At 39.4% G+C, this 144,179-nt stretch overlaps 7 protein-coding genes across 16 annotated transcripts; 4 read left to right on the top strand and 3 right to left on the bottom strand.

Annotated features, from left to right (window-relative positions):
* Positions 1–30,075: 30,075 nt before the first annotated feature.
* Aasdh (Aminoadipate-semialdehyde dehydrogenase) lies at positions 30,076–50,345 on the bottom strand. Of its 3 annotated transcripts, none has more exons than XM_019060687.2 (11): positions 50,202–50,345; positions 48,048–48,279; positions 46,876–47,217; positions 43,352–43,920; positions 42,493–42,569; positions 41,528–41,825; positions 39,519–40,221; positions 38,606–38,766; positions 37,606–37,763; positions 35,909–36,175; positions 30,076–35,226 (listed from the first exon to the last, which is right to left on the bottom strand). In XM_019060687.2, exons 1-11 carry the CDS (start codon positions 50,203–50,205, stop codon positions 34,816–34,818), a joined length of 3,222 nt encoding a protein of 1,073 aa, XP_018916232.2. In that variant the 5' UTR covers positions 50,206–50,345; the 3' UTR covers positions 30,076–34,815. The 3 variants fall into 3 exon arrangements, with proteins under 3 accessions (XP_018916232.2, XP_072157202.1, XP_018916233.2); XM_072301101.1 differs by lacking the exon at positions 50,202–50,345 and adding an exon at positions 49,908–50,119; XM_019060688.2 differs by lacking the exon at positions 50,202–50,345 and adding an exon at positions 49,908–50,119 and having other exon boundaries at positions 46,876–47,177.
* Positions 50,346–50,367: 22 nt separating this feature from the next.
* On the top strand, positions 50,368–69,314 carry LOC109043400 (queuine tRNA-ribosyltransferase accessory subunit 2). 2 transcript variants are annotated; one of them, XM_019060592.2, is made up of 9 exons: positions 50,368–50,656; positions 52,053–52,202; positions 52,867–52,985; positions 53,354–53,510; positions 54,857–55,045; positions 56,423–56,589; positions 57,658–58,044; positions 60,351–60,476; positions 61,130–61,434. In XM_019060592.2, the coding sequence occupies exons 1-9, from the start codon at positions 50,537–50,539 to the stop codon at positions 61,239–61,241; spliced, it is 1,527 nt and encodes a 508-aa protein (XP_018916137.2). In that variant the 5' UTR covers positions 50,368–50,536; the 3' UTR covers positions 61,242–61,434. The 2 variants fall into 2 exon arrangements, with proteins under 2 accessions (XP_018916137.2, XP_018916138.2); XM_019060593.2 differs by lacking the exon at positions 61,130–61,434 and adding an exon at positions 61,462–69,314 and having other exon boundaries at positions 50,369–50,656.
* Positions 69,315–70,382: 1,068 nt separating this feature from the next.
* Positions 70,383–76,049, top strand: LOC109043402 (mitochondrial pyruvate carrier 2). The gene is made up of 4 exons (XM_019060597.2): positions 70,383–70,589; positions 71,367–71,407; positions 71,959–72,155; positions 73,703–76,049. Exons 1-4 carry the CDS (start codon positions 70,502–70,504, stop codon positions 73,761–73,763), a joined length of 387 nt encoding a protein of 128 aa, XP_018916142.1. The 5' UTR covers positions 70,383–70,501; the 3' UTR covers positions 73,764–76,049.
* A 478-nt stretch (positions 76,050–76,527) lies between these two features.
* On the bottom strand, positions 76,528–81,322 carry Lamtor5 (Late endosomal/lysosomal adaptor, MAPK and MTOR activator 5). Its single transcript, XM_019060598.2, has 4 exons — positions 80,942–81,322; positions 79,567–79,628; positions 78,257–78,371; positions 76,528–77,299 (listed from the first exon to the last, which is right to left on the bottom strand). The coding sequence occupies exons 1-4, from the start codon at positions 80,974–80,976 to the stop codon at positions 77,227–77,229; spliced, it is 285 nt and encodes a 94-aa protein (XP_018916143.2). The 5' UTR covers positions 80,977–81,322; the 3' UTR covers positions 76,528–77,226.
* Positions 81,323–81,398: 76 nt separating this feature from the next.
* Positions 81,399–84,267, top strand: aph-1 (gamma-secretase subunit Aph-1). The gene has a single exon (XM_072301104.1). It carries the CDS (start codon positions 81,601–81,603, stop codon positions 82,348–82,350), a length of 750 nt encoding a protein of 249 aa, XP_072157205.1. The 5' UTR covers positions 81,399–81,600; the 3' UTR covers positions 82,351–84,267.
* A 3,342-nt stretch (positions 84,268–87,609) lies between these two features.
* On the bottom strand, positions 87,610–123,554 carry LOC109037062 (man(5)GlcNAc(2)-PP-dolichol translocation protein RFT1). 7 transcript variants are annotated; one of them, XR_011899969.1, is made up of 11 exons: positions 123,041–123,553; positions 121,248–121,450; positions 119,018–119,207; positions 118,054–118,344; positions 116,740–117,000; positions 114,858–115,108; positions 114,261–114,389; positions 112,407–112,527; positions 110,576–110,833; positions 96,036–98,200; positions 87,610–89,981 (listed from the first exon to the last, which is right to left on the bottom strand). XR_011899969.1 is itself a non-coding variant. In XM_019051556.2 (9 exons), exons 1-9 carry the CDS (start codon positions 123,104–123,106, stop codon positions 110,684–110,686), a joined length of 1,662 nt encoding a protein of 553 aa, XP_018907101.2. In that variant the 5' UTR covers positions 123,107–123,553; the 3' UTR covers positions 106,168–110,683. The 7 variants fall into 7 exon arrangements, 1 of the variants encoding a protein (XP_018907101.2); XR_011899966.1 differs by lacking the exon at positions 87,610–89,981 and having other exon boundaries at positions 93,201–96,239; positions 98,077–98,200; XR_011899965.1 differs by lacking the exon at positions 87,610–89,981 and having other exon boundaries at positions 93,201–98,200.
* LOC140224631 (uncharacterized) lies at positions 94,546–95,010 on the top strand. Its single transcript, XM_072300593.1, has one exon. The coding sequence runs from the start codon at positions 94,546–94,548 to the stop codon at positions 95,008–95,010; it is 465 nt and encodes a 154-aa protein (XP_072156694.1).
* Positions 123,555–144,179: the final 20,625 nt, after the last annotated feature.

The raw sequence follows: 144,179 nt of genomic DNA, 5'->3' as shown, positions 1-144,179 counted from the left end.
TGCAACGTCGGAAACGGAGATATGTGGTTTCGCTTTTTAGCCATCGATTTGTGATTGTGCACCATGGACGCGGAAAATATGGTCGTTAGTCGTCACGCGTCCCGCGGTGGATGCTCGCGAGCGCGAGAAAAGTTAAAACTCCTTCAATTGAATGCGTCTGCAACACGCACATCCATCAAGTACGAATAGTTGTATGCAGCGCCTCGACGGAAGGCGCATACTCACGTTATTGCGGTGACTGCGCTTCTTTGAGCGGTTGAGCTTGGAATTTTGCATGTTTTGCACAGACGGCGTAAGTTCACAACCACGTATCTCATTTGCGGTGTTTGAAAATATCCGCCACCATATTGTTTTTTTAAAGGAGAACAAATTGACATCATTCCTTCGAGTTTTTGCAGAATTTTCTACGCACAGAGAAGAAAAATCACGGCAGTTTTAAAGAATTACCGTTGAGTAGTTTTCCGTTTAATTAATTAGGTATGACAGGAAGTCTGCGACGTCGCAAAGCGAGATACTTACGTGGTTGCGGACATACACCGTCGATAAGGTCTCCTCCATTAAAATGATCATGAGATTTAAAGTAAGGGAAAAGGATTTTTATGAAGTCCATGAAAAATATCGCTACTAGGTAAAGAGGCTCCTCCGTTTAGGGCCGACTGTTTTACATTGGTAGGTACAATTATATGTGGACGAAATAGTGGGTTTTTTTTTTTTTTTTTTTTGAACAAAAGGTATTTTTTTGGTATTTTACATGGTGGAACTGCAATTTAACAGAATTATAGCCGGAGGCCTATGTGTTTACATTCTAAGTTTTAAAGCTACTATTGTGGTATTTACATTGATTAGTTTCCCCATTATCTTCCCCTTAAATGTTATCACTGTTGTTAATTCTTTGTGGCATGAAGTTCCTCAGTCTTTTTGATTTGTTATCATTCGTCAATGTTCATCTTGGCATCACCTAAAGGCATTTCTTCGAGGAAGGTGGGTTGTTGGACCTCGCGTTCTTCTTCTTCTTTGTTTTTCTTCAGGATCTGTTGTTTCTGTTTTAAGATGGTACTTATGTGTTCATAAACTAAATTCCAGTTTCCTTTTGATTCCAGCATTTTATTTATTGCATTTTCTGGTGTGATGTGTTCCTGTACCTAATGGACCACTAGACAAGGTACGAATTTCAGCATTCTGATACATGTTTCTTCACCAAAATTTCATATAAAACACGATGCGCACAACGAAAATTATCGAAATCAACTCCTTCCGAAGATATTTGATTCTTGGTGCGTGAATTGAAATCACCCGCTCATGAAAACTCAATGCTCTACGTGATTCATATCGCGCTCTAAACGAAAAATCACCAAAAACCTACCAAAAATTGATGAACTAGCTCTGACAAAGAAAATCTTGAGATAGAATATAAGTAGTATAATAAAATTAACGGTATTAACTTTATCAGGGTAGATAAAATAAAAAATCTAATTCATTCAAGTTTTCCACAAATTAAAATAAATCAATAATGGAAAGGAAATATCCCTATTTTAACTATTAATCCTAAAACAATAAAAACTAATAAATAAACTAACTATTAAATGAACACCTCTGCGATAAAAAAATCTGGCAACCTCAATCTTGACGCTTTGGCTCAGCTATAGCAAATTACTTATAGTTTGAAAAACACATGGTGGGAAATGAAAATTGCTTGATTGAGAAGCTTGCTGAAACCGTTGTAGTGCGCGCTTTGACTCACGGAGAGCTTTGAGTTTCTTGTGAGCGGGCAGTTCAAATTCCTCGTAACCACTGTGAAATAAAAATGTTAATATCTCCGTTAGGAGTTGGTTTCAATAATTTTCGTTGCGCGAATCGTGTTCTACGTAAAATTCTGGTTAAGGAACATGTATCAGAATGCTTAAATTTGTGCCGTGTCTAGTGGTCCATTGTCTTTCTAGTAGGTTTATTGAATTTTGGATTGCATTACATGAGTAAAACGTGTATTCGACTAAAAAGTGTTGGCAACTGGACAAAATGGCCATTTTCCTATGCAAGCAAATCTAATCTCTGTCCTGTCAGTTCTAGATCAGCTAAGGAGGTTGAGCGCTGACGCCAAACACCGGGACCGGGAGGACAAACCGTTTGCTTGTGACACGTGCGGTGCCCGTTACAAAAACGCCTGCTCCCTGACCACCCACAAGAAATCCCACACCGGGCTCACCTACTGCACAATCTGTCACAAAAATCTGTCGAACGTCTTCAATTTCCGCATTCACATGCGTCTTGTTCACCGCTTCGCTGTGTAATTCGTCGTTCAGTTCCCTCACGAAAGTATCTACGTTTCAATCTTGCTACATTTCCCCTTGGAAATTTTTTTTCACCGGAAAAATCTTGATTATTTGAGGGACTTGGAGCACGGAGAAAAAAAACACGGTTATTCGACGGTTACCACGGTAATAATGTTACACGGGATTCCACGGTAGTGGGACCGTGGATTTTGGTAATATTATTGGACTGCATTTTGCAATTTGGAACTATAAATTCTGTCTCATCTGAAAAAACACTTATGTGCATAGGGAAACTAATGGCACGTACGTTGTTTTTAAACCGGGCCTAAATTTATAGTTCCAAATTGCAAAATGCAGTCCTATTGATGAGCACAGTAGCATAACCATGCTCATAATAGTATGTACGTGACCACAGTAATATTAAGAAGAACACGATCATATCACCGTGCTCATCGTTACAAGAAACAAAATCCTCAGTTCTACTACCTTGGAATCCCTTGTGACATTACCTACTACCGTTGTAACGGTAGAATAACTGTGTTTTTTTTTTCTCGGTGAGAACAAGGCGCACACCTAAGTGCAGTTTTTGAAAAAATTGAGATATTCTTCAACTCGACTAAAACTAGTTTGAAAGTTTATTCTACAATTCACAAATAAAATCCAACTTTAAAACATTAAAAAGTGAGTTTAAACTTCCTTTCCGCCGTGAGGAGCCGTATAATTTCGAGACGTCAAACACGTATTTCTCGAAATAGCAAAAACTGCACTAATTCACCTTGTTCTTCAAGCCCCTCAATTATTTCTAACTGAGAAGTTCACTGATTTTTTTTCTGATCTCGTGCAAATTTTTTTGCTCTTATTTTTTACATCCAAGAATACCTACACGGACTACGACTAACTAACTCTTGTTCAAAGTTTTGCTGATATTTGAGTGCAATCAGAAAACAAACAGGATAAATTTTCGAATAGCGACGCTCGACAGTTTCGTATCGAAAACATACTTAATTTGTGAGTGAAACGTTTTTAGCTTTGAAATGTAGTTACATTCTTACGTTAGGGAAACGAGTAAACGACGATCCAACCCACACACGACAGAGCGTGATATAGAAACTAGTCTCAATGTACTAAGTAACTTTTACTGAGAATCTACTGATATTGTAGATTTTTTTTTTTTTGAAATCATACCTCCTTGTAGCTTTAAAGAAGTCTTGTCCTACATTTTTTCCCGCCTTCATTCTGCCATTTGCATTTTAAGTACTATTAATCTTTCATGTGACTCCTTTTTTTTTTTTCTTTTTCTTTCTTTCTTCATATTTGCTAATACTTGTGTAAGTCATACTTGTGTCTACGTAGAAAAATATAATAAATTGTATGTCCTAACTTTCAACCATGATTTGCTGTCTTCACACAATGTAAAGATGAATCCTCTAATTGTTTTATGTACGCATAGAGAAAAAAAGGAGGTGTTTGCAACTTGAGGATTGTATACCCTGTGACAGAGGTCGGTACAACCTGGTCAGCAAGATCCGGAATTCGAAGTATGAAAAACGGACCGTAACGTCCGATTTTTTTGCTTTAATCAACTCATGATATAATTTAAAACACTGTACGTAGAATGTATTTTTTCCATAAACTACACCATTTCCAAGAAAATCGATGATAAAAGTCGCGGTACCGACCTACGTCATCAAAAAAATTCCAAGATGCCCGAAATGCAAACTCCTCCTTTTTTCCTCTATGTTATGTACGTACACTTCGATCCAAGAAACCAAAAGAAGCGACCTATGTTAAGTCGAAGCTTAAAAAAACAGGTTCCATGTCTTGTTCGCTTAGGTATACAATGAATTCCTTCGCGGCAAAACCAAAAACACCGGAGTGCTTTTCAAACGTGAGCCCGGGAAAGGCCGACCGTAAACGGGGAGTAAGGCTCAACTTGGATTGGTCGATACGCTGTTTTGTCATTTGTCTCTCTCGCACTCATTCATCAGATGCGGCACGTCAACGGAGCACACTCGGCTTGGAGACGCAGCCGTTTTATTTTCTATCTCTCTCGCACTCCCCAAGAAGCAGTGATCGCGATAAATAGCGATTATATCCGTGGAAATATATCGAGATGTAATCGCATTGATAATTGCGATATATGACGATTAAATTGCCACATATCGCAATTTTTGGTTCGAAAAAATCAGGATCAATTTTCGTCGATAAAATAGAGATTAAATCGCCATTTACCGCGATTTTTATTTCGAAAATATCGCGATAAATTGTTGGGCGATAAAAACGCGATTTTATTGCGATAATATCGAGGATAATCGCTCAGATGTTGATGATCCTGGCGATTTTGATAAAATCGCAATATATAGCGATTTTTCCAGTGAGAAATGCTACTCGAGTCATTGATCAGATGCGGCAATCTGCGCCTCGTCAAAGGGACACCTGGCGCACTCCAGGGTTCCCAGCGATCTGGAAAACCTGGAAAAGTCAGGGAAAAAAATGGCCTGGAAAACATGGAAAAGTCAGGGAATTTGCTCCAAAAGTCTGGAATTTTTTCAAGCACTGGGAAAAAAAATTTAATAAGTAAACAAATAAAAATAAAATAATTGTGTGTGTGTTACTACCAAACCAGCACATATTTTGTCGGCGTTTAGCCGAGGGTAAAACCCTCGTTTCCACCGTCCACCACGAGGAGGAACCGACATCAGACGGCACGCTTCCACCGTCCAACTTACAACTCCCATGGCATACGTTAATTTGAAATTCAAAATTTTGAAGAAATTTTGAAAAAATGGAGAAGAAATTTTGAAAAAATGGAGAAGAAATTTAAAAGACAAAGGCATGGGGCTCATGCCTTTGTTGTTAGTGAGATTTAATAAGGATAACCTTATTTTTAATTTTTTTTTTTTTTAAATTTAACAATTATTAAAGATCTCGTGCCATGAAGAGTTGGGTTGGCGTTCTGGGCGCACCCTCACTCACAACAGTGAACAATTCGCCAATGACCGAATGCAGGGAACTCCTCTACCACCGTGCGATCCAGCAGTGAGACAACAAACTCGTAGCTGGATACTCTCTACAGAGATAGAGATTGCTGAAACTTTGTCCGGCTTGTTCGGCCCAGGAGAACAGAATACCCTGAGCCACGAGACCCCGGGACTCTCGTGAAGTATTCGGCTCGTCCTGCATCAAAACCTACTTCAATCTGCAACATCGCCTCAACCACCAGCCCGTTTGAGAGGTGTCCGACCCTCCGGTTCCGACTTTGCCTGGTCTAAAGTGTCCCGGGGGGATGACGGCTTTAGACTTAATGCGCAAGCATCGGCAGATACCGGAGGTTGACCAGTACAGGATTGCCAGGCTTCGATCGGTCACCCCTGCAATTGGTCACTGACGAATCGCGCAAAGTCGGTCACAGATCGGGATTTTCAGACCACTGTGTACCGGTTGATCCTTGCACCTCGCGGTTCAAGGATATGGCCTAACTACTATCAGTGGTCTTCTGAAGATCATCGTTCCCCTCATGTTCCTAAGGTTCCGCTTGATCTCTTCCGTAAGCCAGGGATATGGGCTAACAACCAAGGTAATAACGTACCAAGGTTCCGCTTGATCCAAGGCTGCAATGGATATGGCCTAACATCCAAGGTGTAACAGCCCTGCTGCGCGCGAAGCAGGGCACCGAGGAAGTGGTTGATCCATGCCCGAGCGTATTAGGGATATGGGCTAACAACCAAGGTAATAACGTACCAAGGATGCGCTTGATCCTACATAGCTCGTTACGATGTGTGAAGAGATATGGGCTAACAACCAGAGGCGAGGGAGGGTGCAGAATCACAACAGTTTGCCGGCGTTTGGCACGGGTCAGAGACCCGCCCCAGGTCCACCACGAGGAGGCTCCGGCACCAGACCCTTTTCTCTCTCTTCTCACGTTTCCTCTCGCTTTTCTTCTCACTTTTCTTCTCGCTTTTCCTCTCGCTTTTCCTCTCGCTTTTCCTCTTGCTTTTCTTCTCGCTTTCCTTCTCGCTTTCCCTCTCAATTTAAAGCACCGCTTTAAAATAAAATTATTTTACTACTACTACCTTCTCGCTTTCCTTCTCGCTTTCCTTCTCAATTTCCTTCTCAATTTCCTTCTCGCTTTCCTTCTCAATTTCCTTCTCGCGCTTTCCATCTCAATTTCCTTCTCACTTTCCCTCTCACTGTTTTACTGTGTGCTTTCACTGTTTTATTCTCTTTTATGTTCTCTCTATTCTTCTCTTCTTCTTCTCCCATGTCTCTTATTTTCTCTCCTCTCTTCTCTCTTTTCTTCCTGTTCTTTCTCTTATCTTCTTCCTCCTCTTTCTATTCTTCTCCCTCTCCTCAAACTTTGATTTTACCCTATACGAAGAGGTACTTTCACGAATGAGCCGTAAATAGTAGTTTTTTTATCGTAGAATATAGTCTATTTGATCCCCAGGGAATCTAGTAGCCAGTAATAGACTTCTGACAGTGCTTCAGAAGACAAACGCATACTCCGTCACCGAGACAGAGAATTGACGAAGGAAGTGATTCGGTCACTTCATTCGAAGTTAGGAAAAGTCTCAAAATGGTGAGCAATAGAAAAATGTTGAACATCTTATTTATAATCAAGAATCTCATTCCTAGACAAAAGTCCTGAGGACAGAAGAACTCGCGATCCCAGTGGCGTGGCGTGAATTGCGATATATCGATTGTTATGCCATTTAAATCCATGGTAAAAAAATCGATTATTAAGGTGGTCGCTACGAACACCCTGTTTATCGATCCTTTTCCATAGGTTTAAATGGCCGATAAACCGATATATCGCAAAGCACGCCACGCCACTGCACGAGCCGTCCATTTTTCATCATTTATTCCGGTAGAAATAACGTTGAATCAATAAGAAACTCAATGAAACACAACTACACCGAAACACACTCGTTCATCATATGTATGAACTGATATTAATCAAAATTAATCATTTATTGTCTCAAACTGTGCTTTTTGCTAAGTCCTGACGACGGCTGAGGCCGAAAAGCTTCGACTATTAAGTTCCTGAATTTCAAGTTAACGTGAGTTAACAGTTTATTTTAACCCATAGCACTGGCTACCCAACAAACCAAAAATTACACAAAAACTACTACCATAATGTTGTAAATCAACACTTTCAATACAAATTGTCATTGAAAGAGCAAAATTGATCAAGACGGATTATAAATATTAGTCGTAAAACAGTAACCTCAGGCGGAATTTTTTTCGTTTTGCAAAACAACCTCTAGTATAGCAATAATGAAAGTTTTGGTGGTTCACTTGCCTCGGCACAGTAAAACTAAACTTAAGAGAGCTCATCGTTTCCCGCGTGAAAGAACGTAACTTCATTTCAATGTTGCCAAATGTCCCCTCGCAAATTGCATATTAAGTAGGAGGATCTTGAACTTTCCTAACTGGAAATTTCATTGATGAATTTTTCCCGAGATTTCATGCAAAATTAAAATAAAAATTACACAGGCACATTTTCATTAATTTGTTTTACAAAGTTGTGCCTGAAAATTGCACAGGCATAACTTTGTAAAATAAATTAATTGTTTGAGTCAATTTGGTGACCTTGGAATGGAGTTACATTCCTTCGTACGGGAGACAAGTTTTACATTCAAACGTCTGGTCAGTTCTACTTATATGTGACAGACGAGGGTTAAATGGACTACATTTTGCAATTAGGAACTAAAATTTCTGGCTCATCCTTAAAAACACTTTTGTGCATCGGGAAACTAATGGCTCATAAGTTATTTCTAAACTGAGTCAGAAATTATAGTTCCCAATTGCAAAATGTGGTCCAAATGAGTCTGGAGGCTATTGGAGCGGAGGAAAACTTATTATTCATGTGGAAGCTACCTTTCATAACAATATGCCGGGCCCCTTTTACTAGTGACCAGATCTGTAAGAGGAGACCTATCTTTCTGGGGACAAAATTCCTTTACTCAGGAAATTTGATCCTAAATCTCAAAAACTGTCGTGAAGCTTGAAGACAAAAATTCCTAGGTTGTAGAAAAATGTTGTTCATGTGTCCGCAAAAAGTTAAGAACAATTTTCTTCCGGAGGAGAAGCTCTTTTTACACAGATCCACACACAAATGGACTGCATTTTGCAATTGAGCACTAAATTTGTGTCTCAAGTTTAGAAACAACGTAAGTACCCATAGTATCAATGCACATAAGTGTTTTTATAGATGAGCCAGAAATTGTAGCTCCGAATTGCAAAATTTAGTTCAAATTAAGTAACGTTGACTCAGACCGCTCTCGGCGCTCTCTGCTCAATCTTCACCAGATTGAAGGCAAGAAGGAAGTAAAGCAGTCGATAACCTAACAGGGTTTAACAGTTAATTTCCACCACGACGCACTTTTAGACCCCGGCTCGTCAAAAATTCTTCCAAAGACACGAGGCACTCTGGAAATTCATGAATAATCATCCAAGATTGTTACATATTGTTACTTTACTCTATGATGACCCATGTCTCCAGTAAAAATCTTAGCTTGAGGATACGTCTGGTTTTAGAAATACAGCGTTGACAAGTTTCCATATTTAAGCTTTAAAGATTATCGTATTATCAAGTATCTTACTTTCTGTAAACAACTGTCATTGGATGTTTCATGATATTTTAAGACATTTTATTATCAACAGCCGGTGTACATTTTTCTAAAAAAATACGTTAATAAAACCTAATTTTTCTACGTTAATTCTGTTGATACAACGTTGCAATCTTGACATCACAGACCTATAAAAATGCTCATTTTGTTCCGTTTTTGAATTAAAAAACGAACTTATCGACCACCTAAAGGTATGATAACGTGGTTTAGCTGAAATTCTATGATAAGATTATTCTTGTGTAAAACTTTTACCGCGAGTGTAAGTATAGATTTAACGATACAGCGTTGCAAAGTTTATGTTTATAAGCTTTAAAAATGTTTTCATTTTTAAGTTCAGTGTTTGTCTGTTTTTTTTTTGGGTTTTTTTTTTCATGAAATAAACAATTTAAGTTATCTGCAGATGTAAGATTGATTTGTAGTGATACAGCGTTGCCAAGCTTACAATTTTGAACTCAACGAAATATGATTTTTTTTAAATTTTTTTTTTTCCAGTTTAAGATAAAATCAATGGGTATCATCCCTCATATCAAGCCAAAATATCAAGGTCTGATGTCTGTTCCAAGTGACAATTGGTTTTTGCAATAATACTTTCGCCAAGTTTATTCACAATGCTCTCCAAGCAATAAATAATAGACGATTTTAAAATAAAGATGCTTCCAATAGTTATTTGATTTTGCTTATTTTTTATTTACATTGACATTTTTTTCTTTCATTTTTATATGACTTTCTACCGTACATTATTTTTCATTTTTTTTTATTTTTGTATTTTTTATAGTTTTTTATCTTCTTCCTTCAAAATATTTTATTCATGTGATGCTTCAGTATCAGTCCTGTGTTGCCTTCAAATCTATAGAAAACGCCTCAACATGATGCCAATTTTAAACTTTCACCCTCCAAAAGTCATATTTAAATAATTTTAAAATTCTCTCTCAAGGAGGCGTCTGGGTTTTTTATACATTAACGCAACAGTGATTTAAATATTCTATTCAGGTTTTAAATTATATTTTATTGTTTTGTTGGTGTATTTATTATTTTTCGTTCTTTTAATTTACTTTGCATTTTTTTTTCTTTTATTTCTTTAATATTTTCAAAATCTTCCATTCTTACGTTCAACATACTCAGTTTTTTAAGGCATGATGAATGTATCGTCTATATCAAGATTTATTTCTACTTACAAAAACCCAAACGCCTCCATATTCTATGTTAGTTTCTTCATTACACCTGAAAAAGGTTGAATTTGCAACTAAGTCTAGGCAGAATATTTCAGATCTTGAAAGCAACGCTGATGCTGAATCATCCATTGTATTCCAAAAATCCTCTGGAATTACACTTTAAAGTAAAATAACTATTGGAAGTATCCTTACTTTTAACTAATTTTATACAATCGAATGTTAAAAGAAAAGCAGATAAAATTTGCAACGATGTTATTTTAATGCAATTGTCACCCAGGATCAACATAAAGCCTCCACATTTCGCTTCACACTATTAACCATTAACTCATATTGTATCTTGTCTCCAATGCAATAACAAGAAAAAGTAGACATTTTCATAGATGAAAGATGTAAACTTGGCAACGCTGTATTGCCCAAAATTATCGTATACTGATTAAATCTATGCTATACGTCTAAACTTTGCAACGCTGCATTGCCTAAAATTATCGTATACTGATATAAATTTTACTGCGAGTCTGCGAGTATCTCTAATTGTATATTTTATGTCTCAAATACTGCCACAATATACAAAACTATAAAAAATGGGTATTTTTAAAGGGCAAGAATGTAATTTTTGCAACGTTATACTGCTATTAACGGCTCATCCACAATTTGAAACTTTTACCACGGATTTTCTTATAATTTTTCAGTTACGCGTCATGTTTACTTGAAACTTACATTACTTGTTACTTACATTACTTTGAAATTGGCTTTTGGAAGAAATTCTTCAAAAATATGAAGATTTTTAATACTCAAACATGCAAACTTTGCAACGCTGTAGCTCCAAAACCAATGGCGTGGCGTGAATTGCGATATATCGATTGTCATGCCATTTAAACCTATGAAAAAGGATCGATAGACAGGGTGTTCGCAGCGAACACCTTAATAATCGATTCTTTACCATAGCTTTAAATGGCATGAGAATCGATACATCGCAATTCACGCCACGCCACTGTCCAAAACCAAGCGTATTCTCAAGCTAAAATTTTTACCGGAGGCTTGTCTCATCATAAGGTTTCATTTCGGTCACGTACGAATGAAATCCCAGGGTTTCAAAAAAGGTCGCTCCTCTGACATAAGGACGTATCTCACTTTTCACATGAACCGCAGAAAGCATGGATTTGAATGTGACCCAGGGCTCACGAGGAAATTGAGATTCGCCCTTTCGTCAGAGGAGCGACGAAACGGGGCCACTCATTGGGACGCTTTTTAATCTATTTTCCTCCCTCAATTGGACTGCATTTTGCAATTTGGAACTATAAATTCTGGCCTGGTTTAAAAAAAAAAAACGCATGTGCCATTAGTATCCCTATGCACATAAGTGTTTTTTTTTCAGATGAGCCAGAATTTATAGTTCCAAATTGCAAAATGCAGTCCAATTCGTCGTTACCTCCCACGAAAGAACATAACTGCATTTGGATTACATTTTGCAATAAGGAACCACTATTTCTGACTCTTACATAAAACCACCGTTCTGCACAGGAAAACCAATGGCATATACGTTGTTTCTAAAATGAGCCAGAAATAGTGGTTCCTTTTTGCAAAATGTGGTCCATTTCATTGTTGCCAGATTTCGCCTCGTAAATTTGAATTTGTAAAGGAAAATATTAGGTATTAATTGTACATTTCACTGATTTTTTCGCTGATCTCATGAAAAACGAAAATAAATTTTGGATAAAGATTTCGCTTTCTCGTGTTTGTGAAAAATTGAATTCTTTGAATCAATTTGACAACCTCGGAATGGAGTTGCGTTTCTTTGTCCGGTAAATGACAAAAAATGAAGCTGGTTCCTGTCGTAGCGAATTCCGTGAATAGTTTATTCTGCAGAATCTTGGAAAAATAAGACAGTGTCATGGCATTATGTTCCGTAGTTCTGCAGTATTACAGAAACAGATCAGGAAAAACTAAGCACCCTCAAATAGTCAAGTTGATTCTACCTAAAATCGCCCGAATGATGACAGCGGCGATGATCAGCGTTGAGGAAGAATGAGGGGCTTGTAGGACAAAGCGCATAAGTGCAGTTTTTACTACCTCGAGAAATATGTGTTTGAAGTTTTGAAATTACATGGATCCTTATGGCGGAAAGAAAGTTAAAACTGACTTTTTGAAGCTTAAAAATTGAAATTTGAGAGGGAATTTTTCACAAAATATGCACTAAGACTAGTTTTACTTGAAATCATTAAAATTTGAACTTTTTCCAAAACTGCACTTATGCGCCTTGTCCTCCAAGCCCCTCAAATATTTTAGCAGCCCATTTCAAAAATTGAAACTATTGACGGTAACCGATTCATTTGAAGTTGAGGTGATTCGATGAACGCCATATTTTGTGCCAGAACGACATGCGAAATATCGCGTCGATTAGTTTCATTTTTTTAGCTACTCGTCATTTTTCTCGAATTTTGAGATCTCAATTCTGTTGTCAGAAGACTAGAGCACTCGCTTACCAATTTTAACGATGAAATTCAACGTAATAAAGGCGTGGTTTTTTTAGAGAGAAAATATCGCATTCGAGTGCACTTTCGATATCAGTATCGAATGCGATGTTTTCTCTCTTAAAAAACCACGCCTTTGTTACGTTGAATTTCATTGTTAAAATTGATAAGTAAGTGCTTTAGTCTCCTGACAACAGAATTGCGATCTCAAAATTGGAGTAAAATGACGAGTAGCTGAAAAAATCTGATGCGATATATCGGATGCCATTCTGACTCAAAATATGGCGTCCATCGAATCACCTTAAGTTGATTTTACCTAAAATCGCCTGAATGATGACAGCGGCGATGATCAGCGTTGAGGAAGAATGAGAGGCTTGTAGGACAAAGCGCGTAAGTGCAGTTTTTGCTACTTCGAGAAATATGTGTTTGAAGTTTTGAAATTACATGGATCCTTATGGCGGAATGAAAGTTAAAACTGACTTTTTAAAGCTTAAAAATTGAAATTTGAGAGGGAATTTTTCACAAAATATGCACTAAGACTAGTTTTACTTGAAATCATTAAAATTTGAACTTTTTCCAAAACTGCACTTATGCGCCTTGTCCTCCAAGCCCCTCAAATATTTTAGCAGCCCATTTCAAAAATTGAAATTATTGACAGTAACCGATTCATTAGAAGTTGAGGTGATTCAATGAACGCCATATTTTGTGCCAGAACGACTTGCGAAATATCGCGTCGATTGGTTTCATTTTTTCAGCTACTCGTCATTTTTCTCGAATTTTGAGATCTGAATTCTGTTGTCAGGAGACTAAAGAATTCACCTAGCAAATTTTGACAAACAAATTCATCGTAATGAAGTCGTGGGTTTTTTTTATGAGACAAAATATCCCATTCGAATGCAGCATTTTTCCTCTATTTTCCTCACGCCTTTAATACTTTGAATTTGTTCATCAAAATTGGTAAGTGAATTGTTTAGTCTCCTGACAATAGAATTGCGATCTCAAAATTCGAGAAAAATGACGAGTCGCCGGAAAAATGGAACTAATCGATGCTATATATCGCATGCCGTTCTGTCACAAAATATGGCGTTCATTGAATCACCTTAATTTTCGAAATAGGAGGAAGCTTGAGAGATCTTACCGTGAAGAAGCGATGATCTGCAAGGTCAGGAACAGCTCTGATGCGGAGGGTGAAGATTTCCATCCTCGTTCATCCCCCTCTCGAATGTTGGCTGCAAAGAAAAAAATTAAACCCTTTTAGAGATAAATTCAACACAACGCATTGTTGCACATTGTCTAGTATATGGAACAGCTTAAAAAATAAATTGAAATAATGTTGAAAAATAATGGAATAAAACTGATTTTTTTACCACAAAATTACAATATTCTCACATAATGTATTCAATAATAACCAATTTTCAACGATTAAACATTTTCATATCGACGACTTAAGGAGATTTGATGGACGCCATATTTAGTGTCAGAAAGGCATGCGATATATCGAATTCATTGGTTCCATTCTTTCAGTTACTCGTCATTCCTCTCCAATTTTGAGATCGCAATTCTATTGTCAAGAGACTAAAGCACTCACTTATCAATTTTAACAAAGAAATTCAACGTAATAAAGATGTGGTTTTTTCAGAGAAAACATCGTATTCGATACTGATATCGAAACTGCCCTCGAATGTGATATTTTCTCTCTAAAAAAACCACGCCTTTATTGCGTTGAATTTCTTTGTTAAAATTGGTAAGTGAGTGATTTAGTCTCCTGACAACAGAATTGCGATCTCAAAATTGGAGAAAAATGACGAGTAGCTGAAAAAATGGAACCAATTGATACGATATATCGCATGCCGTTCCGACACAAAATATGGCGTCCATTGAATCACCTTAAGTGTAGAACCACGCGTTTCCGTCTGCTATTCAACAGATTTTCTGTCATACTTCATTTTTTCTCGGGAAAACTGGTCTACCTAAATTCTTTAAAACTTCCGTGATCTTTCTTCTCTGCTTGCAGAATACTTTGTATTAATTTCAAGCCATGAAGTTTGCTTGTTTCTCCTGAAAAAATTAAACAAGGTGGAAATTTTATGACACCACAATAGAAATGTATGGTTTTCCACTTTGGCCATCGATTTATGAAGAAGTTAGATAATTCGCAACTGCAAAAAATTGCAACACATTTCAATACGCAGAATAACCTCGATAACTCGACTGATTGTGAAAAAAAGATTATCACCCACAGGGATTCTCAAATTAAACATGGTTGGCCGAAGTGCGAAACCACCTATCTCCGTCTGCGACGTCCCGGACCTCCTGTTGCACTTTATTTTTTCTTGGTAAAACTAGTCAACTTATTCCTTGAAAACTACCTCGATTTTTCCTCTCTATTAGCAAAATATTCACTGGAAAGAAAACACATTGGATCTAGAGTTGAGACTCTTAAAAACATCTACAAGAAAAAGTACTCTTGATTCAATCAAATCTAGCTTAGATCAAGAACCAAGCCTCTTAATTTCAGCGGATTTCGTTTTGATTCAAGCAAAAATCCGATTGAATCAAAGTATTTTTTCTTGTCGATGTTTTCAAGAGTCTGGACTCTAAATGCAATGTGGTTTTTTTCCAGTGTTTTGTAAAGATATCAAGCCCAACAGTCGACTTGATTTTCCTCGAAAAAATAAAATGGTAGCATAAATTTTACTGGAAATACGTGGTTTCACACTTAAGTCATCGATATTAAATGTACCACACTTCTCTCGTAAAAAAAGAAAAAATGAAAAAAAAAAAAAAAAAAAAAAAAATTGTTGATGACATCAAGCGACTTACCGAATCAACGCTGAGGAATATACGTGAGCAAAATGACTTCCGAAACTATATTCTCAAATCAAATTTCACAGAAATATCGATGAAAAGACACTACCGAAAATTCGCACGATGACAGCCGACACGAGTGACAAATACTACTTCCACTTATTGTAAAACACGGCAAACTATTACACTGGACAGAAAAAGTAGAGGCTCGCTGACGAAAACTTTCGGCGGATAGAAAACTTTCGGAAAGTAAGGCTGCTCAACTATTCACTGCACCTTCTATATTCACGGAATAGTTCACTGAGAAAAAGTTTAATAATAAAGTACCGAACACGAAAGTATAGTACCGAACACGAAAATAAAGTACCAAACACGAAACTAAAGTACCGAACACGAAACTACACTGATGGTAATACACTTGAAGCACACGACTATCACACGCGGTCCCGAGATGAATATATTTCCGATAAAATATACTTCCGATTTGATTATACTCCTAGGGGTCCTCAAGCTTAACCCCTACGGCTGCGCGACTTCGACTGACCAAAGTACCGAAAGTCCCGAGCCTTCGAGGTCTCCAACTTTTTCCTCGTTCTTCTCGAAAACAAAAGAGTGGCTTCGATTTCCAAAATATCCCTACCTTTTTGGGTTTCCCAGGTGAAAGCGGCACAAGCTCACAAAAGAAAATATTTTCATTGAACTTTGAACATTGAACTTCTGATTTCCCGGATTAATTGGACGTATTTCTATCAAACGGAACTATGTGCATCACGACATGAGTCCTGAGACCCGTAAGCGTACATGCGCATTACAGGGCTCACGTCATAATGCACATAGTTCCGTTTGATAGAAATACGTCCAATTCATCTCCCTCTTTTCACAACTTTTCTTTTTTTCGCTGAAAAGTAGTGAGGGTTCGTCCATAAATCACGTAACCCGTTTTTCCCGACCTTTGACCTCTCCTCCCTTTGCCGTAGATGTCATTCACCTCCAGACACCCCCCCTCCCCCCCAAAAAAATTGTCATTTCAATCGTGCCTCCTTTTTTTGCGTAGGTGTGGGTCGTCACGAACCTTTGCGGGCGTATATACATATGCATTCAAGTGTTTAAATGACTCAGAAACAACATAAATCACATAGGAAAAATCTAGAATCCACTCCTCCAAGGCATTTCTTGATTGTAATCGGCTCGGCTTGAATTCTGCCGTGCTAAGGAAGAACGCTGCACGAAAATTCGAGAGTTGCCAAGTTTCCCTTGATAAAGCATGTATTTTTTACGACATTTATGCATATTTTTCCTTTAAAATTTCAGATATTTACATTAAATTGCGTGCAAAATCGTCTGAAAATTTTGGGGGAAAATATTCACAATTTTCCCGGTAAATGGTTCAGTTGCGTTGGTCACAAAATCGTGGTTATATGCTTGAATTCTTGTGGGTCAGCTAAAAATAATAAGATCCGTCCAAACAGCAACTTTCTACGTTCAATATTAACAGAGATATCGCCCTTTGAAAAGACAGGTTTTTGATGTCATCCATCGCGGTGGTGACACCCTTGGTTTTTTCACCTTGCTTTCATCCAAGTATCACGCTGAGTAACCAGTGCATCACTGACTGATAAAAGCGAGGTGGAAGAAACCAAGGGTGTCACCACCGCGGTGGATGACGTCAAAATCCGGCTTTTTAAAAGACGATATCTCGGCTAATATTGAACGTAGAGAGTTTGAATGGTATTATTTTTAGCTGATCTACAAGAATCAAGCATCGAAACACGATTCTGTGACCATCGCAACTCTGCCGTGCTTAGGAAGAACGCCGTATAAACATTCAGGCGTTGCCAAATTTCTTACGGCAAATCACCAGTTTTCTGGAAAATTTGTAAAGATTTTCCTTCCGATTTTTCCGATAATTTTGTTCTCAACTCCTCCTGCGGTTCCTGAAAATTTCAAGGAGATAGATTCATACCTTTCTTCAAAAATAACTATTTTCTGAGAGGAAATCTGACAACTCTCGAATGTTCATACGGCGTTTTTCCTTATTACGGCAGAACTGACCCAATCCGGTTTTTATCAGAAGAAACTTGGCAGCGTCTGAAGGCTCTTACGACGTTCTCCCTTAGCACGACAGAATTAGACACTAGGACTTGGATTCAATGTCCTATTGTCATGTTGCCTGGATTGTGCTTTGTGAAATCCTCTCGGATCCGAGCATCCGATGCGTCTCAATCAAGATGATCAGGATGCATTTCCCCGAAAAGGCAATTGCGCCGACACGAATCCTCGAATGCACGATGCCATGACCACCTCGATGAAGAGATGCTTTCACCTATAGCCATTCATCTCATCCTCATCTCGTACGCAGCATCCTGGGCTTCCGCCTTGCCGGATCGTCATAGACGTCGACCGTCATTTCTTCGCTCCTTTGGCGTATGGGCGTATAACAATTTCCGCATGAGTCTTGGAAGCATGAATTTGTATGGAAAATAAAGCTCACGTGGAAATTGAGATGTGTCTTTTCGTCGGAGGAGCGACGATTTGATGCGTGATAATGTCTTGATTCGTCGATCCTTTGATGGAGGGACGTAAGCTCGTTTCAAGGTTGGAAAATTGATCAAGGAATTCGATTTTTTATAGAAATATGCCGGCAATGGCCTGATCATTGCAATTGATCGACAAAGTTAAAGATAAAGAAGACTAAGAAAAAATATAGCGATCCTGATTGAACGGCCGATTATTGAAGACTGCGGTCCGCTGTCTAAGACAGGGAAAAAGTAGGATTCGCCAGGGAATGACAAAATGAACGTATTTCTACCAAACGGAACTATGTGCATTAAGACATGAGTCCTGAGACCCATAAGTGTATGCGCATTACAGGGCTCACGGCATGAATTCAGGGTTCCCAGCGATCTGGAAAACATGAAAAAGTCAGGGGAATTTGCTCCAAAAGTCTGGAATTTTTTCAAGTACTGAGAAAAAAAATTTAATAAGTAAACAAATAAAAATAAAGAATTAAAATTGAAATTGCAATTCCTTCGTTGTATTTTGAATTTTCCGCCAACTCATCCTCTTTATCGGCATTCGGAACGAATCGGAACTACTCGGAAGTGTTCGGTGGCTCCCCCTGCAGGTCAGCCATAATGATGGGGGCATCTTGTGCGACCGGTTGCGTCTAATGAAAAAAGAGATCGCAGGAGCTAGCCACTCCTCTTCACTCCTCTTCGACAGAGGCGTAGGAAGGGGGGGCCTGGCCCCCCCTAGAATTGGAAATAGTATCATCTGCCCCCCCCCCCCCAGAAATTCTGGATGTTGCAAAAAGACCTTCTTCAACGGTAAGTCTCTGTCGCCGTGGCCCGTGAGAGGATGCCTATAAATAGAAAAACCTGTTGAATGCAACAATTTCAAAGTATTTTAACCTTAAAATGTAAAAAACTGGGTGATTTTTAGGCAGAAATTGAAGGAAGATTAGCGCCACAAGTGCCTCGAGATGCGCTCAAATAGAGTTAAAATTTCAAAAAATTTCCGGAACCTTAAAATGCATAAAACTGGGTGATTTTTAGGCAGAAATTGAAGGAAGATTAGCGCCACAAGTGCCTCGAGATGCGCTCAAGTAGAGTTAAAATTTCAAAAATTTTCCGGGGGAGGCCCCCCGAAGTCCCCCCCTGAGCTGGGGGGTATTCCATACCCCCCGGTGGTGGGAGGCCAGGCCCCCCCTAGCAAAATGACCTAGCTACGCCTATGCTCTTCGATCGGGTAACCCTCAATCTTCAATGTAAAAGTTTCAAGTACACTCACTAGGATATCTTGCGCTTAGCTGAGAACTATGTCTGCATGCTAAGGTAGAGGTTATTTTTTTTGTAACTCTGCCTTTTTTCCCTGGACAATACGCTCATTTAAAAAAATATATATGCATTTCTCAGTTTTTTTAAGAATAGTTCTTAATAGTCTGCAGAACGAAGACTGCAGGTTGGATTATTTTTAAAAGAATCTGTTCAGTGCTCTTTTCCTTAGCATAGCAGCAATACCATGATGGGATTTATTTTTCAAATCCAATACTACTATGAGTAAATGAAACAAATTGAAAAATCATTTGCTTTCACCAATGCATGTATCGTTTAAGAAGGCGTTTATATTTTAGTCCAGTCAAAAGGGGGTAAAGTAGAGACAATTTCTGAGGAAACTTTCTGATATACTATTCCTATGTATTTTTCATCGCTGAATCCGACTTTCATATTTGCGAACACCGTGTCATGGCTCCCTCTGCGCCTCACTGCCTCTTGTTCTATATATAAAAACAACCCATTTGCTATATACAATTCTAGCTGGAGCGCACTTAAGCTATGCATTCACGACTGCAAAAATGTCGAAGGAAATCAACAAGCCCAGCGTGCATGGAGGCTATTTCAATTGTGATCTTCCGTTGCATTTCTAAGCCGCAATGATACAACTATTTGAACTCTCCGGAATGCGTAAGGTATCACGCCGCGTTTGAAGGCGTTTTCAAAACAGCCAAGTTCCGATACCCGGATAATCGTTTTGCATAATTCATATTCTTTTGTTATATTCCGCACCACTTGTTTATTTTTAATCCTCGTAGAAAACCACCCATTTGCTATATACAGTTCTAGCTGGAGCGCACTTAAGCTATGCATTCACGACTGCAAAAATGTCGAAGGAAATCGAAAAGGCCACCGTGTATGAAGGATACTTCAATTGTGATCTTCCGTCGCATTTCTAAACCGCAATGATACAACTATTTGAACTCTCCGGAATGCGTAAGGTATCACGCCGCGTTTGAAGGCGTTTTCAAAACAGCCAAGTTCCGATACCCGGATTATCGTTTTGCAAAGTTCCTATTCTTATGTTTTATTCCGTACCACTTGTTTATTTTTAATCCTCGTATAAAACCACCCATTTGCTGAATACACATCTGGCTGGAGCGTACTTAAGCTATGCATTCACGACTGCAAAATTGTCAAATGAAATCGACAAGGCCACCGTGTATGAGGGCTATTTCAATTGAGGACACCGCACCAAGAACATCCTATAACTAGAAACCTCGTTTTGAGAAAAACGTATTTAAAGTTTTGTTTTTGATGTATTGCGCAGACTATTCTATGCAGGTACCCTGTTTTGGTGCTTTTGGGTGACCTAACCCTTCTTTTGAAGGATGCCGGGTAGATTTTGCGACACATTTTGGGTTTACACTGTAATATATTTAATTTAAAAAAACGGTTTATTGGCCATTATTACGCCCAACAGTCATTTTGGTGGCAATATGAAGTATAAATCATTTTAATCACGCATGATTAACGCAAAATGCCGTCTGCTAAGGTCAACAAAAGGGTCATCTTATTTTTTATTAACAGTTATGCACCGAAATAATAAGAGAGGTTTCATTGGAAGAACATCGTTTACAATTCAAATTAAGGACACCGCACCTAGAACAGTCTATAGGCGTATAGGTCGTTATTACGCCCATCTGCTTTTCGGATACTTCTTACCCTGGACTATGCTGTGGTAGCGATAGAATATAGATAGGTAACGGCTCGAGGTCGGAAAACCTTTTTTTTTTCCGAGTTAAGTCAGGCCTCTGGGTCGATGGGTGCAAGAACGACCTATAATCGGGCCTATAAACTTAAGGACCTTAGGTGCTAGTTACCCCTTTCTTTACTCACAATAGATATTCTTTCATTTTGCGTTAATCATGCGTGATTAAAATGATTTATACTTCATATTGCCACCAAAATGACTGTTGAGCGTAATAATGGCCTATAAACCGTTTTTTTTAAATTAAATATATTATAGTGTAAACCCAAAATGTGTCGCAAAATCTACCCGGCATCCTTCAAAAGAAGGGTTAGGTCACCCAAAAACACCAAAACAGGGTACCTGCATAGAATGGTATGCGCAATACATCAAAAACAAAAACAAGCAGTTCCAACGCCCAAGCGTTGAAGGGCGCTTCTTTGACAAAGCACATTACTACCAACTTATGTACTCGAAGGCTGACGAAGATGGAATTGGAAGAGGGATTCTTTATACGCAAAATCCTTCAAAACTACAGATCGACCGCGAAGATCTGAAACTTCCCACAAGCACTTTGTGACAAGCGTAAGTTGGTGGTGGATGGAAACATAAAGGATCCACTGTAAATCAGACGACGGGAAAGAGCGGCGGAACCTCTAAAGCTGGTGCGTCAACGCGATCTAGCGGACAGCGGCGTCGCGACGCCGCGAGGTAGGGCGCGCAGGTCGCGGGGGAGCGGGGCCGCGTGAAGAGGAGTTCAGCCAGGGGGAAGGGAAGCGCGGGTCGCGGGGAAGAGAGGGACCGGCCGGCCGGCGCACAGTGCGGCATGCTTATGGACGATGTGGACAAAAATCGTTACAACGATGAAAAAAGGATTATTGGCCCAAGAAAATGCTGATTCTGAAGTAATTTTTGCCGTAGAATCCGATTCTGAAGCCAAAAATTCTCTATGATTGGAATTTTGGCCTCAAAAACAAGATGGCTGCCGAAAAACCCTCAAAATTATCCTCTCAATAATGCAAAATTTGAATTGTACGGATGCAGGTCTTTGAGGTGTCAATTCCTATGTAATTTTTCCCGTAGAATCCAATTCTATAACCTAAAATTCCCTAGAACTGAAATTTTGGCTTCAAAAACAAGATGGCTGCCAAAAAACCTCAAAATAATCCTCTCAATAATACAAATTTTGAATTGTTCGGATGTAGGTCTTTTAGGTATTAATTCTTTTGTAAATTCTCCCGTAAAATCCGATTCTGAAGCCAAAAATTCTCTAACACTGAAATTTTGGCTCCAAAGTAAGATGGCTGCCAAGTACCTAAGCTAAAAGTGATCCTCTTAATAATGCAAAATTTGAATTCTACGGATGCAGGTCCTTCAGGTATCAATTCGTATGTAATTTCTCCCATAGAACCCAATTCTGCGAACTAAAATTCTCTAGGACTGAAATTTTGGCTTCAAATACAAGATGGATGCCAAAAAACCTCAAAATGATCCTCTCAATAATGCAAAATTTGAATTGTACGGATGCAGGTCTTTGAGGTGTCAATTCCCATGTAATTTTTCCCGTGGAATCCAATTCTACAACCTAAAATTCTCTGGGACTTAATTTATGGCTTTAAAAGCAGTATGGTAGTAAAAAAAAAAAAAAAAAAAAAAAAAAAAAAAAAAAAATCTCCTCATTAAGTAACGAAAAATTGGAATAAAACGGATAAGGTAAGTATTATGAGCCACAAGATTTCAATTTGTTCATTCTTCATGAGGAAAACTGAAGTTGGGTGAAAAATAACTAAATATTTATTTTGTATTTTTGTAGGGATAATAATTCCATGCCCCAAAGATACCATCTTGATCTTTATCATAGAATGAGCAAAGTCACAGTTGGTTCCTCTACAGATTTCTAAATACACATACCTGCATGATTCATTAAAATGAATCAAAAGCACACTAATCATCACTGACTTGTATGAAGAACACTGCAAACCAAGTGACCTGCACACATGCCATCTCCCAAAACGGTTGTTTTTGGCCAAATGAATGCAGCCTGAAATAACAGCCTGAAATATATTTCCCTTAATTTGACGCCAAAGTATAGTCAGTGGCAGGAGTAGGTAATTAAATCCATTAATTAGTGATGTAGCATCGTGGAGGCACTTTCTTAACCTCTGCGTATGCGCTTAAGCATTCTGCGCTTTGGGCAATGCTGATTCTACATGAGAAATTATGACATCATAGGATTGGTGCTGCAACGCAAATGAGTTTTAACTTAATACGGGTCAAATCTTGGCATGACATATTATGACAGAATCCCTCTCAAATCATCAAGGAGAATATATTCGTGACTAGACTGATAATGGTTGGCATCATGATACGAATATGCAGGAAATAATGGTAACTTTAAGAATGCAGAAATTGGAAACTAAAACACCTAACTTCCTAATTAAGGGTCCTGAATGAAACAAAATGCAGGCCCTGATTTGCTCAAATATAAAGGAGGAAATAAATTTTCTATTGAGTAGAAAGAAAATGAAACTCACCACGCAAGTGTCCTGAGGACAAACCAGAAGGAAAAATACTCAAGAGTAAGTATTTAGTCACACACCACATTCAGGAGTATTTCACTCATTCTCATAATGATTGAAAACGAGCAGGAGCACAGCCTTTTATGAGATTCAAAAACTAAGGAACGATTAAGAACTGTATAGGATGGTTAGCACCGAACATGACTTGATTAACGCGCACAGTATTCAATGTGACGATAAGTAGGTATAGATGAATTATCACTGCTAAATTTTTAAACAAAGCTGAAGCACAATATGTGATCATGCCATTTGTTTAAATAATTTTACAGCTACTATTGAATTGAGCAATGGATCTTGCTTTCATGAGAATTAGAGGTTATACTGTTAACGTTCCGCACTATCTGACCTCAGCGTAACAGTCAATACTCACTAATCAAGAAATTCCACTTGCTGAAAGGAGGTAAATTGTAAAGGCAGACTTTACCTGAACAATAGAGAAACCTTACTTCATTCAATTATGGGAGGAAAACGTTTGGGGCCTGAGATATCAGGTCATTCAATTCACTGAGAGTGAGAACATTGAAAATCATACATTCTGCCGGGTAAAGGTAGAAATCCGCACTTTGTCTGGAAGCTTTATACATTTGAATAAGAAGGTGTAAATATTTGTTACCATGGTTAAGAATGAACAACGAAATCCACGAATCTCCAAGTACTTATTTGCACCCAAGACACACATTTCTAGAGCTAGCTATTCTATGTTTCACTTCCGGTTAACTGAACGAAATGGATCACAATTTTCTCGCTAAATCTGAGCGAATTTACTTCGGCACATGCACATGATTTGAGCTAAATTGGCTAAATACGATTGTATCTATTGATAAGCGAGACGAACAAAACACAAGATATGTTTTGTTTTGTTTACCATGAACGCTGTCCAGTGGGATTTGGGAATTCCCGCATGGGAAAACCCATACTATGTTGCCGCCTTCAAAAATTGATGCATTTTAGGTTGAAAACATAACACTTAACTTCAAATAACAAAGAAAGTAGCAGCAACATAGGAAAATCCTTTGGCACAGTCATTCTAGGACATATAAGGAATAAGAAAATGCTAATATCTCAGGATATTTTGCGTATTTCTCGAGAAAAGTCCATTTGAAGTTGGCAACCTCGAATAAGCCCTATGCTACCCATGTAAAATCCACGCATGCACTTATTACTCAAATTTAAAGTTCTTATAAAAAAATTATTAGCAGCAACATAGGAAAATCCTTTGGCACGGTCAAAGTATGATACCTAAGGAATAAGAAAATGTTAACGTCCAGGAGTATTTTGCGTATTTCTCGAGAAAAGTCCATCTAAAGTTGGCAACCTCGAATCAGCCCTATGTTAGCAATGTAAAATCAACGTCAAATACCCAAACTTTAACTTCTTATAACAAAGATATTAGCAGCAACATAGGAAAACCCTTTGGCACGATCAAAGTAGGATACATAAGGAATAAGAAAATGTTAACATCTAGGAGTATTTTGAGTATTTCTCGAGAAAAGTCATTTTAAGTTTTTTGTCTTTTCCCCATATGTTTTCAATGGGGAAGTTCATTCCCGAGATTTTTCCTTCAACTTTTCCCGCTTATCCATGGTGATCTACGAATGAAAATCACAAATAAACTATCATTCCTTGTCAGAAAAACGTTCCTCACCATGAATATCAAGAAAAATTGTGCGTTTTCAAAAAAAAATTTTTGATGACTTTTTCGATTTTTGTCCACGGAGTGCCGCACTGTGCGGCGGTGACATCGGCCATGGATGAAAATATAGGCAGCGCTAATGTCTCCGCTAACTGGAGTTGGGGGTCCTTATTCATTCTCATGGTCCATGACATAACCTTAAACCTTCCGCTCAATGCCGCAAACAGCTGACGTGTCGATGCTGCGCCAATAAAATGAACCAATCACAAAGTAGCACAGTAATACGTCACTAAAATGAAGAGATCACGTGACTGTTCGTAATATTTTCAAATCGATCTGAAAGTACTGCCTCGGATATAAGTATTTAAAGCATTAGGAGGCCCTAAAATACTTTAACCAGGTAATACGTTCGTGCGAGATTGTTATGCTTAAAAGCAAAACATTTCACGAAAACTTTTACGAATACCAGATGCAGAAAAAAATCAAATTTTCCCGGGTGTACCAGAATGGCGTCATTACCCATAAGGCAAAAGGGCATGTAGTATAGTACATGTTACATCGGGGGAGTCGAACGGTTGGAAAGGGCGCATCTGGTACCCAGAAGCGCCCAATTTAAATACGTTTTTCTCAAAACGAGGTTTCCAGTTATAGGATGTCCTTGGTGCGGTGTCCTCAATTGAAATAGCCTTCATACACGGTGGCCTTTTCGATTTCCTTCGACATTTTTGCAGTCGTGAATGCATAGCTTAAGTGCGCTCCAGCTAGAACTGTATATAGCAAATGGGTGGTTTTATATGAGGATTAAAAATAAACAAATGGTACGGAACATAACAAAAGAATATGAATTATGCAAAACGATTATCCGGGTATCGGAACTTGGCTGTTTTGAAAACGCCTTCAAACGCGGAGTGATACCTTACGCACTCCGGAGGGTTCAAAAAGTTGTATCATTGCGCCTTAGAAATGGGACGGAAGATCACAATTGAAATATTCTTCATACACTCTGGCCTTTTCGATTTCCAATAACATTTTTGCAGTCGTGAATGCATAGCTTAAGTACGCTCCAGCCAGATGTGTATTCAGCAAATGGGTGGTTTTATACGAGGATTAAAAATAAACAAGTGGTGCGGAATATAACAAAAGAATATGAAGTACGCTAAACGATAATCTGGGTATCGGAACTTGGCTGTTTTGAGAACGCCTTCAAATGTGGCGTGATACTTCACGCATTCCGGAGAGTTCAAATAGTTGTATCATTGCGCCTTGGAAATGCGACGGAAGATTACAATAATGGAACTTCTAACCCGGAGCACGAAGGCCGACCGGTCGCACCCGGGCCATGAAAATGGGGGAGGAACGAAGGACCCTGCATCTGCGCTTATACGCCCCCCCCCCCCCCCACCATCCACTGCCGTTCTTGAAAGTTAATAACTCAAAATCGCACTCCTTTTATCATTCATACTTACATTTACTACGATTTAATGATTAATTGCCTTGAAAACTCTCTTTTTGCAGGGAGAGTTACGAAAATTGCCTAGCTAACTTCAATAATTGCCTGAAACTTTGCAACGCTGTAACGGCATTTGTTATCATCCGATCTTAACCATCTTGGACTCGTTTTAATGGAAATTTTATGTATTTTAATTTAGAAAATAACTACTTATGCCATAATTTCCATGATATACGAGTTATCTCGGTTTTTTGGCCGAAAAACGCAAATTTCGGCCATTTTTTCAAGATGGCGGCTTTGGCTCGCCTCAGATCTGTTCGCAAATATGAAATTCGGATTCAGCGATGAAAAATACATAGGAATAGTAATTCAGAAAGTTTCCTCAGAAATTGTCTCTACTTAGCCCCTATATGTGCTCTATTGACTGGACTATTTCGCCAATTTTTTTTTCCAACACATTTTAAGTTTTTTTGTGATTTCATTCGTGTTATGATACTATCCTGGCCTGGTTCTTAGAAAAAAAAAAAAAAAGCTGAACCAGATCAAAAATTGATGAAAATAGAGGACTTTTTACAAAAACCGAAAAATGCGCGCGCCGTCTCTTTTAAGGCAATTTATTTGAGTTTTTTCCACGGAAAAAGGCCTGGAAAAATTTTCATTTTGACCTAGAAAACCTGGAAAAGTCAGGGATTTTTTTTTCCAAAATTAGCTGGGAACCCTGACTCACACACTCGCCACGTAATGTCTTATGTGCACAAGGAAACTAATGGCACATACGTTGTTTCTAAACAGAGCCAGAATTGTGGTTCTCAATCGCAAAATAGAGTCATTTAACTCAATGTAACAAATCCAGGCCATGTTAAGGAAACCATGGATTTCCTCCCTTTTCTCTCGAATCACGCACAGGGAAAACTCCTCCTCTGGAACGCTTTCTCGGGAATTTAGAGAAAACTTCTTTTTTTTCCACAGGTATCTTTCAGTTAATTTTTTAGCTCCCAAATCAAAATTTTTAGCAACGCTTAACGTTTTAAACTTTGGTGCACGCCACCAATAAACTTCATAATTCTTTTTTTCAGAACTATCAGCTATGCGGCAGAAATTGACGTGCCTCATCTGCGGTAACTTGTACAAAAATGAAGCCTTTTTACAAGTTCATCGTAAGACCCATGAAACTGAAGGAAATTATTGTGAACTTTGCGGAAGGATCTTTCACCTCAGGTCTACCCTCCAGTGGCACATTCGAAACGAGCATGATATTATTTCCTCCTGAATCCTTTGTTCTGTTAGCGTTTCAACCATCATCTACGCTCTTTTCATACTTTCTCTAGTTGTCTCAGAGGTTACTGTTTCATTTAACCAGAAAACTGGAATGAGCTTGTCACAGAGCGACAGAGCACATGGGAGAATCTCATGAGCCGTCCGCAGCGCGCATGGCGCACGACCCACCTTTCCTTTTAACACTTCATCTAGCGTTGAGATTTCACTAATTACTTCACGTGACTAGTGTGTAATTTTAAAAGTCAAAAATTTAAAAAAAAAACTTTTAAAAAAAATTATACGGTTTACGAGTTCCACCGCCGAGGAGCTCTCCCCGCAAGAAATCGTTCACCACCCGCCCCCCGCCGGGAACGCGCACGGACGCCTTCAAACCTAAAGAGATACTGCACGCATTGCGCAATGCTTGAAGTATCCCTTTAGGTTTGTAGGCGTCAGTGCGCTTTTGCGCAGTTCGCAAAAACTTGCCCACAATTAGTAAGTCAGGGTGTTAAAATGTAGGCAATTTGACATCAAATTCGAAATTAGCAACTCAAAATACAGCAGTCACGAAACTTTCGTGATATTTCAGTCATTATCCGACTTATTTCTTCCTATTCTTGAATTCTGGACCATAGTGCTAGACTCAAGAAATTCTCCCCTGCGCTCAATCGGTTATAGAGGAGGGATAGGAGATATTAACTGGCCGATTATAGTTGTGTTGAGCAATCGCAGAAGCCCTTTTTTTCGTAAATTTATTTGTTTTGATAGTTTAGCTAATGTAAGCATTTCTGTATGGGATGTGTTTTATTAACAGCCTCGTGTATTCGAATTGCATTTCATAATAAATTTAAAAATATACTGGAAAATTATAGAATGAGCATTATTTTTCAAACGTGTTTGCGTCAGCGTTCTTGCATTTCGGAATATTTTACATTTCTTCACAATTTTTGGCGTAACTTTGTTGAAAAATTTCATAACACAGCACTGTGACACTTGACGATTCTTTTTTTCAGAGCAAGTGGATACAGTCATTGAACATGGTGGTATGAGAAATTTTTCATGCTCTGACTGTGGAGCATGCTACAAAAATGCGGACAGTTTGCGTGCCCATCGAAAAACCCATACGGGTGAAACTTACTGTCAACTCTGCAGAAAGACCCTGTCAACGAGGTTCAATCTCCGGATGCACATGATCAGTGCTCACAAAATATGCCTAAAGTGATGCTTTGTTTTGGAAAAGTTTCGACCATCACCATTGTTCTTATCATTTGTTTCTAAACTACATTAAAACACTCAGTTATGTTTGGTGAGAGTTGGAATGGGTTCGTTACATATGCAGAGATAAAAATGAGTCCTTCTTTATTTATTTAAAAAAAATTTATTTATTTGTTTCCAGGGGAAATTTCCCTTCAATTCTTTGCCAAAACTTCACCGTGCCCCCTGAGAATGATTTCCCTGTCATACATAAAAGCTTATTTTGTAACCGAAAAAAAAAAAAAAAAAAATGGCGATGATTTGTTTTCTGATTGACGTTTTTAATCATTTTAAAAGTAATTATTATTCATACAATGATTGAATTCTGTATTTTTCTAGAATTACTTTTTTCATTCCTCTTTTTTGCTCTTCACATTCAATGTAAGTTATTTCATCAGGTGTAGCTTGTTTAAAGTTAATCTTTTAAATATGAATGAGGAATTTGACCATCTTTGTGTGGTAAAGCTCTTTCCTTGTTTTAAGCGCTCAGCTGATAGGGAGCGCTTATTGATTTCAACCTTTCTTTAGAATTTTAGTGTACTAGTGGCAATGTTATCAAATGGTGCACTGGCTCATTTGGATCGCACCGGATAAGCGCCTCACATATTTAGAATAGACTAATGTGTGATACCTTTATTTAATGCTTCTGATATCGAACCGTGGAGGACAGTAATCTTTTTTCTATAATTTATTGGTTTAATGGTAGGGTAGTTTTCTCAAAATTGATCTTTGAAATTTTCATATCGGCGAGTTTTTTTCTCATTGGTGCTCATCTTCTTCGGGGAACTTAAAAACGCCCATACATAGAAAATGTTGTTATGGTAATGCTGTGATTGCAAAAATTAATACGTCTCTTTTCAGCTGAGTTCTTTTTAGATTTTTTCACAACCTCCGATGCGCCATCAATTGATAAAAATTGTAATTTTCACTTTAAACGCAGACTGACAGCTGAGCGCTTCTCTCATAACAATGTATAGAACTTTCTTGCTTGTTTTTTGTATTATTTTGAAGAATACAGACCAACAATTTTACAAAGCAAAGTGAAACGTTTATTTTAAATACCTCTTTTATACACATCATTACACATTAAGTCGACAATTTGTTTCTTCTCCATAAGAGAGGATTCACCAAAATATCTCAGTAATATTGCTGCAAGGTGCATGTTTGAGATTGTTTGATAATGCTGATTCAAATTTTAAGGTAATCTGAAAAAACCTAAAGTTGACTTTTTGAGTTCTAACACTTCTGCTTTTTTTTAGTCATTTAAATGAAAAATTCAGCTGAATTAGCGTTACTATATGATGCTTATATTTTCCTGATTTTTTATTACAGTTGCAATGGCAATGAACCACAGACCACACGTTTGCAATGTATGTGGAGCCTCTTATACTCACTCATCAAATCTAGCGAATCACAAAAAAGCACATACGGGTGATACATTCTGCAATTTGTGTCTTAGAGTTTTTGCGACCGTCCAGTCGTATCAGAGACATATGATGCGGCACAAGACATAGTCACCATCATGGATGCCTCATTATTTTGGTGGCACTTTCCAGAGAAACTTTACCACCTAGAGTAATAATTCATTTTAAAATTCATTATATGTACTTGTTCAAGAGAATAGACTACATTTTTTCAGGTTTCTTTGTTGAATTTTTTATGGCAAATTCGCTTCAGACTGAAGTAACAAAAAACATTTTGTCAGTTATCAAATTATGTATTTTACAGAACTTTGCAAAAAGTAAACTCAGATCCTTTTGTTGAATTTTGAATTATGGCGCGGCCACTGTGGTGTTTGAGAACAGTCCAATCAAATACCTGTATGGTGAAGGTGCATAGGAAAGATTATAATAGTAGACTTTAGATAGAAGGATGTGGTGTACCAAAAAATTAGGCCGTTATGTAATATGAGGTTCTTTGATATTGTGATTTACTGACGTCCAAAGCATGAATTCTGTAACTTGACTCCCGATCTTACAATTCCTTTTCAAACCAGATTCTCTGACCTAATCACCGTGGACCAATTTTTTTCTCTTTCGTTTTTCTTCTTTTATTTTTTTTTTAACAAAAATATAAAAAGTAGTGACACGAGGTCTTCCAGAAAGTTCAAGAACTTCATGTCCACTAGTTTGCCAGTTAAACTATCTTGTCACAAAAAAATAGAAAAATCTATGATTGAGTTACAGCACTCTTGCTTCATACAGCAGAATTGCCTGTGTGGTTCTTGTGAATCTTTACGTGTTGCACTGACTTTTCAACTCTGACAGAATTTTAAGTTTAAGTTTTCTTTTTTTTCTCAACTTCAACCATTTTATAAGTAATTTCACAATGTTAACCAAATGTTTATTTCAAATAAAGGTTTCAGAAGAATAGCTGTGCATTTAATTTAAAAAAAGATCTAACCTTACGAACTAGCCAGCCTTACCATTACCTCCGGTTGGCGTACAAAAAAAGAGCATCAGTCTTATTCGATCTTCTTGAAGAATAATTGATTTGATGTTCATGGTGTTCATTATTTGATGTTTTCAGAACACTTTACCTCGCAAACTCTAGCCAACAATGCAAAAGAGAAGCCATGGGTATGCGAAACTTGTGGTGCACGCTACAGACATCGCACTAATTTAGCCAACCATAGGAAAGTTCACACAGGCGAAACATACTGCGAAGAGTGCCAAAAAACATTCGCAACGAAGCAATCTCTGCAAAACCACAAACTCCTGACTCACAAGCAACCTTATTGGTCCTGATAGTGACTTTGACTTTCTGTTGTTTTTCTTACCCTGTTCTCATAGTAGACTTTGTGAAACTTTGACTTTATTTACTTAAAATTACGTTATTTTGTACTTCCGAATGCACCTACAGTCTTTGTATTCGGTTAAAGTCAAGTAAAATTCTGTTGACCCTCGTTTGAAAACTTAAGGAATAGTGTCTTGTTTTTTATTTCCTTTGTTAAAACCTTGTGACTTTTTTCTGGCATCACTCTCTGTAACGAATATGGTTGAAGCACCATGTAACGAATATGATGTGAGTTTCGATACTTAATTGTTCTTAATAAAAAATGTTCGGCACCAGTTGGATTTTTAGATCTGTAGATCCAACTAACTACGATACGGTGAATGAAATGAAGAGAAACACAATTTTTGACGCGGAATGTCTGTTTGTATTCGTAATGAACTTAGATACCTTAGATTTTACAAAAGAATGAAATTAATTGTCACACAAGTTTATAAGTTGCACAGTGTATGGAAAATGCACGATGTATCAGAGATCTGAATAAGGAACAAGACCTCGGGAGAAAAAGACCGTGAAGGAGTACAGGTCTAAGGTCATAGAATAAATAGACTACGTCAGTTAGTCTCTTTATTCTATGCTAGGGTCTACAAGTTGGAAAAAGACCGTAAAGCGAGGGACATAAGTCACGGGTCAGAAAGATGGAATAAGACCTCAATTTTTAGGCAACCCACGCTTATATATTCTTGCTGACGTCTCACGGGTGGTGAGACAACAAGGCTACGCGTGATTGGTTGGCTATAATCTATGTAGGTATCAGCTGCAAGTCTAGTCATTAAATTTATGGGACATTACTGAAGATTGTTGAAGGATAAAACTGAAAGTTGAAAAATGTACTGGATTGCGTGAGACTAAAGAGTTAAAATGAAAAATCTAAAATGTATGAGAACAATATGAGGAGGTATTGACACTCTCTGCTGGAAAGAATATCACATCCACCAAGATTTCAACTTAACAAACGATACAAAAAGTTGATTTGAAACAGCTAGAAATTTTATCTCAATTTGAATTGTTGCACATAGAAATGACGTATGCTCCATACTTTCGTAAAAAATTACAGATTCAAAAAGAGAAGAAAAAAATCGATGAAACCTAGCATTGGTGAACTTTATTCTAAAATGATCATGGAGGAAGTGTGAGAGGTTGCAGCCCTTTTTCATAGCATTTGTGATACCTACATTTCTCTCTGAATCTAGAAGTCATATAAAACCAAAAAAAAATGAATCAGTCGAAAAACTTCTTGGGTAAAGGATTGTTTCTCATGGAAGAGATGAATTAAGAACGGAAATTTTGAAACACCGCAATGGAGATACGTGGTTTCGCACTTCAGTCGGACCGATACGGACATCCAACAAGCTTAAATAGTTGCATCAAGTCCCCGTCACCTCAGACCAACGCGTCTGTCGATCGAATCAGTTACAGGTATAATGCGTAGGAAGTCAAAACGCCTTCAATTTTTTGAACGCAATACGGACATCCGTCGAGGTTGTATAGTTGTATCAAGGCGCCGTAGCAAGTGCGTCCCATTGTTTATCGTTACAGACGAATATAAGTTGAGAGAGGCCAGTCATGATGCCTTCAATTTTATACATACATATTTTCGGGCATAATGAGAGACGACGTTTCTCCATTTGCGACGTTGCAGACTTCCTTAGAAATTTTATTTTTCTTTCGAGAAGCTGGTCAACATGAAACTTAAATTCTCCATGATTTTTCGTATTCGATAGCAGAAGATTTAGTTCAAAACTTAAAGTCGTAAATTTGGATTGTTTCTCATGGAAGAGATGAATTAAGAACGGAAATTTTGAAACACCGCAATGGAGATACGTGGTTTCGCACTTCAGTCGGACCGATACGGACATCCAACAAGCTTAAATAGTTGCATCAAGTCCCCGTCACCGCCGACCAACGCGTCTGTCGATCGAATCTACTACAGGTACTATGCAGACTTCCTTAGAAATTTTATTTTTCTTTCGAGAAGCTGGTCAACATGAAACTTAAATTCTCCATGATTTTTCGTATTCGATAGCAGAAGATTTGGTTCAAAATTTAAAGTCGTAAAGGCGCTGGAGACCCATATATACTTTTCTCAACTGTGTCCATTCTTATTTTATTTACAGATTTTTATGTGACAAAAATCTATTTTTTTTTTGTTGGTAAAAGTATCAAGGAGGCCAGAATCATCAATAGCATTTTTTGAATAAAGGATGGCTCTTGTAATGATCTTGCTGGAAAGAGACAATCTGTATCGAGTTTAACTGACTAAGATCTCATGGGCATCCATTTACTTTAAGACATTGTATCTAAAAAGGAATTATACTTATCAATTTTACAGGTTCTTCATTGAAAGCATTTGATGCAAATTCTGGTAGAATGCAAGTCCAAAATGTTCAACTAATTGGAGTTAGATACCAGTGCCCCCATTGCGCAGGGACGTTTAATTCGGCTCAGATTCTCTCTCGGCACATCTCGGCAAAACACACCGATATCCAAGAATTACTACTATGTACTTCATGTAATAAATGCCTCAAAACTAAATGGAGTCTATCAACTCATATCAGCCGTTATCATAACAGGAGATCTTCTTCTGAAATTTGATTGAAAATGTTTTCTTTTCAAATATTTATGCAAACAAAGATGCTCCATTGGTTTTTCCCTATCTCTTTTACTTACAAAAAATCACCGGCTCAATTTTACAGTGAATAGACTTTTTTTATAAAAAAAAAAAAATAAATATGTAAATAAATTATATTTGATTGGAAGAAACAATTTGACACATTGCACCACCCTGGCATGAAGTAGACAAAGTCATATGTCTGCTTACACTAAAATTATTGAACAGCGATACATGACGAGTGAAATAGCCACTGCCCACTAACTAAGTCCATGTATTTCATTTTCAGTGCGAATATAAAGTCAGGATAAATGCATCATATTCTCCCCTTTCATTTGTTTCTTTTAGTCCTTAATTCTTTTTCAATGCTCTCCAATTTTCAGACAGTAAACATGATTGTCTCTGCAACCGATAAAAATCATATCATGATAGACTATAGGTGAAGAAAAAACATCCCCAGAAAGAGCGAATTCTCCCAACTCAGTTCCTTTATCAAGAGAGAGTAATTTAAGAACTCCATTGGTGCTGACTAGAATCGTTGCAAACAAACTATGACCAGTTACTTTGTCATATTGTAAGGGAAAAATAAATGGAGAAGCAAAATATTTACAACCAAATTTGATTTTCCATGATTGGATGGGAGCGTCTTTGGTGATCACATAACAAACTGTAGTTCCTTCTTGCGTTGCACATAATAACACATTTTCAACACCATTGCAGGGTTCATTTACGATGTCAGCATACATTGGTTCGTTCAACTCAAAAGACCAAAGCTGGAACACACACAAAAAAAAACAAAGAAAATGAATTATCATCACAGTTTTTTTTTCTCCTTTTTTCTTCTTTGCACTCTTATTCTGACTTGGTAATAAACTTGGAGGAGGGATCTTCCTCTGTGACATTCACATGGAAATACAAAGTTATGGCCGTTCCATTAAAAATGGTGAACACTGTATGTAGTTTTTGAAAACAAGGACTCTTCAAAAAACTCCATAAAATTCCCGGTACGTTACAAACTAGTTTTTTGGATTTATGCCAAAAAGAAAAAAAAAATTACTATCAGCCTATTTTGACTGTGAACATCCAGCACTATATGGATCTCGATTGTAGTACTTGAAAATTTCTGCTCTTTTTCTACATTTTTAAGAAAATACTGCTCCGGTTTTTGCATGAAATTTCCAGCAAATGTTCTAGAGGGTATGAAACTTAAAGTATAAAACGAAACTAAGCACAAAAACAGATGATTAAATCTGCTTTATAGAAGTACAATGAGACAAGAGATTTGCAACATCACAAACAGGGGTGCGTATTTCAGTATTTTTACTGTTGATCGGCGAAAAGTTGCTGGATGAGGACAGAAAGAGGCACTATGAACGGTTGAGAGAACCGGATTTCCCTTAAACTCGTGGAAATAATAAGAAAAGAAGAGCATTGTAGGCAGTGATAGAAAATTACCTTGGCTCCTGTATCTGCTTGGAAACAAACACAGCACCCTTTGACGGATGCCACCAGCAACAGCCCCTGTTCCTCAAAGTAGCAAGGAGAAGAGAATATTGGTGTGAGCATTTCATGTGTCCACTTGATTCTCCGTCTGCAAATGTCGACAATATGAACATGGCCACTTAGAGTGCAGACGCAAATACAGCCAAGCCGTTTGAGGAGGAGTAAATTAGAATGAATACCTTTGTGGCCGACGAATAACTTCCATTTCAAATTGCCAGTCTGAAAACAAATGATTAATATTGAATTTATTTGTCTGATATTTTTCTATGAAATGTTTTCGATGAGTATTTTTCATAATTTAATGAAGCAAAAATCTCAAATTCGATGATCCAGCAGTTCCCTCATAAAAAAGATGTTAAGGTGGAGATTCTAAAACAGTGTGACAGGGAAAAGCCCTCTTTGCACAAAATTCCTCGATCATCACCCTGGCAAACAGCTTCGTCCCTCCTCCTTGTCCAGATACTTGACTAGAGACAGAATAGAAAAGCATGGTGAGTATAGGGATGATCTTCTAAGGACCAACAAGTCTTGTTCTATGTTTGTTCTAGAACTCTATGTCAGTTCTAGATAGACAGTGATGCGTTAAAAAGAAAAAAAAACACAAGGCATTTTGGTACCCTCACAGTTGATACTATAGTATCCACGTATATAGAGAGAAGGGCCATTTGTGTGTCGCTTTTTCATTCGTCGTAAAAGAGAGGCTGATACGATAAAATAAGATGGTGACATCACACAATCATTGAGTTCCTTTTACACAGAATTAGTGAAATTATAATGAAATTTCTCATAAATAATGTTATTATCTAGTAATAAAAGAAGTTTTGAACTGATTTTAGGTCATAATAGCATGTTAATTCCAATTGGATTGATTTAAACACAGAATACTAGAAAAAGTACATATTGAGTATTTTCCTTGAGAGGGTTGGCTTACATTTCCTGAAGCCCATTGATCAAAGAATGTTTTATACCGTTACGTATGACTGTATGAGCCTCATGATAGCCTACAACTCGTAAACCAATCAAGAAGCAGCAAAACTTTCTCATATTAGAATAATACAGATAGCTGCACTCTTCCTATACAGATGCTCTAATTGGCACCCCAAGCAAAATCATGCTTTTTGTGCCCCTCATGCCAGACCCGATTTTTTCCATCAGGTTTTTTTTCATAAATTAAAATTCACTAATCTCAGATTCTAAACACCTTCGCAATGCCGCTATTTTCAGCCGTGATGTAGCATTTTGGTCAGGTGCCTCTGCTCTTGTCAACCAAATAACATCGCCCAGTCGATTCCTCAAAGCTGTGACACTAATTGAATCGACGTATGCGAAAACGTCCGTTGTCCAATACAGGGTTTCATAATTGCGGTGGGTTTCTTTTGCCCCATAACACTGATGAATAGGATCGATCTCTTTTGTAAACGTTTGATTAGATTTAGAGAATTATATATAAAAATTTTTCTACATTCCTTACGGCATAAATCATCTTGTGTCATTAAGTTACAAAGAAATTGTCCACTCAAATTCTGAGACACAGTCTTGGACATCGTACGTTTTGGCATACGTCGATTCAATTACACAATCAGAAAGCGAATTCTCTATTCATACATATTTTAAAAATTCTTTTGTGAAAGGTCAAAAATGTTCCTCACCTCTTGCCCCAAACAGTACAAGTATAAGTCATAACTGGCGAAATAAACAGTCTGGGCCACTTGAAGTGCTCGTGATTTGATTAGACTCTGTGATTTGAAACACCAGATTATTTTTCCAGTGAGATTGTTAATTTTGCAGAATCGGCCATCAAAACAACCTGGAAGAGAGTAGGGAGAAAGTCAGAGCAAAAGGTACATGTACTTCAATAATTTACGCTTATCAGGCTCATCTTTCCTGATGCTTAGTTGTAAAAATGGGCACTGAACAGGGAGCGTACACATTAAAGAACTTAGTCAGATGCTCTTCAGAGGCTGTTCAAGTATTATTGCTAAAAAAATCAGCTATTTCCTCCATTTAAAACCCACATGAAATATCCACATTTAATCAAACAATACATTTTAATGCCAATTTGGTTCGCTTCCGTAGAACATGGTAAAATGATTGAAAAAATAATCGAGCTACAAGCTAAAAATAAATTAAACAAATAATAATTAAAACTACATAGAGATGAGAAATAAATGTTCCCTAATGTTTCCACTTGTAGCATTGACGAAGACCGCAGTTGTTGCCGGTCAAAACTTTTGTTTTGATTTGTTTTGTTTCCTGTAAGTTTTTTTATTATTCCTCATCTCTATGTAGTTTGAAAAATTATTTGTTTAATTTATTTTTGGCTTGTAGCTCGATTATTATTTCAACCATTTTAATCAAACAATATGGCAATCCTGAATGATGCAGACTTCATACGACTTTTTATTTCTTTGAAAAATACATAATCATCATTAGTACACAAAGTTAATTGGAATTTCTCTGCCCCTTTCAAAAATATCCTCAGAAAATTTTGTGCAGAAACGCTCCGCAATGTTTCCTACAAGAATAAAAAAAGGAGAAAATTTGAAGCACCACAATTAAGATATGTGTTTTTTTTTTTTTAATTTCACCATTGAATTGTATATACTTAAATATTTTGAAGAAGGGCAATAAAAAATTGACGGAACCAACCAATGTAGGAGAAACTTTCTGAACTCATTGGAGAAGACGAAACGCAAGCAGATGAAACTAAATCTGAACAAAAGTTGTAGGACGCTATTTGATCTCCTGAGAAACCGTCCAAAGTGGCAAACAACCCGTGGTGAGATGAGATCACTAAATGACTGCTGCATCTAAAAATTATATCAGAATAAAATAAGCGTATTTTACAAAGGACTGAGTGAAAAAGAAAGTTGAGGAACGAAAGCTATTGCAAAAGGCAGTATTCTAACTGCACAAGATGGTGTACGTCAGATACACCTAAAAATTAGGCTGCATGTCTGAAAATAAAGGATGCTGCACCAAACAAGGTGCCTGAAAAATTAGCACAACATTGATTTCCATTGCAACCTTCCTTCTTGTGAAAGTTTTTGAGTCGAATCAATATCGAAATATAGAAAGTTCTTGTGGCTCCTGAAAAGTTGCGAACGACGCCTTGAAATTAGACTTCTTGGCTACTTAACTGGCTTCCAAATTTTACTATGAAGTTAAAACACTAGCGAAATCATTGTTTTGTAAGCAAGAGGGGGATTATGTTGGTCACAGCAAAAAAGCTGTGATAGGCCACAAGACAAGCTGTAAATTTATGCATTGTGATTTTTTATCATAATTTCACAAAAAACATGATTTGTGCAATAAAAATTAGTGAAAGCAGCTTCTATTAACACTTCTTGATGCACAAAATCAAACGTCCTGAATTTGAAAATAAAACATCATCCAACTTGAGTTACACCTAGAGTTTTCATAGAAAAGTTTACAGTGGATCAATTTTTCAAAAATCAAGTTATCTGTCAACGGACAACTTTCAAATTGTTTTATTGATAAATGATAAGTTAGATATTGTCTCTGTGTAAAAAAAAAGGAAAAAGAACTTTGATGAATTTACCTGGAACTATGAAATATCGATGGAGAGTTGTCTACACATGACAAGAGATCTTTTTTCCAAATGATGCTGATTTTTAGCTTATTGAGGTTTGCACACTCAGGTGTTTTTATTTGAGCTAGATAATTAGTGTTTAAGTGAAGACCTCTCGCGATGACTGAACTGACATCTGAAGCCTTCAAGGATTTCCATCGATCTCTGAAAATTTTACAATTTCTCTTAAATAATGTTTTCTTGTTTGTTGATCTCGAGTAAATTACTTTGAGGTAGAATTTTTGAGAGTCACCTAATATTCTAGCTCTGAGGTGAAAGTTACCCTTTCTGAATGCATGTTTTTGCAGTTGAAGGAACCAGGATGAGTATTTGTACTTGTAACTTTTAAATTTTCCGGGAGGTTTTTTCCTGTGATGTTTCCACAATAACCATTTCAGTAACCGCAAGCTTTGAATGAAGGATCCATTTGACAAGAGTAAATTTAAAAGCTTGAACCGAGTCTTTCTTGGCAAATTATGATTCAAGGTAGATGTTAATTCAACTGCGATCAAAGAACTTCCTCCAACATCTTTGAAACCTCCTTGCGTTTCTAAGCCGTGTGATAGCCATGTATCTTTGAATCGTTCCAGCACTCTTTTGGAAGGTTCCAGGTTCTGTTGGTTGCTTTGATTAGAAACCAATTTCCTGCGCATTTCTTCCTCATTAAATTTACCTGACATAAAAAACATAAAGTTTTTAGCAAAACACTGAAAATTGAAACGTTCAAGCTCTTAGAAAACAGTTTAAAGGATTTGGAAAGGAAGAGATAAGAGTAAATACTCCGCTCAAAAAGTATGAGTCCGACCATTGGCGGATCCAGCAAATTGGCAACATTGCCTTTTCTCCATTTAAACCAATGAAAATGTATCGATTCTTGGAGGGGCCAAGTGCTCCGACAAGAATCGATTATTTAGCGTAGATTTACATGGAGGAAATCCAGTGTTGCCAAATTGCTGGATCCGCCTCTGAGTCCGACTAATCCTACTCTAATTGAGGTCTTTATGATAAGGTGTTGATTTTCACAGTGAAGTAATATTTCTACTGAAACTTCAACCTTGTAAACAATTCTGGACCAAGTTACTGAATGTGCACTATGATTAATTTCAAATAGTGTCCTCTCATTTTCAGCAGTCATTAAACTTGATGTTGCTTATCAATGAGTTTGTGCCGACTAAAGATAAGGGAAAAATCTCAAAACATGTCTGTCATTGCCATATGAAATAAGGAAGCACAAAAGAATCCAGAATTTTTAAAGTTTTGGTGAAAAACACTAGTGCTACCCTCGCAAATAAATTCTATGGATGTCTTTAAATTCTAGGTTTCAGATTGATTTGAGAACAATTATTTTCATGTTGTTGTGATGAATTCATACTTTTGTTATCAATTCTGCCTTCCATGATTACTGTGTAATTGTTATAACTATGCTGAAATAAAATTTGCCCCACTGGAAAATAAAAAATGTCATGCTTAAAGCAAGCAGTGTATTCAACTCAATTATATGACTTGAAGAATTACGGAATCATGCGAACAGCTTCTTTAACTCTCAGGTTTTTAAAGTGTGATTAGGTGAAAGTATAAAATTAGCAAAAGAAAGACAAAATGAAGAATTTGCAAGGGTCTGAAATTTGATGAATTTCATGTTTAAGTGGAATCTACTGAGTGAACTGAACACGGAGATACCTTTCATTCATTAATTGAGCAATTATTAGAGGAGATATGACAAAATAACCGATTCTACTAAAATACATAAGTTTAAATGGGAAATTCCGCCAGTCACTAGGCGGCATTTTCTCACTTTTAAAAATATTTTTAAAGCATTTCCCATGTCAGAAGAGAATTATAAAAAATACTGTGAAATCAGTCCTTTAAGCACTTTTAGATGAAGCAATAAAAAATTTAAGTGCAAATTCTCCATTTAAAGTAAAAAATTATAAATACAAATTAAATCATAAAAAAAGAAAGAAAGAAAACCTACAAACCATTATTTGTCACTGGAATTTCATCAACCAAAATTAGGCGGTAAAATGGAGGGATAAAACGTCCAAAGGTATGGTGAAAATGGGATCGAATTTTTGAAATTTCATGTTGGTCTCCGCTGCAATCTGAAGAAAACAAAACATACAGGATGTTCGATTCAGGTTCATGAATGCAATAACAAGCAGCAACTGAACTGCATTGGCTCATTTTATCTTCAATTTCTTGCAAGTTTACTTTGATGCCATAAAATTTGATGAACCGATCTTTCCTGCCATAAAAGTAAAAATGTCCCTGTGAAACCTGAAAAAAGAACGAATAGAACGGTTTTAAAGCATCATTTGTAAAGAGAAAAATATAACCTCAGGATTAGTTAGATGGTCATTTGTCATGGATTCAAAACTTGAAACAAGATTCAATGAAGCATATTTTTGAATACTTTGATTATATTAATTGATGAAATTACTTAGAATGGATTCAATCTAACAGAAGGCTTGATTACAGTACAGTGTTTTCAAAATCGGGCAACCTCTTTTTGCTACAAAAAATAGTGAAAATATGTACAGTAATAGAATACTCTAGATCATTCTCCTTTAAATTAGAAATTTTTTTGCTATTCTAAGAATTTCTTTGTTAATGATGAAGATGCAAAATTTTGAAAATATTGCAATTGAGTTAGTTCCCACTTAAATGCCATTCAACTGATGAGCAACAAAGTCACCTGGTAAAATCCTGGCTTCTAATTTGTTAAGAATTATGTTGCATCTTCGCTTCTCCTATAAATCCAAAATCACATGACTCATAAACAAAAGATATAGAGGCAATCTATGCATAGAGAAACATCTAGAGCCATTCTGGGGGGAATAAATGAAATCAGATCAATCAACTGAGACTTTTTCAGCTCTATCATAATTGGCAAAAATTTTTGTTCAATGAAGCAATTAAAGACTGTCGCACAAAAATTACCCACCTTCACTAAATCGCCTGTTTTGCGTTCTGTGGGGCAAGATGTCTCATCACTAACGAAGCATAATCTACTTTGTGTACCTAAAAATATTTAAACAAGAGGTCAGACGAAATTTAGTGACAGTTCCTCACCTTCCAAGCAAAGTATCACAGGCGCTATTTGTGATTAGGCACTGTGTTGCCAAACTATATTAACAAACAGAATCACCAGAAATGTTTACCTAATTTTTTGTCATCCTATTTCACCTATTTTGTCATCAAAGTTAGTCCCTGAAATTTACAGGACAGCAAGTGTTAAAGTTTAAAAGAAAAAATTAGAACAATATTCAAATGTTCGGCAACATAGCGTTCAACCATAAATGATGCTTGTGATAATTTAGCCAGAAGGTAACGAGTTGACCGACCATCCATTAGAAATTTGAATGATCAAAATTTCGAGTATTCTTAAAAAGTTCTTGACTTAAGAAATAACTAATTCTTTATTTAAAAAATAAAGAATAAACCACGAGAGATGCTCATCATATTGTCTCACCTTAAAATGGAAAACAAATATTCATTTTCAGTACACTTAAAAACTTAATGTCTTCATTAAAACAAAAACCTCAAAGACAGAAATTATTCGGTTTCGCTGGCCATTTAGATTTTTTCTCTGACTTTTCCAGATTGCCGTAAATTCCCTATTTTCGCAGGTGTCCCAGGCTGCAAAAAACCCTGAAATGTACATTTTGCATAGTTGTACAATTTTTTCCTCCAAAATGATATGGATATAACTTTGCAACAAATATTTGCGACTTTTAAATTGAGAGTTGCTTTTTTGCCCTAACATGAGATGGAAACTTGAGAAGATAAATAAATTCACTCACCTAAGATCAATTCGCTAATTTTATTTCCAGCACTGTCAGAGTATTCATTATCCACATCAATTTTCCAGTATGTGCTAGACAAAGGAATTCCAAGTGGGATTTTGTCCTCTGCTCCATCATAAATTTCATCAAAAGAGATTTTTGAATAAGAAGCCCAGCAAGACATCTCGGTCAAACCATAAAGGTTGAAAATCTCAGTTTTGTTCTTCGGCGATTTGAACGATTGTAAAATGTTGAAGGAGATACACTCTTCACCACCAAGGGCAAGAACTCTTAATTTTGTCTCGTCGTTCAATATTCTGCCACGAATTTCAGGCCCAGTCCATCGTCGGAACAAAGATGGAGTAGTTTGGAGAATGGACAGTTGGTGACCTTTCAACACATTCGGCAAATCTTGTGAGGGAAATAAGGTATCCAGTAAAAGTCCTGGATGAGCTTTGATGGAGTTTCCAAGAATAATCACATTAGCACCTGTTGTAATTGCAAGGAAAATATCAACTATACTTGGATCAAAAGTGAGGGGTGCGGAGAGGAGTACAGAATCGTGTTCATTTATGCTGAAAAGTTTCCTGTAAAAAGTAGAAAAATGATGTCAATAATCGGATCAGGTGGTGTTAATGATGCATTTTACACTAGTTTTGACAAAAAATATCATAGGTATTAAACAAGCTGAAAGAATAGGGCAAAAGAGCAAAGAGCTTACATAGTTACGTTCACGGCTTATAAGATTGAGAACAATTTTCTTCTTCTTCAAACCGGCCACTAAAAGATTTACTTAACTGCCTGAGCGAGGTGAATTTCTGAGCACAAAAGTGTCCTCTTTGAATCAAAGGGCGTTGAGGGCAGAGGATTTGGTGAATTTTTTTGAGAAGTTGGAGTTTTGGTCATGTCATGTAAAACTCTTCTAGAGGTGCATATACTTTGCACAGAGACTGAGTGCTGGCGCTCATTTCCCCCTTAATATTTTATTTAAAAATGTATCTATCCTAAGCTTCAATGAAATTTTTGGATTTCATACTGGTTTTTTGCAGAGTAAAAAAAAAAAAAAAATCGCTCGGCTGCTTCACCTGTAATACCCTTCAATTTATGTAGAATGTAATTTGAATAAAAACTTTAATTTAAGATGAGTTGAGTGCTGGAGTGAAGGGATGTCAAAATCTTTGTTAGTTGATTTTAAGAATTTTTAAATATGCTCTTGCAGGGTGTCTACTAAAGCAGCCTGGCCAAAAATCAGTACTTTTAAGGTACTTTTCCAATGCATTCCCAAGAAATTCAGTACCTCCTTACCAGAAAAAATAGTGCTATTTTAGTACCTACAATTGACGAAATTCGAAAAATTTGAAAATCTCCCTCAAATCGCGACAAAAATTAAAAAAAAAAATTCCGGACCTACATGTGGAATTTCCGCACTTTTCTAATAGTCCCGGACTGTCCTTTAAAAATCAGTACTATTTCCGCACTTTTCGAAAATTCCGGACCTGTAGACACCCCTGTCTTGATGTTCTGTGAGAAATTTTGACTGGCAAGAAAAAAATTTGTCGGTACCTCCTACATTCCCACTAATTTTGAAAGCTCTACTTTCATTTTCAGATTGTCTCTACAAGTCAAGAATATTCTTGAATTTCCTTCTTTTTTTCTTCTTGAAATTCTTTTTGGGAAGATAGTTGTTTGATAGTTCACTGTAGATGCTCCCTTGCGGACATAAGAATTTAGGCAGAAAGAAAGATATCTAGAAGGACTAAAATTGAAATGGTAACACTTGGTAGAGCCTCTCTGTATCTCATTAGCTCATATCACGCTGAACTGTAGAGTCATGAGATTTTGGCATCTTTACATGACTTTCCCACAATTGAATCAGTGAGAACGAAAACACACCATCTCGGTAACTTGAAAATGGTCACTTTTCACTAAGGACAGACAATTTTCATGAAAGTCATTGAAGTTACCGTATCTGTCCCAACTTAAACATTTAAAGTTTCCTCAAGTACTTGCTTTTAGGCACCAAAAATATTTTTCTTAGACTAACCTCTTCACCTAATATGCAGTTTGGTGTGTGTCTTGATCATTTTCATTTTTTCGAGTTGGTGTGTTTTCGTTCTCACTGATTCAATTATGGGGCTAAAATTGCATTAAAGCAAATACTGTGCAGGCAGTCGGCATTGTGAACCTGTTATTAATTTTGTGCTTTTTCTAGGTTCGAGGGACCTGTTTACTCAGGAGTTTTTCATACTGGACAAGGAAAGACCTCACACCTGCCGCATCTGTGGTGCTAGTTACAAGAACTACCGCCATCTTCAAGACCACAGAAAGTGTCACACTGGAGAAACTTTCTGCCGTGTCTGCAAGAAGAATTTCTCCAACAAGGCCAATTTTCGCATGCATGTGCTCATGGTTCATAAAACAAATGTTTGATGAAATTTTATGAGTGTTTTCAAGCTGTTTAGTATTTGCTTTCCCATGCAAACTAGAATAACACACAGAGGAATTACGGAAGATGGGGTTTTATATGGGAATATGAATCAGTATTAAAATCGGGTACGGCAGCACTTCAAAAAAATCTACTAGAGAATTCTTAAAACCAATATATTCACAAAGTTTCATACAGATTTCGTCCACAGTTGTTTCTGATTCTGGCCTCTCTAATTTGAAACAAATGCCAATTCCGTGGACAATTTCTCTATGGTTGAGAGAAAAATGCAAGTGTAATGTACTTTACTCCCCTCTGTGATGCGAAAAATGAGAGGCAATTGAACAGGTATTTTTCTTGGGGGCCCTAGCATCAAAATTCAAGTTTCGAGGAAAATGGAAAAAAGAGTGTTATTCAGCATGCATTCTATCTTTTGAGCTTAGGTTTAATTGGTATTTTTAGGCTCAAAAGATTGAGGGCACACTGAATGGCACAATTTTTTCAATTTTCTCTAAACTTTGATTTTGGCACTTGGGCCCTTAGGAAAAATATTGGTTCAATTTTGTGGAGGGCCCCTCAATATTTCAAAATAAAGAGAGTAATTCCTGTTGCAATATGAAGTATTGAAAGTAAATATAACTTTCCCCCTATTAACAGAAAAAAAGACAACTCAATCCCTCTCCGATTTGACGCTGATTGATTGCACTTGGTATATGTATAAATATTTTTAAGCTTTGTTAGATTGTCAACAAGTAAACAAATTCGAGTTTTCTGAAAAATTTTAATTATATATATTTTTGGTACAATTTTCGGATTCATAATTGGAATAAATAATTTGTTATATTTTTTTTATAAAAATAAAATAATTTGTCTTCAAGTTTTGGATTTTAATTCATTGAAATTCGTTATGTAGGTACTTTAATCGAAATTTTTTTTTATTGTTTTAAAATTTTTTTCCAATTAAGAACCTTCATAATTTGAACAAATTTCTCGAGAAATACCCCGAGTTGTGGAGAGACGAACATATTTACTCTTAATTTTATTTTTATTTAATACTTGTCATTCAGCCCTTATGCTGTAAATAAAGAAATAAAAACTATTCCAAGGGAAAACTTACTTGAAATCATCAATGTTGGGTAGAATACAATCTTGTGTTACACGGACAATTTTCTTACTGCCCATGGTGCCGGAGGTTTGCATGGCATAAACAAAGGGAACCGTCTGACTATCACTTACGATGCATTTTTCTCCGTTCCATTTGCACAGAAGAATATTTTTGCAAAAAATAGTAAACTTGTGAATAACTTGAAAACGGCAGTCTGAATGGTCCTCTAAATCCTCAAGAAGCTCCATAAAAATATACTGCACTCCCAGTTTATTGCAACAGCCGTTACTTGAAAATGATGCAGAAATTTCAGACTGTGGAATGAAAACGAATGCTGACTCATTCTTCAGAACCCTGTAAAGTCATAATAAAATTCAAGTCCCAGAAAACAAAGTGGAAAAATTTATTTTGAAAAAGAGATCGAAATGACAATGATGATAATGAATGATTGAGGAACTTTTAGAGATCAATGGTCCAAGAATTCGGGGAGTCATAGGCAGATGTAATGGCAACTTCATTTTTGAAACTTGATAAAAGTGGTCCTACCCAAAACAAAAGGGCTGTTCCTGTATTGTTCTTTATGCCACGCTTTAGAATGGTAAAAGTCAAAGCTGATGCATTGAAAGGTACGGCCACTAAATCAGTCAGTTGAAAATATAGGAACCTAATTAGTCAAGCTTACTGGAATGAAGAAAAACTTAAATGTATTCGGTAACTCCTTCATTGAGAGGATACGATATTGCAAAGGGGACCAAATCTATTTAAACTCTGCCTGGATAATTTTTTTGATATAATAACTAATTTTGTAAGAGTTTTTTAAAACTCGAACCTCACTTTTTGCATTTATTTTCCCAAATAACTTTCCAAGACCTCAAAGTATCCTCATTAGGCAGATACCTGACAATCAGTGATCTCATTGGGTCCTTTCAATGGAGCTCTGATACTAACAAATTTGATGGAGAAAAAGTACATTATTTCTTCTTTTTTCATTTGTCCTCTTAATATAAATTTACCAATAACTGCTTTTTGTCTTGAAAATCTGAATATTATTATGTGAATTGCAACTTATGCAGACACATTTTGTTCAAAATCACTAGTTATTCTATTTTTTCAACAATATTACGTCTCCTTCATTCACCACATGCTTCCATTGAAAAAGCAATAGATACTATGATGATACATACCCCAATGACAGTGCGATATGAATCGCATCCTGATCTGTGAATGCAATAGCGATAAATTTTGTTGTTTTGGTTTGATCGCAGTCAAAGCAGTGTTCCAAAAATTGACCAACAATTGAAGAGGCTTCAAGTAAATCCTCATAGGTCCAAAGAGTCGTTCTTCTTCCATCAAAACAAATGAGAGCATCGCGTTTAGGGAACTCAAGAGAAATATTTTTAAAACGGTGGAATAACTCTGAAAATCAAACAGAAAGACAGAAGAAAAAGTTGTGGTTAGAAAAAATTCTACAAATGTTTAAATTCACTTGCATGTTGTTTTTTAAAGGGACTATATTTTGCTGGCTTAATGTTACTCCAAGAATGCTGGAGCTAGAGGCGGTGAAACACAAACCCAACGTAAAAAATTTCTTTTAAATTTTTGTACAGCTTCCTATTAAAGTATTAGATGCAATGATTACTTTTTCAAAGAGATTTCCCATCTTCTCCCTGAGGTGAAAGCAACGTGAGGTTATTATTATTAAACAGTTTAGTCCATAGAAACTACCACAAAGCAACTGTTGAAATTTCCATTCAATTCAATTCAATTTATTTAATTCTTTCAGTTTAAAATGTACAAAAATAGTTACGATCAACTTAACTCATCCGTGAGTTTAACTCGTATGGATGAGTCAGTTTTACATATTTAATTTAAATTTGAATTTGTATTCTATGGTAAATACAATAAAGAAATTTGTATATAAATGGGTTACATTTGCTTTTTACTTTATAATTTATCTGGGTTAAATTTAAAGGTTGGCTAGGCCCTCGTTCTGATTTCCTTTGCTTTCACCTACCAGCTTAAAATTTGTATTACAGAAATAGTTGGATACAAAAATTAGTTAGATACAATTGGATTGCACTTTGCAAAAAGGAACCAAGAGAATTCCATTGTTGCCAGGATTGTGCAACTTACATTCTTCGCTAAAAATAGAAACAAGTTGCAAAAATCTAGCAACACTGAAACGCTCTTAGCTCCCCCCTGCAAAGTGCAATCCAATTGTTCTTGAAAATACAATGAATTATTTACTATTTGTGAGTTTACTCTAGGATTGATTTGGTTAATTAAGTAGTGCACTTAACTGTATTCCCAACGTTTCGCTTAGAGACTAGATTTCTAATCTAGACTTCTAATCTGGGTTGTTCAACTCTTACTTGGCTAAAATTTCTAAAATTATATTTTACTTCTTTTTGTGGGAGTGGCTCTGTTTGGAATTGTGGTATTAGTCTTTTCAGTTCTCTTTTGCACAGCTCGTCAAAACCTTTCACATTCATTAGGTCGCATAATTCAGCCGACGGATAAGTCTGGGGTAGGTTTAATATAGTCTTTATAGCCCTTCTTTCAAGTCTTAAGATTGGCTTAAGGATGTTGCTACTGGCATCCCCATAGACCGCTATGCCATAATTGAGAACTGATTGAGAATCAAAATACCTGCTAGAGTCCATGCCAAATAAGTTGATGCGCTTCTAGACTGCAACAGAAGAGTGTCTGATGTCACTTTAACATGTGAAGTAAATATATGAAGCAAAGTTGCGGATCTTCTGTCGCTAAAAGTTGATTGCCTTATTTGGCATGGACTCCATATTTCAATGAAATTTTAGCACTTCCAAGTGCAGAAGTGCGTATCTCGGAAAACACGATTTACCATGAGAGTAAAAAAAACTGTCTACATTCCTCTTTATTGTTAGCCTGAGATACGCTAAAAAAGCTCTGCGGTTTTAGGTGACTTCCCGAATTTTTTTCTATTATAGTCTCTTGCTGGCAGATAGATGACATCTTCAACAACACGTTTGAAACTCAAAACTGTCAAAAATTGAGATACTCACTTCTGCACTTTTACCATCGGTATGAATATTGAGTGATATCGAGCGCAGTTCCTGCCAAAAAACTTCATCCACTTCCAGAGTGTGATCGGAGATCAGCCATTCTGATTCTTGTATTTATCTTCAATATTAAATTGAAGAAAGCTGATCTTCTGTCACACTCTTAAAAAGCGCATAAACTTATTTACTGTAGACTGAAAGCGCTCTTGGGAAAAGGGGTATGTATATTGTATACAACAAGGAAATCAAGTGTCTAAACTGAAAGGTAAAGGATAAAAGTATTGGATCTTCTCTTACCCATTTGACTTTAGCACTGGGAAAAACATGTCATTTTCAGTAAAATTAAAAGAGTTTCTTCATGAACGTCAGGACAACACAAGTCACCGAGTGTGACATTTTTGAGGTTATGTTATTGTTAAATACAATTTTTAACCTCAAAAAGATATGTGACAGCCGACAGCCTGCACACTTAGGATTTGCAGTGGATTGGATTTGCGTAGTGCGTAAGGAATTTGCATTTATTGTTCAAGAAACTGCTTGACCTCGTTAATAATGTACCAATTGTGTACTTAACTCAAATAATTTTCCTTAAATACTCGGTCGTGATATTATTGTCCAATCGAAAGTGGAACATGCGGTTCTCCAAAGTTTTCCTCAGTGAAAGTACCGATGCATCATTAGGTGTAATTTCAGGAATCAAACGATTCCCGAGCAGGGAAATCTGCACACCCGTTGCATTTACTTACACCAAGGTTTGTGAAATTATTTGAAAGCATTCTGCTCCCAGCTCAAAAAAGAAAAAAATGATCAGACACAATAAAGTTAACTCAGTGTTATGTAATGTAAGAAGTTAGTCAGTAATCCTAGAAGCATGCGTTTCTCAGCATGCAGAGCGCATCTACCGTAAGTAATAAATGTCTTTCTTGTTGAAAGCATTGAAAGAACATCTCTTATGCAGAGCTGTCGTAACAATATTGGGTTACCGTTGAATCAGAATAATCCCATGCAGGCATCCATTGGTCTGGTTTCATGGAGGTTCATCCTCTCTCACATTCTGCACACGGCATTGTTTCCATACTTAATGCGGTCATAGGGGTTTAGCTGTCATGATGAGGTGTTGGAATAAGCTTTATCGCTTAATTCAAAGGACAAATTTTAATCATGATCAGTCACCAATTTGTTTCCATGGCACCAATGTTCGAAACTCACCTTGGAGTTTCAGGAGCCATGTGGCGCATCAAGCTCGATTTTTAGGGGCCAAATTGACTTTTTGCCTATGTATTACAGCCCATTTAGTGACAAGATAGACGCAAGATGTTTTAGTTACGGAACTAGCAGCTGTTACTTGGGGGAAATTTCGGAAAGTCACTAAACAGAAAAACTATGATTTTTTTTCTTTTGGGGAGGGGGGGGGGATTTTTAGAGGCCATGATGGTGCGGAGCCTTCACTTTTTAGGCGCCATGACTGATTTCTTAGGTGCATTTGGCGCGTTGGTGCCTGTGAGTTTTGAACACTGCATGGCCTACTAAGTTGGATTAGTTTGTTTGTAAAATGGAGTACAGATCCTAGCTGAATGGTGCTAGGTGCCACACTTGGCCAGAAGTTTCTCCCATTGCATACTCCATACATACCTCCTCCATCCTGACTTCACTGATCCTATGGTCATGAAGAAATCAGGAGAATGGAGAGGCTTTATTCAGGAAGCAGTGATCTTTCAAATTAAGGAAAACCACCACCACATGGGTAGAACCAAGAGGAATTTTTATGAATTTTTGCGACACTAGATTGAGCCGAAACTGTTGACCCCATCTCATTGAAATAAATCATCTAATTAAAATGGTTCCAAGGAGATAGGGCCATCTTGCTGTCTAAGACATGTAGTGAAATAGCGGAAGCAAGGGTATAAACGGCAACGCTGCCAAACACATTTTTGTGATCTTGTTCCTTCGTCGGATTCCTCTGGGACAGGCATGTGGAGCCCAACTGATATCGGTGGTAGGTAAAGACCCTGAAGGTGTCGTTTGTCTGACAGCTGAAGGAAGGTTTGATAATGAAGGTAATTGGGTGTTGTAGGGCACCCTAGTGAGCTGATTCAGCAGCTTGTATGTACTTAAATTGAGAGTTGACATAATATTGTATTTTTTTAGGGTGGCTCAGTTCCTCATTTAACTCGAGAAGTACTGGAGATGGCATTTGATGCCTCAATGCCGGTCGTCATGCCAGCAGAGAACATTGCCTTTGCCTATGAGGCTGTCAAAGTGTTCCAGAATGGAATGACTTCTTTCTCTGGTTTATCGGTAAGTCATCCTCTTCAGATCTGAATTCGATTATCTAAAGAAGTGTGAGCACATGCCTTGAACATGTTCAAAGGAGTTTAAATGCTCAATAAGCCAAAATACCAAATAAGCTCACGATAGGGATATTTATATTGCAGCTAGTATTAGTATTTTAAAAAGTCAGGGAATTTTAAACAATAGCACTTAGCAGAAATTAGCATAATTGAATGGGGGAAAAAACCAAGTGGAAGTTTTGTTCCTAGGTCAAGGCAAGTTAAAAATTTTGGAGTCATGGAAAAGCAAAAAAAGGAAAAAATTATAGAAACCCTGGAAGTGGATTCCATTTGTCCAAACTCTTTCAACTGTGGGATGCATGGTAAGGATGCTATGCTAAGGCTTTCAACTAAGTAAGATACTTTATTGAGGTCAAATAACAATTAAAATGAGCGATTAATATGAAAAAGTAAATATTTAAGTAATGAGGTTCTTCAAAGGGGTAGCTCAAAATCCTGGAAAATTGAATTTTCTGGCTATAACAGGAAGACTGGTTTGGTCAACTGGTTTTTAACTGGTTTGGTCAGTAATTTTGCAGTAGATGGCTGCCATTTTTCTATAAGAATCTCTTCTTGTATCACAGATCATACAGTTATTGGATTTTATGGTGATACTTCATTTTTGTTTCCAGGAAAGCATCTTTTGGTGCAGTCAATTTGACCATGCAGTAAACTCGCCCAAGTCACTGAATCAAAAGGACAAAGTTGCTCTTTGGACTCGTTTTGGGAAAAAACTCATAGATGCCGACTCGTAAGTTGAACTCAAGGCTTTATACGTACATAATTGAATAATTTTTGCCATTCAGTCGTTTTATTTTTCATCTAATCTCCTGTGGTGCCTGGTAGCATGCTGATGCTTGGGAGCCAACCAAATCTCATACTTTACTATTAAAAATGATCATGTGCCTATTACCTCAGAATTATTTTATTTTTTTAAATTTTTCTTTTTGTGTGTGTGATAAAATTACTCTCTGTTATCTGTAGTGAATCAGAATATTTACCCAGGTTTAATCCAAGTAAAAACCTGGCTGTGTAATAGCAGTTTTTAAAAAATAGTCTATTTGTTTTCTATTGCTCAATACATTTCATTTTCATTTTTTAACTTTTGCACTGTTGTAGGTACATGGATATGATGGAAGCTTTCAAACCAGACTTGTTCACAGTTCTTTCCAATAATGATACCAACAAAACTAGTAGCAATAAGCAAACTCGTAAATCAGTTGATCAGTCCATCAGTTTGCTTCAAAAATGTGTGGAACGGCATAAAAACTCCTCGGTAAGTGTGATACTTCCTCTCGGTGGTCATTATGTCTTAAATTTACAAGATGGTTAAAAGCATTTTTCAGTTTAGAGGATGATGAGAGTTAAACATGCCAATAAAAAGAGAAGAAAAAAAAAGGAATCAATTCAGAAATTGAGGCACTGGATGCGAAAAGGGCACTTCTCAATTGCAGTGTTTCAGAATCTCTGTTGCTAATTAGTCCCTTGGAGAAGAATTTAATGGGTGATTTTGCCAGAATTCTTTCCATAGAAAATTGTAGGACCATAAGGAATATTCTGTGAAATTGTCAGTGAAATGGATGCATTCACTTTCCTTACAATGAATGAAATATTAGAGGAGACTCTGAAACACTGCAACCGAGAAGTGCCCTTTTCGCATCCAGTGCCTGAATACTGGCACGGTAAGTTTTTAAAATTATTTACCAGTCGATATTATTTTCAAATGGAATTGTAGTTATCAGTGAAGTATCAACAGTAAAACTACGAAAACATATGTCTTGATTACTTTGTCTAAAGATCTTATCATTTCAAAGAGCATTACTGTACAAAATTTAGAAATGTGTGGTCTTGTAGTCTCACTATTGATGTGATCTTTTTTCCTTGTCCAAATGTTTTCATTTCTGTTTAATATTTTTTAAAAAAAAATTAGAGGAAAATCTATAGAAATGAAAAAGAAAAAAAAATAAATAGCAAGTTTTAGCTGGTATAAATACTTTAGTGACTTGAAAGTTATTTAATTGTAAATACCTATGAGAAGAGTAATGAGGTTGTCTTCTCTTAATACAAAATATTTTTTGTTTCCTCTGAAGGTACCAGAGACTCTTAGCACTACCACTTCAGCTTAGGAACCTCATCGAAGAGGAATCTGTTTAAATTATTTGAATTTAATATCTTAAGAAAAGCAAAATAAAAACTATAAAAAAACTTTGTGAAAAGATGTCCCTTCTCTTTGCATTTTTTGCTCAATAAAATTTATGCAGGAAGATTGTTACTGATCTTACGTATCAAATATTTGCGATAAGTATTAGGCTCTAAATCGGCATGAAAATTTGAACAAGTCAGTCAAAATTGGCTCCCATAGGAGTCTCAAAGGATCTAGATAATCCATTCTTGAATTCATATTTTTGTAGATACATTTTTTATACAGTTTCTAATGTTTTATTTAGTTTCTTATAATGACTCAGTAGCAGGAAACAGCTTGGAAAAAAGTATTTTTGCTTCTTTTTCCAAGTAATCAGTTTTCTTGGCATTGACAAAACCTCAAAAACTGTTCTAGAAAATTGCTTGTATCATTTATGGTTTCTCATGAATTGAGTTGATGAATTTTTCATGTGTTTACAGATTTTGAAAGATACTGGGATACTTGCAGGGATTCAAGGTGGTTATAACGTTCATGATCGAACTCGATGTGCAGAAACGATGTCAAAAGCAGAAGTAGATGGATTTGTCATTGATGGACTTTTCACCAATGGTTTGGAAGTTGAAAACATAACATTTGAGGACATTGAACCTGTGATAAAAGTTACCATGGTAATCTGCCTTTCATTCAGATTGCATTTGATCTTAGCTTAACCGCTAGAATAAGGACGCCAGCATGTTCAAATGTACTGTTTAACAAAGGCATGAGTGATCTCTGAGGCACCTGGTTTCCACCTGGTTATACCTGGTTTATACCTGGTCATAATCTAACAGTCCGGAGAAATTCTTCCACTAACAGAAGTTCAGTTAACAGAAGGTTTTGGACATTAGAAGCTCAATGAGCGTACATTTTATCAAGCAAATCCACGAAAATGCAAAAATTATTTCCTTAAGAGTTACTTTTTGTAATGAGCTGATTCTAGAGTTGCCGCCGGTTTGGAAAACCTAGAAAGTTAAAGAATTTGTGGGAAAAGTCAAGAATCTCTGACACATCTACTCATCACTAAAAACATATCACTGATCCTCCAACTGTTTACCTTTTATGGCCTTTTTAAGGCCTGTCATCTTTTAACCAGCTACTGGACGCCTGTCTCCGCAATTGGATCTTCAAACAAGGAAATCATGTCCAAGTTTAGTAAAAGTCTATGGTAAAAAAAAAAAAAAAAAAAAAAAAAAAAAAAAAAAAATTGCGCAAGTTTTGTTCAAAGGTCAGGATAAGTCACGGAATTAGACGATTTTGGAGTCGGAAAAAATTTAATAATGTCAGGGAAGCTAGAAGAGGTCAGGGAATTTAAAGATGAAGAAATTATGGCAACTTTGTGGTTCCATTATTACCAAGTTTCACTTTCAAAGACTAATGCGCACATTACCTTCAACTTTTTTTTAGCTGCATCTTACTTGTAACCAATCCCTTTTATTCCATTGTAAATTCAATTATCTGCCGTATTGTCTTTGAATTTGCAATCTTTTGGGTCCAGGGGAGAATTTTCCCTATTTTGCAGCTCCATCCTGATGCTACACTACTTATTTCTTCATTCATGAAAGAAAATGGATTTTGAGGAGGAAACTCTGAACTGCTCAGTACATCTGAAGAACTGCTTGGGGCAAGAAATATAAATTTTCAGTTTTCGCTGCTGAACATTTTCCTCTTATCTTGAAAACATTGGGCGGAAATCCCAAGCCATAATTGGTGTCATAAATGATGCCATACGCATTTGAAATGAATTATTCCCAAGACAGGGTACCTGCAGCAGTAATATTTTTTCCCGGATTCCCCTTTTTTGTTCTAAAACTTGGAACTGCTATCCAAGGATCAAGTTTTTTAATTTTTGAGCGTTCTTTGAGCCAAATGATGCAGAATTATCCCTTCTAATCAGTGATAAAATCAATCCCTCTCGTTCCATTTTAGGCAAATCGTGCCTGACGCAGTCAGTTATAACTTTGATTCAGTTACATCTATTTTCTTAATAAATCCAATTTCATTTTTAGGATCACCTACCCAAAGATAAATTAAAGGCTGTTTATGGTGCGTGGAATCCTGATGTGATCTTAAAACTTGTCGACATGGGAGTTGATCTGTTCGACACCTCCCTAGCTTACCTTTCAACTGAAAAAGGCTGTGCTTTGAACTTCAAGTATCCAAAAACTACAAAAAGGTAATGTCAGCTCCAAACATCTTCCTCCATTTATAATTTTCTTGTAATCCAAATGTCGCCTTTTTAAATATAGAATAGAGGAAGTTAATATACATCTTGTACTTTAGGAAGACGGCTACAGCGCTGTGTGAGAGACTCTCAGTAAGAAACTCATTCATACCATTGGGTGGAGAGAAACTATCAAATTTATCGACCATATCAATCTGGCAATAATCATTTAGTTGCTCGGATAATGTGCTGTTGCCAAAATGGGGATCAGTGTGTTATAAAAAGAATTCTCAATGGGTGGCAGCATTGAGATGCTCAGGTAGTGCATTGTTGCCAAAATAGTGATTGGTGTGCTTGCTTCGCTCGCAATTTTACCAAAGGAATCTCTAATCGGTGACAATTTTTACTGCTGCTAAGTTACACCGTCGTAGCAGTATACGCTCAGCTGTTGGATTAAATCTAATTATTGAATCTTATCCTTAGATCATCAAAATCAAAACTGAATGCATCGTTTCTGCAATCGCCGAGCGTCTCAAACTCGAAATCGGTTGACATTATGCAACCGCAGCACTTCAGTTTAGCGTTCGTGAAATTTGGTCTTTCCTACGGCAGTCTTTCTTTTTAGCCAGCATTTAACCCATGCTACAAAGCACAATCATAAAGCACAAGCCTAAGCACTGAATCTTTTTGTACTTTGTGCCCGTGAACTCATATCATGATTCTGTTGTTTTAAAAACTAATGAAACATTGTTTCAATAAGCAGGCAGAAGATATGGAATTAAAGTGTCATTTCACAAAGAATACCAGCTTTCTATTCGGTTTTGATAAACCGAGACTGACTAGATTTTATATGAAGTAAAGGTGATCTAACTGCATTGAAATCTCTTATGATCCTCTTTCTTTCTTTTATTTTTCCAAGAAAACTCTTTTAACATATTATCAAATCTAAATACAGCATTATCGTTTAACTTTTGGGGTAAAGAAAAACAGAAAATTGAATGAGTTTCTGAAGTGTTGCATTTTTGTCAGATCATTTTTACCGTATGATGTTTTTAATGACCCTTCAAATCTGTTTTTCAGGTCTTCAGAGGTCCTTGAAACGGTACCAACAAAGAAAAGCGCCTCTTCTGAGTGCAATCTTCTAACAAATGGTGTTGCAACGGTAGATAAACCAGATGATGATCTCCTAGTCAATGGTAACTGGTGCGTCATCAATACAATGCCAGGGGGACAGCCAGTCTTCAGTGATAGAATAGTAAACAGTGTTTCTTCTGAAGATACCAATGTTCAAAACGAGAAGGAAACTAGAAAAGACACCAACAAAACTGATGAGCTTAACCATAAATCAAAGTTACCTAAACTAAATACTCCGCCTGATCCTCCTAAAAAGAAGGCAACCCCTGCAGAGGTGGAAGAAAAGTCGGCTGCCAAATATTCATCCTTCGAATTTTCTCTTCGAGATCCAAGGTCAGTATTAAAACCATTATCAAAATACAAATTTCAGCAGAGAATCGAACATTGCTATATTATACTTACTTGAATACTTACAATAAAAATACAGCATTACAGCAAAACATGTGGTTAAAAAGAAGTACAAAAAAGTGGGCAGCCTTGGCTAAAATACAAGTGGTTCAAAAAACCTGGACATTATGGGGTCCTGACAACCCTATTTTAATATGAAAAAAGGAACCAAAGCTAAAAATGTACAAAGGTGTCACATATCACAGTCCACAGTAAACTAAATGAACAAAAATTATAGCATCAAGGTCAAAAGAGAAGTCTGAACACTGCCATACTGAGAAAAACAATTGTAAGATCATTAGAATGCTATCAAATTTTTGACTTTTCAATTTTGAGGAACAACATGAATATTTTGCTTTGAAAATTATAAGCACATTAGATTTAGAATAAAGTGCTATTAAAAGTTCACTGGTATCTTGCAAACTTTACATTTTATTGTGAGAGATCTTGCAACGTCTGAATGTTCACATAGTGTTAAAGTTTTCTTGTTTTTGCTTCTCTCTTTTTTTTTGTTTGCTCTGTTCATACTGTGTTCTACCTTTGTGCGGCAGAAAACAAGGTGAGCTTTCACTGAGAAATTTAAGAAACTATGAAGCATGTCAAAAGTCTGTAGAGCTGGGAGCCCCTTAAAACAAATTTCAGAGTGTCTACTGGTCCCCAAAAGTCCCCTATGTCCCCGATTATCCCCGTTTTTGGAAGGGTGTCCCCGATATCCCTGAAAGTTCTCAATTTTCTTGTTCAGATCCCAAAAAAATGACAAAAATCGTCCTAAGCACCAGCATTTTTACATTTTCCCGCCGGCCGCGACGGCGTAGTATAACCAGGGATAGAAAAACTGAAGTGTTGCTTGGTTTTTCGTATGTCTTCATTGGTTCAACATAACTTGTAAAATTAGTCGTATAAAATACGCCTTTTAACGCTCTAACTAGCTCTCTTTCTCTTACTATTTCGGGGAAAAAAGTCCCTGGTTTTTTTAAAAAACATCCCTGAAAGTCCCCAAGTTTGGATTTTTATAACTGGTAGACACCCCGAATTTGGAAAGAATATTCTCAGAATCAGTGATCCTAAGCGTACGGACATATCCGTGCCGTGTGGATCTTCCCCATACTTAACGTTGCCCATGTTGTCACAGAATGACCAAGTAGGCAACAGCAGCATAGAGACTGGCAGAGTGTGCTGATCTCATAAGTCGAGCACCTGGGAACACCGCTTAGAATATTTTGTGGAATAAGTGCAGAGGTTGAAAAATGGGCTTTCATTAGAACTTAAAAATTTTGTAATTCTTTTCATTATGAGAGCAAAAGTTCCCCAGGGCTTATAATACCTCTGCAGTTTGCTTCACTGCTTCAAATCCGTCAAGTTGCTCATTAAAATCAAACACATTCAAGTAAAATATTTGCGAAAATCAATATTTTATGGCAGAAAAAAAGTAGTCTTCACTGAAAAAGATGCCCAAGAATTTCTTTGATTTCTCATGCATCTTTTCTCCTAAAAAAAATTCTGCGCTTGATAATGGTTGTGTATAAAGTCATTTTCAGGGTTTCTGACAATCTGGGATACCTGGAAAATCAGGGAATTCACAGCAACCTAAAAAAAAAAAAATTAAGGGAATTCAAGGGGGAAATCAGAGAATATTGCGAGAAGCCCGTTAGCTCAGCAACTTGAGTCACCCAGCCAACTTCAGCAACTTCATTCAAGAGAGCGTGAACAACTTCAAAATGCCTTTCTCCTTAATTTGAATCTATAGAAGTAGAGATTTGGTGACTAGTTTAGCAAAAACAGTGTAATTTAAAAAAAAATCTACGTGGAGGTTTTGATCAAAAGTCAGGAATAGTCAGGAAGAAATCAGGGTATTCCGAAATTTTGAAGTCAGGAAAAAGCCATAAAAACTCAAAGAATGAGAAAATGAAATTATGAGAACCCTGCAACTGGTCCAATCATCTTTCAATCCACAAGTTGAACCATCTCTTAATAGACCCGCCAAACCATCTGTTTTCTGACCAGCCAAATTGTCTGTTGATCAGATCACCCATCAGAATCCTCTGTCATTCAACCAATCAATTAGTATATTTATTGACCAGGTCAATTAAACAGCCAAATCGTCCAATGAAAGTGAAAATTACATAAAGTAAAACAGTCTTGATCACCTTAAACTTTAAATGCTTACAACTCCATCTGTGTACTTCAAATATTTACTCATATATTTTTTCCCCCAAACATAGTTATTAATTTATTCTTGTTTTCTTTTTCAGTGTTAGAGAAGAGTTCATTCCTCTTGATCCCGACTGTCTGTGCCTGACATGTAAAAAGCACACCCGTGCCTACATACACCACCTATTAAAAACCAAGGAGTTATTAGCTCCTGTCCTTTTAATGATGTAAGTCATCCATGGTCCACTTTTCTTTTTAATTGCTTTTTTTTTCTTCTTTCTTTTTCAAAACAGGTGATTCCTAGAACATAGGTGAAGTCTGTAAAAATGTTTGGGTCATATTAACTCTTCGACTCGTATAGTGTTCAGTTGAGCAGTATTGTTGAACTTCACAGGCTGAGATTTTTAGGCCTAGTCCACACGAGCACAGTTCGCGGAACCTCGGGCAAACTTGTCACAGGAACTTACTATAACTCAGGTATAACTTATTCCCCTAAACCCCAGTCAAAACTAACTCACCCAAACTGCGCTCATGTGGACAAGGCTGCTGGGAAAAAATTATTTAGGAATAAGCATCTCTGTGACGATATGGAAGTCTGTCATTTCTCTCTGTATTTCAAACATTGGCATTGCTCAAAATTTTTCATCGGGGAGGTAGGATGCCAAAGGCGAAAATGAAAGGGTTGTCACAATCAAAGAATATTGGGAAAATCGGGAAATGTCAAGGAATTTAAAAAAGTCAAGGAAAACCTGGAAGTGTCAATAAAACATAATTAAATCACTTATATCTGCTCTCTAGAATGAGTTTGACGTTTCAAACAACAAATTTTTAGTCTAATTCATTTTATAACTTCAAATTTAATTTTTTTTTTTTCTGTCAGGAAACCGGTTTTAAGCCTTTTAAAGCTTGGAAATGCACCCCTCTCTCTAATTTATTGCAGAAACGCATACTTTAAAGGCAACCCCTGGATCTTGCCACAGCCTTATTCTTGAATATCAACCAAAACTCATCCTGGGGATATTTCAGGTTATGGTGGAAGGAGATGGTCCTGGTCCCTCCCCCCTCGCTTCCACCGGCATCTCTGACCTTCATATATAGACTGTTTTTTTTGTTAATTTTGCTCTGTTTTTTTCTTTAAAAAAAGAAAAACTTGTACATGTCAATCTATTCAATCCCTCTATCAATCATGTCCTTTTCACTCCTTTTTTTCAGACACAATCTTCATCATTACCAAATGTTTTTTGAAAACATACGACATAATGTCAAACATTGTGGAAAAGCATTCATCTAGCCATGGAGCGTGAAAATTATTCCTGACATCCAGATAAGTTGTGTTCATATTTACCAGTATGTTTTTTTATTTCTCTTCTTATTGTTTGAGAAAAATGTTCCCATCGCTAGTTAGTACAATTGCAATTATGTAGTTCAAACACTTATTTTTCCATTAGGCGTTTTAATCTGTCTCAATTCACAGGACAGTCACTGTTTACGAACAGTGTCTGAAACAGTGTTTGAGTTTAGTATTCATTAATTTTCATTTTACATAATTCTATGTGCTGTTTCTTCCTTGAGTCTTTTTTTACTTTCTCTCGTTCAGTTTCTTTTGATTGTACTGTAATACCCCGGTATCCGCGAGGGTTAAGTTCCGCGGATACCGAATTCGCGGACATGGGGGCATTGGTCTTTTGGAAAATGAAGGGTTAGGGGACGTGTCAAATGAGAAATGCTTACATTCACCTATGGTTTGCGGAAGAAAGTTATTAGAGTTGGCTGTTTCCTTTTACGCTGTAGATCTTTTTGTATTTCAATGTATGGAAGAAGTAGACTGCTGAGGCCTTGTTGGAAATTTAGTGCCCTTTCCATGTGCGGATCGACATGATCAGATCGTTTATTCCTGGATGTAGAGGAAGCTCTAGATGTTAAGGAAGTTCCACATGATGGGGTGGTTTCTTCTATAACCTCCATATCGTCTCGTGAACGTTTCTGAGACATTTCCTTTTTAATTCCAATCTAATTTCGAAACTTGAAAATTTTGAACCGTTCAATATCACAGAAATTTTGCAAGAAAACAAATGAATTCTTTTTTTATTGGGTGAAGCGAGTCACGGAGTAGCGGATAACAGGGTAATGCCGCAAAAATTTGATTGCGGATAAGCGAATCCGCAGATGGCAGGGTCGCGGATACCAGGGTATTACAGTACCACAATTGTTGCCTTTTCAAGTGAAAATTTATCGAATTTTCCGTACCGATAAAATAATTATTTTTGATAAAAATAAGCACTTTTTCTGATAAGTCAGAATTTGATTAAAAACAGGACAGATTTAACCAAAATCTGCTTTTTTCTGACGTTTTATTTTATTACACAGAAAATTAGGCGATACTGGAAATTTTTTGAGTGAATTTTTGATCTAAGGTAAATCCTCAGAAAGTTCAATGGGGTTAAGTAGTTTAGATCTCTGTTTAAAAAATTGAATATGATATTAAATCAGAGAAAATCGAAGCTATTGGTTGGCTGTTTGCGCTGTTGAAATTGACGCATTTAAATCAAATGGAACTATATCCATTCCGATGTGAGCCCTACAATCCATAAAAATACATGCCTGACAGGGTTCATGTCTTGGATACAGTTCCTTTTGATTTAAATACGTCCAATTAGGCAACAAGGAATGCAGTTAGGCTGATTGAGGATAAATTTGTTCAACTCGGGTGGATTTTTTCCGCTATAATTGTTATATTTCCATGTTTATGTAGTTGAGTCTAGTAATATCAGTTGATCATTAATGAAATAAGATCTCATTTGTAGAAAACTTCAGTCGGCCTCTTACATTGCTACAAAAATGGCAAAGAAGTGCGTCAATTTCTCTCATCTAAAACAAGAAACTCAATCATTCATTTGTAAAATTTATGGGAAATTTGGTATGTTTATGTGTATTTGCTGCATTTGAAAATATTTACATGTTTCGTTAAGACGAAAGCCTAACATTGTCCAATACTGCTGATAATAGTCTTCTTTTGATCGCATGTAGGCAGTATATTTTAGAAGCTTTTGCTAGTGTTGTTATGGTCACATCGGAAGTGACCAAGTCTATTAATAAACAAGAGTAGACAACGATGCAATCCTCTTGACAACGATTCCAGTTATCTAATATCTAAATGTATTTAAAATGTACCTCCAAGTGCCTTTCATGTAATGATTTGAATTGGGGTATGAAGTGTTCAATTTTCTAGCAACAGTCATAGTATTAGTATTAGATGTAAGCCAAGGGAAAATTCCTTTTGAAGAAGTTTGTTGATCTTTCATTTTTATATACCTACTTGTAACCAATTGGTCTGTTGTTTGCAAGAGATCCAACCAACTTATTTGACTTTATATCAGTAAAATTATTCACAATCACGTTGAACATATCAGAAATGCCGTACAAGATATTTATGATACCAAATAATTTATTAACAATACTTAACCTATCAACAGTACAGACTTAAAAGTAAGGTATGAGATCGAGGGGAAAATACAAAACATTGGTCATTCAGCTAGGACGTATAAAAACCTAAAGACGAAGTGCACTATTTATCTCAGAAAGGAAGAAAGTAGGAGAAGTAATGTACATTAATTTTAAAGCGGTGCTTTAGCATCAATGGCCATAAGCCCAGCTTATTCTCTGGTGCAATCAGCCATTTTTTCCTGCTGCTTCGCTCTCCTTGCCGCTTCAGATCCTGCTTTTTCGCATATGGAGCAGTTCATTTTTTTCATTATTTTGGTAGTTTCAGCTTTGATTGAATTGACAGCATTTACAAACAAAACAGCAACTACAGGATTTAAAATAATAAAGAACAGTGGAGCCCGTATATAACGAAGCTCACAGTGCTCAGAAAAACTTCGTTATATCCGGAACTTCGTTAAAAGTGGACCCGGCGGAGAAGTGGGGAGAACTTCGGGAAAATTACATAAAAAAAAACTTACGAACAAATCAAAGTAAATTAAGTATGTATTTACTACAAAAAAATACATATGTCTATGCTCTCTTAATAAAGGAGTCTATAGACTGTTGCGCTGTTCTGGAGCGGAAACCATTTCTTACGAAGTCTTCTTCGAACTTTGAGCAAAAGATCCAGTGACCCTTCTAGACCTGTCGCAAGCGCATACTGGCGAGCCTGCTGTAAGGCTTGCAACGTAGCCTTCTTGCCTTCTTGGAGATACCTTCTTGCACATCATGTCTGAAAAATAATACTTTTTTATACTTTACACTCAGGTTTTTACTTTAAGAGTATATAGTAGACATTTCTGATGTGTTCAACATGGACTGCATTTCTTGTGGATAACAGACCCATCAAACCAAAGCTCTCTGTCCATTTTATGATTCAGTTTTAGTTTCAGCAATGCACTAGTTACTTTCAAAACGATTTATTTCTGTTTTTCTGTACACTTGTGTACCACAGAAGAGCCAATTAATTGTTTGAACTTTACTTTTTGCCTTGTCCTGCAAAAATCTGAAATTGCATCCTTGCTGGTATCATACAAGAGAAGGATTGATAACAGTTCACAAGATTTTTATGTTGAGCTTAAGTTTTCTTGCAACCTCTGGACAGACTTAATTTCAGCAAATAAAGGAGTAGAACATTTGGCCACGATAAACTTGAACATGTATTATATGGACTATGCAAATCGTTCATTTTAGAGTATATTTTAGACATGTCTGATGTGTTCAACTTCGACAGTATCTCTTGTGGATGACAGACTCATTAATGTTGCTTACATTATTCAGTTTTAGTTGCAGTAATGCACTAGTTATTTTCGAACCGGTTCATTTCTGTTTTTGTGTACCTCACAAAAGAGCCAATAAATTGTTTAAAACGCGACCATTCAATTCATTATTAAAAGTAATCATTTTTAAAGACTAAAAGTTGAGAATTGCAGTCTTAAGAAGCATTAGTGTCATTTCTAGAAACTTTTAGGCTTAAAGATTGTTGTTGTTTTAAATTTAAGTTTATCTTTATTGTTTTCCTTCCACTGTTGTTTTTTGAATTCTGGAAAGAGTTTTCCTTCTTTTGTTGTTTTCAAATTCTGGAGAGAGCTTTTTTTTCTCATTCAATTAAGTTTCGCAAAGTTTTCCCTTCAAAGCATACATTACTTATGCCCAAGCACTATTTTTTAAGCTTGAGTAATGATTATCTTTGAGATTTTGCCTCTCTTCTTGTTTCCAGAATAAGAGGATCTCATAGAGAGGAGAGCTCTGCGAAAGGAAGCTGAGCTAAAAATGGTCTCCAATACCTTATGTACAAACTAGATTGAAATAACTCCTCTCATTGTCAATATTGTCAGTCTTTGAGTAGCATCAAGGCTTTAAACTTTATGTTCACAATTCATTTTGTATGCTTATTTTAGTAATATTTATTTTGTCTCCCTTTTTAGGAAAAAACATATGAACAAATTGTATCAGAACCTAAAGGCACCAAGTGTTCACTTCGGTTTTCAATTGTAGATTCTGTTTTATTGGACAGCTTTTAGCTAAAGTTGGCTGAACAAAATTTTTCAGCGCCATGAATTTTTAAGAGGCTTTGCTCCTCTTTGCTCTTTGGTCTGTTTTAGATCCCTTGTGCAGTCGGTTGAACTGACACAATTTTCTCTGAAATTCCCTGGAAACTACATTCCTTTCAATGCTAAATTCCTTAGTGTAAAATTTAAAATATTAGTGTAGAATGGATTTATGAAAAATAGATTCTAGACGTGCTTTTTGTAAATGAATCTAGTCCGGTGATTCAACCGGTGGAGCCTTCGGGAGAGATGGTGATCTCAAAAGTTTAAGAGAGGTTCTCTAATTAAAAGCACATAATTCAATTACCGCTCAAAATTTCAATTTTGTGTCCCAATCCAGTTTAGGGTCTCTAAATCATCAGTGATTTTATTAATTCAAGATACCTTTTTTCTCATCACTGTGCCTTGCCTAAGAGCAAATTTCTATTGCCTTTCTGCATCAAGTACCTACCTAGTATAGTCGAGTAACAAGTGTGTACTTATATTTTTTGTTTTGTGTGTGTGAGTGTGTCGCACTAGGTGGTTTTAAAATTTCCAAGGAAACACCCAGATCCGTATATTAGTGATAGTGTTTTTTTTGTCCGATACATGTTAACATTATTGTAATTACTTTCAGTGAAGCATCAAAATGTGGTCAGATGTTTTACCATAATCTCGAGTCGAGTCTTAGTTGTCTTTGTATTCATTGTCATAATTGTCAAATCTGCTCTCTTGTATCATGATTAAAAAAAAAAAAAAAAAAAAAAAAAACCCCGAAAAAAGTTGGAGAATGCTGACTTGCTTTTGTTATTCCACAGTAAACGGAGAGGAGGCTGTCAATGTAGTAAATCAAACGAACTTAAATAGGATTTAAAGTCTGCAGCAGCCTGATTGTTGAAATTTTGTGTTTGTTGACTGGACAAGACAGGATTAGGGAGAATTGAGTCATGTGATTGGTCAGCCCTCTTTGGTCCTCTTTGTTGTGCCGGTAATGGACATATTTAAGCAGGATTTGACGACATAGTATCAGCAACTCAGAAAATGTCTCTAGCTTCTCGATGAATACGTCCATTACCGGCATGACAAAGAGAACCAAGGATAATGCCGACCAATCACACAACTCCATTGTCCTTAATCCGCTTAACGAACACAAAATTTCAACAATGAGGCTGCTGGTCTTTTCTCAGAATACCCCAATTGAAAGGAGGAGAAAATCAAAGGAGCAAACGTGTAATATGAACTTATTTAGATAAGAATTTTGATTTCTGTGAGAGAATGTATTCGCTTACTCTGTTGAATTTTTGATCATTCTCTTTTTCTGTTAGGTTCATTTTTTCACATTCCCCATGTATTCCCTGTAATTAAATCCACCGTTCTCAGGTCCAACGTTCCCTCGCCCAAAAATAATTTCCTGACACAGTACATAATGAGGATAAAGTATTTTAAGAATGTATTATTATGAATTAATTTGATTTGATTCATTTCGTCACCTACCGCTAACTTTTTTATCATTCACCTGAAATGTGCTTGCCTTATTGTTTGCTTCCTCTCACAGTCACTAATACTACGTATCTGGTTTCCCTCTAAAAAACTGATATCCCTAGCTCATACGTACATATTTGCGCATGATGGCAACTCTGTGAGACCAGGTTTGATCAGTGATTGAAGTTGGTTTTCTTAGAATCGTACCTTTTGTCTCCATCCCTTATTTAAGTCATCATGCGCCTATTTTTTTAGTGTACTCTACTTTTTTTCGAGTTCCTGTTAAACCTGTATTTTGTCTCTCTAGTCCAGATGATTTTGTTGAATTTTCTGACATAGTGGCCTTTGTGTGTGTGTTATCCAGAAAGAAATGGTTTTTTTTTTTCCTGTCTGGAGAGCCAACTTTGGCTCAGTGTTGGAAACAGCCTTATTTTCCCTCCTTTATTTTCATAGACCTTTCTTACCACAAAATCCGTTCCATGGAAAGGAAATCTTGTTAATTTTCAGTTTTTGATTGAACTATTCGTCTTACTCCTGAGCACAGTTTTGATCTTTCAATTGCCCCTCAGTGATTTTTAAGCCCGATCTGGACAGTTAAACATTTTCAGATATCACTGACAGAACATTTGTTCAACAAAGCAGCAGTTTGGCAGAACTGCACATTTTTATATTGTTTTCTTATATGGTAATACATTCAGTTTCTGTTCAGTAAAAACTCCCTCTATACAAAAATTATAAAAACCAGACTTTAAGATCACTTGTCTTTGAGACCCACCTCATCAACTTTTTGTTCTTTTCCTTGTATTTTTAATTGATTTCTGTTTCTCAAGTATCGGAATAAACTTGTCAAAGCTTGGATTTGCAACTCTACCCACTTTACCCTTCTGTTTGATTGTAATTAGATCCTCTACCTCTTGAAGTAGGTATTCAATAATTCCTTCAAATGAAAAATGAATCACAACTTCATTGTAGTTTTTTCCTTTTACCGACTCACTTGTACTCTAGGATCGGTATTAGATAGAAGTGCGAGTCTCCGATGTTCATTTTCCCATGCCATGCAAGTACTTATACCATATAAATTGAAAATTCTCCCAGCATTAGCTCCGAAGTATTTATATCATCAATTTTTTGCCCTCATGAAATAATGCAAGTAGTTCCTAAAATAAAGGTTTTAAATCTAGAATAATTTCAACTCTTTCCAATATAATTCCTTTTTTCACTTTACGTTTGTTTTCTGACGTCAGCAGACAGAATACTCTCAGATAAAAATAGGTATTGTTTCGGTAATTTTTTTTATGTTTCTTTAATAGAGAAAAGGAAAAGAATTTGAAAGTATGATCTGTTATTCTGAAAGCTGTTATTAACAATACCTATCTCTATCTCTACATAAACCATTGATTAAGATCCATCAAGAATTTTTTTTTCTCAGAAAAAGCAAAAACTGTTGATGCTTGAAACCTATTTATCTTTGGTCCTCTGGAAACTTGTCCTCTCTCGATTACGGAGAGATAACTGACGTGACTGTAAAAATGGACAATAAATCATTTGTTTTGTTCCACACAATCAAATTTTTGCAATTACACGAGTTATTTAGGGTGTTTCTCTGTTACCTCTGTTTAATTTGAGCTTACCTTTTCAGTTTTATTTAATGTTACCTTGCGCCCAGTTTTGCAAATTTAGTCAAGTAAATTCATGAAGTACACATTTTTGTGCTTCCTCCCGTAGTTTCATTTTATCTTTATCGTCAACCAGTTCCTAAGTGAGTTATTTCACCTCTCTAAAGAGTACTCCTGAATTATGATCCATATTTGTATAAGTAACTGTCAACTTATTTACTTTGTGATGTTACGATTTTGCCTTTGGAAAAAATGAAATAGTATCTCCAGTTTTCAATTTTGTAGCATTTAAGTTTGTGTATTTAACTGTCAAAATGATCGAGTACTTAATCGCACTGCATTTTTTTCTTTTGATTTTTGTAATGAAAATGAACTCTTAAATAATATCTACCATCTCTCATGTCATCAATTTTTTGAATTTTTGGTTACGAATAAAAATATTCTTTTTTCGCAACTTCTTGTTCATCATTTTACTGGTGCATCCTATGTGGACGTAAGATTAGAAATTCAAAACCTGGTAAGCGCCACTAAATGTTGATGAGTTTGTGCATGATGTCTCTTGCTGAGGTATAAAAGGACTTTCATACCTTTGCGTTGTGGATTTTTTAATAGAGAATTTTCTCCCAGTTTTGGTTTTTTCCAAGACACTAATTATTATGCAAAGTCCACCAGATTCTCTTTAAACGAGAGAAACAGCTGTATAATATTTAGCAACATTTGATGACACTTGCCAAGCTTTAAAATTCCATCCTTTAAATATTTGTCCTGTATTCCTAAACCCTATGTATTTTTGAAAGTCTGCAGTAAACCAGTGTTGCTATTGTTAAGATACAGGGTATGACAACGAGTAATCGTAAAAAAAAAAAACAAACAAACAAAAAAGTACTCCTGTATTTGTCAAAAACGGTTGTGAATTTTTAAAAATTGCTTTGGTACACACTTGTTCATTTATGTTGAAGAGAGTACCTTCTCCTGTCATTTTGAAATTTCGTCCTTCATAGAGGGGCTCTGCGGGAAGGAATCCCCCCCCCCCCCCCAGGGAGCTCAAAATTGTCACAATGGCACCCTCCTTTTTTGATATCCATATCATTGTAAAGGGCATAAAGAAAGGAAAATTTTGACACAATTTGAGAGTCATCTTAATCTGTTTCGAAATAGGGGGTACTCTAAACCAAATTAGTGGTTTTTTGGTCAAAGAGAAACAACATACATGTTGTGAGATTTTAAAAAAAAAAACAACTGCTCTTTTGGAATAGTGGCCTTTAGCTGACAAATCCAGAGCACGTGTTTTTTCGTTTTTCAAAATTCGTTACAGTTTCTGCAAATTTCAAGGTTGCTCCTAAAAACCCGAAGTCGTCCGATGTTAGCTACCTGTTTTTGAATTTGACTCTTTACGGGATAACGTCGCAAAATCCATTTCCATTTATTCCGCCGCAGCGCGATATTTGACTCTTTTTGACTGTTTTGACCGTTCCAGTTGCATGTTCCTTGTTAGAGGGAACATTGAACGTACAATGACATTTTAAGGTTAGATGATTATTGACACTTCTCTGGTCTTATCAATCAGTGCAAGTCCAATACTTCAACCGATTTCCCTGCCAATTTTATCATCTAATAGTTTTCTAATTAGTTTCGAACGAAATGTCTTCCGCAGTTTATCGATCTATCATCTCCACTGCCGAGAAATTTGTGCCAAATAAACTTCAGCCTTTATGGAATCACCCTGCTGGTATGTCAACAACTCCTATCTGTTCTTTACATTGATCTTTTCCTTTTTCTCCCCCCAGATTTTTTATTTGACAGTATAATCTAATTTACTGGCACCAGCAGGACTTCGTATTTTCTGGTCATGTTTTTTTTACTCTCATGACCTCTCTTTTTAGTGTCGATGAGTGATTGTCTGTAGTTTCACTTCCTACCGTAAGTTTAGGTTTCGAAGCAGGATTTGCCGTGAGCTATCCTTTTCAAAAATTTGGCAGAATTTCAGGTATGAGCTTATTACATTTTTCAACGACTGTATGCGTTAGTGACGCACAGTGCTTCAATTTCACCTTAGCAGTTTTTGAGCAATTCAACCAGTCAATTGTACCAGAGGCTGCATAGAATCATGATGATGAGGCATTAATTTTTACAAGGAGGATGAACACATTGAAGTGGTGATACCTGGCTATCATTTTTATTTGCATGTACACTTTTCTTACAGAGCCGGATGAGGTTGGTCTCCTATGGGGTAGTGGTTATTGCACTGACTGTATTACCTAGAGGTCCTAGGGTTCGATTCTCTGCCAGGTGACCCAAGTTTGATGGTCTCGGGCAATGGTGACCTGGGACTGGGGTCTTGAGCTTAACCCTGTGGATTACCAAAACATTGGTTTACAAAAAAGCCCTATTCTTTCTGTCCGTTTCCTCCTCTCAAAAATTATCTAATTCTGAGTTTGAATACTGATAAGTGTATGAATCTGATATGATGTGCAGTGGTATCATACCTTTATTTTTTTTCTTTCAGGTCCTAAGACAGTTTTTTTTTGGGCACCTGTTTTCAAATGGGTAAGTGATAGAATATTGTGTAAAAACTTTTTGGACGATATGAACTCCATGAAAGTAGTAAAGTTCATACCAGTGAAAGTAAAAGAGAAGGCTCCCATCTGCAAACAAAAGCAAAGATCAACTATTGTGTAAACAAAACTTGTCCAGGCTCTGTATTTAAGTAGGCCAACATGAGAAAAAACTATTGTTATCTGTGAACTGATATTATTTTTATTATAGATTGTCAATGGGAGGAGTTGGAGGGCCATCTCTGTCACTAGACCTAGAAAAAATGTACTTCAAAAGCTTTCAAAATCATTGATAATAAAAATATGACGTGGAATTTTGATCCCAAGTATATTAGAGCTTTCGAAAGCGGTTTTTGTTGAAATAATGAAAAAAGTCGATTTTTCTCAACTTTTCTGGACATCAATTAGACTTCACCATATTTACTCTTGAAAAAAATAAAAAAAAAAAACATGAATTATTTTTCCCTTGATCTGAGCCAATTCATCCTACTTTCTATACTGGACATCTTTTTTATTTTTCAAAATACTCAATACTTATTGCAGGGTCTAGTCATCGCTGGTATCGGAGATTTAACCCGCCCAGCCGATAAACTCAGTGTTTCTCAGTCAGGAGCCCTAGCAGCAACAGGGCTGATATGGTCCCGTTACTCACTTGTTATCATTCCAAAAAATTGGAGCTTGTTCAGCGTCAATGTCTTCGTAGCTGCCACTAGTCTGTATCAGTTATCTCGTGCCATCAAGTAAGTATTTTGCTGTAATGTCTTCATTCCTGTCAGTATAATACATTTATTCAAGCTCGCCCAGATTGAGGCCTTAGGAGAACAAAACTGAGCTTGGTATTATTGCTGGGTTGCAAAAAGTCAGGCCTTACAAGATCGTTTGGACATTTGAAACTTTTTAGCATGATCCATGCCATGGGTCCATTGAACGCAAGAGATCCAGCCAAATAAATGTATTTTTTAGGGGTAAAATCACTTGCAAATCTTGCCGGGCACATCAAAGAAGTCTGAAAGTGGCAAACCTGACTGCCGGCCACCAAGAGAAACTGCTCGCATACGCGGTTAATTTGGAAAAGCATGTTATAAACTATGCAGACTGCACGTAAGGAGTGAATTTCAGACTTTTTTGATGTGCCCATTGTGATTTTCGAGCGAATTTACTCTAAATGAATGTATTCAGTTGGCTGTATCTCCTGCAAGCAACAGAGCCATTACTTTCTTTTTGTCTTCGAAGGCTTTAACACTAGCTTTTTTTGGTGTTAATATACTTTTACAATACTGAACTGTCTGTATCTCTATTCAACTCACGGTGTCTACAATTGGGAAAAACTGGTAGGTATTCATTAAGAAATGAAAAATTTCTGGAAACATCAGGGAAAAATTAGGGATGTCTGTTCCAGAAACCGAAAATCTCTTCTTCCATCACTTGAAGACCATATTAAGGTGCAATAACACAAATCCTAAAATGGTCTTCCAGCGATGGAGGAAGAGATTTTTGGTTCTCTTGAATATTCAAATTCAAGAATAATAGAGGAGCTTTCATTGATCAGATAATATAAGCATCAAAAACCCTTTTGGAATTTGAAATTCCACTTGATTTGCGCCAAAAAATCTGCTGAAAGATGAAGAAAATCGATATTCATTTTGGAACTCAGGAGAGTTATCTAAATTTTTTCAAGAAAATCTCGGAGAAGTGGAAAAAAACTTTGGTTTCTCATAAAGGAATAAGCTCCTGGAAATCAGGAAAAAATCAGGGCATGAGCTCCTGAAAATGAGGGTAAAATCAGGGAATGCTCATTTTAATTCATGCTCATTTGGTATCTAGAATTACTCTAGATACCATGATTCAATTTCACAACAAAGCAAGGGGCCTATTTCTTTTTGCAGACTTTGTCTGATTGCCTTAAGCAAATTCTTTTTTACAATAAAAAGGATAAGAAGGAAGAATGATATTTTGAAAAATCGGTTTTATGTACTTTGTAACCAGTGAAGAATAGCCAATTATGTAATTTCCTCACAAATCATAAGGGAGAGGGATGGCACACGTTTGTATGGACGCTATCAGTAATCTCGTGATAAAGTATCGTCGTTGGGAAAAAATATAGAATCTATATTGAAATTATTGCCTTAATGTGAGGTACATAATGCAGTTCTCTCGACAGCAAGAGACTGTTACAGATATCAAATCAATAAAGACACGAATGCAAATGTTGAATGGATTAAACTTTAATCATTCAATTTTTGAAGGAGCTAGCAGTCTGTACTTTTTTTTACTTTTTGTTTTTTAGTTATCAAAGATCCTTGACGTCTGCCGAGGCAACCCCTGCGGATAAGCAAGAGTCAAAATGAGAACTTCCTTGGAACTTGTGTGGCAATAATTCAGTGTTCTTGTGATATGTGTGCGAAATATCTAACCATCCAGTAAACTCAACTGTAAGCAGCATATCCTATTTGATCAAAAAATCTGAAGGTAGCATCTAAAGCTCAAAATTTTTGGAGCATTCATGAGATGTGCAACTCTCCTTCCTACTCATTTGCAAAGTTTTTTCTGGAACTTCGTTTAGGTTTTTCATTCCATTGACCCTTCATCTCGGAGTACATTTAATTTTTTTTTTTTTTTTTTAATTTTTTTTTTTCAAATGTAGACGTTCATGTATTAGTCTGAAGCGGTTAATTAAAAATGTTCAGCTATTGTAGATATTGCTGATTGTTTCAGCAACGCCCCAACAGTGAACTAGGTCATATTTTCCTTCCAAAACTTCTGAAGATGTTTCTATTCCTAAAAAGTAATTTAATTGAAGAATTGACAATTTTCCAAAGACCTCTCTTGTTACACATCAATGTTCAGAACTCATCCCAAAAAGTACAGCAATCTGTCTGTACAATATGAGCACTTAGGATCAGGAACCTATACCTGTTCAGCAGAAAATAACTGTGATACATTCCATTACCTCTCATTGGGTAATTTAAAAGAAAGCAACTTTATTCCTTGCAAATAAAAAATTAATTAATCTAATATTTTGTGTAAATTTACATGAACTTATTGTTACTTAAAAATTATTGCAGAAACAAAATGATCAAATTTTTCAAACTCTTGCAATTCTGGAACTTAATTCTTCTGAAAATTTTTTAGCCCCGTCTTTAGTTTTCTCAGGCGTTGGGAGATTTTAACTTGATCAAGACTCATGTTATTGATTGGATAGACTTTTCTTTGCATGCACATCAAGAGTACAAGGAAAGTTTATCCAATCAATTTAGTTTAATATGTCAGACTGAGCCATCACAAAGAAGGTTTCAATTTATTAATAACCTCCTATGATTTTGAAATGGTTGCCTTCGGTTAATTAATTTAATTTTGTGTGCGGACTCATCTAGTTAATTTGTTAGAGGAGAAAACTGAAGTTTTGCAAAATATCATATAGAGCAGCAGCAGGCTGAGTATTAAAATTAATAGACAAAGTAATGGACAAAAATGAGCAATTCCATTGGTTTAAACGAGTGGTCGGTATAGACCACAAGAGAAAGCAATGAACTAACTGTGGGGTCTCTTTTGGATTGCTGTTAGTTAGTCGATTCTTACCTTCTTTGTCCATTGCAACCACCCGCTTCTACCAATAGGATTGCTCTAGTTTCTCTTTATCTAGCAATTTTAGTAATCAGCCCGCAGATATCATGTGAAAAAGACATAAAAAATCAGTCTAACTAGTTGGCCGTTTCCAATTTATATAACTGAAGAGAATTGCCAAAACTCGTTCTTTATATTGCAGAAGCTTCTAAAGAGCACCACTCATTAGTTGGTTCTAAAATGTGTTGCTTTCATCTGATTTAGTTTTTTTTCTTAGATCTGGCCGATGGCAAAACAGAATATATGCTACGGAACATTTATATATTGCACACCTATCCTTGTGTCAATTGTTTCTCTTAATTACTGATACCAAATCAGAGAAGCTGAATGTTGGTTGATAGTGCCGACACCTGTATCACAGGTGCCTGCATTCTTGTTTCCTTCTTATTTCATGCTGAAGACGCATTTCGCATGAAATATGAAGTCTTCAGATTTTATCAGAATTTATTTTAGTCAATTGGCAGGGTTTTTATTCTTTATTTTATTCTATTTAAATTAGTTAATTCTGTTTTTCTCAACAAGATAAGCCCAAAGACACTACTGTTTCCTTCAAATCTGCTCAAGAACTTAGTATCTACGTAATTAGTTTTTTCAATTCATTCCCTGATTGTTGAGGGAACTAGAATCCCTGTTAAATGATAATTCGTGGCCAAGAAATTTCCAGCCCTGTTTGAATACAGCAAAGAAAACCAGTCATTAAAATCTAAAATTTGTTATAAAAATGAAAGAATCCTTGAGACAGATAAGTAAATATTTGTCAGAATATTTTTCAAAAATTTAACTACCGGCATAAATTTTGAAATTCCCTTCAGATGCAAGTTCTTTTAGTTTCATTATTTATACTCAAACTCTCCATGCTGCCTCAATATTTTCACATTGTTTTTGTCTCACCAGCTTACCAGCTAAATGCATTGAATGCATGACGCTTTCAAATTTTTTATTTTTCTGTACAAAATTGTTACTTATCATTCTGTTGACCAATCAACAATAAATTGTTATTTTTGTTTCTATATTATAGTATTTTTCTGATTCAGTTTTTGTTACCCAAGTAATCTTCTAAAATTATGAAAAGGGGTGCAGAAAATTCTCTACTTTTCCATTTTACAAACTAGCCTTCCCACTTTAAAAACCCCAGTCTCCCCATTTCCTGAGCTATGCAACCTATGTCCTTTGTTCACAAACTGCTATGGGTTTTGCACAAAACAAGCTAATTTTAACAGGATTCTACAAAAAAAACACGCTTACACCACAATTTTCGAGGAAATATCTGATTTAAAAATATTACAAGCTGGCTTTCCCAACTTACACAGCCTTCCCATGCAAGCGGCCATGAGATCATTATCGCATGATGGGGAAATATCTGCACCCCTGATTGTGTAGATGTTCTGGAAGGGTGGAAAAAGGGAAGACAGTATCTAGAAATGAGTTAAAATAGTCGCACTAAAAAAAAATTAAAAATCGAAGAGGCATAAACACAAAAAGTTCTAATTTTAAAAATGAAAACTTCAATTTATTTTAAAATCATAATAAAAATAATTTACAATTGATAAATTACAGGTTCATAGTTGAGGGCATTTTAAAAATAATGAAAATAAAATCATCTGATGGACTGAGCATGAATCAATGTACATGCCATAAGAGCCTTGGTATCTCTTAAAAATTAATTGATACACAAATAGAATTCACAGTGATAATTGGAGACATGAAATCCTCATGAATGTGTTGACAAGTGCTCAATATGTACATGGATAAATTAATCAAGTTACCGATTGATTTGCCTTCAGCTAACATTAATTACTAACAATTTTAAAAAACCAAAAAATGGACGAAAATTTAACTAACTTGTACTATACTTATGATTATGTGTACAGTGCAAGTAAGTTAAATTTTCGTCCATTTTTTTAGTTTTTAAAATTTTAATCCTTGACTTGAGCGGCACCATTTACATGTACTACGATCAATTACTTGTCAACAATTGTAACCTTGAAGATGGCTGGTTTTAAAAATTTCAAGTCTTTCTTTGAAAAATTGGTTTTTGATAGAATTATGGAGAGAAAATAAATGGCTTACAGTCACCAGTGTCCATTTAATGTATTGGGACAAAGTGCCAAATTTTGAGGAAGGGGCGTACAGCTGTTGAGCTAATGGCAAAGTGCATATTTACAAAATACAGAGAACACTCTTGCGCTATGACTCATTGCTGTTCTTCTTCCTGAAAATTGCTGTTGTTATCTTGGTGTCTTGTTTGATGATGCACTTCCTGTGGAGAAGAAAAGAAAAAAATTCATCAACTCAAAAACATTAAACAGTAGTTTTGTGGATTTGTAGGATACAAATAATATCTCAGTCACTTTTGTCAACTGTATTCATTTCAGATTTAGATTTAGATTTAGAGGGGCTCTTTATCCTTAAATACAGGGAAAACTTTACGGAACAATTTTTTAGATCCAGTGAGACTGTTTCGTTCTATGATATTTTTTCTTCCTTTAAGCCGTTTTAAGGGGGCATTTGGTCGATCATAGTTTCTCCAATTTTTTGTTTACAGCTGTAGCCACATGAATCAACAATATTACATGAAATTAGGGGCCAGAAGAAATTTTCATGCAATAAATTCATTTCTGGTGACTGCAAAAATTAAAAATTGAAAACATGGGGGGAGAGGGGCCTCTTAAAATCATGATCCCCCTTAGAAGGATTTCAACAAAAAAATGCCATTGGATAAAATAGTCTCATTTCGGTCTAAAAGTCCTTTGGGTTTCCGCCATTTGATTTTGGACACCCTTTATACTGATAAAAGTCTCTCTAACATAGACGCAAGATTTCTTTTACACTGATGATTACATTGATACATTTCTTTGTCAATCTACTGAGTTATTGATGCAGGTTCTAAATTTTGTTATGTAACCTTAGAGGTTTACAATTTTCAGAGAACCTGAGCTTGTTGAATGATTCCTCTCACTTTAGCAAAATATCAGGGTATTTTCTCTGAATATTTAAAAATCATGAAAAAGATTTTAATGAGCAAAGCTGACCGAAAACAAATGCAACAAATCTTACACGAAACTAGCTTTATACAAAAGTTGTTGAAATCGAAATTAGTAGATGAGGAGAACTCTACTCAAAAGATGTATACAAGTTTCATGTTTCTCTCAAATACTGTAGTCGTGTATTTGGACAGGGTGGTTGTCTTTCTGTAAAAATAATTCAGTGAACTTACTGAGTATCATTTTCTAGCAGAATAGTGGGTGGATTTGATTTTGGTTCAAGACGACCGACATGATGAGCAATGGCTGAGATAAGTCCACTACTCTCGGGCTTGGCATCTCCTGCGGCTGGAATATCAGAAGAGGGGGAAAAATGAGTAAATGTAAGTTTAACAATGCACATAGCTTCAAAGCTTCAGCATTTCTTTTTTTAAGCCACTTCCAAATTATGAGCTTCATTCAAAATATTTACACATCGAACCGGAAAAAAATCTAGGTGTCATCTGAATGTCAGCTATAAATTGAAGCCACTGGAAAAGTGGAAATGGAATTACACCATGAGGTAAATTTTGTTCTTTGCTATATGTACTTTGAAATAAATTTCAGTAAAATTCACCAAAATCTTTGCTTAGTAATGATAAAAATAAAAATCACCTTTCCCCATTTGCCAGAGCTTTCAATTCTCAGATCACCCAGTGACTTATGACTATCAAACACTTCTTACTCTGATGACATAGAAAGCCATAGACAAGACATAGAAAGCACACAATACCAAAAAATCTGAATGAAAACTTGAAATTTCTGGGAAAAAATTCAATGGTAACATTTACTTAAATTTGGATTGAATTTAGTAGTAGGAAACCAACACAATTACAATGTTGTCAAAATCGTGCGAAATTTTTTTGACTTTGGAGAAATGTTGTTTTGATGAAATTTACAGGATAGTTCACTTTTAAAATTGACACATTTTTCGTAGAAAAACCGAAAGACTTTAATGGGCCATTGGGCACATAATAGATGAGGATTAAGTTGCAAAATGTTTACTATACAGATTTCTGGTTTCTTTTCGCTAAATATAATCCATTAAAAGGTAGACAGATGGAGCGAATATCAATGGTGAAAGCAAAAGAAATCGTACTTCTACTGCAATGCTTCAAAATCCCCGCTGTTCTTTAATTTTTATTTTTCTTGGGAAACAAAATCAACACTGCCACTTTAATTTTCACAAAAGATTCAACACCTAATGAAAGGAATATAAAAAAACCTAAGGTATCAAATTATTAACTTTCCTGGGAAAAAAATAAGAAATTAAATCTGCAGCATTCCGAATCAAGTAAAATGTTTTTTGACTTTCACACCTCCGTTTGCTAGAATATTTTCTGGCAAGATGATCAGGAAATAAAATTTCTCCTCAAAAAAACTTTTAAATTTGACTTATTTGGGTTGAAAAAAATAATTCTCTGTCACAGTTTACGAGTGAGTTAATACTTCTAAGCCTCTTCAATAATTTTATGCCATTAGAGACAGCAATGACAATCCTTACCACATAAGCACAGTCCATGTTTGTCAGCAAACAGACAGCCTGTAACATCACCATGAGTAAGTCTGAAACAGAGGAGCCCAAATTAGGAAATGGTGAGAAACGTGTCAAAATTCAGAGGTGCTAAATTCATAGAAAAGAGAGAGAAAAAGCAGTACCAGTAAGCACCAGTATCCTCATAAAAACTGTGAGTAGAGCAGTGTCAGAAAGGTAGGTGAAAAGTTGAATTTTTAACTGATGTCACTCGATGTCGGTGGAAGATTTAACTGATGTTAGTCAAGATCAGAGGAAGATTTAACAGTTAAACAGGCATTTCAACACTGTTCTATCGATCATTATCATCAAGGGAAGATACTATAATATACTTAGCTCATTATTTATTTATAACGAAGTTAAGTAGGTTCGGAGTTGGAGAAACTTGTTAAAACTGCCAACAAGCTGCAGCAGAATTGTTAAAACTGTAGCTGGCTTTGTCGGCATTATAAGACAAGACAGCCTTATCTGAGCTGTGTAATTAATTGATTTTTCCGCGCTTAGTAACTTTACGCACTTTAAGACTGCGACAATCTTGTGACGTCAGTTTAGCATTGAAAGAAAATGCAAGAATCAAGATGGGAGAGCTTTTGCTGTAATTTACAAGTGTGTTAACTTATTTAGAAGAGAAATTTACTGGGCAATATCAACCATTCTATTCAGTTCTAAATGAGGCATCGATGCCAACCCTTCGCAATACATACATGAACTCAATGTTGTTTTTTTACTTGCAGAACCATGATAAAAATATTAATCAAATTAAATTTGATAAGACACGCTAAGAATTGATGGAAGGTCTTCCTTCAAGACTAAATCAAGTAATTAAAAAAGTGAGTGAATTTAAATTTATCACATACAATTGAGGGGCTTTGAGGACAAGGCGCATAAGTGCAGTTTTTGAAAAATTGAGATATTCATGATTTCCAGTGTAACTAGTGATAATGCATTTACTATCAAAAATTCGCTCAAAAATTCCAATTTTTAAGCATCAAAAAGCTACTTCGAACTTTCTTTCCGCCATACGGATCCACGTAATTTCGAAGCTTCAAACATGTATTTCTCAAACTAGCAAGAACTGCACTCGTGCACCTTCTCCTCCAAGCCCCTTAATTGGTTTCCATTTGTTCTCAAACAAGTCGCTTTTGCATCAGGAAATACTAGGATGAAGTCTGTTAGTCAAACACGGAAGAGGAAACTGCAGTGGAGGTGCTCATCTTGCTTCCGGACCAACTTTCAGCCTTCATCTGGTCCCTTCAAATTAGTTTAGGAGTGCGTACTTTGTATGAGTTGTAGATCTGAAAAGATGAAAAATCAGCCTCACGACTGCTGCTGACACAATACTTACATGTGCTGCGCTGCTGCTTCTAGCGAATTCTCCATAATTGAATCTTAGGAGGATGGACTTGCTTCAAGCTTCTGGGTTTAAAGTGAAAATATACCTGGCGGATCCACACCGAAAAATGTTCGACTATTTGTGGATAGTCTGTAAAATTGCACTTAAAGAATTTGAGTTGTTGGAATTACTTAGTTGGAATGGTTGAAGTTGAGATCACTGACTACGAGGCAATGTATGGGGAGCAATCATGACTTGTTGACTAACTTTTTTTAGCTGTAGTGCTTGAAAATCTTAGATTGAATTGTAGTAAAAATTAAAGAACAGAGGTAATTTTAAATCGGAGAGAAATTTTAATTATTTTGTAGACTTCCCTTATCATCCCTTATCACACACAAACGATAAACAAAACATAAAACGCTGTATAAGTCACCACTCAACATGTCCGTGCTTTTGAGGTTATGTTGTGACAGTTCAATGTTTATGCGGTTTCAGTTTCCAAAAATGTTTTAGCTTTTGAATTATTGAAGCTGTGCAGTAATCGGATGAGTGTCGTGCGAATCTATGAATATAAGATGCTTCTCATGTAGTACCAAGTTTCATCATGTAACATTTTCATCGTGAAGTGGAATTTTCTTGCTTGAACTCGTGAACAATTGATATCCGTCAGCATGACTTACATGGAATTTTTTGGCTGCGCTTCAGTTGCCTTCGGGCCAGCCTTAGCTATGTTTATTTTCACTATTTCGAATGATCCAGTCAGAATAATTATATTGATAGCAAGTGCATTTTTTTGGTTGCTATCACTTCTAATCTCTTCATTTATATGGCTCTTATGGCCTTTCAAATCTTTCCTCTTTTTTGGTGTGACTTGCTCCGTCATTTTCCAAGAACTTTTTCGTTATCTTTTGTACTCAGTTCTTTGCAAGGCAGAAGAGGGTTTAAAAAGAGTATCCATGCCAGGTACTCAAATGAGCAGCAACAAACAAGCACTGTCGTATGTCGCAGGGCTGGGTTTTGGATTGATGAGTGGAGCGTTTTCTTTAGTGAACATTCTCGCGGAGGTTATTGGCCCAGGAACAATGGGGCTTCACAAGGGAGATCCTGAGGACTTTTGCATCATCTCATCGACCATAACAATGTGTTTTATCTTCCTTCACATATGCTGGGGTATCATTTTCTTCGAAGCCATCGACAGGAAGAACTACGCAATGTTCACCTACGTATTATCAACCCACCTTTTAGTTTCGTATGTCACAATGTTAAATGCAAGTAGACTGTATTGGCTTTCCATGTCAGTTATTCTCGTAGTTGTCAGCATGTCTGCATCTGTTGCCTTCATCATCTCTGGAGGATCTGTGGGGAGCCTAAAAGCAATAGCCTCTAAGAGCTCTAGACCTCTAACTGTTCAAGCTGACTGATGATTCGTCAGTTAACTGGCGGCCTTATACATTGTTATTGCAACTTGCCCAATAATTTTTTCAAACCCTCAATGAGCTGTATGGAAAGTCCTTTAGTGTTTAAAATTGTCAGGATTCAATAGAATTGAGGCATATTGCAAAGAAATAAATTTTTCTTTCATCACTTGTAGTGTTTTCACAACAAAGTTTCTCCGAAAAAATGTTTCACTCAAAACTTTTTTTTAAAAAAAAAACAAATAAATCTCAGATTATCCCAGCATCTTTGACTATACTTACTTTTAATCGTCAGATAGTACATGAATCTTAGAATCTATTTTTAGAGATTTATTCTCCAACCTCTTTCTACCAGAAATGGTCGAAATGTTCGTGAACATTCCTAACCTAACCTAACATAAGTCTCATTGTCACTAAGACTCATAGAGAAAGAAACGGAGGTATTCGTATCTTTAAGATTGTTTACCCTGTGATGTAGGTCAGTACAACATGGCCAGCAAAATTCGGAATTCGAAGCATGAGAAACAGACCATAATGTCCGATTTTTTAGCTTAAATCAACTCATGATATAATTTCAAACTTTACATAGAATGACTTTTTCCTCTAAACCACACCATTTCCAAGAAAATCGATCCTATAAATCGTCCGTACTGACCTACATCATCAAAAAAATCCAAGATGCCGGAAGAGCACACACCTCCTTTTTTTTCTCTATGACGAAGAGTGGAGTCTTTCTATAAAAGTGTGAATAATTAACTTCAAATGTACATTATATTGAACTATATTGAAGAACAGTATTTATCTAGAATAAAATAAATTCTGAAGACATTTTTTGGGCTCTCCAAATTTGTCTCTGAAACTGCAAATAATGTCCTTAAAATTCTTAGTTCTTTGTAACCACCTATGTTTCACATGTACCTCCTGTTTTGGGAGCTCTTTTCACTTTGCTGTGTGATTATTTTTTGTTTTTCATCAAATGTGGATGTTTGAACTAGCTTTCTGATGTTTTAAGTAATATTAAGGTGATTTGTCAAGCTCAAATGACATGGTCGAAGTGGAGTGCGATATATCGCATCGATTAGGTCAAAAATCTCAGCAGATTTTGAATTTTTAGCAAAAACAAGGACGATAGCCCCTGCGCATGAGCCTAAAGAATCATTCTAAACCCAAAAATCAGCAAAATTCAGAGAAATGAAAGCAGAATAGTGTTCGGAAAAAAACCTCGCATTCGATACAGAAATCGATGGCTGAATCGAATGGGAGGTTTTTTTCCAAACACTATTCTGCTTTCATCTCTCGGAATTTCGTTGATCTTTGGATTTAGAATGATTCTTTAGGCTCATGCGCAGGGGCTATCGTCCTTTTTTTCGCTAAAAATTCAAAATCGACCGAGATTTTTGACCTAATCGATGCGATATATCGCATGCCAGTTCGACCACGTCACTTGAGCTTGACGAATCACCTTAAGGGCAGCAATCCAAGCATACAAAAATCGAAACTCTGGAAATTGAAGTTGCTTATCGCCATCCGCCTACCAACATCTCAGAATTTCGAAATTTTACCCACTATTTTACAGAGAAACTCTTGCATATTTTCCTGCAAAAATTTATGTTAGTTTTTTCATCTCTCAAAAAAAAAAAAAAACTGACGTTTGCAGAGTTGTTTCTATTGAAATGTATGTCTTGCGTCTGTCGAAATTCTGTACCACTGCAGTGGAACATGAGTTCTTAATTGGTCTATTTTTACCTTAAGGAAATATAAGAGCTTGCAAACTATTTTATTTGAGGTTGAATTTTTTTGAAATATTCTCCATATTCAGAGTGTGATATTTTAACATCCTCCAAAAGAATAGATTAGTATATTCCTAAAAATTATGTGGATATTTTAAAGAACTAGTTTCTAATAAATGAGTAAAAAACGTTTGATTTGTGGGTTTTCATTAAGTTTCTCTTCAGTGTGATCTTTAACTTGTGAACAGTGATGTAGAATAAGATTAGTAGATCATGTCAACAGAAGCGCAGGCACCGGCTATTCTCTCTTGTCCTCAAAGCAAAAATGTTACAGTACCTAAAGCACTATGTCTGGATTTTTGATGTTCTGGAGTGGTTGAATAGTAATGGATTTGTACCTATCTTCTTGGGAAGTGGAAGGTTTTTCTACATTCATCTTCAAGCTAACCAGAGAAATAATGAAAATTTGACTAAAATTGTACCTATAGTTTTTTACCAATTTCATTTTGTTAAGTTTACGTAAAAGCAAATTTCGATCAGTGCTCACGTTGATGACTGACTCCTGGAAGAAAATTTTTTTACGGTGCTTGTGCCTCTAATTGACGTAGTGTTTTCATTTTATGACAGAGATGAAATAGGAAACCATTGCACCCCGCTAATGTAGTCCTAAAAAGTATTCTTTGATACTATGGAAGAGAGCATTTTTGTTCCTCATAACTTGAGGAGTTACATTAGATAGCAAAAATACATGTGTTTCAAGCACCTATAAGGTGTGATTTCAATGCTCTGCACCACCCTTTGTCAGGTAAAGCTCTACTTGACCAGCAACTTGAACTGTAAAAGCATTTGTGCGAGTCATTAAAGGCTGCACATACACAAAACACATAAATACTACTTTCAAAATCTACTGGAGGGGGCAAAATTTCAAGTGTATTAAAACAATCACTCGAAAATTTCAAAAAAGGCCTGAGTTATCTAAGTCTAAAACCGCATTACATCACGGTTCGTAAACATTTTTAACTAATCTTGTAGGGCTGGAAATTTAACTGTTGATGCCAATTTTTTTTTTTTTTTTTTTTTTTTTTTTTTTTTTTTTTTTTTTGGAGGGGCCAATTTTACTAGAGTTATTCAAAATCATTGATGATTCAATTTCCTCTCTTTTTTTCCTCAAGTGTATTCTACCTCCGTCATCAACCGGAGGCTTCAATTCTTTTTACTGCTCATGAATTCACTGCAGTTTTTGTCTGTTTCTCCATAGCGGATAGTGCGAAGCGAGGGACTCGCGGAGCTTTTCCGACTGGAAAATCGCACTCAACGGGTAATTTGCAAGCGAGCTTGCTTGGTGCAGGCCGGATCGGCGAACTTCCGATTTTGACCCTAAAAATTTAGTCCATGTGCCCCTGCCGATTTTTCTCAATTTTGGTCGTGGAAAAAAATCTCGAGATTAGACTCGGATCCTATGTAATTGAAGGTGCTGGATCGATTGCGCATGGTCCCGAGGCTCGGCGAGGCTCCCTGAGCCGAGAAACAGTCAAAAACTGGTCGAAAACGACTGTTTCTGACCAGTCTTTGATTGTTTCTCTAAGGCGTTTTCAGCGGATAGGGCGAAGCGAGGGACTCGCGGAGCAGAGCCGGATTTACTTACTTGCCGCCCATGGGCCTCCTGCATTTTTCCGCTCTCTTCTCATTCGTTTTGAAACATTAATAGATCGTATTCGATAGTGGTTCGATGTATCGTTTGGGTCAAAACAAAAGAACATAATCTCAAACAAAAATTTTAGGATTTAATTTGGAAAAGCTGAAAATAAGAAAATTCCTAACAAGTTCACTATTCATTGTCATTTGGTACTCGAGAGAATAAAAATTCGATCACATAAGACCCGTTGTTACCTCAGATTTCTAAATTGACTTTTGAGGCTGTGTTTACATATTGAACCAATCGATATCGATATTATCTCACCTGTGTGATCTATTGAATACGATCTATAAAAACCATCAAGTGAACGTGCCGGTGGGAGAGGGGTGTAGGTATGAGACGCGTTCACCCGTGTTGGGCACATTTTTTGTGAAAGCCCTATCAACACTAGCAGAAGTTCACGGAACTTTGCGCGAAAGTTACGTTCCCATCCCCATCCCTGTTTGAACAAGGCCTTTCATTTATAAGAAATGAACGAAAAAATTCGGAAAGAAGAAACATAAGTGTGGATAATAATTTTAACTCCGCCACCGCGCCGACCGCACTGTGATTGGCGCAATGCGTGAAGTATTCATACAGTCTTGTAGGCGCTATGCATTTCAAGCCGACTGCTGCTGACCGCAGTGTATTTGACGCAATGCGTGAAGTATTCATGCAGTCTTGTAGGCGCTATGCATTTCAAGCCGACTGCTGCTGACCGCAGTGTATTTGACGCAATGCGTGAAGTATTCATGCAGTCCTGTAGGCGCTATGCGTTTCATGCCGACCTCCGCGTCGAGGGCTTCTCTTTTTCATCTCAGTCCTCGTCATCATTGCTCTCCGAGCCGCTCCACTCCAGGTCAAATTGCATGTTAGGTTTCTCTTTCACTTCGACTTATTAAAGGTGTTGCCTCTTGTTTCACCGAAAGACGACGGAATTAGACTATTAGATAGACGACAGAATTAGATAGAAATTACTATACGTTAACTCTCAGGAAATGAGAGATTTTGTCGCCTGCTCTCATTTGTAATAGATTTTCAGAATCCGATTTTTTTCTCTCTTTTTTTGATACCTAGGTACATTAAAAAAGATTGCAATATTTGCCGCCCTCTACATTTTGCCACCATGGGCCGCTGCCCATACGTGGCCGTGGCCAACCCCTAAATCCGACCCTGTCACAAAGCTTTTCCAACTGGAAAATCGCACTCAGCGGGTCGTTTCCAAGCAAGCTTGCTTGGTTTCGGCCCGATCGGCGAACTTTCGATTTGGACCCTAAAAATTTAGTCCATGTAACTGTAACCCCTGTCGATTTTTCTCGATTTCGGTCGTGGAAAAAATTTTCGAGATTAGACTCGGATCCTATGTAGGTAGTTGAAGGCCCTGGATAGATTGCGCATGGTCCCGAGGCTCGGCGAGGCTGCCTGAGCAGAGAAACAGTCAAGAACTGGTCGAAAACGAGTGTTTCGGACCAGTTTTTGACTGTTTTTGGACCAGTAGTCGTTTTCCGCAGATAGCGCGATGCGACGGACTCGCGGAGCTTTTCCAACTGGAAAATCGCACTCTGCGGGTCATTTCCAAGCGAGCTTGCTTGGTTTCGCCCCGATCGGAGAGCTTTCGACTTTGACCCCTATGTCGGTTTTTTTTTAGGTTTTTAGCTAGGAGGTACGATTCTTAGTTTAGGAAGTCGCGGTGAGCTTTGGATCGAGTGAGTTATACCAGGAACTTATGTGTGATTCGAGGATAATTCTGAACTTTTGTTGCCCGTCCGTAATTATGAAAATCCGGCGCTCTGCTTCGCTTCGCACCGGTTTTCTTTCTTTTTTTTTGGGGGGGGGGGGGGGTCTTTTCAGTCGTTTCTCTCTTTCTATAAGTGACCCGCGGATCCACCGCGGGAAGGACAGTGTATTTCCAGAAGTGGGAGCAAGAGTCTTGGAATTTACCCTGACCCACTGTGCGGCCTCGCTCTGGCCGGCCTCCCTTATGCCGCGCATCCCCCGCCTGAAACTTTCAAAGCTCGCCATTTTTGAGTGGACATGATTTGACCTCCCCCCACTTTCGAGTCCCACCCCTCAAAATCTATTGTCTCTAATTTCAATTTTTTTCTCTCTCAGAATAGGAGCTCTAATGAGGCTCTTCAAGACGCAAAAAATGTGTCCAAATACCTTGCAACGTAAGAAAGATATAACCACTCAAAAATAGAAAAATCTCAAAAAGGTCGAAATTCATACATATATACATACACACATATAAGGTACACATGAATTTGAATGACATATATTTTCGTGATCTACGACCCGTGATCGGTGCTGTTCACAAGGTCTTAGGTCTGGGTCCGACATCATGGGAGAATGCAATAGAGTATTTTCTTTGGAAAATACTAAAAATCGGCAGGGGTGTCATGGATAATCAAGAATCACAGAATATCTCAAAAGTAGAAATAAAAAAAAAAAACATATAATAGAATATTTGACCAGAGAAATTTTATTCATATTTAAGTAACATTATGGGAACATGATATTCAGTAAAAGTGAAAGACTGTCTGTTTTGAAAGTAATAAAATAATCACTAAAAGAATAAGAAATCAAATTTCCTTCAGAAAAACGATGTGTAAGATTAGATGCAACTTTTATTGGTTCTATAAAGTTTTAACCAACTCTAATAAGGTCAACATTGGCAGGTTTTGGTCATTTGAAATAGACCCATTGCTGTAGGTACTCATACAATTTTCCAAAACGAAAAAGGCAAAATTTTTTATATCACTGCCTATTAGTCTCATTTTTGACAGATCAGCAACATGCACTAAAACCATTATGGAAACAATGAAAACCATGGCTTGAATCGTGTTTGCCCTTATATTTTGTCCTCAGGGTTGGGTTGTTTCCAAACTGTCACATAGGGGTAAATATTTTGACAGTTAAAAAATTTGGAATTACTTCTTGGAAACAATCTACCGAAATAATACAATTTTTTTAGAAATTTGCTGACTTAACAATTAATGTTCCTTGCTTTTATCTTATCTTAACCCATGGAAGGTGATCTAGATTTGATCATAATTGTCAATCTTGAAATGAACCAGTGAGAACCAAAACACACCAACTCAGTAACTCGAAAATGCTCACTTTTCACTGAGGACAGACAATTTTCATAAAGGCCGATGAAGTTACCGTATCTGTTCCGACTTGGACATTTAAAATTTCCTTGAGTACTTGCTTTTAGGCAGCAAAAATCTTTTTCTTAGACTAGCTTCTTCGCCTAATATGCAGTGTTGTGTGTGTCTTGATTATTTTCATTTTTTCGAGTTGGTGTGTTTTCGTTCTCACTGATTCAAATATTTACTGTTGTGGCACATTTCACGCCCTCTGACTCTCAACATGGACTCTGAATGATAGAGTGAGACTTTTGAGAGAGACTTTTCTGGGAGAAAAATATTCTGCAATTTAAAGGTATGATTTTGGTTCGGTCTCCATGTAAGAAATTATAATGATTGTGGAAATTTTGAAACACTGTGACCAAGATATACATTCATGCGGCTTTACTGTCAAGAAGTAGCTTTTAACATTGATAAAAGAAACTACAAAGGCCAACTACTTAACTGTAATATTTGTATGGGTTGTATTTAATACTTGCTACCTAACCAAGTGTAACCATTTGCAGGTGTGCTACATATAAAATGTATGACTGTAGGTATTTATGTCAAATAATATTCTAAGTAGACATTAATACATTTTTTACATTAAATACGAGCAGTCTTGCTTTCAATGTTTTCGTTAAAAAATTATGCCAATTTCACAAAATAAAAATTTTTAATGCATGTGTGAAACTTAAAAATGTATAATGTAATGAAAAATGTATTTAAATTTTATGTACCCAGATGAAATGATGAATACTGCTAAAGTTGTTTAAAGATCGTGTTGATACATTAGGTACATTCTGGACACAATTTTTTCAGTAGTGATCTTTGTATACACAGAAGTTCAGGATTACATTATGCAAAGGTTGAAAACCATTAATTAACAATTGAATTAAACTTTAATTAAAAATCGTGTACCTAAATGTTATTTTCTTTGAACATACTTTTAACTGAAGTTTACATACAATCTTAATCATTTTTAAACAGGTACTTTTTAAGAAGCTCTATTAGTAGGGAGACCATGAAGTTAAACCAAGCTTTCTTTACTGTAGGTTCGTAGTAAACTTTCTTAGATCTTGATGAAATGATTTTTCATGTAATCTGTGAACCAAACAATGAAATCTGGTGAAACTGCAGCTGATCAACTGAAAAACTCTCCAAGATGTGAATTTCTAAAGTTATGGTATGCGGAGCGCTTCGCAACTACAAGCCAACAGATCCTTTCTTGATAGGAAATTCTGCATCTTGTGGAAAAATCAACGTTTTTCCTTCAAAATTGACTTCAGAACCGATATAAAAGTATGTAGATTTCAAACAAAAAAATAAATAAATATGTAAAAAGATACGTATTCATCCCTATGATCGTTGGAAAGAACAATGGTGCATCACATTTTACCTGACGCATTATTCTTGGCTGAAAAACTTGTTTTGTTTAGCAAGCATATCTTAAATCTACCAACTTTTGTAGTTCCTTTTGTTTGTTAGCATGTATTTGTCTCTATAATATGTTGGAATGTTAATTTTAGCCATCCATAGTGCAACGATCTAGTTGGTTTCTAGCATAGATGCAAGAGTTGCACTTTTATGCAGTCATGTCACTGCGACTCACTTCCAAGTTAGTGCGAGTATAAGAATGAGACGCCTCGCAACCCTCGAAACTGATCGTGAAGGTACTGAATCCCTTCAAGACTTTTCTAGCTCTTCGCTACAAACTGTTGTTGATGTTCACTCGCCACCATTCGGTGGAAGTCTCAAACCCAAACCTCGGGCCCAACCTTTACTGACAGCCATGGGCCGGGTGTGGAGCTCCTCCTACAAACAAGGTTTCTGCGAGCAGAAACTCTGGTCCAACCGAAACCAGGGGCCATGTTCCAGGAAATTGTGAAAAATGCAGTCGAGGCTGCAGAAACAGACACCTCAGTAATAATTGGTGGCACCCATAACTTAAACTCTAAAAAGACCGATGAGCAAATTAAATCAGAATTTAACTTGGAGTCATTGAAGAAATTAAAGTGCCAAATTATACTCTTTGAGATTTTCCCTTGCTATGATCCTAAAATTCATGATTCAAAAATGCGAGGCGTGAACATATTTCTGTCAAACAAGAGTAAAGATTTTGACAACTTAACTGTTATTCGCTCCGGAACTAAGAGATTGTTCATAAGATCAAACCCCCTAAATTATACAAGCGTAACTTATTTCTTGTTGCCGATATTAATTAATTTGTTTATTCTAAGTATTAAAGCACCCCTCTCATGTGATAAGCATTGACAAATGTCAATTTAAATAATTTTAACGTGAATGTAACTAAATTATAAGATTTTAATTTTTTTTTTTTTTGTAATACCTAATACAAGATTTTTTTTTTTATAAAATTGACATTGTTTATCATTTCTAGTTGTACCAAGATTTTCCCTGACTCTTAAATGTAAGCCTCAGTATGTATCTCAGGGGTAACATAGTGTTTATACCAGCCTCCTCTGTTTGCAAATGCAAATTTTCAAATTGTAGAATTTTTTGGGGCATTCTTTCTATCTCAATTTTTTGAGGAACTTGGCAATCGGCTTGGATGCCAGAATCGCGCGTACCGCCGGACCGTCCGCTGTGTGCTACTTACGCAACCGGTCCCGCGTCCCACGCACTCATCACGCGGGCACGCGTTGCGTCGCGTCGCGCGCTCTTATCACGCGGCCGCGCGTCTCATTGCAAGTCGCTGCTCAAGCGCCTAAGAAGAAGTTACCTACGGTAAGTACCTCCATGTACCTACACCTCTGCTCCATCGGCGCGCTGGTCCAACTCTAGCCGAGCTCTCCCCGGCTCCAACGACTTGCGGGTCTTCCATGCCCACATCGCCTGAAGCGCTACCACACTGGGCCAGCCCGAGGAGCTGTCTCTTGGGGGCTCTACGGCGCCTCCAAGCGCAAAAACCAACTGTGGACTTCCATGTCCAGATCGCCTGGAGTGCTATCACACCGGGCCAGCCCGACCGAGCTATATCGTGGGGTGTTCTCAGCGCTTCCAAGCGCAAAAACCAAGTCCTCTACAGGACAGCTGGCATTCGTCCTCTCTTACTTAGGATCAGCGCTAGCCGACACTAAAAGTCGCACTCCTTTTCATGGTGCCAAAACCCAGGAACTATTCGTTGAATAGTTCTTGCTACACCTGATGTATCATGGATCGTGAGAACAGAAGGAGTTAATTTACATACCCATTATAAGCAGCTGTTGAGACTCTACACGTCTGAAGAAACTGGTATGGAAACTTCTTTATCAATCGGGCTAGCATTAATTGGTTGCATAGATCTGAAATTCTATGATGATGTAGCAAATTTGCTCAAGCGAGAGCAAATAAATCTTGTGCCCCTGAGTATACAAGATTTTGTAGACAAACACTATTTTACTGTAAAATGGAATCATCTAGCAGACTATGTAGATATGAACCCCCGTCATTGCATGTATGTGACTGCCCTCTTACTCAATCTTATAGGAAAAACCCTAAACTCGACCAACTACGCCCCATGGATGGATAGACGCACCAATTCGTATGGCACAGCTATTGGGTTCGATAGAGATACCACGGATTTAGTGAAATATCAACCTTCTCAAGAGTTTCCCTGTAAATACAACGCTGAGGTCAGAGCAAGATGGCAAATCCGCCGACGGTGCTTTATTGAAGCATGGGTGCTTTCTACCAAACCGGGACCCATAGGTACTGCAGCCTCCACGGTGCTGGTTTTATTGAGAGGGGCCGAGTTGACAAACTTCGCCAGCATAGTCCAGCAGCTTCTGATTCTTCACCCGGAGTTAATGGGATGGAATGCTCTAGCCAGATACTTCCCGTTAATTATCAAAGCATATAGGAAATTCACCGCTATGGGCAACTACGTAGACTGGATCAAACTGTTAATGCCAGATCAGATGGTTGAGGAGTTCAAGACTACAAATCTCAAAATACCATTCACTATCGCACGTGCAGTTGCTGAAGAATATGGGCAGACCATACATGGGCAAATACATATATATTGAACTGCTCAACTAGACACTGTCACAACAGCACTCCAGGCTAGTTGATCTTAGACAACGCTCCCGCTAGGCAAGACCAACCCTGAGAAGTTTGCCTCTGCCACCTTTCGCCTGCAGCATCGATGTGGCAATGCAAACCGACCTGCCCGCCAACAAAGAGAGATGTCTCCGGGACGACTCCTGCTACTCATCAGCCTTCAGAGCCTCCCACCTCATCCACTCATTGCACTTACTCAACAAATTTTCCAACATATAATTGTCCATAATTTTTCATTATTATTATTATACTTTTTTTCTCCCTCAATATATTTTTTTATTCATGTTCTACCAGGTCCCCAATTACAGTGATCTTCTCTCTTGGAAATGATGAGTTATTGACAAACCTAATTTTGCCACAACTCCTGTGTTGCATTTCAGCATGTAGGTTTATGTAACCTACTTTTAGATGATCGCACTGTCACCGCTGCTTGCAAACAGTGCTTGTTTTAGTGCTCAGTTAGTCTCTTTTTTGTGTGATTTTTTTGGCGTCTATTCCTTTGTTGATAGACTAGGAATCTACAGCCATCTATCAAATCATGTTGAACTTTGCTTCTAATGTTTTCCTTGCTTATGTTTATATTTGGACCGAGTTTAACAGAAAGGAACCAAGCCACATCAGCTATTGCCAAGTTTAACTGGGCAATTAAATTTTTTACGAGAGAACGTTTGTTCGGATTTCTTTGAAAATTTTAAGGAATTTGCTTCGAACCATGGAGAATTTTCACTGAAATTTGCACGAAAATCCGCACAACCGTTTTAATGTAAAAAATTAAATTGCCCAATTAAATTTGGCAATAGCTGATGTGGCTTGGTTCCTTTCTGTTTAACGCGGTCCATTTGTCAATGCTATATGCATGACGCTCTTCTCTTGCTTGTTACTTTTCCAAATAAACTTGGACTTGCACTCGGTTACAGCATCTCACGGAGTTACTGTCTCTTTTTCCCTCTTCTGTTGAAAGGTTATGAGCCTACAAGTCTAACGCAAACACGAAGTGCCGGTTAAAAGAATATGGGTGGAGAAAATTCTAAGACGAAAGAAGATACAAGTGTAAATAATACTGCTCCTGTGCAGACAATTAAGAGTTGATAATGAGATGAACGATCTAAGTACCCATGACATCATACTTTACGTACTTGTGATTCTCTTAGCGTCGATATTAATAATTTTTGGAATCACAGTTTGGTGTTGACGAAATTCGAAAAAACGCGCCCGATTAGAAAAACAAGTTCCAGAACTTCAACTATTGAAGGATAAAGTTTCGGCTTTAAAGAAATGTGTTTCGCAGAAATAAATTTTGTGCAGAAAATCGGTTCTCAAGCATTGTATTAAAATAGGAACTTTGAGGAAAATCTCTCTGTGTTTTGTACAGCAAAATTTTAGTGTACTGTACGGAAAATTTTTGTGTATGTGAACAAGATTTTTTTTTCTCTTGAAAAAGTGGTAAATACGATAAATAAAAATTATCATGGAGGAATTCATAAAAATTGAAAGGTTAAAAGGAAAAGTAACATTCCAGTTATGGAAGCTACAGATTAACGCGATATTTAAATCCCTTGGATTACGGAACATTGTTAGAGGAAAATATGCCAGGCCGGAAAGTAAAATGGATGAAATGGCTGAGTGGGACAAAGAGGACGGTGCGGCCCAGAAGTACATATTTACCACAGTCAATAAGCGTTTAATAACTCATATAATGAATTGTGGAACTGCGGAAGATATGATGAATAAATTGCAAGAAATTCTTGAAAAAGACTACTCTAAGAAGAAATGCACTCTCATACAAGAATTTCATGAAATTAGTTACAACAAAAGTGATTCAATTTCTGAATATATAAGTGAAGTGGAGAATCTGGCACAGAGGATTAACAGTATCAAAGAAAATTCAACTAAGGATGATATGATAATTGCCAAGATTTTAACAACGTTGCCAGAAAACTACGAACCTTTCGTTTCAGCTTGGGAATCAACTGAAATCAAAGAACAAACTCTCACAAATCTGACTTGCAGACTGATGGGCGAAGAAACGAGAAAGAAGAAGCAAAAGAACGAGAAGGACAAAAGTCTTTGAACAAAGACATTCTCGTTTCACTCATCGTATCTCCCCTTTGTTTACACAAAACCTACCTATGGTGACCGAGACATGAGTGACAGTTCAAATTTCAACGATGGCTAAATGTCGTACTAGAGTGTTTTTGGTTCAATAAAAATAGGCGGTTCGGAATCCAAAGATGTCGAAAAATCATCACTGACAGTAGTTGTTTCCGGTCAAGCGAATGTAAATTCCGATCATGACAGCACACAGTGGTGGACCTTCGGAGATTTTTTCCTTGTGCTAATCCTTCTTATAATTACTTTAAAGGCGAGACAACTGATTTTTTGTGTAAGAAAGTTCGAACGAGAACTAACGCGTTTAAGACAGGCCACTGTTGAATTATGCACATTGACAATCTAAATGGGCCTACATGGTTTTGAACTCTGTGGGCAATCAAGACGAGGCAGGATTGAAAGCTTTCAAAGCAGCTGTAGGAAAACTTGATGAAAACCAATCTGAATCATGGTAAGGCCTATGAACTGGTCATAATGGCTCCTTTGAAGGAAATCATATGGATACCCTTACAAGTTTTTGCCGCTGTAGCTGAAGGTCCCTAATAGTGTGTGTCTTGATATTACCATGAGCAAGTAAAAGAACTTTTTGTACATGTACTTTCTGCATGGTGACAATATAAAATATGCCCAGAAGTACATCTAGAGGTGTACGCAACCTATATGCCAAGTGTATCAGCAGAAGTCAAAGAGTAGTAACTCAGCAGCGAAGGAGCAATGCCGCCAGCCACCTGGGTTATTAGCCCTCTACCCGTATCATTCAGCAGTGTTTAGAGTCAATAGTTCTCCATGTAAATAAATGTTAAGGGGAAAAAAGTAGCATGTAAAGATGCTGGTTCCAAAATTATTTCAGGTTCCTACTTCTATATGTGGGTCAATTTTGAATATTATAGGTTCATATTTCAACAGGATACAGAATGTCCTATCAAGAAGACTCCCTGGCGTTTAATTGCGAAAAGCTCTGCATGTGAAAACTTCAAAAATTCATACCTCCAAGTTTTCAGGAAGGGTTGCCATTTTGCTAGAATTCATATTTCCGTCCATAGATAACATGGAAATGTTTCATCAGGATCTGAGAGGGTAGGTTACATAGCTGGATGAGTTGGCATGGAATGATCAAACTCAACATGATTGATGCACATCACATTTCTCCCTCGAGGTCAGCTGCCATCTGATAGGTAAGCCAACAAAGGGCTGTAACAAAGACTTTGAGGAATGAATTTTAAATTCTAACATTGAGGCAAAATAATGAGCGCTTATGTTCAATTTTTCTCATTTTGTGAACCTTTGCTACATGTACTCTTACTACAAGAAATCTCAATTTTTAAAGGCATCTTTTAACTCCCTAGTCAGTGATACCCTCCAATTCAGGAACTGTTTACCTTCAAAAACTTTGGACCATTTGTTATGGATCAGTTGCGCTGGTCAAAAGATCGTGTTATGATGCTTGATTATGGTAGATTAGCTGAAAATAATAAGATACGTCCAGACAACAACTTTCTACGTGCAATATTAACCGAGGTATCGTACTTTGTAAAATTTGGTTATTGACGTTCACTACCGCGGTGGATGATGTCACGAACTGGATTTTTCAAAGGACATTATCCCAGTTTATATTGAACGTAGAGAGTTGCTTTTTGGACAGATATTATTTAAAGCTGACCAACAAGGACCAAGCATTATTACATGATTCTGTGACCAGAATGGTCACACTGACTCATTGGTAATTATTTTGTGATCATCAGTATTACATGAAGCAGGTTAAGGGGTATGACTCATTTTACTGACTGAAGAATGTGCAAAAAAAGGAAGGAAAAAACCTGCCTCAAATTGTCTCATTGTTTGCTTGACTTGATTTCTGAGTCAGTACAAAAAAGAAATGAAGATATGGAAGACAAAACACCTTTCAAGGTTATGATGAAAATCAAGAAACCATGATTAAATAGCAGCATTAAACACTAGATAACGAAGACAAAAGAGTGGTTAAATCAATTATTGAAACTGTGAAAACTGTCTTAAAGATAAAAGGCATTTTAACAAAATTTAAAGATACGATTGCATGAACAGGCTCGTCTTCAGCGTAATAAAATTAATCTCCTAATTACTAATCAAAATACGAAGTTTAAGGTGAACTTATGAGCAATAATGGACTAGATTTAAATGAGGAAAATGGAAACAACTCAAAGGTCATACAATTCAACTATTGAATCATTGGGATTACAAATTATTCAATACGATTTTTCAACAAAACTTTTGAGTGAAGAGCTTGCAAGAAAGAGAAATTTGTTTAAGTATTCTGCATGGGTACATAGTTTTTTCAGTTGCCGTAACAGCTTTCAAAGAATGCCATTGAGTGTTCAGATTTAGTAAGACATCCTCAAACTGCTAGGTTTGTAGTGAAAAACAAGTACATTGTGAAAAAAACAGGTAAATTTTAAGTACAAGGTAGGCTGCATGTTAAATGACCTGACATGCAAATAAGTTCTATGTTTTCACATTTTTACCATTCTAGCAAAATTGTGTGCATCTTTCCAAAACCCCTCTTTCTTGTAAAAATATCAACTTCACTGATTGAAATACGGAACTTCCCAATAAAATATAAGATGTTCAAGATCAGCTCGAACCTTACTCCCCGGTCACATCAACCATTATTAACAGCAGCTACATTGAGAAATTAGAAAAATTTCACAGAGGGTAGGTTACTTCTAGGAAGTACATAATTGCAATAAGTAGTCATACACTGAACTTTCAGTTAGTGTTTGCATGCTGCTTACCTTCTCAATTCAAGATGCTGAAATGATCAAATTTTTTTTAGATCAAGTTAACAATTCTAAAGTGGCTACCTTTGCCCATTCTCTCTGTTCTGGGCATGGAAGGTAATGCACCTATTATAGTGGCCGATTGGATAGACTTAGATTGAGGATTTCCACTCTATAACAGCATATTTCAATAAATAGGAGCTTGAATGACCTTTTCTTAGAAAAATGATACTTGGGCCCTGGACTCAAAGTATGTTTAAACTAATGCTTACCTTCTTAAATAAACAGGGGTATCGGTTGGGTAAAAGGGTAAGGGTAAAACCTTTCTGCCAAGTTTGTACAATGAAATTGGATCATTTACTTCTTTTAAAGACCAACACTTTCCCAAGATGCATTCTATATGATATGTGAACAAGAGAGTAATAAATTTCAGGTGATTTGCACAAATCATAACATTTTAAAATTGGGAATGACAAGAGAAAAGCAATGAAACAGTTTTGAGTGTTTGACCAATGTTAGTCACCTGAAAAGTAACATTCTAATTACAAAGAGGTATAATTATCTGTTTTAAAAAAAATTAAAAAGAACCTACAAAAGATAGAAGCCAACAAAAATCAACGAATCAATTTGGTTTGGTGGCTAAAATTAAAAAAGAAAAGGAAGTGAACATCTTGCCCATAAAACTGTGTGTACAGTATAACCTTGATAGGTCTGTGCTCCAGTAAATTAGATATGAAAGTTGACCTTCAAATTCTCCAACGTTAGAGAAATTAATCGCATCTGATCCATGCAAACTTATCAGAGGTTAATTACGTTCACAAACAGGTTACAATTGACTTAATATTGGGATAACAAAAGAAAAGAAAAAATGAAGGAAGAAAGAAAGAAAGTAGTAGTAAGATAAGTTTATTTTAAAGCAATGCTTCAGCATCTAAGGCCATTTACACCTCTGTGTGTTTACATGGAAATCAAGGTTACATCAGTGAAAATACAAAAGGGTTGAGGGGGAAAGTTAAATTTTGAAGAAAGAAAGAAAGAAAGAAAGAAAGAAAGGAAGGAAGAGAGAGAGAAACAGAGAAGAAAATATATAATGTGAGGCAAAGCGGGGAATGTTGAGAAAACAGGCAATAAGGAATGAAAATATGACAGTTCAACCAAATCTAATAATAGCCGTAAGAAGTTTTGCAAGATCCTCCTGGTTATAAACTCTTGAACTCTTGCAAACATACCAAGAAAAAGGCCACTCTAAAATTGAAATTGCATGGAAACGAGTGGGAATGACAGGAAAAGAGGGTTTCTACAGACTTGTTAACTCCGGTTGATCTCTGGAATCAACTAGTGGGTCTCTCATTAAAAAGTTACTAAAAAACATGAACCTATGATCTGAAGGTGAAGTTTTTGGCCTCATCATTCAATCCGCTATATTATGACTGGTAGAAAAAATAAAATATTAAATTGTACAAAGAATAAATCTATAATATCACAGAAATTTTGCTAAAGCGATCATTACTCTATAATTTTAGAAAATTTACATTTTAAAGTGCTTCGCCTTCAAAACGAAACTAATGACAGAATAACTCCAAGGGAATAAATCGATTTCAAGTAACAGAAGTTCAATTGAATTAGTTCTCACTTTCATAAGAAAACAGGGAGATCACTAGAACTGTCTTAATAATAAATTTGACCCTTCCGAACAAAGAACAAGCGAAATCATATGAAACCAAGAAAAATGTTGTTTTCTGGGTAGTGGATAAAGTCAGATAAAACATTTTTACAGTTCATGCTAACGAATATAAAATTTGATCTATTCATCTAGAGCAGAGAGGAAATGATTTTTGTCTTTGCCAGTCAAGAACTTTCTTCGGTTCCCTATTTTTCTGATTAAGAGGAAATAAGCGAACGAAAATCAGAATTTTTAAACTTACAATAAAAAGCATGTCACACTGTGTATGGATGAGTAACACTGCTTTTTTAGCTTGAATGTCAGATGCAAATCTTTTGAAGTTAGGTGAAGTTATTTAGAAAGTATTGAGGGACCTTCGGCTTTTAAAGAAAAAAACGCTTTTCAGCTGATTAGCAGTAATAGAGGAAGACAAGATTTCCATACTAACTGATTAAAAATTGACTTATCCTACTTGAAGGGTATTGTTAAAAAGCTACTGAAACATGTCCTATAAGGACTATTTTTGTTAAAACACGACTATAAATATATTTAAGAAGAGTAATTCTACTTGTCATGTTGGTAGTCTGATGCCGCTCCATCTGATTGGTCGGCTCTCATTAGTCTCCTTCTCGTATCTTTTTCTTGTTGTTCATGTAGTCCCTTATTCTGGATGTAACCTACTACGTGTGGCGATTTCATGCTTGAAACTTTTTTATTTTTTACCTCAAGTTATGTACATCCTCTATCAACCGTTCGCTTCCGTTGTGTGCAGAAAATGCAAAAGATTTAACAGTCGGTGGTAGGATCGGATTCGTGTAATAGTTGCTGATATGCAAGTGCTGGTTCAGTGATGGCGTCCTAGCCTCGTGTCTTTGTGTGTAGTTTCATTTTTCCGAGAAAGAGAAGTGCCGTGGAATTTGCGATCAAGGAAAATGGTGTGAAAATAATGGCAGTGGCGTATCATCATTTAGTGAAGCCATTTGACGGCACCAGTTTTGACACATGGAAATTTAGATCGGAGGCTCACTTGGGAGGGGAAAGCTGCAAAGAGGCCTTGTACAAGAAGACCACCACGACGCAGTATCAGTGTGATCTACTAGATGTTAAAGCTCAGGACATTATTGTTCAATCTTTATCAGACACCGTTATAGACACAGTACAGGGGAAGTCTAGTAGTAAGGATATGATGGAAGCCCTTGAAACTGTTCACACATGGAGAAGTCTTCCCGCGAGGATTTGTCTGAAATGAGAACTGTCCGGAATGAAATTCGCGAGAGGTAAATTATCTGAATTTCTAGAAAAGATCTTTAGTAAGCTGTTAGAATTAGGACCTTTGGACTCTGGTTGAAAAACCTTCGTCTCCAAACGGAAGAACCGGCGGGACCCGGACTCTCCCATCAAAGTTCCATCAAAGAAGACGAAAGAAAGACAATCTGTTTCCAAAGTGTCTAGTGTTAAGCGACCTAGTATTAAGAATGATAATATTTTTTGTAATATAGAATTAAAAGAAGAGGAAAAGACAGAGAGGACCCCCCCCCCTCCTATTTTTGTATTATTTGTAACTGACCCTACAGGATTTAGGAAAAATGTGATCAATCCAATTGATACAAGTTCAATGATGAGAATTGTAAATAAATTTTAGGTGAAAATTATTGCGTCATCTATGACTAAGTATGATGAACTCATAGTTAGCCTTAAGCAGAGAAATGACATAGTTAAGTTTCACACTTATCAGAAAGCAACAGATAAGACAATTAGGGCAGTAGTGAGGGGCCTCCCTGGAGATTATCTTCCTCTGGATTTAAAATCGGCTCTTGAAGAAAGAGTACCAGGTGTAGTTGTGAAAAAACGTGTCCCAAATGCGCCATCAAATCACAAAAAATCCACTTCCTTTGTTTTTCGTGGATTTTTTGAGAAATGTTCATGTAGCCAAAATCTGGCAAATAAAATCTATCAAAGATTTTGTTGTGACTCCTGAGCGTCCTGAGGGTTGTCGGGAAGTCATTCAGTGTAAGAACTGCATTACCTACGGACATTCTCAATCACGATGTTATCGTGATCCTCGATGTCTGTTGTGCGGGGACTTTCATGCCCTGTCTGATTGCCCACGGCCCCAGGAATGCCAAGAAATACAACTCCCTGTGTTTCCCTCATGCGTTCACTGCGGTGAAATGCATGTGGGAAACTGTCATGAAATATGGCAACAACTGATAAGTGTTGAACGACCTTTCTATGTTTAATGTTTACTCTTCAATATTGACGAATGCACCTCGCCTGCGAGCGTTGACCGAGGACAATTACCTGTATATAAGTATCTGTTTTGTGAATAAAGTTTGTTAGTATGAAAAGCCGATTTTACTGGCGTTATTCTGTGTGTGCCGTCCTTTTCCCCCCTTCTCCCGCCCATACATCTTGACAGGTTATGGAGCCCAGTCACTACAGCAGTCACTACAGTCATCGTGAGTAAGTAACTCTGCAAATAGCTGGTATCTTTGTCTTTGTTCAAGTTTGCACCGAACCGAAATTATAAGTCACTTATCCAATGGGCTGGTTCGACTCGTCTAGTAAAGAATCCAAGGAGAACGTCAACACTCAGACTCAAACCGTGGAGCAGGAGGTTGCAGTGGACTATCACAACTACATCTTGTACGGACTGATCATCGCACTAGTACTGGCTTATATTTTGGTTTGGTGGTGCAAATTGAACTATAGGACTCAGAGAAGGCTACGAGCAGAGGTACAAGAACTCAAAAAGGTTACATCCACAACTCCAGGACAGCGTCTCTGAGGCAGCAGGCATCCAGAGGGAGCTTTGGGCGGTTCTAGCAGGTGGACATCTGACGTGAGGTCCAGGAGCAGAGAACGGGCGCCAAACTCAGGATAGCAGCCAAGATGGAGAACGCATTCATAAAAATCGAGAAACTTCGGGGTGAAGACAACTTTCAAATATGGAAGTTTCAGGTGACGATCTTGCTTAAGGATAAGGAAGCCTTCAGCATTGTGGAAGGGAGGCAAGCAAGATCATCAACGAATGCAGAGGAAGCGCACCAATGGGATCTTAAGGACGTGCAGGCACAGAAGATACTCGTCCAAACTGTGGAGACGGGAATCTTGACGCACATCATGACAGCGAAAACGAGTTTCCAGATGTGGACAAAGTTGCTTGAGCTTTACGAGAGAAATACGGCACAGAGGAGATGCAACCTACTTCAGGAGTTTTATGGGTTCAGGATGACGAAAGGAAGTAAACTGGTGGATCAAATCGGAAAACTGCAGAACTTGGCGTATCAACTGGCTCAGACAGAATGCAGGATTAGCGACGACATGTTGATCTCCAAAGTGCTCGTATCTCTCCCGGAAAGTTTCAGGTACTTTGCCACGTCTAGGGAATCAACAGAAGCGAGGGAGAAGACTCTTCAGAATTTGGTGGCGAGACTCGCGGCAGAAGAATCACGAGGTGGCGTGAGGACTTCGGGCACAAAGGACGAATCTGGAACAACGGCGTTTCAGGCGACAAGGAAGGGAAAGTGTCACAACTGCGGCATCCCTGGACATTGGAAACGAGAATGTAAGAAACCACCTAAGCAGCAGAACAACAACAACAGCGTCCACAACAATGGAAGGAGTGGACCAAACAAAGGAAAAGGCGACAAGAAGAATTCAGATCAAAAATCAGGCTACCATGCAGACAAGGACGCAGCTGGCAGCATTTGCTTTCTAACAGAAAACGCAGTGAGTGAAAATAAAAATTGCATTGAATTCTATGTCGATTCTGGTTGTTCTGATCATCTAGTGTTTCAAAAGGATTTATTTAGTGAACTAACATTACTAAAGGAACCTATACATATTGCCATAGCAAAAGAAAATGAGTTCATTGAGGCTGTTGGTATCGGAAATATAAATGTTTTGAGTGAAGTAGGGAATAAAAAAATCGATTGCTGCATAAAAAACGTTCTGCTAGTCCCAAAACTAAGGAAAAATCTCCTATCCGTAAGAAAACTGAACTTGGCGAATATAAAGTAATTTTTGAAAATGAGGAAGTAACTCTATCCTGTGAAAATGAGATAATTGGTGTGGGATATGTGAAAAATCTTTATAAAATTCATTTCGAGGTTGTTATGAATCAAGCTCTGGTCGTAGAAGTTGACAATGAATTAGCTATGAAATGGCATAAAAGACTTGGCCATATCAGCAACACATACTTCGAGAAGCTGATTCATAACAATCTGGTCAGTGGCTTGGAAAAGGTCCCAGTCAGCAAGGTCGCATTCTGTGAATCTTGCATAGCTAGTAAACAAACGAGATCAGTTTTCAAAACACGGAGTAAGAGTACACGAGTTTTACAAATAGTACACTCTGATGTAGGGGGGCCAACATCACCTCAGGGCATGAACGGCGAAAAATATTTCGTGATTTTTGTTGATGATTACTCGAATTTTGTTTGGGTATATGTAATCAAAAACAAGAGCGAAGTATTTGGTTGCTTCAAAGAATTCTCACAAATGGCTCAGGCCAAGTTTGAAAAGAAAATTTCTGTGCTCAGGTGTGATAATGGCCGAGAATATATTTCAAATGAATTTAAAATTTATTGTAAAGAAAACGGGACTACGGTCGATTATGCTATTCCGTATTCACAAGAACAAAATGGTAAAGCAGAGCGTTTTATGCGAACAATTGTAGAGAAAGCTAGGGCAATGTTGATTGATTCTAATATGCCCAAGAAATTTTGGCCAGCAGCAGTTTTAAGTTCAGCTTATTTAATAAATAGAAGTCCGACGGTAAACTTCAATGACATGACACCTGCGGAAGTATGGTATGGTAAAAAACCTGACGTAAGCAATCTGAGAATTTTCGGTTCGATTGCATACCGCCATATTCCGAAGGAGTTGCGTAAGAAGTTAGACTCGAAGACCGAGAAATGCATTATGATAGGGTATTGCAACAATGGGTATAGACTATGGAGTCCAGAAAAAGGAAAAGTGGTTGTTTCAAGAGATGTAATTTTCAATGAAAATGAGTTGTATTTTGGGAATCATGCTGTTTTACCGGACTTTGAAGAACATTTCCAGTTAAAAGAAAAAGATAATAAAGAGAATACATTTACTAAAGAAAATGAGATCAGTGAAACTGAAAGTGATTCTTCAAGTGAATCAAGTGAGGAAAGTGATTCTCAATTCAATAGCTCAAAAGAAGAACCTGATTCCGATTTCGAAACTCCCGAAAAAGAGATAAACCCAGGGGTTTTACCCAAACGTGAGGTAAAATTACCAGCACATCTTAAAGATTTTGTACTCTATTCTGCATACAATGCCATTGCTTTAGTCGATGATATTCCCAGAAATTTTTCTGAGTTGGATTCTAGAGAGGACAAGAAAGAATGGTATCAGGCAGTGAATCGGGAGTTAGAATCAATTAACAAAAAGAAAGTATGGACTGAGGTGCCAAAACCCAGTAATGCCGAGATCATTGATACAAAATGGGTCTTTACATACAAACCTCATGCAGATGAAAAATACAAAAGTCGTTTAGTAGCTCGGGGTTTTGCTCAGAAAGACAGTTTTTGCTATGAAGAAATATATTCTCCTGTTGCTAGAATGGCTACCATTCGAACCCTTTTAGCCGTAGGAAACCAGTATGGTTATGAATTTGCTCAATTAGATGTAAAAACTGCCTTCCTGAACGGAAAATTGAATGAAAATGTGTACATTTATCCCCCTGAAGGTGTAAAATGTAAGAGTGGATTTGTATTAAAATTGAATAAGGCATTATATGGGCTAAGGCAATCAGCAAAGGTCTGGAATTCAGAGTTCAATGAGTTTTTAATGAAACTGGGTTTTATCCAATCTGAAAACGATTTCTGTTTATACACAAAAGAATGTGGGGAAGGATTAATTTTTATTTTGATTTTTGTTGATGACATAATTATAAGTGCTTCTCGTCATGAACTAATTGAAAGATATAAATCTGAGCTAATCAAGAAATTTGATATTGTAGATTTAGGAACATTGAAACATTTTCTCGGATTAGAAATCGAGATTGATCCTAAACAGCAAAAAATCAAATTGAGTCAAAAAGAGTATATCTTAAAGGTGTTGGAAAAATATAATATGTTGGAATGTAAACCAATTTCTACTCCAATAGATGCACAATTGAAACTAGATTTATCAGCTCAACCAGAATCCAATGTTATTGTAAAAGAGGTGAGGGAAATGGTAGGATGTATTATGTATTTAATGTTGGGAACACGCCCGGATTTAAGTTTTGCCATAAATTATTTCAGTAGATTTCAAGGTAAAGCTACGCATGAACTTTTGATCTATTTAAAACGAGTTCTGAGATATTTAAAGGAAACAATGAACCTGGAATTAATTTATCAAAATCATAGTACAGACCAGGTGCTTGATTGCTTCGTGGACTCTGACTGGGGGGGAGATATAAGTGACAGAAAATCTGTTTCAGGATACCTATTTCAAGTATTTGGGAACACAGTGTCTTGGAGTACGAGAAAACAAAATTGTGTTGCCCTATCGAGTACTGAGGCTGAATTAATATCCCTTTGCAGTTCGATCCAGGAAGGGATTTGGTTGGAAAAACTGTTGGCAGATTTTCAAATCAGAGTCAACTCAGTCAGAGTGCATGAAGACAATCAAGGGTGTATAAATATTATTAAGAACCCTTCAAATAATAAACGAGTCAAACATATGGACATAAAATATAACTATATTTCAGATTTATGGAAGAAAGGAAGAATTTCTCTTGAGTACGTTGAGAGTAAAAAACAGTTAGCTGATATTTTAACCAAAGGCCTACCCAGGGTACATTTTTGTTTTTTGAGAGAGAAACTAGGCTTAGTATAATTAAAGCGTAAACATTAAGTGGGGGTGTCATGAAATATGGCAACAACTGATAAGTGTTGAACGACCTTTCTATGTTTAATGTTTACTCTTCAATATTGACGAATGCACCTCGCCTGCGAGCGTTGACCGAGGACAATTACCTGTATATAAGTATCTGTTTTGTGAATAAAGTTTGTTAGTATGAAAAGCCGATTTTACTGGCGTTATTCTGTGTGTGCCGTCCTTTTCCCCCCTTCTCCCGCCCATACATCTTGACAGAAACTACAAGGGTTGTAAAGTATAGAAACAAATACGCAAAAAACGTATGGGTAAGAGACCCAAAATTAACGAACAAAACTTCGTTAATCATAAATTCGTCCCTCCAAATAATTTAACTGTTGTAGGTAAAACATATGCAGGTACCTTAGCTGGTAGCAAAAAAGACACTTCTCAGCTCATTTTCAATTTACAAGTTCCTACTGGTCAAAGTAATGTTTCCGATAAGCGTATAAAGACCCTGCTTGAGGACGTAGTTTTAAAACAATCCGAACAGATTGAGCTTATGATGAAAGTCATAGAGGCCTTTCTTCCTGCTCTTTTCTGGGGGCCAGTTTCTCTACTCCGCAGTCATCTCTCTCTCGTTTCTCTTGCCCTGATAGGCATCGTTTTTTTCTTTTATCTGTTGTATGTTAATGTTTTTCCACTGTTTGAGGTCATAAATTCCTCATTCGATTTTATCAATTTAAGTATGAAGGTGTCTTTTTATCCTTAATTGGTTTTTTACACCTTTAGATATTAGTTTAGAACTTTTTAATCTTTGTTTCTAAAAATAGTACACTATTAGTCTCCTTCTTTAATCTCCATTTGCCTTGGTATTCTTTACGTTAGGGACATCTCATCCTCCTCGACGCAGGTATTGAGCTCCTACACCTTAGTAGTCCTAGTTTCGTTGGGATATCTAGGCAAGGGGACTTAAGTCGTTATATTAATTAACTATTAGGTTTTAAGATGTTAAATAAATATATTATTTAATCAGTAATATGTTTATCTAGTATATATCAAAGAGATATATTAATTAACTTAAATGTCCCTCCTGTACTTTATTGTTATTATGATACCAATAAATAAACTTTTAAACAAAAAAAAAAAAGTTGTTAGAATTGAAAGGAACTGGTGCTGTACTTGACGATAAGGAAATAATTTCGTTGTTATTTATGGCTATGCCGAAGTCAGATGCGGCAGTGATAGCGTCAATTGATGTACTGTTTGCTAAAGATCCCTCGGGCATATCGTTAGATTTTGTGAAAAGTCGTCTGCTTCAGGAAGAACTCAATTAGATGGGCAATTCTACTGCCGAAAGCAATGAATCTGTCGTGTTTTATTCTGATAATGGAAGAGACAAAGGAAACAAGAAGTTCCGGAAACAACAAGGTAGAAATCCAAATCCTAATCCTAATCACCGATCAAGAAGCGATTCATCAACTAGCAACCAGTCGAAAACTTCCTTCCCTTATAAATGCCATTTTGGCAATTTGGCAATAATAAGGGCCACAAAAAATCGAACTGCCCTGCGAGAATTGAAGTGGAAAAGAAGAAGAAAAGTTATTTGTGCTCTGAGCAACCGGAACAGGAAATTCAGGGTGTCTACTAAAACAGGCTGGCCAAAAATCAGTACTTTTACGGTACTTTTTCAGAACATTCCCGAGAAATTCAGTACTGCCTCAACAGAAAAATTAAGTACTTTTTCAATACCTCCAATTGACGAAATTCAGCAAATTTCAAAAATTTGAATTTCTCGCTCAAATTGCAACAAGAATGACAAAAAAATGAAAAAATTCCGGACCTTCCTGCGGAATTCCGCACTTTTTCAGTACTTCCAGACCACCCTTAAAAAATCAGTACTATTTATGGACTTTCCAGAAATTATGGACTTGTAGACACCCTGGAAATTGCATTCATTACTAAATTGCGTGTGAAGATGAAGATTGTTCTGCATTTTTGACCAATTTACTTAAGATCAAGTTTGTTGTTGACAGAGGGGCAACTAAAATACAACCGACTACATCCTGACATGAGGCGATTTCACACTCGAAACGATTGTTTTCTTTTACCTCACGTTTTGTACACTCTCTGACAAAATGTGCTTAAAAATTTTGGCAGGGTGCAATTGAACATGTTTATCCTATAAAGAACCATATATAAATAGCAAACACTGTGTAAATAATTCTTCTTGGCATAAATATGTCCAAAAAAGCATACCTGATGCAAAATTAAATGGTTCAACTGGCTTGCTTATGCTAAGAATGGAAGGTTAGGTTGTAGAAATGAGGGTAAAATTAACTAGAAGCTGTTCTGATCAGTTTGATCAAATAGTGAATTATGGTAAATATGTGACAGAAATTCTTATGGAGAAACTAATTCAATTTTGAAAGCTATACAAGGTTAATATCAGAAACGTTCAATATTTATGAGAAAAGGTGTGTCCCTCGGGACAAGCTTGGACCTGCTGTTCACCTTAATAGATTTGTTTTTGAGACTGAAACTTTAAAATCAATGAGTAATGATCGCAATGCATGGTGTGTCGTAGCGTATATCAATGGCTGAGGGCAAAAAATGCATATCTGAGACTGCGATGTTGCAAGTGTCTGCTCATACTTTAATTTTTAAAGGAAAACTGACCAAGAGTTTCTATCTGCATTTTCTTCACCCATTCTAAAAGAACCACACATAATTGCAAAAAAACATATAAATCAGTTTTCCTCACAAAAAAGAAAACAAAATTGGAGATCTGGTACCGTTGCAATTGAATTACGCATTTTTGTGTTCAGCCGTTGATATGAAAATTCTTATGTACTAAATTGAAAAAAAAAGGGGGGGGGGATAATTTAGAGGAATAAAAATCTTCCCTTATCCCCTACATGAATTGACCATAATAAAGTCAAGTTGACTGGCTGTCTTTGCAATAACCTCAGTTTTACACCCTACTAAAAAAGTAAGGTAAACATAAACATTTCACACAGTTCTGTTTTATGTACTTCTATTTCGCATATCCAATAAATAGGATTAAAAAGGAAAAATAAAACAAAATTACGAAATCGCACAGTCTTTTTGTTATGTTTGAAGTCCCCCGCCCCTCCGTCTACCCCTTGTATGCAACCTTGTCTGTACTTTGCCCGTGACCCCTTGCCTGGCTCAACAGTCTTTAGTCATTCTGCATGCTCAATAGCACCAATTTTCTGGTATGCATTTTTAGCTCAATTTTCGCTATTAGATCGCCAATCTGTGTTCGTCTTTTCCTTGAGTCCACCAAATATATCATTGGTAACAAGGGTTTAGAAAAAATCGGTTTTTTTTTTGTCTACCAACCGCGCCAGTCACCTTTACTATTTTTACGGTCAACTGTGTCAAGTCAGTCATGCAACCCAACAAAGTTGAACTCGCGTAAAAATGAATGAGATCAATCAAAATCAAGACCCGGCCAATGCCGTCACTGCAACTTATGTTGGAACTTTGATGCCTTTTGAAACAAAAGTCTCCCTCTCAGTACGGCTAGAAATGATGGAAAACTTCTGTGACCTTAATGGAATCACAGAGTCATTGAACAAACGCAAGGCCTTCCTTAACTACCTATCTGTAGATATGTATTCCGCCGTAAGAACTCAACTGTTGCCTGAGAAACTAGCAAACAAATCCTTTGACGAATAAGTCACACTCCTCAAAGAAACATATAATCAAATAAGATCCTTTACTCCAGTATTCTAAATTTGGAATCAAGGGTACAAGCAGATGGCGAGATTGCAGCAGTGTATTTAACCTCTCTTACGCTTCGTGCAGATAAAGGAAACTTCGGGAACAACCTCAAAGACAGGTTTTTAGTCAAATTTGTAAATGGTCTCAACTCTTGTCAACCTCAAGAAAAAGACAGACAGGAATGGACGATTACATAGCGAGATTAATTGAGCTAAAAACACACACCAGAAAAATTATGCTGTCAAGCTCGCAGGATGACAAAAGATAATTGAGCTAGGCGAGGGGCCAAGGGCATATGAAGGACAGACAAGGTTGCATACAACTATTGGACCGGTGGGGCGAGCAATTCAAACATGACTTTTCCCTTCAGCTTTGTGTGGCACTCCTAATAACTGGAAAGCTCACATTACAAGCCGACTTCAGATTTGCAATAATTTTTACAGGACAACATAGTTTTGGACCAAAAAGTGACTGAATACGCACTCAAGAAAGGGATCCTTAACAAAAATTTAGGAGTCTTACTTGAATTCAAAGCTTATGATGTTACAACAGCTTTTCCAGCGAGAACACTTGCTCCAAAATCACTGGAACATTGAAAAACTCGCTTCTGACTTAGAAGTAGTGTCTTTGTTATTCGGTTTTTTTTCTCAGCTTTTGATACTTGTGAAAAGCTAATTGTACTAAGTCTTTCTCCTCATACACCCACGCGCCCAGCGTGCACAGAAAACACACTCCACCAATCATGAGATGGATTAACTTAGAATCATCATAGAAGAAATGCTGAAACAAAAAGAAAAGACGAAAATAGTGAAATGAGTTAAAGGACAGAGGAAATATCTTAAAAACTTCAGAAAGTTCAAGAAGGCCCCCCCCCCCCCCGAAAAAAATAAAATGTTGAGAAAATTTAAAGGCAAGCTCAAAATCAATGCACACTGAATTGAATACTTTTAAGGCTGTTTTAAAAAACTTTCTTGAAATTTCCAGACCTCCTTTTTTTGTTATTTAAGTTTCCTTTATTGAGAAATTTACATTTAACATAATATGATAGGAGGCTTTAACAAACATACAGAGAAGGCAGATAATTTAAAAGGCATATTTGAGAAGGACAAGATTAAAGAGAGAGAGCACCGGAATCACATTAAAGCATATCGTCAGTCCCCTCCCCCCAACCTACCAAAATTGGAAGGTTTAGTGGAAGCAAAGCATTAGATAGTTAATTAGGTATTCTCAGCATAGCAAGATAACAAGTTATATAATAATAATAAGTTAAATAACAGTAATCAATTAATTACAATTACAAACTATGATGACTACCAGACCTCCAGACCTCCTTACAAAATGTCCATACCGCCTTCAAGAGAATAGTGCAATCCCGGACTTCCCGGACCACTAGACACACTATAAAATTTTAAAAATGAGAAACGCATTTTTCGCATATATCTATTAACCGGCAATGATGGTGAAATGCACAAGGATGAAAGCTGACTCATTCGCGTTTGCAAACAAAACCTAAATCAACAAGAGGAAATGATGATAAAAGGTAAATTGCGTTCAAGAAGAGTTCGCATTTTGGCTGCTTTTATAAAGTAACTCCAACATTCCATCAAATCATACCATAAATGCAGCTGCGTTTGTTTATTTCAGCTCTTGCTTGGGTTGTGAGAATTCAGACAATGGAGATGTTGCATGTGTGAGGAATTTGCGATTTGACTACTTACTGGTTTTTACGTAAAAGTTCGCGAGAAAAACGATGGTGCCACTGGTTTTCTTTGAAATCAACTCCCAAGCTCAAAAAAAGCTCTCAAAGTGAGGCCAAAATGGAGGGAATATCCCACGCTATCCTGAGAGTCCCCCTCTACATCAAGACAAACTCTGTAAGCAAAGATACGGAGCAAATACATTGACAGGGCTGCAACTTTATTTGGGGACTCCACAACTGAAAACACGGCAACCCTGCTAATGTATTTGCTGCCTATCTTTATATGGTGAGTTTGTCTTGATGTAGAGGTAGACTCTCAGGATAGCGTGGGATATCCCCTCCATTTTGGCCTTAACTTGAGAGCCTTTTATGAGCTTGAGAGTTAATTTCAGAGAAAACCAGTGGCATCATTGTGTTTTTTGCGAACTTTTACATAAAAACCGGTAAGTAGTCAAATTGCAATTCCTCACACATGCAACATCTCCATTGTGCGTAAAAAATTAGTTAGCTTACTGACAGTAAAGGTATAAATTTGAGATCCTAATGTAACTAGTTGATACATGAATTAGCATGGCAGCTTCACCAAATACCTGGCGATATCTTTTCCATTTTTGGACCAATAAAAGGAAAGCCATGAAAAGTAAGTAAACTAACCTCCGAAATCAACGTCAGCACACATGAAGATATGGACGATATAAAGAATAATTTTCCTGGCACTAACCCTTTTAGGGGCCTGAAAGAAGTTTCTTTATACCGCTTTTTAATAAAATTTGTACTGGAAAAAAAAAAAAAAAACAAATTTTAGTTATCATAAATATTACTACCAATAAATCAGGATGATAAATTGAGAAGTACCCCCATTTAATTGGAGACTTTTTCAGAGGGGCTCGTTGAAGTAAATTGCCTACCTTATTCTATCATGTATTTCATTCCTATATTTTTGTGATCCGTTAAAAAAATCAGACGCAATTGTTGCACACCTCTCTGTGCATCTTATCAAATAAAGAAAATTACTATTATTATTGTATCATTAACTTTTTAAACACTGCAGTGCTGGTGGACCTCATCAGGAACCGTTTTTCATTGGATATAAAAAAGGTTTAAACTGCTGAAAGTACTCAGAATCACAAAAGGCTACGAATATCTAAGAGGGGCCACAATTATTAAGTCTTTAATCACCTTGAAAAATCCTAGCATGTTAGGGAGCATGTTACTTCAAAACCAAACCATTTGGAGGCAAGACAAACCTATGGGGCTGAGCTAATATTAAAAAATCTCGAATATTCGAGTTTGAATGTTTGATTCAGATTCGAACTTGAAAACCTCAAATTTTCGAATTTATTCAAACAAATGGAGGTACGTTTGAAATTTAGCATAGGAATCGAATATTTCGCAGGCTACTCCATGAATGCATGCTAAAGCGATGGTGAGATTGTGACGTCTTTCCGCTGGTTGGGAGCAGTCTAATCATCTAATCGTGGATAATCGCGGGTGAGGGTGATCAGAAATCCGAATCGGAAAAGATGTGGAGCTTCCTTTGTTACTCGTTTTGCCAATGAGGCGCCCACTCAGAAATTTATTTTGGTAATTCTGTATTTTTTCTCTCTACAGCAAATCAGAATTAGTACAAAAACTTTGCCGAATTAAATATCTAATGAATTTATTTATTTCTGATTCTAAAATCTTCAACAATGATAGTAAATACTAGATTTTCTTTCAAAACTTAATAATTTTTCGCGATTCTATCTATGAACTATACTAAAAAGTTGGCACCAAAAAAACACTTTCAGTGCCCAAATTTACATAAAGTGTATTGAACCACAAGATAAAACATAAAGAGAAATGATTTACTATATTAATAAAAACAATATAAAAAATTCTTGCTTTGAGTTGAATGACAAAGATGTGTTTCTGATTAGAAATAGGTAACAATATTCAATTCAAGTCCATATTTGAACTTCTTCTCCTTAATTTGATTTGATTCGATTTGAGGCCGAAAGCCATATTTGCCTAGCCCTACAAACCTATCATTGAAAGTCAAATTAGAAACCTCAATCTGATAAAAAACACAAAATGAGAAGAACAAAAGAGTATGTAAGGAATTAAATTTAAAATAATAATAAATAAGATAAAAAAATAAGGAGATTGATAAATTTATTTTACTTTTCATAATTTTACGAGGGTCTCCCAATAAGCAGGTTTTGCTATTTTTGATTGTAGTTTTTGTTGTAATGTTGATTTTTTTATTCATCATAAGATAAATAAGGTTTTGGGGTGATCGTGGGTTTATGTGGTTTTAATTCAATTTTTAAAACCTACAAGAAGATGAACATTCAGAATGAAATCGGCCATAAATAAAGAAAGGTCATCAAAATTAATGGACAAAGGGAAAATGAGAAGGCTTCTTCTAGCTTCGTCAAGGATGTTTTAGTCACTTCTTTGCCCTTGATAATTGTTTAATTTGAGATCGAGTCTACTGATTACACTTTTTAAATTGTGGAGGCTTACCTATGAAGTATACGGAACATCATATTGCAACAGTTCGCTAAAATAAAACCCACACTACCGAGAAGTTTTGTGAATAACCAGGAGAAAAAGAGGAACATAATGGATAAGTAGATCATTTTATGATTGAATCTGTAACAAAAAAAGAAGAAAAATAAGAATGTTTTGCAAAACGTTTGAAATGAAAAGCAAATCAGTTGATGGACACTTTTTTGAGGAGTGATTTGTAAAGCTGTGCAAACCAACAAAAGGTTCAAACCAGACTACAGACTTAGATTGAGTTTGACTGTAAAATTATGGTTTAGAATTTAAAACTTTTGTGTACATGGTTTGATAAGAATTAGCAATTTACACCTAGATCATGCTTGCAGTTTTTCGTGTTTCTTAGCAGAATATTGTAGTATTGCTCAGATGGAATTGTAAATTTTTCGAGGTACTCTCGGCAGGTTAAATTGAATTCATTACGACACAATGTATTGATGAGCGACTGTAAGACTTTGTATTAATACAGGTAATTGTTTTTATTTACGTATCTATGTAAATAGGTTTGTTTGGGCTTAAAGTTTGATGCTGAGTTAAAGACGCTCAAATATTACTCACTTGTCTATTTCTGTAGGGCTCATTGTTGCTGAGGCATAGCACTCAGTTATTCCATTGATCGCCAGGAAAAGGATGGCCATACAATGAGAGCGGAGGAGTAGTGGGCCGACTCCTTGCGCAAAAGTAGATCCACCATAAAGGAACAAAAGGAGTCGCGAGTACGCCTGGCCAAAACACAGGACAATGACACCAAGACTCATAACACAATGAAGTATTTGTTCAAGCACAGTAGCCGCTTCGATCATAGATTGCTATTGGAGGGAGAAAGATGAGTTAAAAATCAGATGATCAACCGTAAAAAACACTGATACATGTTAAAATCTAAAGTTGGAAAAATGGAGGTATAACCAGTTTGAAAAACTGCATCCCATCCTGAGATATAGTTGATACTCTGGCAATTATGTGATTAATATTGTAAATGCATATTAATACTTCTAGGGGATAGGGTGTTGAATTAAACAAAATCAGATAAAAACTATGGATTAATTATTTGAAAGCTCGTTTTAGGTCCATTTAAAATGTATTTAATGCGCTCTAGACAAGGTCTGAGCAAGAAATAAACGCCATACATCTCCTTATCAAAATCTTATGTGAAAAATGATTCACTCAACAAGAGGGGTGGCAATCAACTTCTGAACGAGATATTGACACATATCTTTAAAACAGATCAAATGGAAGTCAGATTATAACAAATGATATAATTTGCAAGTATGTTCGCCATTTAATCATAGTTGACAGTATACACTTATATTTGGTTTAGGAGTTGATTTAGATTTTATTGCGTGATTCGTGTTATCATGAAATTTCAAAGAGACGATATGTTGCATAGTGCTTTAAATTATACCTTGTCTAGTGGTCTATTTAAAGGTATAGGGTCCGAGATATTTGATTGTGAACATTCACTAATATATCAGATTCTACGAACAACTGCATCAGGATGGCAAGATGTACTTGGATTCCAAAATTTGCAGGCTTCTAGAACAAACTTTCCTGATTTTTCCCTGTCGTTTCAAAGGTCAGGGTTGCCACAGAATTTAGAAAATGAAATTCCCTGACACATTTTGGTGGAATTCCCTGACAATTGTAAATGAGCCGGATGGTTAAGAAGGCATGATTGAAAATAGTTTTCAGGCAAAATTTGTTGTTCGAAACCTCAAACCCATTCTAGAAAGCAAATGAAAGTGATTTAATAAATTTTCCTTGATATTTTCTAGTTTTCCCTGACTTTTTAAAATTCCCTGACATTTCCCGGTTTTCCCTGACTGTGGCAACCCTGAAAGGTGAATGGCGTGAGATGCACTTTGCATGTGATATTGTTCACACTGAATCCTTTTGAAAAAATTTAAAAATTGAAACAAAGTAAAATCTGGAATTTGAGAGCAGAAACTGATCACATGTTAGATTTTGAGACATACGAAACTGATTGTAGAAAGAAAATTTTCAAACTTATAATTGCAGTAAATATTGAGGTCGGCCAACAACATTTCTTGACCTCTCACAGATAAGTAAAATTGTATGACTTTTTCAGCAGACTGATCATTGAAATTGATAGACAAAGCAAGAAACAAAAAGAGCAGGGGGAAAACGGAGCGACCCAATTGGTTGAAATAATAGGTTGTTATGGACTAAGAGGGAAAATTTTGGACTAGCTATCGGGTCCCTCATGGGTTGCCGTTAATTAGTCAACTACTTATTTATTCTGTGCCCTGCAACCACCCGCCCACCAATCGGATCGCTCCTTTGGCCCTTTGTTTTCTTTGTCTATCATGACTTTTCAAGACACTGTCACCCTACTTGTTGCAGGCGAATCATAAAATTAATTTTTCTTCAACTTGAGATGGAAAACTCATGACTTTAAAAGTGGGATCAAAACTCCCATTACCTTATTCTGATCCTTGATAGAAGTATCACGGCTGACCAGTTGAGAAAAGTAAAAGTAAGCTGAGTTTTCTATTGGCCTGAACAAAAACCTTGCCGCCAGAGAGCCTAGGTTATTAACGACATCAAAAACTCCTTGTTCGTTGAATGACAGTATAGAGCAGAGAGTCATTACGTAACGCTCTCCTTCAGTTAAAATTTGCTTCAAGATGCCTTGCTTCATGAAACTCATTGTCAGTCGGGCCAGCTTCCAATCAACTAAAGGCTGAAACCATTTTCAAGTTATTTAATTAAAACATCCATCGTTGAATTAAAGTGTACGTCAATGTGGAGACTTAATTTTTTTAGGCAACACACCCCCAAATTCTTGAAAGCGAATATTTTTTCAGAGAAAATTACCAACACAAAAACACATATGCTACCATCTACAGAGAAAGGGAACTGTTTAATTTGGTGAAAACTCTGGTTTTTAAGTTTGGACGGGAAAATTTTCTCCAGTACACAAAAAATTAGGCAGCAAGCGCAATTAGTTACATGATTGGACAGTTAGTTAGATATGATAGTTTAATGGTTAATTTGGACTGCATTCTGCAATATGGAACTACTATTTCTTGCTTATTTTAGAGACAGCGTATATGCTATTAGTTTCCTTGTGCAGATAGGTGCTTTTGTGGTTAAGTAAGAAACACAGGATGACAAGTTTTCACCTTGTCAATGTTTCTTCTGAGCTATTTCCTTAAAAAATGCTTTTTGCAGAAACAAATTGAATTCAAATGATCTGAATTTGAGAATGTAAGGCAGAAGTTCTGATTTTCGGGGATGATTGTGAGGGAAAAATTGAATATTATGGCCAGAAGAAAAAATTCCAAGGTTCTGCAGCTAAATTCCTTGACTTTTTCCTGATATTTCAGGGTTGGGCACAATTTTCTCGGTTTTGGTTCAAAAAGTTTCTGTTCTTTCAGAAAATACTTTTGACTTGGAGATCAGTTTGATTCGGAGAGATGAACGATTCAATTTTCCCACAAGTGCCACCTGTCATAACCTGCATAAGAGGACTCCCGAGTTACTATCATCATTGGTAATTTCAGAACTCTTCGCTGCCTCAGGAAATTTTTGCGGTGGATGATGAGTCGAAATAGATGCATTGCAACCGGAGTCGACGAAAGATCTAAAATATCCTGATATTAAACTAGTTTCGCCATTACAATTATACAAAAGGAGCTCCTCATGAAAAATGAACTAATTTTTTTTTTTTTGCATAAATGTGTCAACAAATAATACTAACAAAACAAGCAAGATAGCTGCAATTTGACTTTACCTCCGTTCCAAATCCTTCGAAAGATGGGAGAAAATCTTTGATACTTGTGAAAGGGAACTCATCCTCGATACTTTGCCTCCTTGCTAGTTTAGACGCGTCATCTATTGATGCTAATGTCTTTCTCCTCTGTTTTGTGTAGTAGTTAAAATATGAATAAAAGCAGACAACATAAGAGGTGATCGACAGCATCTGAGCTGCTGAGAACGCTATGATTGCACCCTTGGGCGATCTTAAAACTATGCAAGTAAAAGTGACCGTTCTAACACCAACAATCAGTGATTCTAGAACAACCTGCAAAATAAAATTAAAAAAATTCAACACTGGTAACATTGAGCACTTTATTTTCACGTGACTTGCAATCACCCCCAAGTGGTATTCATTGGAGGAAAAATTGCAATATCCTTCCAATTTACAATTTGTTGAAAAAAGTGGTGAGAAAATTTAATGCTCCATCAACGCCTGTCTTATCTTCTGCTATGATCATTGCAGATAATTTCTGCAACCTACACAAAAACAATGAGCAACTTGCAAGCAATCGAGAAATCGCCATTTTATCCTGATAAAAATGCTTGAAGTGCCCTAAGAGAGTTTGAGCAATACAGAACTGCAAAAAGATTCCAATGGGTAAGCAATTTCATTGCAACTGCTTCCTGAGGATTAACAACCTCCAGTAAAAGTTCAGAATATTCGACCTCCCTTCCCATTCTTAACACTTTTGTGATGGAATTCTCTATCCTCTGACACGTAAAAAATGGCTTCAAATCCCCTCTCCCTCCTAAAGTGTAACATAGTTTATGAAGGGCTCTCTGGCATTATAAAGTTTCCTTTTATCTTTTCGAGAAGTAATCATTATGGTAAGGAAGAATGTTGAATATCATCATATCTGTGAGCAAATATTCTGTTACACGAAGCGTGGTTTTAAAAATTGATAGCTTACTGGTAACGGCTTAAGAAATATACTTACTCGTAAACGGACAAACAGAAATGCTTGAGAAACGAGGTAAAGAGGTTCTACAGTCATTTCCAGAATGCAGCTTAAGGCCATTGCCCACACTCCGATGTAATAATGCTCCGTGATCGATGGATCCGGAGGTGTTAGATAGTGCAACCAGATGTAACCGAAGACCACACTCAGGACACTGCATATTGGAACCCTAAAATATAGACAATGGCTTTTGAAAACTTAATAATTACTGTGGACATAGTTGCAAAGAGGCTGATACTGTCTGCAGATTCAGCCTTCTCCAACAAGGGAATTGCTCTTTTATATCATTTCTAAATCTACGGTAAAAAAAAAAAATATTAAGTAAACTAATGTGACAAGAGTTGAGAGTAATTTTAAGTTGCTATTACAATTAAAACAGTCGAAAATTCGCCCATTTTATTTATTTCTTGAATTAATAAATGGCGGATATATTTCAAAATCTGTGATTGTCAATGAGTAATGAGGCTCTAGTTCACAGGAACAAATTTTTTTTAAAAGATCAATTATTTGGAAGTTGAATAAAAAAATCGGAATTTGACTTTATGATGGGACACATTTTCTGATATCCCAAAGAATGAGTTGTGAATAGGTAATACATTTTGGCACCAATGGAAGATGAGAAATCACATTTTGAATAAAAAAATGTTTGGCCCTAACAAGATTGACTGAAACTTTAGAAAGCTCTTCTTCCTAACTGCTACACTTGAGTTACAGACTTTGAACAGTCATAACTCCGTTAGGGTAGGCGAATTTTGAAAAATTATACATTTCAATGAATTAATTTGATTCTTTTTAAAAAAAATAAATAAAATCAATTTGATTTGAATTCCACAGCTAAAAATCAATTTACCTTCAAATTGACTAGAGGTAACGATTTTCAGGATCGAATAATGATGGAAAATGCCAACGTGGCACCATTACTATTACCACTTTTAAAAGTCGACAAAAAATGTTTGATTTTGATCCTTTGCCAATTTTAGTCATTCATCAGTTCAAGAAAGCAATTCTGATTTTAAAGTAACCCCAAAAAATCAATGCAATTTCGTCAATTATTTGAGCCAAGAATTGATGTTTCAAAGTAATCAATTTAGAACTGCCAATCTTCAACTTCATATCGGTTTAGCATTTTCAGGGTCATTCCATGCCAACTGGTGCCACTTTAAAAAAGTGACTCCCTCAGAATTTGATGAAATTTAGCTTACTCAGTGTACATGCACAGTTCAGTAAAAATCCAAAATTTTAAGTTGATTCAATCACCCGTTGAGCTTCCATGAGACACTGAAAGTTTGCAAAAGTTGGCCTCTTTTGAGGGATGTCACCACTTTAGTGATGTATAACTCCGGAACGGTTCATCCCAAATCGACCATTCTGGTGTTGTTGGTAAGCCCTGAGAAAGAGATTTTCAGATATGTATAACAAAATTGGGCTTAACTCAAAATTTTTTCCTGGCGCAAATTTTGAGAACCAAAACAATATGACTCAAAATCGGACCTTTTTTTTCTTTGAAAATTTCATGAGATGTTGATGACCCCTTTGACTATGCGTATGCAAAATTTCAGAGTGGTGTTCAGCAGAGTCAAAAGTAAGAGAAGATGCGAAGATTCGGCGATGCGAAAGGTGCTGCAGCTTATGCAGTCACCAGCCCCAAGTTCCTGGAGTCGTCCCCGAACTCGGGCTGAGACAGGGGATCGTTCAATTCAAATCTTTTGCACCTACCTGTGTCTTGGCCCAAGTTCCGGGAATATTATGTATATTATATATTGACAGCATAAGTCTGCAATCACATATCTCGTTTGCGGTGTCTGCAAATCTTCGCCTCTAAGTTATTTTTTTAAAGGAGAGCAAGTTGACATCACTTGAAGTCTTTGCAGAATTTTTTTCGCATAGAGAAGACAAATCACGACAGTTTTAAAGAAATGCCGTTGAGTAGTTTTCCGCTTAAAAAATAAAGTATGACAGAAACTCTGTGATGTTGCAAACCGAGCTATGTGATTGACGACTTACACCAGCGATATACAACACTTGGAATCTTTAGTTTAAAAAAATAGAGCTGACAGGAAAGGAGGGCAGAGATAGAGGACCTGGCAAATAAAATGATTCAGTAGATAGGTACTCTAGGCAGCTTAGGTTCTCAATTTGGTACCTGAAGTATGTCATCTCCCTGAATTGCACGGATGAGGTGTAAGAGATTTCAGATAAAACTGCTTACGTTAACCAGAGTAGATTGATGACTTGCGGCCAATGATGATCCAGAGTTTTGGTCAAGCATGCTCGACGGAAAGCTTCACGACTGAGGAAGAGTAAAGTTGATTCCAGCAGAAGAAGTCTGACATTCATGACACCAATAACATCCTGGCTAACATGACGTAGCACGAATGCATTCAGGAAGAATGTCACCGCACGGAAGAGAATCTAGAAGAGAGAGCATGTGCATACATCAGAAAAATCATAGAGAGACTCGTAAAATAAAGATATTAAGTATAAATGTAATGAGAGAGATACGTAGGAGAAGCTTAGAAAATGCCTTTAAAGTCCATGAGAAGTTCTTTATTCCTGAAATGAGCATTCCTGATTACTGCGCAAAGCTAGGGAAATTCTCCAACAAAGACATAACCATTCTCTTCCAATCTTAGGAGCTTTTCTGACAAATTGATCAAATTTTTTAATGAACATTTCCAACCAATTCACATATCGTCACCTTCCAGGCAAAGTATCACAAGCGCCATGCGACGTTTAAAAATTTCCGCCGCCATTTTATTTTTTTACAGAGAAATTGTTCAACGAAGCTGTCCGAAAATTTCACTGAATTTTCTTTGTGCTGCCGATTAAATTTAGTGAAATTTCCAAACAGATTCAACCAACAATTTCTCAGTAAAAAAATAAAATGGCGGCGGAAATTTTTAAACGTCGCATGGCGCTTGTGATACTTTGCCTGGAAGGTGACGATATGGTTGGAGCAGAAATAAAAGCATGCTCTTAGAGGGAGATGAAAGAGAAGAATTTCTAAAAGTGATCTACTACAGAGGTCTCTAGCATTAATATCATAAAACTATTTTTTGATACTGGTCCTTAAGCGTACACCATTTTACAGATATTGTTTTTAAAGCCTCACTCATTAAAGCAATCAGTTTACCAATGCACTACATTTTGCAAGGAGGAACTACCTACTATTCCTGTTCATCTTGATAGCACCATTCTGCATCAGGAACTGATGAAACATTTATTCTTTTGAAAATGAGCCACTTAAGTACCTATTTATGGTCATTAAGGCAAAAAAAAAAGGCTAATTGGTTGAAACCTTTACAGCAAATTTTAGTTAGAGGTTTGGTAGTACTTTTCCACCCGAACCTCCCGTCTGCCATTTTATTTCGTATTTGGTAGCTTGTGAATCACAAATTTGAGCATAATTTTGGTACCGTCTTGCAAGGTGGTTCAAAAAAGGTTGTATCTATCAAAAACCGGCAGGTCTGATTGGCCAATTCTGTTGGCAACGGTGTCAAATTGTGGATCTTCAGGGGCACCATTTCGGAGGTGGCAAGCAGGGCATTTACTAGGCACTGCATTAAGACAGCGGGCCGGGGAAAATCTTCCAGGACTAAGAGAGAAGAAGAAAAGCTGTCAGAGGGAGTTTCGGCTTGCTTCTCTTTTGTTTTACAGGCTAGTTTTACAGTCAATCATTAACTATCTGAACAACCAAATCAATTATTTCACTCATGAGCGCAACCATATCGCTGCCGGCAATACTTCACTTAAAGGTGCATAGGTAAATTAAAAGGAGGAGAAAACAGAGGAAAAACTAATCACTTCTTGCCTGGCCCTGCAAAAACGTGAAACAGTACCCCTGTGAATCAGGGCTGATAAAAAGTTAAATTAATGAGCCCACAAATCAGACTTCCACAAATTTCAGGTCGGGAGTATCGGATTAACGAGCCTCAACGTAAGTGGCTTGCTATCAATATTTGTAGGAAATCATTATTGCTTCATTTTAGAAAACCACCTTACCTGAAGAATAATATTGAATGATGCATCCTCGAGGCTACTCTTCAAGAAGTTCCTCTTGCGACTCATTTCAAGACAACCTCAAGATCCTTTGGTTTTTGGTTATAAACATTAGCACTATTGTCATGGAAGGCGGCAACGTATGGGGACGTGTAGTTTTTTCAAGAATCAGAAAGATTCCATTAGGGGAGGATAAGATTAGATATGACTATGTACCGAGAATGCTCTAAAAAATAAGCATCCGTGTGCCAATAATCACCCAAATTAAAGACGTAATCACCCCATGGTCACAATCCACAATCACACACTGACAGAGTTGCGAAATTTCATGAAAGATACTAAAATGATTTTTCACGACAATATTTCATGAAATTATTTTTACTTTTTGAAACTTTGTATTTATATGTTACATCCAGAGGCTTGAGAAGCAGCTAAAAGTAGTGAAGCACTTCACTTCGTCTAGTAACTTGAAGTACTTGAACCAGATGGAGATAAACTGTTACTATACTTTGGAGGTTACTTTCTACTTTCAGGCTACTTTCCGAGCATTATACGCAATATTGCCAGGGCCATTTACTGTCTCTCTCGCACATGGCGACCCAGCGGCGGCGTGTCGGCCTCCCGTACGGAGATTTTCTTTCTCTCTCGCACTCTTTAGCGGGGCCCCAGGCTGTTTTTTGTCTCTCTCGCACACTTGTTGGTCCTACCAGGCGATTTTCTATCTCTCTCGCACACATTAGCGGGCTCCTTGGCTGCTTTCTGTCTCTCTCGCACAATAGCGGGCTCCTAGCTGTTTTCTGCCCCTCTCGCACACATAAGCGGGCTCCCTGGATGTTTTCTGTCTCTCTCGCACTCTTAAGCTGGATGCCTGCTATTGACTGTCTCTCTCGCACACATTAGCGGGCTCCCTGGCTGTTTCTGTCTCTCTCACACACATTCGCGGGCTCCCTGCCTGTTTTCCATCTCTCTCGCACACATATTTGTCCTGCCAGGCCATTTTCTATCTCTCTCGCACACTTTCGCGGGCTGCTTGGCGATTTTCCTTCTCTCTCGCACTTATACGCGAGACGCTTGGCTATTTTCTATCTCTCTCGCACACCCAAGCGAGTAAGGGTGCAACCGCTCTCAGAGGGTCGCGGGGGAACGCCATGCGGCTTTGCCGGAAAAACAACGCAACTGCCGCTTGGCGAATTTCTTTCTCTCTCGCACTTATACGCGAGACGCTTGGCTATTTTCTATCTCTCTCGCACACTTAGGCGAGTTGCCTGGCTGTTTTCTGTCTCTCTCGCACACCCAAGCGAGTAAGGGTGCAACCGCTCTCAGAGGGTCGCGGGGGAACGCCATGCGGCTTTGCCGGAAAAACAACGCAACTGCCGCTTGGCGATTTTCTTTCTCTCTCGCACTTATACGCGAGACGCTTGGCTATTTTCTATCTCTCTCGCACACTTAGGCGAGTTGCCTGGCTGTTTTCTGTCTCTCTCGCACACCCAAGCGAGTAAGGGTGCAACCGCTCTCAGAGGGTCGCGGGGGAACGCCATGCGGCTTTGCCGGAAAAACAACGCAAGTCCCGCTTGGCGATTTTCTTTCTCTCTCGCACTTATACGCGAGACGCTTGGCTATTTTCTATCTCTCTCGCACACTTAGGCGAGTTGCCTGGCTGTTTTCTGTCTCTCTCGCACACCCAGGCGAGTGAGGGTAGGGTGCAACCGCTCTCAGAGGGTCGCGGGGGAACGCCATGCGCCTGCTTTGCCGGAAAAACAACGCAAGTCCCGCCTGGCGATTTTCTTTCTCTCTCGCACTTATACGCGAGACGCTTGGCTATTTTCTTTCTCTCTCGCACACTTAGGCGAGCTGCCTGGCTGTTTTCTGTCTCTCTCGCACACCCAGGCGAGTGAGGGTAGGGTGCAACCACTCTCAGAGGGTCGCGGGGGAACGCCATGCGATTTTCTTTCTCTCTCGCACTTATAAGCGAGACGCTTGGCTATTTTCTATCTCTCTCGCACACTTAGGCGAGCTGCCTGGCTGTTTTCTGTCTCTCTCGCACACCCAGGCGAGTGAGGTAGGGTGCAACCACTTTCAGAGGGTCGCGGGGGAACGCCATGCGCCTGCTTTGCCGGAAAAACAACGCAACTGCCGCTTGGCGAATTTCTTTCTCTCTCGCACTTATACGCGAGACGCTTGGCTTTTTTCTATCTCTCTTGCACACTTGGGCGAGTTGCCTGGCTGTTTTCTGTCTCTCTCGCACACCCAAGCGAGTAAGGGTGCAACCGCTCTCAGAGGGTCGCGGGGGAACGCCATGCGGCTTTGCCGGAAAAACAACGCAACTGCCGCTTGGCGATTTTCTTTCTCTCTCGCACTTATACGCGAGACGCTTGGCTATTTTCTATCTCTCTCGCACACTTAGGCGAGCTGCCTGGCTGTTTTCTGTCTCTCTCGCACACCCAGGCGAGTGAGGGTAGGGTGCAACCGCTCTCAGAGGGTCGCGGGGGAACGCCATGCGGCTTTGCGAAAAAAACGCAACCCGCTGCGATTTTCTTTCTCTCTCGCACTTATACGCGAGACGCTTGGCTATTTTCTATCTCTCTCGCACACTTAGGCGAGCTGCCTGGCTGTTTTCTGTCTCTCTCGCACACCCAGGCGAGTGAAGGGTGCAACCGCTCTCAGAGGGTCGCGGGGGAACGCCATGCGGCTTTGCCGGAAAAACAACGCAACTGCCGCTTGGCGATTTTCTTTCTCTCTCGCACTTATACGCGAGACGCTTGGCTATTTTCTATCTCTCTCGCACACTTAGGCGAGCTGCCTGGCTGTTTTCTGTCTCTCTCGCACACCCAGGCGAGTGAGGGTAGGTGCAACCGCTCTCAGAGGGTCGCGGGGGAACGCCATGCGGCTTTGCCGGAAAAACAACGCAAGTCCCGCTTGGCGATTTTCTTTCTCTCTCGCACTTATACGCGAGACGCTTGGCTATTTTCTATCTCTCTCGCACACTTAGGCGAGCTGCCTGGCTGTTTTCTGTCTCTCTCGCACACCCAGGCGAGTGAGGGTAGGGTGCAACCACTCTCAGAGGGTCGCGGGGGAACGCCATGCGCCTGCTTTGCCGGAAAAACAACGCAACTGCCGCTTGGCGATTTTCTTTCTCTCTCGCACTTATACGCGAGACGCTTGGCTTTTTTCTATCTCTCTCGCACACTTAGGCGAGTTGCCTGGCTGTTTTCTGTCTCTCTCGCACACCCAAGCGAGTAAGGGTGCAACCGCTCTCAGAGGGTCGCGGGGGAACGCCATGCGGCTTTGCCGGAAAAACAACGCAACTGCCGCTTGGCGATTTTCTTTCTCTCTCGCACTTATACGCGAGACGCTTGGCTATTTTCTATCTCTCTCGCACACTTAGGCGAGCTGCCTGGCTGTTTTCTGTCTCTCTCGCACACCCAAGCGAGTAAAGGTGCAACCGCTCTCAGAGGGTCGCGGGGGAACGCCATGCGAGTTTTCTTTCTCTCTCGCACTTATACGCGAGACGCTTGGCTATTTTCTATCTCTCTCGCACACTTAGGCGAGCTGCCTGGCTGTTTTCTGTCTCTCTCGCACACCCAGGCGAGTGAGGGTAGGGTGCAACCACTCTCAGAGGGTCGCGGGGGAACGCCATGCGCCTGCTTTGCCGGAAAAACAACGCAACTGCCGCTTGGCGATTTTCTTTCTCTCTCGCACTTATACGCGAGACGCTTGGCTATTTTCTATCTCTCTCGCACACTTAGGCGAGTTGCCTGGCTGTTTTCTGTCTCTCTCGCACACCCAGGCGAGTGAGGGTAGGGTGCAACCGCTCTCAGAGGGTCGCGGGGGAACGCCATGCGGCTTTGCCGGAAAAACAACGCAACTGCCGCTTGGCGATTTTCTTTCTCTCTCGCACTTATACGCGAGACGCTTGGCTATTTTCTATCTCTCTCGCACACTTAGGCGAGCTGCCTGGCTGTTTTCTGTCTCTCTCGCACACCCAGGCGAGTGAGGTAGGGTGCAACCGCTCTCAGAGGGTCGCGGGGGAACGCCATGCGAGTTTTCTTTCTCTCTCGCACTTATACGCGAGACGCTTGGCTATTTTCTATCTCTCTCGCACACTTAGGCGAGCTGCCTGGCTGTTTTCTGTCTCTCTCGCACACCCAGGCGAGTGAGGGTATGGTGCAACCGCTCTCAGAGGGTCGCGGGGGAACGCCATGCGCCTGCTTTAACGGAAAAACAACGCAAGTCCCGCCTGGCGATTTTCTTTCTCCCTCGCACTTATACGGGAGACGCTTGGCTATTTTCTATCTCTCTCGCACACTTAGGCGAGCTGCCTGGCTGTTTTCTGTCTCTCTCGCACACCCAGGCGAGTGAGGGTATGGTGCAACCACTCTCAGAGGGTCGCGGGGGAACGCCATGCGATTTTCTTTCTCTCTCGCACTTATACGCGAGACGCTTGGCTATTTTCTATCTCTCTCGCACACTTAGGCGAGCTGCCTGGCTGTTTTCTGTCTCTCTCGCACACCCAGGCGAGTGAGGGTATGGTGCAACCACTCTCAGAGGGTCGCGGGGGAACGCCATGCGATTTTCTTTCTCTCTCGCACTTATAAGCGAGACGCTTGGCTATTTTCTATCTCTCTCGCACACTTAGGCGAGCTGCCTGGCTGTTTTCTGTCTCTCTCGCACACCCAGGCGAGTGAGGGTAGGGTGCAACCACTTTCAGAGGGTCGCGGGGGAACGCCATGCGCCTGCTTTGCCGGAAAACAACGCAACTGCCGCTTGGCGAATTTCTTTCTCTCTCGCACTTATACGCGAGACGCTTGGCTTTTTTCTATCTCTCTCGCACACTTAGGCGAGTTGCCTGGCTGTTTTCTGTCTCTCTCGCACACCCAAGCGAGTAAGGGTGCAACCGCTCTCAGAGGGTCGCGGGGGAACGCCATGCGGCTTTGCCGGAAAAACAACGCAACTGCCGCTTGGCGATTTTCTTTCTCTCTCGCACTTATACGCGAGACGCTTGGCTATTTTCTATCTCTCTCGCACACTTAGGCGAGCTGCCTGGCTGTTTTCTGTCTCTCTCGCACACCCAAGCGAGTGAGGTAGGGTGCAACCACTTTCAGAGGGTCGCGGGGGAACGCCATGCGCCTGCTTTGCCGGAAAATCAACGCAACTGCCGCTTGGCGAATTTCTTTCTCTCTCGCACTTATACGCGAGACGCTTGGCTTTTTTCTATCTCTCTTGCACACTTGGGCGAGTTGCCTGGCTGTTTTCTGTCTCTCTCGCACACCCAAGCGAGTAAGGGTGCAACCACTCTCAGAGGGTCGCGGGGGAACGCCATGCGCCTGCTTTGCCGGAAAATCAACGCAACGCCGCTTGGCGAATTTCTTTCTCTCTCGCACTTATACGGGAGACGCTTGGCTTTTTTCTATCTCTCTTGCACACTTGGGCGAGTTGCCTGGCTGTTTTCTGTCTCTCTCGCACACCCAAGCGAGTAAGGGTGCAACCGCTCTCAGAGGGTCGCGGGGGAACGCCATGCGCCTGCTTTAACGGAAAAACAACGCAAGTCCCGCCTGGCGATTTTCTTTCTCCCTCGCACTTATACGGGAGACGCTTGGCTATTTTCTTTCTCTCTCGCACACTTAGGCGAGCTGCCTGGCTGTTTTCTGTCTCTCTCGCACACCCAGGCGAGTGAGGGTAGGGTGCAACCACTCTCAGAGGGTCGCGGGGGAACGCCATGCGATTTTCTTTCTCTCTCGCACTTATACGCGAGACGCTTGGCTATTTTCTATCTCTCTCGCACACTTAGGCGAGCTGCCTGGCTGTTTTCTGTCTCTCTCGCACACCCAGGCGAGTGAGGGTAGGGTGCAACCACTCTCAGAGGGTCGCGGGGGAACGCCATGCGCCTGCTTTGACGGAAAAACAACGCAAGTCCCGCCTGGCGATTTTCTTTCTCTCTCGCACTTATACGCGAGACGCTTGGCTATTTTCTATCTCTCTCGCACACTTAGGCGAGCTGCCTGGCTGTTTTCTGTCTCTCTCGCACACCCAGGCGAGTGAGGGTATGGTGCAACCACTCTCAGAGGGTCGCGGGGGAACGCCATGCGATTTTATTTCTCTCTCGCACTTATACGCGAGACGCTTGGCTATTTTCTATCTCTCTCGCACACTAAGGCGAGCTGCCTGGCTGTTTTCTGTCTCTCTCGCACACCCAGGCGAGTGAGGGTAGGGTGCAACCACTCTCAGAGGGTCGCGGGGGAAACGCCATCGCAGAGCTTTTCTTTCTCTCTCGCACTTATACGCGAGACGCTTGGCTATTTTCTATCTCTCTCGCACACTTAGGCGAGCTGCCTGGCTGTTTTCTGTCTCTCTCGCACACCCAGGCGAGTGAGGGTAGGCTGCAACCACTCTCAGAGGGTCGCGGGGGAACGCCATGCGCCTGCTTTGCCGGAAAAACAACGCAGCTGCCGCTTGGCGATTTCTTTCTCTCTCGCACTTATACGCGAGACGCTTGGCTATTTTCTATCTCTCTCGCACACTTAGGCGAGCTGCCTGGCTGTTTTCTGTCTCTCTCGCACACCCAAGCGAGTAAGGGTGCAACCGCTCTCAGAGGGTCGCGGGGGAACGCCATGCGGCTTTGCCGGAAAAACAACGCAACTCCGCTTGGCGATTTTCTTTCTCTCTCGCACTTATACGCGAGACGCTTGGCTATTTTCTATCTCTCTCGCACACTTAGGCGAGCTGCCTGGCTGTTTTCTGTCTCTCTCGCACACCCAAGCGAGTAAGAGGTGCAACCGCTCTCAGAGGGTCGCGGGGGAACGCCATGCGCTTCTTTCCCGGAAATACAACGCAAGCCGCTGGCGATTTTCTTTCTCCCTCGCACTTATACGCGAGACGCTTGGCTATTTTCTATCTCTCTCGCACACTTAGGCGAGCTGCCTGGCTGTTTTCTGTCTCTCTCGCACACCCAAGCGAGTAAAGGTGCAACCGCTCTCAGAGGGTCGCGGGGGAACGCCATGCGAGTTTCTTTCTCTCTCGCACTTATACGCGAGACGCTTGGCTATTTTCTATCTCTCTCGCACACTTAGGCGAGCTGCCTGGCTGTTTTCTGTCACTCTCGCACACCCAGGCGAGTGACGGTAAGGTGCAACCACTCTCAGAGGGTCGCGGGGGAACGCCATGCGCCTGCTTTGACGGAAAAACAACGCAAGTCCCGCCTGGCGATTTTCTTTCTCTCTCGCACTTATAGGCGAGACGCTTGGCTATTTTCTATCCCTCTCGCACACTTAGGCGAGCTGCCTGGCTGTTTTCTGTCTCTCTCGCACACCCAGGCGAGTGAGGGTATGGTGCAACCGCTCTCAGAGGGTCGCGGGGGAACGCCATGCGCCTGCTTTAACGGAAAATCAACGCAAGTCCCGCCTGGCGATTTTCTTTCTCCCTCGCACTTATACGGGAGACGCTTGGCTATTTTCTTTCTCTCTCGCACACTTAGGCGAGCTGCCTGGCTGTTTTCTGTCTCTCTCGCACACCCAGGCGAGTGAGGGTATGGTGCAACCACTCTCAGAGGGTCGCGGGGGAACGCCATGCGATTTTCTTTCTCTCTCGCACTTATAAGCGAGACGCTTGGCTATTTTCTATCTCTCTCGCACACTTAGGCGAGCTGCCTGGCTGTTTTCTGTCTCTCTCGCACACCCAGGCGAGTGAGGGTAGGGTGCAACCACTTTCAGAGGGTCGCGGGGGAACGCCATGCGCCTGCTTTGCCGGAAAATCAACGCAACTGCTGCTTGGCGAATTTCTTTCTCTCTCGCACACCCAGGCGAGTGAGGGTAGGGTGCAACCACTCTCAGAGGTCGCGGGGGAACGCCATGCGAGTTTCTTTCTCTCTCGCACTTATACGCGAGACGCTTGGCTATTTTCTATCTCTCTCGCACACTTAGGCGAGCTGCCTGGCTGTTTTCTGTCTCTCTCGCACACCCAGGCGAGTGACGGTAGGTGCAACCACTCTCAGAGGGTCGCGGGGGAACGCCATGCGCCTGCTTTGACGGAAAAACAACGCAACTGCCGCTTGGCGATTTTCTTTCTCTCTCGCACTTATACGCGAGACGCTTGGCTATTTTCTATCTCTCTCGCACACTTAGGCGAGCTGCCTGGCTGTTTTCTGTCTCTCTCGCACACCCAAGCGAGTAGAGGTGCAACCGCTCTCAGAGGGTCGCGGGGGAACGCCATGCGCCTGCTTTGCCGGAAAACAACGCAACTGCCGCTTGGCGATTTTCTTTCTCCCTCGCACTTATACGGGAGACGCTTGGCTATTTTCTTTCTCTCTCGCACACTTAGGCGAGCTGCCTGGCTGTTTTCTGTCTCTCTCGCACACCCAGGCGAGTGAGGGTAGGGTGCAACCACTCTCAGAGGGTCGCGGGGGAACGCCATGCGATTTTCTTTCTCTCTCGCACTTATAAGCGAGACGCTTGGCTATTTTCTATCTCTCTCGCACACTTAGGCGAGCTGCCTGGCTGTTTTCTGTCTCTCTCGCACACCCAGGCGAGTGAGGGTAGGGTGCAACCACTCTCAGAGGGTCGCGGGGGAACGCCATGCGCCTGCTTTGCCGGAAAAACAACGCAACTGCCGCTTGGCGAATTTCTTTCTCTCTCGCACTTATACGCGAGACGCTTGGCTTTTTTCTATCTCTCTCGCACACTTGGGCGAGTTGCCTGGCTGTTTTCTGTCTCTCTCGCACACCCAAGCGAGTAAGGGTGCAACCGCTCTCAGAGGGTCGCGGGGGAACGCCATGCGGCTTTGCCGGAAAAACAACGCAACTGCCGCTTGGCGATTTTCTTTCTCTCTCGCACTTATACGCGAGACGCTTGGCTATTTTCTATCTCTCTCGCACACTTAGGCGAGCTGCCTGGCTGTTTTCTGTCTCTCTCGCACACCCAAGCGAGTAAAGGTGCAACCGCTCTCAGAGGGTCGCGGGGGAACGCCATGCGAGTTTTCTTTCTCTCTCGCACTTATACGCGAGACGCTTGGCTATTTTCTATCTCTCTCGCACACTTAGGCGAGCTGCCTGGCTGTTTTCTGTCTCTCTCGCACACCCAGGCGAGTGAGGGTAGGGTGCAACCACTCTCAGAGGGTCGCGGGGGAACGCCATGCGCCTGCTTTGCCGGAAAAACAACGCAAGTCCCGCCTGGCGATTTTCTTTCTCTCTCGCACTTATACGCGAGACGCTTGGCTATTTTCTATCTCTCTCGCACACTTAGGCGAGCTGCCTGGCTGTTTTCTGTCTCTCTCGCACACCCAGGCGAGTGAGGGTAGGGTGCAACCACTCTCAGAGGGTCGCGGGGGAACGCCATGCGATTTTCTTTCTCTCTCGCACTTATAAGCGAGACGCTTGGCTATTTTCTATCTCTCTCGCACACTTAGGCGAGCTGCCTGGCTGTTTTCTGTCTCTCTCGCACACCCAGGCGAGTGAGGGTAGGGTGCAACCACTTTCAGAGGGTCGCGGGGGAACGCCATGCGCCTGCTTTGCCGGAAAAACAACGCAACTGCCGCTTGGCGAATTTCTTTCTCTCTCGCACTTATACGCGAGACGCTTGGCTATTTTCTATCTCTCTCGCACACTTAGGCGAGTTGCCTGGCTGTTTTCTGTCTCTCTCGCACACCCAAGCGAGTAAGGGTGCAACCGCTCTCAGAGGGTCGCGGGGGAACGCCATGCGGCTTTGCCGGAAAAACAACGCAACTGCCGCTTGGCGATTTTCTTTCTCTCTCGCACTTATACGCGAGACGCTTGGCTATTTTCTATCTCTCTCGCACACTTAGGCGAGCTGCCTGGCTGTTTTCTGTCTCTCTCGCACACCCAGGCGAGTGAGGTAGGGTGCAACCGCTCTCAGAGGGTCGCGGGGGAACGCCATGCGCCTGCTTTGACGGAAAAACAACGCAAGTCCCGCCTGGCGATTTTCTTTCTCTCTCGCACTTATACGCGAGACGCTTGGCTATTTTCTATCTCTCTCGCACACTTAGGCGAGCTGCCTGGCTGTTTTCTGTCTCTCTCGCACACCCAGGCGAGTGAGGTAGGGTGCAACCGCTCTCAGAGGGTCGCGGGGGAACGCCATGCGATTTTCTTTCTCTCTCGCACTTATACGCGAGACGCTTGGCTATTTTCTATCTCTCTCGCACACTTAGGCGAGCTGCCTGGCTGTTTTCTGTCTCTCTCGCACACCCAGGCGAGTGAGGGTAGGGTGCAACCACTCTCAGAGGGTCGCGGGGGAACGCCATGCGCCTGCTTTGCCGGAAAAACAACGCAACTGTCGCTTGGCGAATTTCTTTCTCTCTCGCACTTATACGCGAGACGCTTGGCTATTTTCTATCTCTCTCGCACACTTAGGCGAGCTGCCTGGCTGTTTTCTGTCTCTCTCGCACACCCAGGCGAGTGAGGGTAGGGTGCAACCGCTCTCAGAGGGTCGCGGGGGAACGCCATGCGGCTTTGCCGGAAAAACAACGCAACTGCCGCTTGGCGATTTTCTTTCTCTCTCGCACTTATACGCGAGACGCTTGGCTATTTTCTATCTCTCTCGCACACTTAGGCGAGCTGCCTGGCTGTTTTCTGTCTCTCTCGCACACCCAGGCGAGTGAGGGTAGGGTGCAACCACTCTCAGAGGGTCGCGGGGGAACGCCATGCGCGATTTTCTTTCTCTCTCGCACTTATACGCGAGACGCTTGGCTATTTTCTATCTCTCTCGCACACTTAGGCGAGCTGCCTGGCTGTTTTCTGTCTCTCTCGCACACCCAGGCGAGTGAGGGTAGGGTGCAACCACTTTCAGAGGGTCGCGGGGGAACGCCATGCGCCTGCTTTGCCGGAAAAACAACGCAACTGCCGCTTGGCGAATTTCTTTCTCTCTCGCACTTAAACGCGAGACGCTTGGCTTTTTTCTATCTCTCTTGCACACTTGGGCGAGTTGCCTGGCTGTTTTCTGTCTCTCTCGCACACCCAAGCGAGTAAGGGTGCAACCGCTCTCAGAGGGTCGCGGGGGAACGCCATGCGGCTTTGCCGGAAAAACAACGCAACTGCCGCTTGGCGATTTTCTTTCTCTCTCGCACTTATACGCGAGACGCTTGGCTATTTTCTATCTCTCTCGCACACTTAGGCGAGCTGCCTGGCTGTTTTCTGTCTCTCTCGCACACCCAAGCGAGTAAGGAGGTGCAACCGCTCTCAGAGGGTCGCGGGGGAATCGCCATCGCGAGTTTTCTTTCTCTCTCGCACTTATACGCGAGACGCTTGGCTATTTTCTATCTCTCTCGCACACTTAGGCGAGCTGCCTGGCTGTTTTCTGTCTCTCTCGCACACCCAGGCGAGTGAGGGTAGGTGCAACCGCTCTCAGAGGGTCGCGGGGGAACGCCATGCGCCTGCTTTGACGGAAAAACAACGCAAGTCCCGCCTGGCGATTTTCTTTCTCCTCTCGCACTTATACGCGAGACGCTTGGCTATTTTCTATCTCTCTCGCACACTAGGCGAGCTGCCTGGCTGTTTTCTGTCTCTCTCGCACACCCAGGCGAGTGAGGGTATGGTGCAACCACTCTCAGAGGGTCGCGGGGGAACGCCATGCGATTTTCTTTCTCTCTCGCACTTATACGCAAAACGTTTGGCTATTTTCTATCTCTCTCGCACACTTAGGCGAGCTGCCTGGCTGTTTTCTGTCTCTCTCGCACACCCAGGCGAGTGAGGGTATGGTGCAACCACTCTCAGAGGGTCGACGGGGGAACGCCATGCGATTTTCTTTCTCTCTCGCACTTATAAGCGAGACGCTTGGCTATTTTCTATCTCTCTCGCACACTTAGGCGAGCTGCCTGTCTGTTTTCTGTCTCTCTCGCACACCCAGGCGAGTGAGGGTAGGGTGCAACCACTTTCAGAGGGTCGCGGGGGAACGCCATGCGCCTGCTTTGCCGGAAAATCAACGCAACTGCCGCTTGGCGAATTTCTTTCTCTCTCGCACTTATACGCGAGACGCTTGGCTTTTTTCTATCTCTCTCGCACACTTGGGCGAGTTGCCTGGCTGTTTTCTGTCTCTCTCGCACACCCAAGCGAGTAAGGGTGCAACCGCTCTCAGAGGGTCGCGGGGGAACGCCATACGGCTTTGCCGGAAAAACAACGCAACTGCCGCTTGGCGATTTTCTTTCTCTCTCGCACTTATACGCGAGACGCATGGCTTTTTTCTATCTCTCTTGCACACTTGGGCGAGTTGCCTGGCTGTTTTCTGTCTCTCTCGCACACCCAGCGAGTGAGTAGGTTGCAACCACTTTCAGAGGGTCGCGGGGGAACGCCATGCGCCTGCTTTGCCGGAAAATCAACGCAACTGCCGCTTGGCGAATTTCTTTCTCTCTCGCACTTATACGCGAGACGCTTGGCTTTTTTCTATCTCTCTCGCACACTTAGGCGAGTTGCCTGGCTGTTTTCTGTCTCTCTCGCACACCCAAGCGAGTAAGGGTTGCAACCACTTTCAGAGGGTCGCGGGGGAACGCCATGCGCCTGCTTTGCCGGAAAATCAACGCAACTGCCGCTTGGCGAATTTCTTTCTCTCTCGCACTTATACGCGAGACGCTTGGCTTTTTTCTATCTCTCTTGCACACTTGGGCGAGTTGCCTGGCTGTTTTCTGTCTCTCTCGCACACCCAAGCGAGTAAGGTTGCCACCGCTCTCAGAGGGTCGCGGGGGAACGCCATGCGGCTGCTTTAACGGAAAAACAACGCAAGTCCCGCCTGGCGATTTCTTTCTCCCTCGCACTTAAACGGGAGACGCGTGGCTATTTTCTTTCTCTCTCGCACACTTAGGCGAGCTGCCTGGCTGTTTTCTGTCTCTCTCGCACACCCAGGCGAGTGAGGGTAGGGTGCAACCACTCTCAGAGGGTCGCGGGGGAACGCCATGCGATTTTCTTTCTCTCTCGCACTTATAAGCGAGACGCTTGGCTATTTTCTATCTCTCTCGCACACTTAGGCGAGCTGCCTGGCTGTTTTCTGTCTCTCTCGCACACCCAGGCGAGTGAGGGTAGGGTGCAACCACTCTCAGAGGGTCGCGGGGGAACGCCATGCGCCTGCTTTGACGGAAAAACAACGCAAGTCCCGCCTGGCGATTTTCTTTCTCTCTCGCACTTATAGGCGAGACGCTTGGCTATTTTCTATCCCTCTCGCACACTTAGGCGAGCTGCCTGGCTGTTTTCTGTCTCTCTCGCACACCCAGGCGAGTGAGGGTATGGTGCAACCACTCTCAGAGGGTCGCGGGGGAACGCCATGCGATTTTCTTTCTCTCTCGCACTTATACGCGAGACGCTTGGCTATTTTCTATCTCTCTCGCACACTTAGGCGAGCTGCCTGGCTGTTTTCTGTCTCTCTCGCACACCCAGGCGAGTGAGGGTAGGGTGCAACCACTCTCAGAGGGTCGCGGGGGAAACGCCATGCAAGTTTTCTTTCTCTCTCGCACTTATACGCGAGACGCTTGGCTATTTTCTATCTCTCTCGCACACTTAGGCGAGCTGCCTGGCTGTTTTCTGTCTCTCTCGCACACCCAGGCGAGTGAGGGTAGGCCGCAACCACTTTCAGAGGGTCGCGGGGGAACGCCATGCGCCTGCTTTGCCGGAAAAACAACGCAGCTGCCGCTTGGTGAATTTCTTTCTCTCTCGCACTTAAACGCGAGACGCTTGGCTTTTTTCTATCTCTCTTGCACACTTGGGCGAGTGCCTGGCTGTTTACTGTCTCTCTCGCACACCCAAGCGAGTAAGGGTGCAACCGCTCTCAGAGGGTCGCGGGGGAACGCCATGCGGCTTTGCCGGAAAAACAACGCAACTACCGCTTGGCGATTTTCTTTCTCTCTCGCACTTATACGCGAGACGCTTGGCTATTTTCTATCTCTCTCGCACACTTAGGCGAGCTGCCTGGCTGTTTTCTGTCTCTCTCGCACACCCAAGCGAGTAAGGGTGCAACCGCTCTCAGAGGGTCGCGGGGGAACGCCATGCGATTTCTTTCTCTCGCACTTATAAGCGAGCCGCTCGGCGATTTTCTTTCTCCCTCGCACTTATACGCGAGACGCTTGGCAATTTTCTATCTCTCTCGCACACTTAGGCGAGCTGCCTGGCTGTTTTCTGTCTCTCTCGCACACCCAAGCGAGTAAGGCTGCAACCGCTCTCAGAGGGTCGCGGGGGAACGCCATGCGAGTTTTCTTTCTCTCTCGCACTTATACGCGAGACGCTTGGCTATTTTCTATCTCTCTCGCACACTTAGGCGAGCTGCCTGGCTGTTTTCTGTCTCTCTCGCACACCCAGGCGAGTGAGGGTAGGTGCAACCACTCTCAGAGGGTCGCGGGGGAACGCCATGCGCCTGCTTTGACGGAAAAACAACGCAAGTCCCGCCTGGCGATTTTCTTTCTCTCTCGCACTTATACGCGAGACGCTTGGCTATTTTCTATCCCTCTCGCACACTTAGGCGAGCTGCCTGGCTGTTTTCTGTCTCTCTCGCACACCCAGGCGAGTGAGGGTATGGTGCAACCGCTCTCAGAAGGTCGCGGGGGAACGCCGTGCGAATGCTTTAACGGAAAAACAACGCAAGTCCCGCCTGGCGATTTTCTTTCTCCCTCGCACTTATACGGGAGACGCTTGGCTATTTTCTATCTCTCTCGCACACTTAGGCGAGCTGCCTGGCTGTTTTCTGTCTCTCTCGCACACCCAGGCGAGTGAGGGTATGGTGCAACCACTCTCAGAGGGTCGCGGGGGAACGCCATGCGATTTTCTTTCTCTCTCGCACTTATAAGCGAGACGCTTGGCTATTTTCTATCTCTCTCGCACACTTAGGCGAGCTGCCTGGCTGTTTTCTGTCTCTCTCGCACACCCAGGCGAGTGAGGGTAGGGTGCAACCACTTTCAGATGGTCGCGGGGGAACGCCATGCGCCTGCTTTGCCGGAAAATCAACGCAACTGCTGCTTGGCGAATTTCTTTCTCTCTCGCACACCCAGGCGAGTGAGGGTAGGGTGCAACCACTCTCAGAGGGTCGCGGGGGAACGCCATGCGAGTTTCTTTCTCTCTCGCACTTATACGCGAGACGCTTGGCTATTTTCTATCTCTCTCGCACACTTAGGCGAGCTGCCTGGCTGTTTTCTGTCACTCTTGCACACCCAGGCGAGTGACGGTATGGTGCAACCACTCTCAGAGGGTCGCGGGGGAACGCCATGCGCCTGCTTTAACGGAAAAACAACGCAAGTCCCGCCTGGCGATTTTCTTTCTCTCTCGCACTTATAGGCGAGACGCTTGGCTATTTTCTATCCCTCTCGCACACTTAGGCGAGCTGCCTGGCTGTTTTCTGTCTCTCTCGCACACCCAGGCGAGTGAGGGTATGGTGCAACCACTCTCAGAGGGTCGCGGGGGAACGCCATGCGATTTTCTTTCTCTCTCGCACTTATAAGCGAGACGCTTGGCTATTTTCTATCTCTCTCGCACACTTAGGCGAGCTGCCTGGCTGTTTTCTGTCTCTCTCGCACACCCAGGCGAGTGAGGGTAGGCCGCAACCACCTTCAGAGGGTCGCGGGGGAACGCCATGCGCCTGCTTTGCCGGAAAAACAACGCAACTGCCGCTTGGCGAATTTCTTTCTCTCTCGCACTTAAACGCGAGACGCTTGGCTTTTTTCTATCTCTCTTGCACACTTGGGCGAGTTGCCTGGCTGTTTTCTGTCTCTCTCGCACACCCAAGCGAGTAAGGGTGCAACCACTCTCTTAGGGTCGCGCGGGGGAACGCCATGCGGCTTTGCCGGAAAAACAACGCTACTGCCGCTTTGCGATTTTCTTTCTCTCTCAAACTTATACGCGAGACGCTTGGCTATTTTCTATCTCTCTCGCACACTTAGGCGAGCTGCCTGGCTGTTTTCTGTCTCTCTCGCACACCCAAGCGAGTAAAGGTGCAACCGCTTCAGAGGGTCGCGGGGGAACGCCATGCGCCTGCTTTGCCGGAAAATCAACGCAACTGCCGCTTGGCGAATTTCTTTCTCCCTCGCACTTATACGGGAGACGCGTGGCTATTTTCTTTCTCCCTCGCACACTTAGGCGAGCTGCCTGGCTGTTTTCTGTCTCTCTCGCAAACCTAGGCGAGTGAGGGTAGGGTGCAACCACTCTCAGAGGGTCGCGGGGGAACGCCATGCGATTTTCTTTCTCTCTCGCACTTATAAGCGAGACGCTTGGCTATTTTCTATCTCTCTCGCACACTTAGGCGAGCTGCCTGGCTGTTTTCTGTCTCTCTCGCACACCCAGGCGAGTGAGGGTAGGGTGCAACCACTTTCAGAGGGTCGCGGGGGAACGCCATGCGCCTGCTTTGCCGGAAAAACAACGCAAGCTGCCGCTTGGCGAATTTCTTTCTCTCTCGCACTTAAACGCGAGACGCTTGGCTTTTTTCTATCTCTCTCGCACACTTGGGCGAGTGCCTGGCTGTTTTCTGTCTCTCTCGCACACCCAAGCGAGTAAGGGTGCAACCGCTCTCAGAGGGTCGCGGGGGAACGCCATGCGGCTTTGCCGGAAAAACAACGCAACTGCCGCTTGGCGATTTTCTTTCTCTCTCGCACTTATACGCGAGACGCTTGGCTATTTTCTATCTCTCTCGCACACTTAGGCGAGCTGCCTGGCTGTTTTCTGTCTCTCTCGCACACCCAAGCGAGTAAAGGTGCAACCGCTCTCAGAGGGTCGCGGGGGAACGCCATGCGAGTTTCTTTCTCTCTCGCACTTATACGCGAGACGCTTGGCTTTTTTCTATCTCTCTCGCACACTTAGGCGAGCTGCCTGGCTGTTTTCTGTCTCTCTCGCACACCCAGGCGAGTGAGGGTAGGGTGCAACCACTCTCAGAGGGTCGCGGGGGAACGCCATGCGCCTGCTTTGCCGGAAAATCAACGCAACTGCCGCTTGGCGAATTTCTTTCTCTCTCGCACTTATACGCGAGACGCTTGGCTATTTTCTATCCCTCTCGCACACTTAGGCGAGCTGCCTGGCTGTTTTCTGTCTCTCTCGCACACCCAGGCGAGTGAGGGTATGGTGCAACCACTCTCAGAGGGTCGCGGGGGAACGCCATGCGATTTTCTTTCTCTCTCGCACTTATACGCGAGACGCTTGGCTATTTTCTATCTCTCTCGCACACTTAGGCGAGCTGCCTGGCTGTTTTCTGTCTCTCTCGCACACCCAGGCGAGTGAGGGTAGGGTGCAACCACTCTCAGAGGGTCGCGGGGGAACGCCATGCGAAGTTTTCTTTCTCTCTCGCACTTATACGCGAGACGCTTGGCTATTTTCTATCTCTCTCGCACACTTAGGCGAGCTGCCTGGCTGTTTTCTGTCTCTCTCGCACACCCAGGCGAGTGAGGGTAGGGTGCAACCACTTTCAGAGGGTCGCGGGGGAACGCCATGCGCCTGCTTTGCCGGAAAATCAACGCAACTGCCGCTTGGCGAATTTCTTTCTCTCTCGCACTTATACGCGAGACGCTTGGCTTTTTTCTATCTCTCTTGCACACTTGGGCGAGTTGCCTGGCTGTTTTCTGTCTCTCTCGCACACCCAAGCGAGTAAGGTTGCAACCACTTTCAGAGGGTCGCGGGGGAACGCCATGCGCCTGCTTTGCCGGAAAAACAACGCAACTGCCGCTTGGCGAATTTCTTTCTCTCTCGCACTTATACGCGAGACGCTTGGCTTTTTTCTATCTCTCTTGCACACTTGGCGAGTTGCCTGGCTGTTTTCTGTCTCTCTCGCACACCCAAGCGAGTAAGGGTTGCAACCGCTCTCAGAGGGTCGCGGGGGAACGCCATGCGCCTGCTTTACGGAAAAACAACGCAAGTCCCGCCTGGCGATTTTCTTTCTCCCTCGCACTTATACGCGAGACGCTTGGCTATTTTCTATCTCTCTCGCACACTTAGGCGAGCTGCCTGGCTGTTTTCTGTCTCTCTCGCACACCCAGGCGAGTGAGGGTAGGGTGCAACCACTCTCAGAGGGTCGCGGGGGAACGCCATGCGATTTTCTTTCTCTCTCGCACTTATACGCGAGACGCTTGGCTATTTTCTATCTCTCTCGCACACTTAGGCGAGCTGCCTGGCTGTTTTCTGTCTCTCTCGCACACCCAGGCGAGTGAGGGTAGGGTGCAACCACTCTCAGAGGGTCGCGGGGGAACGCCATGCGCCTGCTTTGACGGAAAAACAACGCAAGTCCCGCTGGCGATTTTCTTTCTCTCTCGCACTTATACGCGAGACGCTTGGCTATTTTCTATCTCTCTCGCACACTTAGGCGAGCTGCCTGGCTGTTTTCTGTCTCTCTCGCACACCCAGGCGAGTGAGGGTAGGGTGCAACCACTCTCAGAGGTCGCGGGGGAACGCCATGCGCCTGCTTTGACGGAAAAACAACGCAAGTCCCGCCTGGCGATTTTCTTTCTCTCTCGCACTTATAGGCGAGACGCTTGGCTATTTTCTATCTCTCTCGCACACTTAGGCGAGCTGCCTGGCTGTTTTCTGTCTCTCTCGCACACCCAGGCGAGTGAGGGTATGGTGCAACCACTCTCAGAGGGTCGCGGGGGAACGCCATGCGATTTTCTTTCTCTCTCGCACTTATACGCGAGACGCTTGGCTATTTTCTATCTCTCTCGCACACTTAGGCGAGCTGCCTGGCTGTTTTCTGTCTCTCTCGCACACCCAGGCGAGTGAGGGTAGGGTGCAACCACTCTCAGAGGGTCGCGGGGGAACGCCATTGCGCAAGTTGCTTTCTTTCTCTCTCGCACTTATACGCGAGACGCTTGGCTATTTTCTATCTCTCTCGCACACTTAGGCGAGCTGCCTGGCTGTTTTCTGTCTCTCTCGCACACCCAGGCGAGTGAGGGTAGGTGCAACCACTTTCAGAGGGTCGCGGGGGAACGCCATGCGCCTGCTTTGCCGGAAAATCAACGCAACTGCCGCTTGGCGAATTTCTTTCTCTCTCGCACTTATACGCGAGACGCTTGGCTTTTTTCTATCTCTCTTGCACACTTGGGCGAGTTGCCTGGCTGTTTTCTGTCTCTCTCGCACACCCAAGCGAGTAAGGGTGCAACCGCTCTCAGAGGGTCGCGGGGGAACGCCATGCGGCTTTGCCGGAAAAACAACGCAACTGCCGCTTGGCGATTTTCTTTCTCTCTCGCACTTATACGCGAGACGCTTGGCTATTTTCTATCTCTCTCGCACACTTAGGCGAGCTGCCTGGCTGTTTTCTGTCTCTCTCGCACACCCAGGCGAGTGAGGGTAGGGTGCAACCACTCTCAGAGGGTCGCGGGGGAACGCCATGCGAGTTTTCTTTCTCTCTCGCACTTATACGCGAGACGCTTGGCTATTTTCTATCTCTCTCGCACACTTAGGCGAGCTGCCTGGCTGTTTTCTGTCTCTCTCGCACACCCAGGCGAGTGAGGGTAGGGTGCAACCACTCTCAGAGGGTCGCGGGGGAACGCCATGCGCCTGCTTTAACGGAAAAACAACGCAAGTCCCGCCTGGCGATTTTCTTTCTCTCTCGCACTTATAGGCGAGACGCTTGGCTATTTTCTATCCCTCTCGCACACTTAGGCGAGCTGCCTGGCTGTTTTCTGTCTCTCTCGCACACCCAGGCGAGTGAGGGTATGGTGCAACCACTCTCAGAGGGTCGCGGGGGAACGCCATGCGATTTTCTTTCTCTCTCGCACTTATACGCGAGACGCTTGGCTATTTTCTATCTCTCTCGCACACTTAGGCGAGCTGCCTGGCTGTTTTCTGTCTCTCTCGCACACCCAGGCGAGTGAGGGTAGGGTGCAACCACTCTCAGAGGGTCGCGGGGGAACGCCATGCGCCTGCTTTGACGGAAAAACAACGCAAGTCCCGCCTGGCGATTTTCTTTCTCTCTCGCACTTATACGCGAGACGCTTGGCTATTTTCTATCTCTCTCGCACACTTAGGCGAGCTGCCTGGCTGTTTTCTGTCTCTCTCGCACACCCAGGCGAGTGAGGGTAGGGTGCAACCACTCTCAGAGGGTCGCGGGGGAACGCCATGCGGCTTTGCCGGAAAAACAACGCAACTGCCGCTTGGCGATTTTCTTTCTCTCTCGCACTTATACGCGAGACGCTTGGCTATTTTCTATCTCTCTCGCACACTTAGGCGAGCTGCCTGGCTGTTTTCTGTCTCTCTCGCACACCCAAGCGAGTGAGTAGGTGCAACCGCTCTCAGAGGGTCGCGGGGGAACGCCATGCGAGTTTTCTTTCTCTCTCGCACTTATACGCGAGACGCTTGGCTATTTTCTATCTCTCTCGCACACTTAGGCGAGCTGCCTGGCTGTTTTCTGTCTCTCTCGCACACCCAGGCGAGTGAGGGTAGGGTGCAACCACTCTCAGAGGGTCGCGGGGGAACGCCATGCGCCTGCTTTGACGGAAAAACAACGCAAGTCCCGCCTGGCGATTTTCTTTCTCTCTCGCACTTATAGGCGAGACGCTTGGCTATTTTCTATCCCTCTCGCACACTTAGGCGAGCTGCCTGGCTGTTTTCTGTCTCTCTCGCACACCCAGGCGAGTGAGGGTATGGTGCAACCACTCTCAGAGGGTCGCGGGGGAACGCCATGCGATTTTCTTTCTCTCTCGCACTTATACGCGAGACGCTTGGCTATTTTCTATCTCTCTCGCACACTTAGGCGAGCTGCCTGGCTGTTTTCTGTCTCTCTCGCACACCCAGGCGAGTAGGTAGGTTGCAACCGCTCTCAGAGGGTCGCGGGGGAACGCCATGCGCGCTTTGCCGGAAAAACAACGCAACTGCCGCTTGGCGATTTTCTTTCTCTCTCGCACTTATACGCGAGACGCTTGGCTATTTTCTATCTCTCTCGCACACTTAGGCGAGCTGCCTGGCTGTTTTCTGTCTCTCTCGCACACCCAGGCGAGTAAGGGTAGGGTGCAACCACTCTCAGAGGGTCGCGGGGGAACGCCATGCGAGTTTCTTTCTCTCTCGCACTTATACGCGAGACGCTTGGCTATTTTCTATCTCTCTCGCACACTTAGGCGAGTTGCCTGGCTGTTTTCTGTCTCTCTCGCACACCCAAGCGAGTAAGGTGTGCAACCGCTCTCAGAGGGTCGCGGGGGAACGCCATGCGGCTTTGCCGGAAAAACAACGCAACTGCCGCTTGGCGATTTTCTTTCTCTC

This window comes from Bemisia tabaci, chromosome 5 (genome assembly GCF_918797505.1).
Source record: "Bemisia tabaci chromosome 5, PGI_BMITA_v3".
In the NCBI taxonomy this organism is placed as follows: Eukaryota; Metazoa; Arthropoda; class Insecta; order Hemiptera; family Aleyrodidae; genus Bemisia; species Bemisia tabaci.
Note: the sequence above shows the minus strand (reverse complement) of the source record. Positions and strands in the feature narration are given on the sequence as shown.

Coding starts and splice junctions, on each gene's coding strand:
- Aasdh (XM_019060687.2), bottom strand. Junction 42,570..43,351: donor AATTAGCGAATTGATCTTAG/GTGAGTGAATTT, acceptor AAATATTTTTAG/GTACACAAAGTAGATTATGC. Junction 35,227..35,908: donor AAGCAGATACAGGAGCCAAG/GTAATTTTCTAT, acceptor TGTGTGTTCCAG/CTTTGGTCTTTTGAGTTGAA.
- LOC109043400 (XM_019060592.2), top strand. CDS start 50,537: ATGCGGTTCTCCAAAGTTTTCCTCAGTGAAAGTACCGATGCATCATTA. Junction 52,986..53,353: donor AAACTCATAGATGCCGACTC/GTAAGTTGAACT, acceptor GCACTGTTGTAG/GTACATGGATATGATGGAAG. Junction 56,590..57,657: donor TATCCAAAAACTACAAAAAG/GTAATGTCAGCT, acceptor TCTGTTTTTCAG/GTCTTCAGAGGTCCTTGAAA.
- LOC109043402 (XM_019060597.2), top strand. CDS start 70,502: ATGTCTTCCGCAGTTTATCGATCTATCATCTCCACTGCCGAGAAATTT. Junction 70,590..71,366: donor TTTATGGAATCACCCTGCTG/GTATGTCAACAA, acceptor TTTTTCTTTCAG/GTCCTAAGACAGTTTTTTTT. Junction 71,408..71,958: donor GGGCACCTGTTTTCAAATGG/GTAAGTGATAGA, acceptor TACTTATTGCAG/GGTCTAGTCATCGCTGGTAT.
- Lamtor5 (XM_019060598.2), bottom strand. CDS start 80,976: ATGGAGAATTCGCTAGAAGCAGCAGCGCAGCACAT. Junction 79,629..80,941: donor GAAGCAGCAGCGCAGCACAT/GTAAGTATTGTG, acceptor CCTCTGTTTCAG/ACTTACTCATGGTGATGTTA. Junction 77,300..78,256: donor CTGCTAGAAAATGATACTCA/GTAAGTTCACTG, acceptor TCTTCTCCACAG/GAAGTGCATCATCAAACAAG.
- aph-1 (XM_072301104.1), top strand. CDS start 81,601: ATGACTTACATGGAATTTTTTGGCTGCGCTTCAGTTGCCTTCGGGCCA.
- LOC140224631 (XM_072300593.1), top strand. CDS start 94,546: ATGGATGAAATGGCTGAGTGGGACAAAGAGGACGGTGCGGCCCAGAAG.
- LOC109037062 (XM_019051556.2), bottom strand. CDS start 123,106: ATGAGTCGCAAGAGGAACTTCTTGAAGAGTAGCCTCGAGGATGCATCA. Junction 118,345..119,017: donor TTCTGTTTGTCCGTTTACGA/GTAAGTATATTT, acceptor TTTATTTTGCAG/GTTGTTCTAGAATCACTGAT. Junction 115,109..116,739: donor CTATCAAGGATCAGAATAAG/GTAATGGGAGTT, acceptor TCCCTCCAATAG/CAATCTATGATCGAAGCGGC.